This window comes from Nyctereutes procyonoides, unplaced genomic scaffold, assembly GCF_905146905.1.
Source record: "Nyctereutes procyonoides isolate TBG_1078 unplaced genomic scaffold, NYPRO_anot_genome, whole genome shotgun sequence".
In the NCBI taxonomy this organism is placed as follows: Eukaryota; Metazoa; Chordata; class Mammalia; order Carnivora; family Canidae; genus Nyctereutes; species Nyctereutes procyonoides.
Window position 1 is genome coordinate 53,533,325 of NW_026575125.1, and position 144,179 is coordinate 53,677,503.

At 38.9% G+C, this 144,179-nt stretch overlaps 1 protein-coding gene across 4 annotated transcripts; it reads left to right on the forward strand.

Annotated features, from left to right (window-relative positions):
• The first annotated feature begins 41,247 nt into the window (after positions 1-41,247).
• VSIG4 (V-set and immunoglobulin domain containing 4) lies at positions 41,248-119,945 on the forward strand. Of its 4 annotated transcripts, none has more exons than XM_055337406.1 (8): positions 41,248-41,367; positions 51,109-51,465; positions 52,289-52,570; positions 89,884-89,946; positions 90,479-90,556; positions 94,813-94,917; positions 98,046-98,067; positions 98,622-99,352. In XM_055337406.1, the coding sequence occupies exons 1-8, from the start codon at positions 41,313-41,315 to the stop codon at positions 98,857-98,859; spliced, it is 1,200 nt and encodes a 399-aa protein (XP_055193381.1). In that variant the 5' UTR covers positions 41,248-41,312; the 3' UTR covers positions 98,860-99,352. The 4 variants fall into 4 exon arrangements, with proteins under 4 accessions (XP_055193381.1, XP_055193384.1, XP_055193383.1 ...); XM_055337409.1 differs by having other exon boundaries at positions 98,720-98,857; XM_055337408.1 differs by lacking the exons at positions 98,046-98,067; positions 98,622-99,352 and adding an exon at positions 119,874-119,945.
• The last annotated feature ends 24,234 nt before the right edge of the window (positions 119,946-144,179 follow it).

The following is a 144,179-nucleotide window of genomic DNA, read 5'->3' on the forward strand; positions in this document are numbered from 1 at the left end:
TCTCCAACATTTGTGGTTTCCTCCCTTGTTAATTTTCCCCATTCTCACTGGTGTGAGGTGGTATCTCATTGTGGTTTTGATTTGTATTTCCCTGATGGCAAATGATGCAGAGCATTTTCTCATGGGCATGTTGACAATATCTATGTCTTCCTCTGTGAGATTTCTGTTCAGGTCTTTTGCCCATTTCATGAATGGATTCTTTGTTTCTTTGCTGTTGAGTTTAATAAGTTATTTATAGATCTTGGAAACTAGCCCTTTATCTGATACATCATATGCAAATATCTTCTCCCATTCTGTAGGTTGTCTTTTTTTGTTGACTGTACCCTTTGCTGTGCAAAAGCTTCTTATCTTGATGAAGTCCCAATAGTTCATTTTTGCTTTTGTTTCTTTTGCCTTCATGGATGTATCTTGCAAGAAGTTACTGTGGCGGAGCTCAAAAAGGGTGTTGCCTGTGTTCTCCTCTAGGATTTTGATGGAATCTTGTCTCACATTTAGATCTTTTATCCATTTTGAGGTTATCTTTGTGTATGGTGAAAGAGAGTAGTCTAGATTCATTCTTCTGCATGGGGATGTCCAATTTTCCCAGCACCATTTATTGAAGAGACTCTCTTCCAGTGGATAGTCTTTCCTGCTTTGTCGAATATTAGTTCACCATAAAGTCGAGGGTCCACTTCTGCATTCTCTATTCTGTTCCATTGATCTAGTGTCTGTTTTTGTGCCAGTACCACACTGTCTTGATGACCACAGCTTTGTAGTACTACCTGAAATCTGCTATTGTGATGCCCCCAGGTATGGTTTTCTTTTTTAAAATTCCCCTGGCTATCTGGGGTCTTTTATGATTCCACACAAATCTTTAAATAATTTGTTCTAACTCTCTGAAGAAAGTCCATGGTATTTGGATAGGGATTGCATTAAATGTGTAAATTGCCCTGGGTAACATTGACATTTTCACAATATTAATTCTGCCAATCCATGAACATGGAATATTTTTCCATCTCTTTCTTTCTACCTCAATTTCTTTCAGAAGTCTTCTATACTTTTGAGGGTATAGATCCTTTACCTCTTTGGTTAGGTTTATTCCTAGGTCTCTTAGTTTTTGGGTGCAATTGTAAATGGGATTGACTCCTTCATTTCTCTTTCTTCAGTCTCATTGTTAGTGTATAGAAATGCCACTGACTCCTGGGCATTGATTTTGTATCCTGCAACACTACCAAATTGCTGTATGAGTTCTAGCAATCTTGGGGTGAAAGCTTTTGGGTTTCTATGTAGAGTATCATGTCATCTGCGAAGAGGGAGAGGTTGACTTCTTCTTTGCCAATTCGAATGCGTTTAATGTCTTTTTTGTCTGATTGCTAAGGCTAGGACTTCCAGTATTATGTTGAATAGCAGAGGTGAGAGTGGACATCCTTGTCTTGTTCCTGATCTTAGGGGAAAGGCTCCCAGTGCTTCCCCATTGAGAATGATAGTTGCTGTGGGCTTTTCATAGATGGCTTTTAAGATGTTGAGGAATGTTCCCTCTCTCCCTATTCTCTGAAGAGTTTTGATCAGGAATGGATGCTGTATTTTGTCAAATGCTTTCTCTGCATCTAATGAGAGGATCATATGGTTCTTGGTTTTTCTCTTGCTGATATGATGAATCACATTGATTGTTTTACGAGTGTTGAACCAGCCTTGTGTCCCGGGGATAAATCCTACTTGTCATGGTGAATAATTTTCTTAATGTACTGTTGGATCCTATTGGCTAGTATCTTGTTGAGAATTTTTTCATCCATGTTCATCAGGGATATTGGTCTGTAGTTCTCCTTTGTGGTGGGGTCTTTGTCTGGTTTTGGAATTAAGGTGATGCTGGCCTCATAGAACGAATTTGGAAGTACCCCATCTCTTTCTATCTTTCCAAACAGCTTTAGTAGAATAGGTATGGTTTTTTCTTTAAACGTTTGATAGAATTCCCCAGGGAAGCCATCTGGCCCTGGACTTTTGTGTCTTGGGAGGTTTTTGATGACTGCTTCAATTTCCTCCCTGGTTATTGGCCTGTTCAGGTTCTCTATTTCTTCCTGCTCCAGTTTTGGTAGTTTGTGGCTTTCCAGGAATGCGTCCATTTCTTCTAGATTGCCTAATTTATTGGCGTAGAGCTGTTCATAATATGTTTTTAAAATCGTTTGTATTTCCTTGGTGTTGGTAGTGATCTCTCCTTTCTCATTCATGATTTTGTTAATTTGAGTCTTCTCTCTCTTCTTTAGTAGGGCTGGCTAATTGTTGATCTATCTTATTAATTCTTTCAAAGAACCAACTCCTGATTTTCTTGATCTGTTCCACAGTTTTTCTGGTCTCAATTTCGTTGAGTTTTGCTCGAATCTTTGTTAACTCTCTTCTTCTGCTGGGTGTAGGATCTATTTGCTGATTTTTCTCTAGCTCCTTACAGTGTAAGGTTAGCTTTTGTATTTGAGTTCTTTCCAGTTTTTGAATGGATGCTTGTATTGCGATGTATTTCCCCCTCTGGACTGCTTTTGCTGCATCCCAAAGATTTTGAATGGTTGTATCTTCATTCTCATTAGTTTCCATGAATCTTTTTAATTCTTCCTTAATTTCCTGGTTGACCCTCTCATCTTTTAGCAGGATGGTCCTTAACCTCCACGTGTTTGAAGTCCTTTCAAACTTCTTGTTGTGATTTAGTTCTCATTTCAAGTCATTATGGTCTGAGAATATGCAGGGGATGATCCCAATCTTTTGGTATTGGTTCAGATCTGATTTGTGACCCAGTATGTGGTCTATTCTGGAGAAAGTTCTATGTGAACTTTCGAAGAATGTGTATTCAGTCGCGTTTGGACATAAAGTTATGTAGATATCTGTGAAGTCCATCTGGTCCAGTGTGTCATTTAAAGCTCTCGTTTCTTTGGAGATGTTGTGTTTAGAAGACCTATCGAGTACAGAAAGCACTAGATTGAAGTCACTAAGTATAAGTGTATTATTATCTAAATATGTCTTAACTTTGGTTATTAATTGACTGATATTTTGGCAGCTCCCACATTCAGGGCATATATATTGAGGATTGTTAAGTCCTCTTGTTGGATAGAACCTTTAAGTGTGGTATAGTGTCCCTCTTCATCTCTCACTACAGTCTTCGGGGTAAATTTTAGTTTATCTGATATAAGGATTGCTACCCCTGCTTTCTTTTGAGGACCATTTGAGTAGTAAATGGTTCTCCAACCTTTTATTTTCAGGCTGGAGGTGTCCTTCTCTCTAAAATGAGTCTCTTGTAGACAGCAACTATCCAGTGTGATGCCCTGCGCCTTTTGATGGGGTCATTAAGCCCGTTCACGTTCAGAGTTACTATTGACAGATATGAGTTTAGTGTCATCATGATATCTATTCAGTCCTTGTTTTTGTGGATTGTTCCACTGGACTTCTTCTTAAAGGGGAATTTTAAGAGTCCCCCTTACAATTTCATGCAGAGCTGGTTTGGAGGTCACATATTCTTTCAGTTCCTGCCTGTCTTGGAAGCTCTTTATCTCTCCTTCCATTTTGAATGAGAGCCTTGCTGGATAAAGTATTCTTGGTTGCATGTTCTTCTCATTTAGGACCCTGAATATATCCTGCCAGCCCTTTCTGGCTTGCCACATCCCTGTGGAGAGGTCTGCTGTTACCCTAATACTTCTTCCCATAAAGGTCAGGGTTTTCTTAACTCTTGCTGCTTTAAGGATCTTCTCTTTATCTTTGGAATTTGCAAGCTTACCTATTAAATGTCGAGGTGTTGAACGGTTTTTATTGATTTTAGTGGTGGGGCATCTCTCTATTTCCTGGATCTGAATGCCTGTTTCCCTTCCCAGATTAGGAAAGTTTTCAGCTAAAATTTGTTCAAATACATATTCTGGCCCTCTGTCCCTTTCGGCGCCCTTGGGAACCCCAATTAAAGGTAGGTTTTTCTTCCTCAGGCTGTCGTTTATTTCCCCTAATCTTTCCTCAACGTCTTTTAATTGTCTGTCTCTTTTTTCCTCAGTTTCCCTCTTTGCCATCAACTTGTCTTCTATGTCACTCACTCGTTCTTCCACCTCGTTAACCCTCGTCATTAGGACTTCTAGTTTGGATTGCATCTCATTCAATTGATTTTTAATTTCTGCCTGATTGGATCTAAATTCTGCAGTCATGAAGTCTCTTGAGTCCTTTCTGCTTTTTTCTAGAGTCACCAGTAGCCGTATAATAGTGCTTCTGAATTGGCTTTCTGACATTGAATTGTAATCCAAATTTTGTAACTCTGTGGGAGAGAAGACTGTTTCTGATTCTTTCTTTTGAGGTGAGGTTTTCCTTCTAGTCATTTTGCTTAGTGCAGAGTGGCCAAAAACAAGTTGTATTGATAAAAGGATAAAAAGAGAGGAGAGAAAGAAGGAAAGAAAAGAGAAAAAGGAAAAAAGGAAGAAAAAAAGAAAAAAGAAGAAAAAGGGAAAGAGAAAGAAAGGGAAAAAAAGGTGGGGAAAGCAAAGAGAAATCAAAAAGAAAAAAAAAACACGGGGGAGTATCTTCTGATTCTGTATACTTTAAGTCCCTTGACTTCCCCTGGAAGTTGTCCGTCTAGCTGGTCCTCTGGGGGAGGGGCCTGTTGAGCTGATTTTCAGGTATTAGCACTTGGGGGAGCTGCTCTGCCCCCTGCCTGGTGCAGGGCTCAGTGGGGTTTGTTTACCCCATGAGGCCCCAGGAGGAACAACCACAGTGGCTGGGCCAGCTCTGGAGCCCTGGATTCAGCTCCCGCAGTAACTACGGAGGTCTCAGTCTGCAGGGCCTGGATGCTCCCGGGGCGGGGCCGCTGATCCGCTCAGCTTGGGCCAGGAGCGTCCTTGATGTCCTGGGCCCTCCTGGCCTCTGCCTGTCCTGGGGGGAGGCTGGATCCTGGGCTGTGTCCCTGGCGCCCTGTGCTCCCGGGCTTGCACTATTAGATTCGCGCTCCCAGCCGCGCAGCTCCCTCTGTGCGAGCCTCCGCCGGAGCCCCTCCAAGTTCCTCCCGAGGCCGTGCAGCCCCCTCCGCGGGCAGCCTCTGCCCGAGCCCCTCCGAGCTGCTCCGTGGTCCAGCCTTGTGACGGCTGCAGCCCTTTAGGGAGCTCGGCGCACTCTCTCCGGGGCGCAGGTGTCTGTTAGTGTCCAGGGAGCCTGAGGGCATCCCCGCCCTCCTGGGATCCTGTTCTAACTCCCCGCGAGTGCCATTCTGCCCCGGAAGATTGGTGCAGCTCCTGATTCTCCGGGACGGGTCTTTCCTGTCCTGGGGGCACTCGCCTGGCCTTAGCCCGGCTCCTCACGGCCCCCCCACTTTGATGCCTTTTGTTTCTTTATTTCTTCCCCCACCCCCGTCTTCCTACCTTTATAGAAGCGTGAACTCTTCTCACTGTAGCATTTCAGCTGTTCTCTCTTTAAATCTCAGGCCAAATTTGTAGATTTTCAGGATGATTTGAAGGTTATCTAGGTAATTTGTTTGGGACAGGTGATTTGGGGACCCTACTCTTCCGCCGTCTTGCCCCTCCTCCCATTTCTGCTTTTTGGAACAGTTTCAGAAGAATAGGTATGAATTGTTCTTTAGTATTTTTTTTTAATTGTTCTTCAAATGTTTGGTAAATTCCCCTGGGAATTCATTGGCCCTGGAATCTTGATTTTGGAAGTTTTTTTTTTTTTTTTTATTACTGATTCAACTTCTTGGCTGGTTATGGGTCTGTTCTAATTTTTCATTTCTTCCTGTTTCAGTTTTGGTAGTTTATATGTTACTGGGAATGCATTCATTTCTTCCAGGTTGTCTAAATTGTGGCACATAATTGTCATAATATTCTCTTATAAATGTTTGTGTTTATTCAGTATTTTTTGTGATCTCTCCTCTTTCATTCATGATTTTATTTATTTGCATCTTTTCTTTTTTCTTTTTGATAAGTCTGACTAGAAGTTTACCAATTTTCTTTCAAAGAATCAGCTCCTAGTTTCATTGATCTGTTCTATTTTTTTTTAAATGTCTATGATTTCTTCTTTTTTATGACTTCCCGTCTTTGCTGAATTTAGGCTTTATTGGTTATCCTTTTTCCAGCTCTTTTAGGTGTGAGGTTAGTTTGTGTATTTGAGACCTCTCTTATTTCTTTAGGAAAGCCTGAATTCCTTATTCTTCCCTTTTGGGACTGCCTTTGCTACATCCCAAAGATTTTGGACTGTCATGTTTTCATTTTCATTTGCTTCCATATACTTTATTTCTTTTTTTAATTTTCTGGTTAAGCCATGCATTCTTTAGTGGGATGTTCTTTAACCTCAATGTATTTTTGGTCCTTCCAAATTTTTTCTTGTGGTAGACTTCAAGTTTCATAGTATTATGGTCTGAAATTATGCATGGTAGTTTTCAATCTTTTTGCATCAATTGAAACCTGATTTGTGACCCAGTATTTGATCTCTTCTGGAGAGTATTCCATGTGCACTAAAAAAGAAAGTGTATTTCTCTGCCTTAGAATGAATATATCTGTTAAGTCCATCTGGTCCAGTATGTCATTCAAAGCCCTTCTTTCCTTATTGATCTTCTGCTTAGATGATTTACCTATTGTTGTGAGTGGGTGTTAACATCCTCTGCTCTTACTCTGTTATTATCAATGAGTTTCTTTAAATTTGTTATTAATTGATTTACATATTTGGCTTCTCCCAAGCCAGGGGCATAAATATTTATAATTTTTAAAACTCCTTGTTGGTAGACCCCTTTATTATGATATAGTGTTCTTCTTCATCTCTTATAAAAGTCTTTGGTTTAAAATCTAGTTTGTCTGATATAATGATGACTACTCCATTTTTTTAATGTCCATTAGCACGATGAATGTTTCTCCACCCCCTCACTTACAATCCAGTAGTATATTTGAGTCTAAAATGAGTCTCTTTTAAGCAGTATATTGATATCTCTTGCTCTTTTATCCATTCTGATACCCTATGCCTTTTTAAAATATTTATTTAATTATTTTAGAGAGAGAGAGATTGCATGAGAAAGGGAAGGGGTAGAGTGAGAGAGAAATAATCTTCAGCAGACTCTCCACAGAGCACAGAGCCCAACATGGAGGTTGATCTTACAACCCTGAGATCATGACCTGAGCCAAAATCTAGATTTGGATGCTTAACCACCTGAGCCAACCAGGCACCCCTCTGATACCCTTTGCCTTTTGATTGGACTATTTAGTCCACTTACAATCAGAGTGATTATTTATAAATATCAGTTTAGTGCCATTGTATTACCTGTAAAGTTACTGTTCCTGTAGATTGCCTCTGTTCCTTTCTATTCTTTGTTGCTTTTGGTCTCTCCCACTCAAAGGGTCCCTTTTAATATTTCTTGCAGAGGCAGTTTAGTGTTCATGAACTCCTTTATTTTTGTTGTCTGGGAAACTCTTTATCTCTCTTATTCTGAATTACAGCCTTGCTGGATAACATATTCTTAGCTGCATATTTTTCCCATTTAGCATGATGAATATTCCATGCCACTCTCTTCTGGCCTGCCAGTTTTCAGTGGATAGATCTGCTGCTAACCTTCTGTGTCTACCCTTGTAAGTTAAGGAACATTTGTCCCTAGATGCTTTTAATTCTCTCTTTATCTTTGCATTTTGTAAGTTTCACTATGCTATGTCATGGTGTTGATATGTTTTTGTTGATTTGGGGGGGGGGAGTTCTCTGTACCTCTTGGATTTTCCTGTTTCCTTCCCCATATTAGGGAAGTTCTCAGCTGTAATTTGTTCAAATAAACCTTCTGCCCCCCTTTCCCTCTCTTCTTCTTATGGGACTCCTATGATATGGATATTATTTAACTTTATGGAATCATCGAGTTCCCTAAGTCTACCTTTGTGATCTAATAGCTTTCTTTTCCTCTTCTTTACAACTTCATTGTAAAGAAGTTATTTTCCATAACTTTATCTTCTTTATCTCCTATTGTCTCTGCTTCTTCAATTCTCATTGTGTTTATATCCCATCAATTTTGCATCTCAGTTCTAGCATTTTGCTATTTCAGCCTGACTAGTTTTTAAATCTTTTATCTGTACAGTCAGGGTTTCTCTGGTGTCTACTATGTTGTTGTTGTTGTTATTGTTGTTGTTTTAAAGTCCAGCTAGTAGTCCTATGAATATTGTTCTAAATATTGTTCAGATATATTGATTATATCTGTTTTCAGCAAGTCCCTGGTTCTAATACCTTCCTGACCTTTCTTTTGGGGAGAATTCCTCCATCTTGTCATTTTGGCTAACTTTCTGTTTTCTGTGTATTCTGAAAGTTTGTTATGTTTCCTGCATCTGAAAGTAGTGCTGTATTAAAAAAGAATCGTACATTGTCAAGGGCCTAGCACTTTCTGGTATATGCTATGTGCACTCTGCTGTTGCTTTTTGGCTGTTTTTTCCCACTGGTCCATCATCTGTAAAGTTCCTCCTTCCTTGCAGTGGGGAGTGCTTGTACATTTAACTAGGTGTGCTTTGGTTTGTTTATTAAAATAAGGCTGATTCATTTCATGATTGGATTGTTTGTTTCTATGGTGTTGAGTTTAATAAGTTCTTTATAGATCTTGGAAACTAGCCCTTTATCTGATACGTTATTTGCAAATATCTTCTCCCATTCTGTAGGTTGTCTTTTAGTTTTGTTGACTGTATCCTTTGCTGTGCAAAAGCTTCTTATCTTGAAGAGAAACAGAGAGAGAGAGAGAGAGAGAGAGAGAGAGAGAGAGAGAGAGAGAGAGAGGAGAGAGGAGGAGGAAATGAAAAAAAAACAAAGTAATAAGCAGAAAACTGTAAGTTTGATTTCAAAGGAAAAAAAAAAGTAAAGCCTGGTGGTGCATACAACGTGCTGCCTGTGCTGGTCTTCTAGAGGAGAGGCCCACTGCAGTGGCTCAGAGTGAGACCTGCGAAGCAAATATGCACTTGCCAGGCCCGAGGAATGAGTTTTTTTGTAATCCAATCCTACCTCCACTGGGGGAAGGGGGGCACTGTGTTGCTCTCTGACATCTGACTGTGTTGGTGGCAAGAGGGAAAATGGCACCATCCCATTATCTTGAATCCCAGGCAGGAGATCTCACATCTCCTGCTACTCAGGAACCTCTCAAGGAATAGCAAGTGACATCAGCACACCCAGTGCCACAGCTGTCCTGCATTTTATATTTGGTGTGGGGCTGGGATTCAAAACTCCAAATTTTAAACGACCCAGGACCATGTGGACTGTTCCCCTCCTCTGGCTAGAGCCTTACCCTGCTATGTCTGATGTCTTCTTTCCCAGAAAAATAGTCCCACACTTGTGCAGTGTGTAGAATCTATGGTGTAGCACAGGGAAAACCGACAACCAGGTTATCCACCTTTTTTCTGTCTCCTGCCAATGAAAGGTCATTTGCTGGTCCCTGAAGGGTCTTTTATCATTAGAAAGGCAATGGTACTCCAGGAAGGGGAACATTCTGCTCCACTGTGACACAGGAAATCTCTACACCATGTTATGTACTCCCCAGCCAGCACCCTCCTCCCCAGGGGCTCACACCACAGCTCTACTATAGCAAAAGTTGCACACTTCCAAAACCTTGGAATTTGAGCTCTAGATATTTTTTTAAATTTTTATTTATTTATGATAGTCACACAGATAGAGAGAGAAGCAGAGACACAGGCAGAGGGAGAAGCAGGCTCCATGCACCGGGAGCCCGACGTGGGATTCGATCCCGGGTCTCCAGGATCACGCCCTGGGCCAAAGGCAGGCGCTAAACCGCTGCGCCACCCAGGGATCCCTAGACATTGTTTACAAAATATCTGTGATACTCAGTGCCCCCTTGCTCCCCAGACCATGGTCTGGAGAGGTTTTCTTCTTGTGCAAACCTGAAGCTCCACTCTCTCTACCCCTCTCTTTCTTTCTCTTTTCTTTCCTCACAGAAGGGGATCCCTCCCCTCTGTGGCACTGCAGTTTTTCTCTCCCCTAATTCAGTTCTACATATCTCACACACACCACACTGTCTCTCTCCAACATGGAGATACTTCTCCCAGTCCTTAGATCGATTTTCTGGATGTTCCAAGTGATATGACCCCAACACAGTTCTGATCAAGAGAAAAGGAAGCCTAGGATCCCCCTACTTATCCACCATCTTAACTGTTCCTATAATGTTACTTTTATATACCAAAGGCCATCTGTTACTCCAGTCAACGTTTTGTCTTTACTCAATGCCTTAAATCCCACCTAATGTTTTATGGAAAATCACCAAGAATCATACTCTAGCTAACTTCTTCCTTAAAATATAAAGAAATTCAAGAACAAGTGACTTATTAGAAAGAGAAATGACACATAATCATTTCTCAACTATAGCTCCCATCTCCATAGTCTTTCTAGTTGCTTCAAGTACATTATGAGATATGTGCAATTCTTTCAGAATTAATTATGTTTCAGAAATGTTGTGGTGTTTATTAACCTGAAACAGTAGTTATATAAGCTTTACTTGCAGCAGTATTCATATTTGCCCAATCAATGGGCACTACCACACTTAGAATTTAGATCATCTATTTGGTAAATGGAACATTTAAAATCTTTTAGGTTTACAACATTAATATGAAAACTTCAAGCTAATTTTTTAAGACATACTTCAGTACTACTTTCTTACTCCTTTATTCCAATCATCTATACTCCCCTTATATATATACTTATTATATTTCCTTTTTATCTTATAAAGTTCTGTATGAGCTTCCATAGATTCTCAAATGAAGTCAATCTCAAAGGAAATAAATTATTTTGTCACTTTTTTCAGTCATTATATCTTAGAGCATGTTCATTTAATTTAAATACAATAGTTTACAGAATCTAAAATTCTGAATAAAGGCCAGACTTCATTTTACTCAGGACAGGGCATTTGATATGTAGGAGTACATTTAAAATACCTCATGAACTGAAAGGGACACCTGGGTGGCTCAGCGGTTGGGCGTCTGCCTTCGGCTCAGGGCATGATCCCGGGATCCGGGATCGAGTCCCACATTGGGCTCCCTACATGAAGCCTGCCTCTCCCTCTGCCTGTGTTTCTACCTCTCTCTCTGTGTGTCTCTCATGAATAAATAAATAAATAAATAAATAAATAAATAATCTTTTAAAGAACTGAAAAAAAGTGTATCATCACTATAAGGTTTTCCACATACTACATGAAAGTAAAGAATTTAGAATGCATTTCATATTGTCCTCTTCTTTAAGGTAGACTGGGACCTATAACAAAAAGCAATATAGCTTCTAGACATGTATGTATGTAGGTATGAAATCTTGTGTAAAATATGTGTATATATGAATTTATGTTTGAACCATTTTTTTCTGCTACAAAATAATGTCTGGACTGAGTGTCCTTTAATTATGTAGTTTTATGCAAGGTAAGAACATCACAGCATCATATGTATCACAAAGCAGCATGAACAAAAGTAATCTAGATTTATTGGCACTTCTATGCTAACAAGATGATTAGACTTCAGGCTACTGTTAAAGACTGTTAGGTTAATAAAAAAATAGAAGAATTGGAACTGAAGATGATGTAGCTGAAACAGAGTCTACAAAAAGAAACAAAGAAATGAGTAAGTTAGACAAAGTAAGGCAGTATCTCCAAGTCCAAAGTTCAGAAGTTTATATTTTATTTTTTAAGTAATTTTTTAAAGATTTTATTTATTCATGAGAGAGAGAGAGGCAGAGACAAAGGTAAAGGGAAAAGCAGGCTCCATGCAGGAAGCCTGATGTGGGACTCGATCCTGGGACTCCAGGATCACGTCCTGGGCCGAAGGCAGGCACTAAACTGCTGAGCCACCCAGGGATCCCCCAGAAGTTTATATTTTAAAATGATAAGCAATAAGAAGCAACTGAGAATACCCAAGTAATAAAATGAGATTAAAATGATATGCTGTATAAATAATCTGGCTGTAGTATGGAAAGCTTTAAGAATCAAACATTTATAAATCTAGAAAATGTTTTCCCAAAGTCCACAGTTCACACTAAATAGGTAATAAAATAGTCAACATACTTAGCTATTAGCTTCAAACAAAAGACCAAATGACTGAGAGGTCTTAATGTTTACCAAGTGAATAGTCAGCTTGGGCTTTTTTGTTTTGGTAAGATTTGTTTTTTCTTTTTTTTATAATAAATTTATTTTTTATTGGTGTTCAATTTGCCAACTAACAGAATAACACCCAGTGCTCATCCCGTCAAGTGCCCCCCTCAGTGCCCGTCACCTAGTCACCCCCAACCCTGCCCTCCTCCCCTTCCACCACTCCTAGTTCGTTTCCCAGAGTTAAGAGTCTTTATGTTCTGTCTCCCTTTCTGATATTTCCCACACACTTCTTCTCCCTTCCCTTATATTCCCTTTCACTATTATTTATATTCCCCAAATGAATGAGAACATATAATGTTTGTCCTTCTCTGATTGACTTACTTCACTCAGCATAATACCCTCCAGTTCCATCCATGTTGAAGCAAATGGTGGGTATTTGTCATTTCTAATGGCTGAGTAATATTCCATTGTATACATAAACCACAATGAAACGCCGGGACTCCTGCACCCCAATGTTTCTAGCAGCAATGTCCACAATAGCCAAACTGTGGAAAGAGCATCGGTGTCCAACAAAAGATGAATGGATAAAGAAGATGTGGTTTAAGATTTGTTTTTTCTAAATCTATCATTGCCTTTCTTTACACAGCCTATAGAAGAAAAGAAATCACTATGCTGAACAGAATGACCACCTCAAAGTAATCTAAAAATTCTTTTGGTATCAGATCACCAAGTAAATTTAAGAATGTGAGATTTGCTTCTCTTCTTCCCTGAAGAATCATGGTCTCTTTACCATGCCAGGCAAGTGCCCAACTGCTTTTATGGACACTCCTATAAGGTCACATGCCTGAAAAAGCTTAAAATTTCCCATTGTATTAAATCTCCATTATGGAGAGGCTGTTACTTCTCTCAAAATTAGAAACATTGTGTATTCTGAAATGTATAATGAAATATATTTTGGTATTAACTGCTTCATGAAGGCTTAGAAGCTACTAGCAGTTGCCCTGGAAATTCAAAATATGAAAAACTTCAAGTCATACAATGAAAAAGGTTTCAGTCAAATGATTTAGGTCATTTTTCATTCCCTGTGCTTAGGGCATTGTCCTTTGGCATTCAAAACTGGTAGATCTGATTTTAGAAGAATGGAGAAAGATCTCAGTTCCCTATTTTCAAGTGCCTTCTCAAGACACAAGATCTTCAGGCAAAGATAAATCTTTGCTGACTAACTATTGTGTTATTGACAAAGAGAAGAATGAACAAATTATGAAACTTCTTAATAAAAATGGTGGTAAAGTACCACCTGCTTTTCTATTGTTATGACTCCTTGCATTTAACAAATGTTTATTGACTGTCTACTCTGTTTCAAAACTGGAAATACAAAGGTCAGTAAGAGAGGGCCCCAGCCCTCATGGAGCCTAGTCTATTTTAGGGGAGTCATATTAATCATACAAATGTAATGATATTAAATGCAAAGAGTAGGGATGCCTGGGTGGCTCAGTGGTTGAGTATCTGACTTCAGTTCAGGGCATGATCCCTGCCATCTTGAGATCCAGCACCGAATTGAGCTCCCCGCAGGGAGTCTGCTTCTCCCTTTGCCTATGTCTCTGCCTCTCTCTGTGTCCCTCATGAATAGATAAATAAAATCTTAAAAAAATAAAGGCAGGGATCCCTGGGTGGCGCAGCGGGTTGGCGCCTGCCTTTGGCCCAAGGCGCGATCCTGGAGACCCGGGATGGAATCCCACGTCAGGCTCCCGGTGCATGGAGCCTGCTTCTCCCTCTGCCTGTGTCTCTGCCTCTCTCTCTCTCTCTCTCTCTCTCTCTCTCTCTCTCTCTCTCTGTGGCTATCATAAAAAAAAGAACTAAAAAAAAAATAATAAATAAAGGCAAAGAGTAAAAGTGGAAAAGGAAACTTTGTTTACATATATATATTGTCCATTCCTCCTAATTATACTGTAAGATTCAAGAGCAGGGATTTAATCTTTTTTCTCCCTGTATTCCCAGTACTGAGAATATAGTAGCATCTTAGTATGTATTAATTGAGAGACTAAATGGATAAACCATCAGATAAGCTCTCTGTTAGAGGGTTGTTTTGGGATACTTGGACAGAAATACAAGATCTTGGGACAAAGAACTTTCTATACACAGTGAAATTTCTAAAGAATCCTCTAGTCTGGATCATTTCACTTACAGCCAAGAAATGTGCCTGGGAATCTGCTTGAAATGAAGCAAGATGACATTCTGTGGAGAGCCTGAATGTATTCTGTTTCATTGTGGAAGCTGTCCACAAATGGGGCAAAAAAGTCTGCCTTAGTTTTTGTGATTGAAATGCTATTAAACATTTCATGTTTTTTCCCCTTTTTTCAGCCCCCAATACTCATTTATTTTTTTAAATATTTGTTTCTATTTATCTCACACTACTGTAATGACCTGTAAAAATGAGAGTTCAATCTTCATAATCCCAGAAGGTTCCTATTCTAATGGTTTTTATCGTAGCATGATAAGTAAAGTTATTGCATGTTTTATTACATATATATGCCCCCCAAAGTTGACTAGGAAGTGAATTTCTTGAAATAAAATTTTAAGTAACATTGGTTTCCATTAAAGACAGAAATCACAGACAGATCATAGAGTAGGAAACTTACCAAAGAATTGATCAATATGGTTGCATCCTTTTGCATACAGGAGAGTATTACATAATAATAATACTAGGGCCTCATAGGATGGGAGAGTATTTGGCTTCTGCTATTTAATTCCAGGATCTCCCCTTACCTTTATTCTATTTATGCACTTTCCCAAATCATAAGAATTCCTCCCATGCTTGGTGAGGAACTGACTCAAGTTCACCAAGGGTAATGTTTACTTTGATTTCCCAGGATGATATTTCTTATGCATGTTCCTAACAAAAAGGAGAAAGTATGAAGTTGTAATTCCTGGAAATCTTGTTAATTGTATCTGTCATCACAGTAATTAAAATGACACTTGGGTTTATATAATGAATAATGCAGTGGTTCTTTTTTTATAAATTTATTTTTTACTGGTGTTCAATTTGTCAACATATAGAATAACACCCAGTGCTCATCCCGTCAAGTGCCTCCCTCAGTGCCCGTCACCCAGTCACCCCCACCCCCCGCCCACCTCCCCTTCCACCAACCCTAGTTCATTTCCCAGAGTTAGGAGTCTTCCGTGTTCTGTATCCCTTTCTGATATTTCCCACTCATTTTTTCTCCTTTCCCCTTTATTCCCTTTCACTATTTTTTATATTCTCCAAGTGAATGAGACCATATAATGTTTGTCCTTCTCTGATTGACTTATTTCATTCAGCATAATACCCTCCAGTTCCATCCACGTCGAAGCAAATGGTGGGTATTTGTCGTTTCTAATGGCCGAGTAATATGCTATTGTATACATAGACCACATCTTCTTTATCCATTCATCTTTTGATGGACACCGAGGCTCCTTCCACAGTTTGGCTATTGTAGACATTGTTGCTATAAACATCAGGGTGCAGGTGTCCCGGCGTTTCATTGCATCTGTATCTTTGGGGTAAATCCCCAGCAGTGCAATTGCTGGGTCTTAGAGCAGGTCTATTTTTAACTCTTTGAGGAATCTCCACACAGTTTTCCAGAGTGGCTGCACCAGTTCCATTCCCACCAACAGTGCAAGAGGGTTCCCCTTTCTCCACATCCTCTCCAACATTTGTAGTTTCCTGCCTTGTTAATTTTCACCATTCTCACTGGTGTGAAGTGGTATCTCATTGTGCTTTTGATTTGTATTTCCCTGATGGCAAGTGATGCGGAGCATTTTCTAAACGCAGTGGTTCTTAACCTTGGCTGCATATTGGAATCTGCTGTGATGTTTACAAAACACTGATGTCTGGGATCTATTCCTAAAGATTCTGATTTAATTTGTTTGAAGTAATATCTGGGCATTAAGACTTTAAAAATTCTTCCAGATGATTCTAAAGTTTAAGCAATAGTGAGAAATACTGCTTTATATATTTTATTAATTTGACACCATCCACAGATGTGATAATAGGAACTTTCTGAATCCATAAAGTTGATAACTTCCCCTGAAGTAATTGGAACCAAACCAACATTTGAAGTACTTCCAACCAGGAACATGGGTATATGTCCCCCAAGATAGTATGAGAAGTATACATTTCTCCCTCATACTATCAAGCCTTTGGAAAAAAGAAAACTCTCTTGAAAATACCTTTTTTTAATTTTATTTTTTTTACATTTTCAGTGATGTATAACTCTCACTTTGAGAGATTATAAGAATTAAAGGGAGATGATTCGATAATACTAAACATATCATTAACTGAAAGACTCTGAGATATGTCTTTGCAATAGCTTCCAAAGTGGAGATAGGCAACAGTTGTGTTTGAATTGTTATATGGTCCATGTAGGAGCATGTACTGTTTAAAAATTTGTGCCCCCTTCTATGACACAGACCAGTACAGTTCCATTGAGCCAGTTTTCTTATAGATAGCTGGGCCTTCAGATTTATCTGTTCATGACTCATCTTAAATATTGCCAGCCAGGAACAGCTTTACAAAGTAACACGGTAATAAATTTAATATCACCACTCTTCATCTAGGTGACAGTGACCAAACCAATAAAGGAAGTAAAAGTGGTGATCACCTCTGAAACTTTAAGAATTCTGGTAACTTCTTTTAAGTCTATCTTTGTTGTTTCTCTCACCCGCTCTCCATTCCCCAACTTTATCCTATTGCTACATCATCCTAGTTGCTCCATGCTCTAGGGGAGTGGACTGCTGCTTATACTTTTAGATCATTAACAGCATTTTTCCATTTCAGTTAGCACATCCTCTGAAAACCCTTTAATTTCCCAACTTCCCAGTCATGGGGTTGACTGTCATGGCTTAGTAGAATAGTCACTAGGAAGAAAACCTAGCAAGGACTCTCAAAAATTGTTCAAGGTCATAAGACCATTCCTTGTGAAGCAAGGTTAATGGAACTGAAACTATATACTATAGAGAAGAAAAGGCTTAGAGGATTAGTAAGGGAAGGAGATATCCTTGCTAACACTCATGGAAGCATGTTAAACAGCTTCTAAATGTTTTTTACTAATACTTTAATGGAAGTAAGCTGCCAAAAGATAGGTATTCTATATAGGGCTTTAAAGGCAATATTAGGGCAGTCCGGTGGCTCAGTGGTTTAGCGCTGCCTTCAGCCCAGGGTGTGATCCTGGAGACCCCAGACCGAGTCCCACGTCTGGCTCCCTGCATGGAGCCTGCTTCTCCCTCTGCCTGTGTCTCTGCCTCTCTCTCTCTCTCTCTCTCTCTCTCTCTCTCTCTCTCTATCTCTCATGAATGAATAAATAAATAAAATCTTTTTTAAAAAGGCGATATTATAGGTAGTATTAAAGAACAGAATTATTTTTTCTTTTTTTCTTTTAGATTTCATTTATTTATTCATGAGAGACACAGGCAGAGGGAGAAACAGGCTCCATGCAGGGAACCTGATGTGGGACTTGATCCTGGGGACTCCAGGATCATGCCCTGACCCAAAGGCAGGCACTAAACTGCTGAGCCACCCAGGGATCCCTAAAGAACAGAATTAAAAGTGATCTGTTTCTTTTCCACTTCTGGATTATTTGATATGTATAAGATGGCACTTGTTATATGCAACCCAGAAGTCTAATTAGTTTTTTTTATCTATGCCCCACTCTGGATTCTAGATTTGCTGAAAGCAGGACAATTTTGCACTAATTTTTGTACCTTGGTAGCTAAGGTCCAGGCACATAATAGATTCTCAACAACTTATTGAGTATGTGAACAAAAGAGCAAACTCTAGCAGTAAGAAACTTTATAAGCTGTGATAGTTTTTTGAGAAAAATTGTAGATTCTTATTCCTTAGGATATATGACTTATAAGCTTTAAGGGTAGGTTTAATTTTCTATATGAACACTAGAAAGGAAGGCAATAAACTATAACATCTTAGAATGTTAATTCATTCATTCCCTCATTCATTCATTCAACAAATTTTATTAAGCCTCAGTAGTTTTCAAGCACTATTCTAGGCACTTGAAACATATCAGCAAACAATACGCAAAATCCCTCCCTCATGGAGCTTACATTCTAGCAGATAATAAATTAGAAGTAAGCTATATTTATGTTCCCCACTTCTACTTGCCTGCTGCTAGAATATTTGGGATGTTTAAGCTCAGAGGAGGAGTTGATGAAGTTTTGAGAATTGAGAAAAGTTGGCTAACATAGTGTGTTTGGTGAAAATTTAAAGCTAAATTTGATATAGCTAGATCCATGAAGAAAAGTTTTTAATAGTCCAGTTATGAACGACACAGAAATTTAATGTGAAAATTTACTATAAGAATAAGAAGAGAGAGCAGCACAATGAGGCACCTAAAAGAAGGGAGAATAGGAAGAGTATCTAGTATTTATAAGATTAAGGATAAGATAGAAAAATGTATAAGCATAAGGAGCAGAATTAAGTTTAGAACATTTATATTGGCTGTGTTCACAAGGGCATATTATTGTCTCCATTTCAACATTCCTGCTACAGCTGGGCTTCGTCAGCTTTTGCCACTTCTGCTTTGCTCCCAGACCAGTGAGATAGAAGAATTTGGTTTACTCAAGTGTTCTCAACCTCTGTGGTGAGTGAAAGCCCGTGAACTAGCAGGACACATAGCTACTCTTGGCTCAGTCTGGAAATATCCCAGTACAGAACATGAGGAGTTCTACTTCCACTTTCCAGTCCCTAGAGAAAATAGCAGTTTGGGTGTGAAAGGTGATGGCTGTATAAGGGACTAAGGGAATATACCAGGGAAAGTCTGCTTCCTCTCTACTTGACTTAATCTGGACAGTATTGTGCAATATGAAGGAACACAAACTTTGAATCACACAGAACAGGGTAAGATTTGTGGTTCACTGGTTTCTGGGCAAGTTACTTAAGTTCAGAGTCTCTGTTTTATCTATAAAGTGATAACTGACAAAGTTGGGATTACACACACACACACACACACACACACACACACACACTTAGTTTTCAATAATCTTTAAGATCAGAGATCTAAAGTTTTTCCTATCCAGGGAGCTCCTTTGCAGGTTACCAAATACTCTGCTCTCCATAGGAAAGTTTTAGACAATTTCTTCTGACCTTGCTTTGTACTCTGACTGTTGTCAAACCATTATCTAAATGTGGGTTGTCTATTTTTTCTTTACCATTTTTCCTGATTTCAGAAACAATGCATGAAAATTATTAACAATGAGAACACCACAAAGCAGAATAACTGATATTTATTGAGCATTTATACACATTTTCCATTTTATCTTCAATATCTCCATATTTTATAATATGTACATTTTAAGTTCTCTGTTGCATATGAGAACACTTAGTTGAGAGATGAAATAACTTATGTAAGTTCCCATACCTTAATAAATAGCAGGTCTAGGATTAAAATTCAACCCTCCTTCTTTGTAGAACGTGAAAGGCCCTCATTAATCCACTCCATAGATTAAAGTTTGTCATTTTCCCTGCACAGAATTGCCCTGTGTATATATTAACCTATTATTTAAATAGATTCATTATACATTCTCTTTTTAAATTTTTTCTTCAATTAAGAATATGTTGTAGACAACTCTTTGTTTCTGAACATAGTGTATAGATTTATACCACTTTTTAACAACTTCATGGTATTCTTTATTATATTGATAAACTATAATTTATTTAAACAATTCTAAATTATAGTTCATTTCTATGGACATATTGATAGATATTTAGGTTGCTTCTAGTTTTTACCTATTATAATCAACGGTTCAATAAGGACCCTTGTCTGTATTTCACTTTACACTTGTCTAAAGATTTCTATAGAATAATATCCTAAAACTTCAATACCTCAGTAAACATGCTTTTTCTAAATCTTGATAGATATTGCCAAATTGTCTTGAAAATGGTAGCAACAGTTTACACTTTGACCATCTCCATGGTAGAGTGCCTCTTCCCTATACCTCCAACACTGAGCAGTATCAACTGTTTTTATTTTTTTGTCTATTGCAAGTGAGTTTTAGCATATTCCCACGTGTTTATTAGCTAAATGTATTACTTCTTGTGCAAGTTATCTCCTAACGATTGCTCAATTTTTATTGGTTTATTTAAATTATTTTTATTTATTTGTAGATACTATAATATACAATGGATAATTTATGAGATTTTCAATGCTTTAGTCTTGTCTATTAAAGTAATAAATTATAGCTATAAAAAATTTGAAACTGGAACCCCTGGGTGGCTCAGTGGTTTAGCGCCTGGCTTCGGCCCAGGGCGTGATCCTGGAGTCCCGGGATTGAGTCCCACATTGGGCTCTCGGCATGGAGCCTGCTTCTCCCTCTGCCTGTGTCTCTGCCTCTCTCTTTCTCTGTGTCTCTTATGAATAAATAAATAAAATCTTTAAAAAATGGAAACTAATGAAAAGCAACAAGGGCAAAAATTTATTTTAAGCCCACAAATTAAAAACAAGTATTTGATGATTATTTTCCACATGTATAATTATTAAAAAATATTTTAAAAATATGATCATTGGGAAAGATGAAAACTTAAAAGAAAAAATCAAACGCAATATGCAAGTCCATCATATTTTTTCAGATTATGACCTATATAGAGTTTCATAGTCTGCTTTATTGTTTCCTATTACCTTGTAAACATTTTCCCAGGCCATTACAATTTTTTCCAAAACTATAATGAAATTTTCAATAATTTTATTGAGATATAATTTGCAGAACATAAAGTTCACGTATTTAAAATGTACAACTCAATGATATTTATTATATTCACAGAGCAGTGCAACAATCATCATAATTGGTTTTAGATTATTTTAATAATCTCCAAAAATAACTTTGTACCCATTAACAGTCACTTCTCAGTACCCTCTGTCTCCTAGCCCAAGGTAATGATTAATCCATTTTCTGATTCTATAAATTTGCCTATTTTTATTTTTATTTATTTATTTTTATTTATTTATGACAGTCACACAGATAGAGAGAGAGAGGCAGAGACACAGGCAGAGGGAGAAGCAGGCTCCATGCACCGGGAGCCTGACGTGGGATTCGATCCCGGGTCTCCAGGATCGCGCCCTGGGCCAAAGGCAGGCGCTAAACCGCTGCACCACCCAGGGATCCCTAAATTTGCCTATTTTTAAATGAAGTTTTAATGTTGGCTTATTTGTGTCTACCTGCCAATATGGTCACAGACACCCTCTTAAAATGGAATGTGTCAGGTAATGTAACCTTCTACTTAATACAGTGGGAATTTTATTTCATGGTATGCAATTACATAGCTTTGGGTATCCCCTAGGTTAAATCATTTCCTAAGGCAAAACAGCTACTCAAGTCTGGGGGCTGAAGTCTAGTATATTGGTCAAGGATAGAGGTGCTGAAGAGAAAGTCACCCATCCACACAAGAAGTGGTCCTACTTCACCTTGAACTTCACTTTGAACCTCCTTATTTTCCTCCAATTATTCCTCTAGAAGACCTACCAAATCTTCAAAATCCATTTCAAATGCTACCTCAAACCCTTTCCTGACTCTTTGAAGATTTAGTCGTTCATTCCCCTTTAGTTTTATAGCACTTTAAACTACTAGTTATAACATCTTTCATATTCAGTTTGGTTAAACTTAACAGATACTAAGTACCTGGCCCTTGGCTGGGCCCAGAATTACAGAAGTGAAAGTCATAGTACAAGACACAATATTGAATAATGGTAACCAGAATATGAGTTTTGGCTACAAACTGTATAGGTTCAATTCTGAACTCTGCTTCAAATTAGCAATGGAGCCTCACAAAAGTTGTCTACGTTCCCACAGCTTTACCTTGTCATCTGTAAAATGTGAATAAAATTAGTACCTTCATCATAGCATTGCTATAAGGGTTAAATAAAGGAGACAATCCCTGTAAGATACCTAACACAAGCCTGACAACAAGTCATCAATCAAAATTTTTGGCACTGAGGGGGGCACTTGACAGGATGAGCACTGGGTGTTATTCTGTATGTTGGCAAATTGAACACCAATAAAAAAATAAATTTATTGTTAAAAAAATTTGGTGAAATAAATTGGAATTAAACTGAAAGTCTACTCAAAAGAGGTCTACAGGAAAGACTGGCAGGCACAGCCTGTCAGTGATCTTCCTAGGCATTGGGATATGAGTGTTTCTTGCTCAAATCTCCATGTCAGTGGCTAAAGTGGGTGGGCGTAGGAAACTCATGAAATTTAGACAGTGTGTTTATATCACATCCACCCACTCAGAGTCACCACAATTGTTTCACTTCCTTTTTTGTCACCTTAAGAACTGGAGCTCAAGAAATTTTGAGTTTTATTGTTCAGTCAAAAAAAGAGCTGGTGGCCTATGCTTGTTTCATTTTTTTGTTGTTGCCATTGTTTCCCATTATGTGTACATGCATGTAACCAATGGATCCAAACTTGATTTTCAAATGCAGTCTTGGTTATTCCAGATTTATCAATTCTATTGGCTTTAAAGGATGAGGCAAGCTCAGAGTCTCCCTACTACTCACCATCTTAAGCCCCCATTGGCTTTATACTTTAGAAACTGGAGCCAAATAAAAAAAAGTAGTTTTACTCTGACCAGTATAGAAGGGGCTTCTCCTGAATACATTTCTGGCAGTGATTTAGCAAAACCTTCAGAATTAATGGATGTTGCAGTATGAGTGGCAGTTACAAGCAGTCTAAGTTGTAATCCTGGTTCTGACACTGATTTCACTGTGTAGCTCTGAACAAATTCCATTATCTTTCTTGGCTTCAATTTTTCCCACCTGTACAGTTGACGCAAAGTAGAACTCATGGTGATCTCGTGGGATTCTCTAGGCTCTGACTTTCTGTGATTCTAAGTATAGGCCTGGAGTTTGGTGGCAAAGAAGGGAGTTGAATGTATTATAGGAACTCTTGGTTCACCATCTTTGGGTCTCTGTTCCTTTCTCTACTCTCCTTTCCTCAAAGGTAAAGGCTTCACCTCCCATGGCTTCCCCATCATCTCTCTCTAAATGATTTTCAAAGAACTCCCTCTGGCTATGACCACTCATCCTGCCATATTCTCTCTGGGAGGACATCTCTATGCAGGAGTCACATCACTTTGTTTCCACATGACTGATCTCAAACTATCTTCTGTTAAAAATAGCAGAGTTCTATTTGTGGTCTCATTGTTGCCCAGGACATCCAGATCTACCACATAGCAGTATCTGTGCTTTCCATTTAACCATTATTCACTCTGGCACAGCAGAATCTTAGCCACTCTTCTTTTCCCAGGCTCTGGTATCCAATTCTAATCTGATTTCATTGCCACCATCCTACATTTGCTCAGTTGTTGCATAATCATCCAGGCTGGTGTCACTGTTTCTACTCTTACCCCTCAGGAGTCTATCATGGAAAAGCCAGGAAAATCCTTTCAAAACACAAATCAGATCATGTGATTTCCATGTTCAGATACCTCCAATCATTCCTTATATTAGAACAAAAGCTAAGACCCTTTAAACAATATATGGGGCCCTGCATGATCTATTCTCCCTCAACCATCCCCTTTCCCACACATCCTCTACCAGTTTTCTCCTTCACTCAGTCTGCTCTAACCACTCTTACTTGAGCATGCTAGGCATGCTTCCTGCTTAGCATCTTTCCATTTACAGTCTTCCATTCCTGAAATTATTTTTCTCCAGATATCTGCCAAGCCTGATCCCTCACTTTATCAAATACCTTATCAATTGCCACTTCTCAGGAAATACATGCCATCTTATTAATCTCTGTATTAGTTTGCATTATTGCCATAGCAAGTTACTATAAACTCAGTGGCTTAAAACGACACAAATTTACTATCTCACAGAACTGTGAGGCCATAATTCTGCCATGGATATTATTGAGCTAAAATCAATGTGTCACCAGGGCCACATTCCTTTCTGGAGACTTTAGGAGATAACCTATTTTAGCGTTGTCTTTCTCAGCTTTTAGAGGCCACCCACATTATTTAGCTAATGACTTCTTTCCTCCATCTTCAAAGCCAGCCATGTGGTAACTCCTTGTGTTTTTTATCCATAGTAACATTTTCCTCTGACTCTTTTGCCTCCTTCTTCCACTTTTAAAGACCTTAGTGATTACATTGACACCACCTGAATAATCCAAAATAATCACAATGTTGATTGAGAAGTTGATTAACAACCTTAACTCCATCTGTAAATGTAATTCTCTCTTGCCATGTAATGTAACATATGCACAGATTCTGGGAATTAGTGGACATTTTGGGGGGTCCAGAATTCTCCCTACCACACCCTTTGTCCCACGGCACTTCTTTAACTTTATGGTATTCATCACCACTTGTCACATTATAGTCTATATTCATATTTTCTAGGTAAACATGCATATAATCAAAACAAATAGTTATTCAGTGCTTTCTAAAGCATTTCCCCTTCTTCAGAGACAGTTACTTTCAACTCTTCTGATATTCTGATATTTTGACTTTGTAACTCTAAATAATGTCCTTATATCGCTATCTCTTTTGTAATCTTTTACAGACATGAGAATCTAGCCCTCATTCACTCTCTTACTTCCATTTACCCAAATCCTGTACATACTCACTCATACATATTTCCAGTTTTCCCATTCTCCCAGTAAATTCATAGATAATTTTGGTGGTGAAAACAACTTTCAGCATATATGTTACTGGGACTTCATGGCTTAGTCATATTGCATATTTTACTTTTAATTTCCATATTTTTGGTTGTTTAATATTGTTTTCTTTTCATTAGAAACTAAGCTCTATTTATTTTTTAAAAATATTTTATTTATTTATTCATAGAAACACACACACACACACACACACAGAGAGAGAGAGAGAGAGAGAGAGAGGCAGAGACACAGGCAGAGGGAGAAGCAGGCTCCATGCAGGGAGTCTGACATGCGACTCGATCCCAGGACCCTAGGATCATGCCCTGGGCCAAAGGCAGGTGCTAAACCACTGAGCCACCCAGAGATTCCCCTCTATTTCTTTTTTGAATTTAAATTCAATTTGCCAACAGATAGTATAACACCCAGTGCTCATCACATCACATGCCCTCCTTAATGCCCGCCACCCATTGACCCTATTTACCCCATCTACCCACGCACCTCACCTTCAGAAACCTTCAGTTTCTTTCCCAGAGTGAAGAATATTTCATAATTTGTCTTCTTTTCTGATCTTAACCCATTCAGTTTCCCTTCCTTCCCTTATGTATGGTCCCTTTCACTATTTCTTATATTCCACATATGAGTGAAACCATATGATAATTATCTTTCTCTGATTGACTTATTTCACTTAGCATAATAATCTTCAGTTCCATCCACATCAGTGTAAATGGTATTCATCTTTTCCATGACTAATATTCTAGTGTGTGTGTAACATATATATATATATACATATACACATATATACATATATATATATTCATATATATACCACATCTTTATCCACTCATCTGTTGAAAGACATCTCAGCCTCTTCCACAGTTTGGCTATTGTGTACATTGCTGAAATGAACATTGGGGTGCAGGGGCCCTATGCAGAAGACACGAACAGACATTTCTCCAAAGAAGACCTACAAATGGCCAACAGGCACATGAAAAACATGATCCGTATTACTTGTCATCAGGCAAATACAAATCAAAACCACATTAAGCTCTATTTCTGTTTGGTTCACTGTTATATTCCCAGTCCCTGGTATAGAATCAGAAGCATTAAACATACACAATAAGCATATGTTCAGTACCTACTATGTGCCTACTATATATATATTTTTTTCAATTTACCAACATATAGTATAACACCCAGTGCTCATTCTACTGACCTTGTAAAGCCAGACCTAGCAAGGCCTTAACAGACAAACAGGTCTGTAATATCCAAACTATGCAATCTATAGACCCATTTCAGAAAAATGACATGTTAGAACCCCAATAGATGTAGTAGAAAATATCAGAGTTTTTCTGGTTAATGTGGGTTTAGAGAATTGAAACCAGCAGTATATGGGTAAATGTTTAAAATCAGTTCTCTGAAGGGGAAAAAATAAGTAGCCCTGTATTATGGCATTCCATGGTTTTTGTGATGTAAATTTTTCCACCATGGTGGATTTCAAACTACCAACATGATGTTACTGAACATGGATTTGGGATGAAATATGCATAATTAGCTCTTTGGATTCAAGTTGGCTCCAGTACCCATCGGTTAAAAGAGTCATCTAAATCTCCCAATTCCCCCCTAAAGTGATACTCTTACAGGACCCCTAGAGATCCCCCATAACGTAGCTTAAAAATTCATGGGTTAAGATGACATTGCTATGGTACAGATGGGAACACTGAGGCACAGAAAAGATGAATCCAGGCCTCCCAATGCCTGTTAAAATGCTCTTTCCATTATTATGCTGCCAATAGCCTAATAGTTTCCCATTACCTTGCTTCCAATTTTTCCACTTTATTCCATTGGTATTCTGCCAGCAGATTTGGCCCTGAAATACCTCTTTCAGCAGAAGCAGCAGCAGCAGGTGCCAGTTGTACTCTAAAACCTTCTATCACTGCCATAGAAGCCTATTAAATCAAGTAGAGGCATCTTGGCTTGATTTTCAGGATCTGCCTAAATCCAGCCAAGCTTTTCCTGTCCCTACATTTCTATATATACAGAAAGCTTAAGTCAAATTTTCTCCCTCTTTACCAGGATTCTTCTTACCCATGCTGCCTCTGGTCTTTGGCCCTCTCTCACCTTACTTCTTGCCTGGAATTCCTTCCACTTCTCTTTGCCTCATTAATGCTAATTAAATTTCAGGTCTCCACCCATATTATATCTTATTTGGAGAGAGACTTCTTAGATCATTGAAGTCCATGGGGTTTGTTATCACCTCTGTATTCCCATTATGCAAATGAGATTCTCTTATTCCCCTATTCCTTAGTATGAAATCTGTTCTGGTTGGTTTTCTTTTAAACAAATCTGCCTATCTTTTTATGTATCTTTGGGCTAATGTTTATATGTGTATCTGCATGTTTGCATGAGTGTTTATATGCTTATATGCATGTGTTCTCTGATTATGTCCTGCTTGAGTGTATCGATCTGTGTTTCAATGCTTTTTTGGGTGCCTATGCATGGCTGTGTATATTTGTGTGTCTGTGTTCTATGTATCTCTGCATTTATATTTTGTGTGCTGTGTGTAAATGTGCTAATATTTTATGTCTATGGCCATTTTGTGTGTACATATATGTGTGTATTTCTGTGCATCTCTATTTTATTTTTAGTGATATTTATTTATTCATGAGAGACACAGAGAGAGAGGCAGAAACCTAGGAAGAGGGAGAAGCAGGCTCCCTGCAGGGAGTGTGATGTGGGACTCAACCCCAGATCATGACCTGAGCCAAAGGCAGTGCTCAAACACTGAGCCACCCAGGTGCCCCTACTTCTCTGTTTATATATGCATATGCATACAGGAGGGGTCTCAACTAATATTTGCATACTGATGAATTAATGATGAATTACCAATATGTCTTTTCAAACTTTTTCCAGGAAAGTAAGCTATGGAGGTGCAAGTAGGCAAAGTCATAATGACCTCTGAATACTGGTCCTTAAAGGATATGGGTCATTTTACCTGCTACTCACCCACAGTATCTGAGCTCTTATCCCATACATATCATCATCTTAGGAAGCACTGGATTTGAAGATAAGGAAAAGGTGAACTCCTTAGATTAAGGTAACTATGCATCTTCCATGATGCTTCTTTTCAACCACCTCATCATTCCTGGCTCAGTTCAACTATAGCCCTAAGGAATGGAAGAGGAAGGCACAGACTTTGAAAATAACATGAATTGAAAATCTCCTTTCTGACACTTAGCAACTATGTTACTGTGGGAATGTCCCTTTGTGTCTCTAGACCTCAATTACCTTAACTAAAAAAAGAGATTAATAATGTCTTTCTTGCAAGGTACAGCCACAGATAATGTGCCCAACCCAGAACAGAAGTGCTAAAAATGGTTGTCATATTCCTCTGGGAAGTCTTTCCACACTATTTACTAGATGCTGTCTAAGCCACATTACTTAATTATCCAAATTAATAATCCATCATGTATCACTGTGTACATGTGTATGCACATCCATTGGTGAGTCCACTCTATCTAGAACAAAATCTCATAAGACGGGGTTAATGTCTAAAATTTCTTTTATCTCCCTTATAATATCTAAAGAAGGTCTGGAAATACTTCATATGTGGTCACTAAAGGCATAAAAGGAACACAATATATTGATGCTTAACAGTATCACTTTGGGAGACACAAAGAGATGAGTTGACATCTTGTCTAGGTAGCTTCTATTCAAGTAAGTGATGTCATGATTCTGGGCCTCAGTCTCATTTGTAAAATGGTGATTTATTCAACTTACTCATTAAAAATAGTGTTTATGACTATCTATTATATGTCAGGCACTGTTCTAGGCACTGGAGATATAGCAGTGAGCATGCAATACAAAGTTTAATTCCTTTCATGAGACTTATAGTCTACAGTAGGAAACAGACAACTAACGAGTAAACTGGGAAATATACAATATGCCAAGTAGTGGTGAATTTTATGAAGAAAAAGAAAAGCAATGTAAGAGAGTAAGATTAACAGAAAGGAAAGCACTAAAAGGAAAAGTGACCCAGACTCGACAGCAGGAGTAGGCAATACACATAGAATACTCTCCCGAAGTGCCAGGTTCTGGAAAACAAGGGACATGGCGGAGCAGGGCACTCCAGGACCTCTTCTTCATAAAATCACTACTTTCAAGATCAGAACACATAGCTTTCTTAACACAGAGAAGCAGACAAAATGAGGAGACAGAGAAATTTATTCCAGATTTAAGAGCAGGACAAGACTGTGGCCAGAGATCTAAGAAAAACAGATATAACTAACATGCATCATGGAAAATTTAAGGCAATAATCATAAAGATACTCACTGGACTTGAGAAAAGAATGAAAGACATGAATGAAACCCTTAACACAGAGATACAGAATAACATAGCAGAGATAAAGGGTTAAAAAGATGAAAAGAATAAAACAAATAATAGATGAACAGCAGTACAGAAGAGGAATGAATTAGTTACCTAGAAGACAGAGTAATGGAAATTAATCAAGCTGAACAAAAGAGAGAAAAGGGAATTACTCAAGAAGAAAATAGATGTAGGGAAATCTATGACATCATCAAATATAATAATATTCATAATATAGGAGTCCCAGAAGACAAAAAGAGAGAAAAGGGGGCAGAAACTTTATTTTAAGAAAAAAAATAGATGATAACTTCCTTATGTGGGTAAGGAAAAGATATCCAGATCCAGGAGGCACAAAGAATCTCTATCAAAATCAACAAAAGCAGATCCATATCAAGGCATACTATAATTAAATTGGCAAAATATAGTGATAAAAAATTGAAAAGTATTAATAAAAAAGAAGACAGTAACTTACAAGAGAAAACCCATAAGGCTGGGAAGTGACTTTTTGGTAGAACTTTGCAAGCCAGAAGGTAGTGACATGATATATTTAAAGTGCTGAATGGGAAAAATCTGCACCCCAGAACACAATCCAGCATGGCTATGATTCAGAATAGTAGGAGAGATAGAGTTCCCCCAAACAAAAACTAAAAAGTACATGATCACTAAAACAGTTCTGCAATAAATGTTAAAAGGGAATTTTTGAGTGTAGAGGAGAGACCAAAAGTGACAGTATAAAGGTAGGAAACACAAAAGCAGTAAAAACGAATTTTTCTATAAAATATTGATTAAAGAACTCACATGAAAAGGTTATAAAATATAATAACATCTATCTAAAATGTGGAGAGGAAAGGGAAAAGGAATGGTCAAACTTGCAATCATCAATTTACCATTGACTGTTCTTTGCAGAAGAGGTTATATACAAACACAATGGTAATTATATATCAAAATCACTAATGAGTTTGCAAAGAATAAAGAGAAAGAAAATTATATCATTAAAGAAAATCAGCAAAACATGAGAGAGAGAAAGAAAAGAAAGGACCAGGGAAGATTTCCAGAAACAATGACAAAACAAGTAATAAAATGGCAATAAATACATATCTATCAATAATTACTTTAAATTTAAATGGACTTCGGACCCTGGTTGGCTCAGCGGTTTGGCGCCTGCCTTTGGCCGAGGGCAGGATCCTGGAGTCCCGGGATTGAGTCCGTGTTGGGTTTCCTGCATGGAGCCTACTTCTCCCTCTGCCTGTGTCTCTGCCTCTCTCTCTCTCTCTCTGTCTTTCATGAATAAATTACTAAATAAAATCTTTAAAAAAATTTAAATGGACTAAGTGCTTGGATCAAAAGATATAGGGTGTCAATCAAAAATCAACAAATGCAGGCCAACACCAAGACATATTATAATTACATTTACTAAATATCGTGATAAAGAAAAAATATTAAGAGCAGCAAGAAAAAAGGAGTCCCTAACTTACAAAGGAAGACCCATAATGCTAACTGCAGATCTCTCAACAGAAACTTGGCAAACTGGAAGAGAATGGCATAATATATTCAAAGTGCTGAAAAGGAAAATTATGGACCCAAGAATAGTCTATTCAGCAAGATTATCATTCAGAATAAAAGGAGAAATAATTTCCCAGGCAAACAAAAACTAAAGGACTTCATGACCACTAAACTGACCTGCAAGTAATATTAAAAGGGATTCTTTGAGTACAAAGGAAAGACCAAAAGTAACAAAAGAAAGAAAAAAATGAAAATTGCAAGTAATAAAATGACAATAAAGACACATCTATCAATAATTACTTAGACTATAAATGAAGTAAACACTCTAATCAAAACATAGGGTCTTAGAATGAATAAGAAACAAGACCCATTTATATGCTGTCTATAAGAGACTCATTTTAGATCTAAAGACACCTGCAGATTTTAAATGAGGGGACTGAGAAACACTTATCATGCTAATGGATGTCAAAGAAAGCCAACGTAGTGATGCTTATAATGGAAAAACTAGACTTTAAAACAAAGACTGTTTCTGAAGCTTGTATCAAGAATTCATTTCTATACCACAATATAGTATGGTTGACTGAAAAAAAAAAGAAAAAGAAAAACACAGACTATAACAAGAGACAAAGAAAGACAGTATAAAATCATGTTTTAAAGATTTTATTTATTTGACAGAGAAAGAGAAAGCACACAAATAGAGGAGAGGGAGAGGGAGAGGAAGAAGCAGGCTCCCACTGAATAGTGAGCTAAACTTGGGGCTCAAACCTAGGACCCTGAGATTGTGACCTGAGCTGAATGCAGATGCTTAACTGACTGAGCCACCCAGGTGCCCCAGGACAGTATAAAATCATTAAGGGGGAGGGAGGGGCAAGATGGCGGAAGAGCAGGGTCCCCAAATCACCTGTCCCCACCAAGTTACCTAGATAACCTTCAAACCATCCTGAAAATCTACGAATTCAGCCTGAGATGTAAAGAGAGACCAGCTGGAATGCTACAGTGAGAAGAGTTCGCGCTTCTATCAAGGTAGGAAGACGGGGAAAAAGAAATAAAGGAACAAAAGGCCTCCGAGGGGGAGGGGCCCCGCGAGGAGCCGGGCTGAGGCCGGGGCGAGTGTCCCCAGGACAGGAGAGCCCCGTCCCGCAGGAGCAGGAGCTGCACCAACCTTCCCGGGCGGGCAGAAAGGGGCTCGCAGGGAGTTGGAGCAGGACCCAGGAGAGCGGGGATGCCCTCAGGCTCCCTGGGACACTAACAGACACCTGCGAGCGCAGGAGAGTGCTCCGAGCTCCCTAAGGGCTGCAGCGTGCACGGAGGGACCGACCGGAGGGGCTCGGAGCAGCTCGGAGGGGCTCGGGAGCGGCTCCAGGGAGGGAGCTGCAGGGCGGGAGCGCGAATCCAACAGCATCCAACAGCGCAGGCCCCGGAGCACAGGGCGCCGGGACACAGCCCAGGATCCGGCCTCCCCCTGAGACAGGCAGAGGCCAGGAGGGCCCAGGACAGCAAGGACGCTCCTGCCCCGAGCTGAGCAGATCAGCGGCCCCGCCCCGGAGCCTCCAGGCCCTGCGGACGGAGAGCCGAGAGCCCCGAGCCCCGTAGTTCCTGCGGAGGCTGAATCCAGGCTTCCAGAGTTGCCATAGCAACTGCGGCTGTTCCTCCCTGGGTCCCACGGGGTAAACAACCCCCGCTGAGCCCTGCAGCAGGCAGGGGCAGAGCAGCTCCCCCAAGTGCTGACACCTGAAAATCAGCACAGCAGGCCCCTCCCCCAGAAGACCAGCTAGACGGACCAGTGATACTCCCCCGTGTTCCAATACAACTTGTTTTTGGCCACTCTGCACTGAGCAAAATGACTAGAAGGAAAACCTCACTTCAAAAGAAAGAATCAGAAACAGCCCTCTTTCCCACAGAGTTACAAAATCTGGATTACACTTCAATGTCAGAAAGCCAATTCAGAAGCACCATTATACAGCTACTGGTGGCTCTAGAAAAAAGCATTAAGGCCTCACGAGACTTCATGACTGCAGAATTTAGATCCAATCAGGCAGAAATTAAAAACCAATTGAATGAGATGCAATCCAAACTAGAAGTCCTAACGACGAGGGTAAACGAGGTGGAAGAACGAGTGAGTGACATAGAAGACAAGTTAATGGCAAAGAGGGAAACTGAGGAAAAAAGAGATAAACAATTAAAGAACCATGAAGACAGATTAAGGGAAATGAACGACACTCAAAGGAAGAAAAACCTACGTTTAATTGGGGTTCCCGAGGGCGCCGAAAGGGACAGAGGGCCAGAATATGTATTTGAACAAATCCTAGCTGAAAACTTTCCCAATCTGGGAAGGGAAACAGGCATTCAGATCCAGGAAATAGAGAGATCCCCCCCTAAAATCAATAAAAACCGTTCAACACCTCGACATCTAATAGTTAAGCTTGCAAATTCCAAAGATAAAGAGAAGATCCTTAAAGCAGCAAGAGACAAGAAGTCCCTGACTTTCATGGGGAGGAATATTAGGGTAACAGCAGACCTCTCCAGAGAGACGTGGCAGGCCAGAAAGGGCTGGCAGGATATATTCAGGGTCCTAAATGAGAAGAACATGCAACCAAGAATACTTTATCCAGCAAGGCTCTCATTCAAAATGGAAGAAGAGATAAAGAGCTTCCAAGACAGGCAGGAACTGAAAGAATATGTGACCTCCAAACCAGCTCTGCAAGAAATTTTAAGGGGGACTCTTAAAACTCCCCTTTAAGAAGAAGTTCAAGTAACTCTGAACGTGAATGGGCTTAATGACCCCATCAAAAGGCGCAGAGTTTCAGACTGGATAAAAAAACAGGACCCATCTATTTGCTGTCTACAAGAGACTCATTTTAGACAGAAGGACACCTACAACCTGAAAATAAAAGGTTGGAGAACCATTTACCATTCAAATGGTTCTCAAAATATACCCTAAAAACTACAGAACACTTCTGAAAGAAATTGAGGAAGACACAAAGAGATGGAAAAATATTCCATGCTCATGGATTGGCAGAATTAATATTGTGAAAATGTCAATGTTACCCAGGGCAATTTACAAGTATAATGCAATCCCTATCAAAATACCATGGACTTTCTTCAGAGACTTAGAACAAATTATTTTAAGATTTGTGTGGAATCAGAAAAGACCCCAAACAGCCAGGGGAATTTTAAAAAAAGAAAACCATAGCTGGGGGCATCACAATGCCAGATTTCAGGTTGTACTACAAAGCTGTGTTCATCAAGACAGTGTGGTACTGGCACAAAAACAGACATATAGATCAATGGAACAGAACAGAGAACCCAGAAGTGGACCCTGAACTTTATGCTCAACTAATATACGATAAAGGAGGAAAGACTATCCACTGGAAGAAAGACAGTCTCTTCAATAAATGGTGCTGGGAAAATTGGACATCCACATGCAGAAGAATGAAACTGGACCACTCTCATGCACCATACACAAAGATAAACTCAAAATGGATGAAAGATCTAAATGTGAGACAAGATTCCATCAAAATCCCAGAGAAGAACTCAGGCAACACCCTTTTTGAACTTGGCCACAGTAACCGGAGAAGGACAAACAGTGTATGTTCTCATTCATTTGGGGAATATGAATAATAGCGAAAGGGAATATAAGGGAAGGGAGAAGAAATGTGTGAGAAATATCAGAAAGGGAGACAGAACATAAAGACTTCTAACTCTGGGAAATGAACTAGGGGTGGTGGAGGGGGAGGAGGGTGGGGCGTGGGGGTGAATGGGTGACGGGCACTGAGGGGTACACTTGACGGGATGAGCACTGGGTGTTATTCTGTATGTTGGTAAATTGAACACCAATAAAAATTAATTCATAAAATAAATAAAATAAAATAAAATTCTTGTCTGCTAATTTAAAAAAAAATCATTAAGGGGACAATCCAACAGGAAGATCTAACAATCATAAATATTTGTGCATCAAACATGAGAGCACCAAAATATACAAAACAATTAATACCAAACATAAAAGAACTCACTAATAACAATACAATAAGAGCAAGGGACTTTAACACCACACTTACATCAATGGGCAGATTATCTTAAGAAAAAATCAACAAGGTAAACACTGGCTTTGAACAACACCCTGGATCAGATGGACTTAACGAATATATCCAGAACATTACATCCTAAAGGGGTAGAATACACATTATTTTTAAATGGGCATGGGAAATTCTCCAGGATAGATCACATATTAGGACACAAATCAGGACTCAACAATTACAAAAAGACTGAAATCATACCATGCACATTTTCTGACCACAATGCTATGAAACTAAAAGTCAACCACAAGAAAAAAATCTAGAAAGATCACAAATACATGGAGGTTAAACAATATGCTACTAAGCAATGAATTGGTCAACAAGGAAAGCAGAGAAGAAATTATAAAAATGCAGAGAAACAAATGAAAACACAATGACCCAAACCTCTGGGATAGAGCAAAAGTGGTCCTAAAAAGAAAGTATATAGCAATACAGGTCTACCTCAAGAAACAAGAAAAGTTTCAAATAAATTAACTGACTTTGCACCTAAAGGACCTAGAAAAAGAACCACAAATGAAGCCTAAAGTCAGGAGAAAGAAGAAAATAATAAAGATTAGAGCAGAATAAATCATATAGAAACTTTAAAAAATGAACAGATCTATGAAACCAGGAACTGGCTCTTTGAAAAAACTAATAAAATTGATAAACATCTAAAAAATTGATAAACATCTAACCAGATATATGAAGAAGAAAACAAAAAGGACCCAAATAAGTAAAATCACAAACGAGAGAGAAGAAATAATTAAAACCATGGAAATACAAACATTAATAAGAGAATATTACGAAAAACTATTTGCCAACAAATTGGACAACCTAAACAAAATAGATAAATTCCTAGGAATGTATTAACTACCAAAAATGAAACATGAAGACACAGAAAACTTGACCAGACTGATAACCAGCAAAGAAATTGAGTCATAATAAAAAAAAAATCCAAAAAGCATAGAAGTCCAGGATACATGACATCACAGGCTAATTCTATCAAACTTTTGAAAAGAGTTAATACCTATTCTTCCAAACTCTTCTAAAAAATAGAAAAGGAAGGAAAACTTTAATTTCATTCTAAGAGTTCAGCCTTACCCTGATACCAAAACCAGATAAAGACACCATGATAAGAGAGAACTACAGGCCAATATTTCTGCTGAATATGGATGTAAAAATTCTCAATAAAATACTAGCAAATCAAATCCAATAATACATTTTAAAAAATTCACCACAATCAAGTGGAATTTATTCCCTGGTTGCAAGGGCAGTTCAAAATGCACAAATCAATCAACATGCTGTATTACAATAAAAGAAAGAATAGAAAACATGTGATCATTTCAATAGATGGAGAAAAATATTTGAAAAAACACAAACACATTCATGATAAAAACCCTCAACAAAGTTGATTTAGAGGGGACATTTCTTAATAAAAGCCATTTATGAAAAATATGAAGTTAATATCATTCTCAATGGGGAAAACTAAGAGCTTTTTCTCTACCATCAGGAATGAGACAGGGATGTTTACTCTTAGCATTGTTATTTAACATAGTACTTGAAGTCCTAAACTAGTAATCAGACAACAAAAATAAGTAAAAGACATTGAAATCAATAAAGAAGATGTAAAACTTTCACTATTTGCAAATGGCATGGTACTTTATATAGAAAATGGGGAAGATTCCACCAAAAAATTCTAGAACTGATCCATAAAATTAATAATGATGAAGGATATAGAGACAACATACAAATATATGTTGCATTTCTATGCACCAATAATGAAGCAACAGAAATAGAAATTAAGATATCCATCCCATTTACAATTATCCAAAAACAATAAGATACCTGGGAATAAACCTAACCAAAAATGAAAATATATGTACTGTGAAAACTATAAAACACCAATGAAGGAAATTTAAGATCAAATACAGAAATGGAAAGACATTCCATGTCATGGATTGGAAGACTAAACATTATTAAAATGTCTTTGCTACCCAAAGCAACCTATACTACCCAAAGCAACCTATATTTAATGTAATCCCTATCAAAGTACCAACAGCATTCTTCACAGAGCTAGAACAAATAGTCCTAAAATTTGTATGGAACAACAAAAGACCCTTAATAAACTAAGGAATTCTGAAAAAGAAAAGAAAGGCTGGACACATTCCAATTCCTTTTTCAGGTTATATTTCAAAGCTGTAGTGATCAAACATCATGGTACTTGCACAAAAATAGACACATACGTTAATGGAATAGAATATAAAACCCAGTAACGAATCCAAAACTATATGGTTAGATAACCTTCAAAAAGCAGGAAAGAATATCCAATGGGAAAAAGACAGTCTTTAAAACAAATGATGTTGGGAAACTGGATGGCTACAATCAAAAGAATGAATCTTGACCATTCTCTTAACAGCATACACAAAAATGAATTCAAAATAGATTAAAACAGGAAACTATCAAAATCCTAAAGAAGAAAACAGGCATTAATCTTTTTGACATTGGCTGTAGCAACTTCTTTCGAGATATCCCTGAGGCTAGGGAAACAAAAGCAAAAAAAAAAAAATTACAAGGACTTCATCCAAATAAAAAGTTTCTGCAAAGCAAAGTAAATAATCAAGCCGAGAAGTCAGTGGCATTTCTATACACTAACAATGAGACTTAAGAAAGAGAAATTAAGGAGTCAATCCCATTAACAATTGCACCCAAAAGCATAAGATACCCAGGAATAAACCTAACCAAAGAGGTAAAGGATCTATACCCTAAAAACTATAGAACACTTCTGAAAGAAATTGAGGAAGACACAAAGAGATGGAAAAATACTCCATGCTCATGGATTGGCAGAATTAATACTGTGAAAATGTCAGTGTTACCCAGGGCAATTTACACGTTTAATGAAATCCCTATCAAAATACCATGGACTTTCTTCAGAGAGTTAGAACAAATTATTTTACGATTTGTGTGGAATCAGAAAAGACCCCGAATAGCCAGGGGAATATTGAAAAAGAAAACCATAGCTGGGGATATTACAATGCCAGATTTCAGGTTGTACTACAAAGCTGTGGTCATCAAGACAGTGTGGAACTGGCACAAAAACAGACACATAGATCAATGGAACAGAATAGAGAACCCAGAAGTGGACCCTGAACTCTATGGTCAACTAATATTTGATAAAGGAGGAAAGACTATCCATTGGAAGAAAGACAGTCTCTTCAATAAATGGTGCTGGGAAAATTGGACATCCCCATGCAGAAGAATGAAACTAGACCACTCTCTTGCACCATACACAAAGATAAACTCAAAATGGATGAAAGATCTAAATGTGAGACAAGATTCCGTCAAAGTCCTAGAGGAGAACACAGGCAGCACCCTTTTTGAACTCGGCCACAGTAACTTCTTGCAAGATGCATCCACGAAGGCAAAAGAAACAAAAGCAAAACTGAACTATTGGGACTTCATCAAGATAAGAAGCTTTTGCATAGCAAAGGATACAGTCAACAAAACTAAAAGACAACCTACAGAATGGGAGAAGATATTTGCAAATGACGTATCAGATAAAGGGCTAGTTTCCAAGATCTATAAAGAACTTATTCAACTCAGTAGAAAAGAAACAAACAATCCAATCATGAAATGGGCAAAAGACATGAAGAGAAATCTCACAGAGGAAGACATAGACATGGCCAACAAGCAAATGAAAAAATGCTCTGCATCAATGGCCATCTGGGAAACACAAGTCAAAACCACAATGAGATACCATCTCACACCAGTGAGAATGGGGAAAATTATCAAAACAGGAAACAACATATGTTGGAGGGGATGTGGAGAAAGGGGAACTGTCTTGCATTGTTGGTTGGAATGTGAACTGGTGCAGCCACTCTGGAAAACTGTGTGGAGGTTCCTCAAAGAGTTAAAAATAGATATGCCTTATGACCCGGCAATTGCACTGTTGGGGATTTACCCCAAAGTTACAGATGCAGTGTAACGCCGTGACACCTGCACCCTGATGTTTATAGCAGCAACGTCCACAGTAGTCAAACTGTGGAAGGAGCCTCGGTGTCCATCGAAAGATGAATGGACAAAGAATATGTGGTCTATGTATACAATGGAATATTACTCAGCCATTAGAAACGACAAATACCTACCATTTGCTTCGACGTGGAGGGACCTGGCGGGTACATGCTGAATGAAATAAGTCAGTCAGAAAATGACAAACATTATATGTTCTCATTCATTTGGGGAATATAAAAATTAGTGAAAGGTAATGAAGGGAAAGGAGAGAAAATGAGTGAAAATATCAGTGAGGGTGAGAAAACATGAGAGACTTAACTCTGGGAAATGAACAAGGGGCAGTGGAAGGGGAAGTGAGCGGAGGGTTGCGGTGACTAGGTGATGGGCACTGAGGGGGGCACTTGGCTGGATGAGCACTGGGTGTTATGGTATATGTTGGCAAATTGAACTCCAATAAAAAAAGATAGTGGCTATCATTTTTATTGTTGTTATTGTATGTATTGTGTAGTTTGATTTTTAAAAATCTGAAATGCTATAAACATCAAATCTAATAGTGCCTTGGTTGCAATTGAGGAAGCTGGCGCTCAGATTTAACTTGCTCAAATTCTCAGAATGAAGTAGATGCAGAGCCAGGCTCTTCTCTATGTTTCCTGACTTCCTCTTCAATGTTCTTCTCAGGGCTACTGATCCCACTGTATGATTGAAATTCTTCCCCAAAGAAATGCTGTGCATGGTTCCTAGGACATTTCTTTACCTTCACATCTAGAAAGTCCTAATAAGAGGCCAGAGGTAGTTCTAAAATCCAATCATCAGGCCAGACAGAAATTGACACCAGTTGAATGAAGCACAGGTTTTCAGTTTTCCATTAGGAAAGACTGTAAAGGGGAGGTGTGTGTGTGTGTGTGTGTGTGTGTGTGTGTGTGTGTGTGTGTTAGGGTGTGTGGTAGGATGTTAACTGTAAAATGGAAAAGAGGGGCTCTCCAAAGCTCAGGGTTTTCTGTGTGAAGACCCAATGGAAAACAATGACTAGAAGTTCAAATGAGGTGGATTGAATGAAATAAACAAAAATCAAGGAACAACCAGGCAAGAGAGTTTGAATTTGAGAAACAGAGGTGCTTGACAGAAGTGCCTTGCCTGAAATGCTGGAGTCTCCCCTTAGCCCTTTCCCAGTCCCAAACCATATGTATATGACTACCCCTTGACAAGCATGTGGAGGAGGTAATGTCTGTTCTTGAGGTCTCACTACCCCTTTCTGCAAAGCTCACCCCTCCCCTGACCAAGGCTTGTCTTATCCTTCCAATGTAAAAAAAAGAAACCAAGCTTATTTTTTAAAGATTTTATTTATTAATTCATCACACACACACACACACACACAGAGAGAGAGAGAGAGAGAGAGATTGGGAGAGAGAGAGAGAGAGAGAGAGAGCGCCAGAGACACAGGCAGAGGGAGAAGCTCCATGCAGGGAGCCCGATCCTGGAACTTGATCCTGGAATTCCAGGATCACCCCCTGAGCTGAAGGCAGATGCTTAACCGCTAAGCCACTCAGGCGTCCCTTAAAAAGAAGCCAAGCTTAGACTTTTCTTATAGTTTGTTATAAATTTGTTGGATGTATTTCTCCTTTCGGAAGTGTTTATATACTCAATGTTTAGTAGACTGTGAGCACTGCCAAACCTAGAAGTAGACTGCTGGTGAACTTACAGTCACTCTGGGGCCTGTGAAGAGAAGCAATTAAGCTCCTTGGTAAGCCTAATGCCTCTCTCTTGCTGATCACAGATATGTACCAATTGAAAGTCATTGAAAAGTTCAACCTAATAGAGCATACCACTACCAGGTGAATGGGCAAGTACACTAGATGTTAAGCTTAGCTTTCCCTTTAAAAAATAAACAGGATCCCTGGGTGGCTCAACGGTTTAGTGCCTGCCTCCCGCCCAGGGCGTGATCCTGGAGTCCCGGGATCGAGTCCCACATCAGGCTCCCTGCATGGAGCCTGCTTCTCTCTCTCAAATAAATAAAATATTTAAAGAAATAAATAATAGAATCCTAATGAGCACACTTACCACCAAAGAGGTAGAGCTATTGGAGAAAGTGATTCAAAGAGCTTTCTGAATATGAGATATGGGAGTATATATCCCTCATGCAACTTTACCCACGGGCTTGCCAATTATTTAAGCCTTAATTTGTAGAAAGCTCTTTCATACACTTAATCTCTTAAAATCTGAAGCCCACAGGCACCAACTCCCAAAACTGTTCATTTGCATAGGTGTATCACGCAGAAGTTGACTGCTGAATATTGTACAGGTCAGCAATGTTGATCTCTCCTCCCAGGCCCACCAAAAAGGAAAATACCCCTATATTGGAGAGAGAGAACTCATCCCAAAGGTCTCCCCTCTCAAACCTCTGAGTCTTGTGGAAGAAACTCAAAATAAACACAGCCTGGGAGACCAAAGACCAGAGAGACCTATTGGTTCCATGGAAAGTCAAGTCAATATCCTAGCAGGGGAAGAATTGCTTCACTCACCCTGAACCTCCAATCCCAGGCAGGGGAGGGAAGAGGTGCTCATGTGACTTGTACTGAAATAGGGAAGGAAGGAGAATGTGAGATGGGGCTGGGAGTCCAAGTGAGATATATAGAGGAGGAAGGGAACTGAGTAGGCACAGACGCTGGCAGCCATCAGAAGTCTAAGCAACTTTGATATCAGGAGTCTAGAAGAAAGGACAAAAGGGATTCTGGCTGTGATGGGGCTCTTACTGGGCCTCCTGTTCCTGGGCCACCTAACAGTGGTTACCTATGGTAAGGCAGCAGAAGGGGACTGGTTACCATTGCTGGCATGGGAAAAAGGCTGGGGGGTTGGAACTGAATGGCTACTGAGGAAAGTCTATTTCTGCTGAATAGGCGAGTGTTCTCACATAGTGCTGCAGACTCTTTCAGCTTTGAGTAGGTGAAGACTGCTGAAGAAGCCAGGAGGTAAGTTTGGGACAAAAATGAAAAGGATCCTCTCTTGAAAAACATCCACATGATTTTCTAGTACTTGCCATATCTCTGGGACATTAAGAAGGTGCCCAACGCCACCCAAATCCCTCCTCCATTTTCTTTCACCTGAAATTCTATAGTTATACCTTAACTTCTCTGTCTCCAGGTCTTGATGCTTGTTAAGATGCATAACCTTCAAAGAAGAAATGTTGTCTAATAGCTAGATTGGACCTTAAAATTGACCTAAACCCACTCTTCACTGCTATGAACAGTGCTCAAAATATCTGTTCACATATGTTCAGTGACTGAGAATTGGCCACTTTTCCAGACTATGTAGTCTATACAAGGGCAGTTCCAAATGTTAAGAAGTTCTTCCTTGTATTTAACTAAATTCATTTCCTTGTGGCTTCTATACTAAGTCTGCAGCTGTGTTCCTTGGAGACACATAGAACATATCTACTCCCTCGATGCTGTGACAACCCTTTAGAGTTCTGAGGGCAGACATCATGTCCCCTTGATTCATCTCTTCTCCAAGATAAACAAGCCCTAACTCCTTCAACTGGTCTTCACAAGGCTTGTTTCTTACCACCTCCTGGGGAAACTCACTTCCGTGTGAATATGGACCAGTTTTCCAGGCTACCTTTGAGAAATTAATGCTGGATATATATCCTAAAAGAGGTCTGACTATCCCATAGAAACATTATGTCCTTGGGTATTTCTCCATCTTCTTTTATATCCATGAGAATTGAGATAGATTTTTAGGTAGCTAAGCCTAAGTAATAGCTAAGTGAGACCCAAGACCACCCCAAGGTGTTCTTGCTGAATCTCTGCTTGTTCCATATCTTTAAAGGGAGAGGCCAGATGTATGTTAGCTTGGTGTCTCCTATGTGATAAGAACTCAGCTTTTCATAGCTGACTCAAATTGTGCTACTCTATCTGTGACCAATCAAATTCTAGAACGTAAAGGTAAAAAGTATATTAAATTAAGTCTCCTGGGAGGGAAAAACTGGGCTCCAGGCCACAGAGAATTAGTGGCAGAGTTACTACTACTAAATAATAGTGCTTTCTTTAACAGATAAAATATTTTCATTCTCTAACATGTTTAGAGTACCCCTTTCTATTTTCTCCAAATCTGTTAGCTTGAGCTAATGCATACAGAAGAGACAGGACTGGGACTCAGGGTAACATCCTGTACATGTTAAAGGTAAATTGTGTGTGTTTAGATGTGAGTGCTCTCATGTATATTGTTCCCTCCTCAGCCTGTGAAGTCCTCTAGACCTGGAAGCAGGTCTTCCTTTTGTGTGGAGTGTTCAACACTATAGACCTGAAGCTCTGGACAAACTGAATGACCATTAACACATTCCCTCTCCTTGGATCTCAGTGTTTCTAGGCTATTTTTACAGTGAGGAGGTCAGCTTCGGTGGCCTCAAAGGACCCTGCCAGCTGAGCAGCACTTTAGAACTGTAGATTCACTTCTAAAAAGCTTCTAGGGGCCAGAATCAGCTGCTAGGTCAAAGACACATGTTGAAATAATCATAATAAAAATAAATTATTTTTAAAAATATAAACATAAATCATAATAAAAATAAATTTTTATTTTATAAACATTGTAAATATTTTATTAACATCTATTATCTAAGCTAATATTCTATCCAGGAGTCAACCCAAGAGAGGGAGAGAGGCCAGACATGGAGATGTGGGATTCTGGGAAGAGCTCACTTTATGTTATGGTGAGAAGAGGAAGATTTAAAAAGGGACCCAGAATTGGCTCTATAAATGGGCCTTTGCCCAGAAAGCCTTTCCTTTCTTTAAAACTGTTACATAGGCCCCAGATTTTGCTTTTCCAAGTCCAGTTCCTATAACCAGAATGGGCTTCAGTACTGTCACCTCTTTCTCAAATTAAATTCTTTTTCAATAAAGCCCCTTGAGTCGATGCCTAGCCCTGGTTTTCCTCCTGTGGAGGTATAATATTTGAAGAAAATCAATTTTTCCCTGAGAAAGGAGAGCAAGGTCTGGGAAAGGCTTTTCAGAAAGTAGCCAGCAGATAGGGATTTTTTCCTAGGAAGTTAGGTGGATATTATCCTAGAATAACATCCTTTAAGCCATGTCAAGTAGGCCCAAGTAAGGGGTTACTAGTTTCAGTTGTGGCTATTAGATGAATAAGGTAAGAAGGCAGTGTAGCATCTTTATTCTAGGCCTCTAGACCAAGCTCAGCTCCTGCTTTCTGTGACTTTGGATAATCATGTTTCTCTCTCAGCTTGTCTATATGTATTATGGAGGAAAGCAACTAAAAGCTTTTGCAGCTCTGCCATTCTAGAAGTCTTCAAATTCTGTATTTCCTGGTACCTCAAGCCCTGTTACACCAAATATCTCAAAATTTAGTGGTTTTCTTGGATCTATAATGGGCAGAATATTCCCCCAGGAGGGGAGGTTTTCCTGAAATAGATTTTTCCCTACCCAGTCTTCCAGGAAAGATAGGTGTATTGCTTAATTTCACCAACATTTCATATTGGCTTTCAAGCCAGTCCTGTTGCTGTAGATACAGGCTACTCTGTCCTTCTTAACTGCCTTATAATCCAACGATGGCCTATTTCCTCCCCATAACTTTGGAGGTTCCCTCAGGTCGGTAAGGGTACCTGTTTACCTTCTCATGTGCTAACTTCTCCTTCAGGTCATCATTAGAGCTGACAAAGATCTAATCTAATCTAATCAATCTGTCCACTCTGGGGAAGACATATAGGGGACTTCTATAATATAAGAAGAATCAATACAAGTTTCTTTTGAAGGTATGAGACAGAACTGGCATTTGTCCAGCACTTACTGAATGCCAGCCATTATTCTATGTGCTTTCACAGCTATAAGCTCATTTGATCTTCAAAATAACCCTCCATGGAAGGCTTATTATTACCTCCATTTTAGTTATGACCTGAAGCTCAGATAGGTTTAGCAATTTACTCAAGGTTGCACAGAGATGTGGTGACACAGGTCACATGTTAAGACAAACCTTGGACTTTTATTGGTGTTATTCTTCTTACTACATCATGTAGTCTTTTGCTATTTTCCTGATCTCGCTAGGTGCTACTCTTCAGTGTTTCCCTAGTCTCTCTGAGAACCGCAAGGATAGTTGGAAGGTGTAAGTCAATTATACTGAGGTTACCTTCACTTTGGAGATTAGAGTACAAGGTCTTTGTGTGTGTGATGCCCTGTGCCTCTACACTTCCTCTTTGTGATACCAATGAAGCAAGAGGAGGAAGAAGAGAAAACAAGAAAAAGAAGGATGAAGAATAGAAGCTAGATGGAAGAAAGGGTTGAAGGAAGGAAAGAAGGTAGGAGAGGGGAAGAAAAAAATAAAGGGAAAAAACAGGTAATTCTTAGAAATCTGATAACTAACCCCGTCCCATACCCCTATTCTGGAATGTAAGGGAAAGAGTCAACCCTGACCTACTTTTATTTTTTTTAAATAAATTAATTTTTATTGGTGTTCAATTTACCAACATACAGAAAAACACCCAGTGCTCATCCCGTCAAGTGTCCCCCTCTGTGCCCGTCACACATTCACCCCCACCCCCCGCCATCTTCCCCTTCCACCACCCTTAGTTCGATTCCCAGAGTTAGGAGTCTTTATGCTCTGTGTCCCTTTCTGATATTTCCCACACATTTCTTCTCCCTTCCTTTATATTCCCTTTCACTATTATTCATATTCCCCAAATGAATGAGAACATACACTGTCCTTCTCCGATTGACTTACTTCACTCAGCATAATACCCTCCAGTTCCATCCAAGTTGAAGCAAATGGTGGGTATATGTCGTTTCTAATGGCTGAGTAATATTCCATTGTATACATAAACCACATCTTCTTTATCCATTCATCTTTCGGTGGACACCGAGGCTCCTTCCACAGTTTGGCTATTGTGGACATGGCTGCTAGAAACATCGGGGTGCAGGTGTCCCGGCATTTCATTGCATCTGAATCTTTGGGGTAAATCCCTAAAAGTGCAATTGCTGGGTCGTAGGGCAGGTCTATTTTTAACTCTTTGAGGAACCTCCACACAGTTGTCCAGAGTGGCTGCACCAGTTCACATTCCCACCAACAGTGTAAGAGTGTTCCCTTTTCTCCGCATCCTCTCCAACATTTGTTGTTTCCTGCCTTGTTGATTTTCCCCATTCTCACTGGTGTGAGGTGGTATCTCATTGTGGTTTTGATTTGTATTTCCCTGATAGCAAGTGATGCAGAGCATTTTCTCATGTGCATGTTGGCCATGTCTATGTCTTCCTCTGTGAGATTTCTCTTCATGTCTTTTGCCCATTTCATGATTGGATTGTTTGTTTCTTTGCTGTTGAGTTTAGTAAGTTCTTTATAGATCTTGGAAACTAGCCCTTTATCTGATATGTTATTTGCAAATGTCTTCTCCCATTCTGTAGGTTGTCTTTTAGTTTTGTTGACTGTATCCTATGCTGTGCAAAATCTTCTTATCTTGATGAAGTCCCAATAGTTCAGTTTTGCTTTTGTTTCTTTTGCTTTCGTGGATGTATCTTGCAAGAAATTACTGTGGCCAAGTTCAAAAAGGGTGCTGCCTGTGTTTTCCTCTAGGATTTTGATGGAATCTTGTCTCACATTTAGATCTTTCATCCATTTTGAGTTTATCTTTGTGTATGGTGCAAGAGAGTGGTCTAGTTTCATTCTTCTGCATGGGGATGTCCAATTTTCCCAGCACCATTTATTGAAGAGACTGTCTTTCTTCCAGTGGATAGTCTTTCCTCCTTTATCGAATATTAGTTGACCATAGAGTTCAGGGTCCACTTCTGGGTTCTCTATTCTGTTCCATTGATCTATGTGTCTGTTTTTGTGCCAGTACCACACTGTCTTGATGACCACAGCTTTGTAGTACAACCTGAAATCTGACATTGTGATGCCCCCAGAAATGGTTTTCTTTTTTAAAATTCCCCTGGCTATTCTGGGTCTTTTCTGATTCCACACAAATCTTAAAATAATTTGTTCTAACTCTCTGAAGAAAGTCCATGGTATTTTGATGGGGATTGCATTGAACGTGTAAATTGCCCTGGGTAACATTGACATTTTCACAGTATTTATTCTGCCAATCCATGAGCATGGCATATTTTTCCATCTCTTTGTGTCTTCCTCAATTTCTTTCAGAAGTGTTCTATAGTTTTTAGGGTATAGATCCTTTACCTCTTTGGTTAGGTTTATTCCTAGGTATCTTATGCTTTTGGGTGCAATTGTCAATGGGATTGACTCCTTAATTTCTCTTTCTTCAGTCTCATTGTTAGTGTATAGGAATGCCATTGATTTCTGGGCATTGATTTTGTATCCTGCCACGCTACCAAATTGCTGTATGAGTTCTAGCAATCTTGAGGTGGAGGCTTTTGGGTTTTCTATGTAGAGTATCATGTCATCGGCGAAGAGGGAGAGTTTGACTTCTTCTTTACCAATTTGAATGCCTTTAATGTCTTTTTGTTGTCTGATTGCTGAGGCTAGGACTTCCAATACTATGTTGAATAGCAGTGGTGAGAGTGGACATCCCTGTCTGGTTCCTGATCTTAGGGGAAAGGCTCCCAGTGCTTCCCGATTGAGAATGATATTTGCTGTGGGCTTTTCGTAGATGGCTTTTAAGATATCGAGGAAAGTTCCCTCTATCCCTACACTCTGAAGAGTTTTGATCAGGAATGGATGCTGTATTTTGTCAAATGCTTTCTCTGCATCTAATGAGAGGATCATATGGTTCTTGGTTTTTCTCTTGCTGATATGATGAATCACATTGATTGGTTTACGAGTGTTGAACCAGCCTTGCGTCCCGGGGATAAATCCTACTTGGTCATGGTGAATAATTTTCTTAATGTGTTGTTGGATCCTATTGGCTAGTATCTTGTTGAGAATTTTTGCATCCATGTTCATCAGGGATATTGGTCTGTAATTCTCCTTTTTGGTGGGGTCTTTGTCTGGTTTTGGAATTAAGGTGATGCTGGCCTCATAGAATGAGTTTGGAAGTACTCCATCTCTTTCTATCTTTCCAAACAGCTTTAGTAGAATAGGTATGATTTCTTCTTTAAATGTTTGATAGGGATCCCTGGGTGGCGCGGCGGTTTAGTGCCTGCCTTTGGCCAAGGGCGGGATCCTGGAGACCCGGGATCGAATCCCCCATCAGGCTCCCGGTGCATGGAGCCTGCTTCTCCCTCTGCCTGTGTCTCTGCCTCTCTCTCTCTCTGTGTGTGTGTGGGACTATCATAAATAAATAAAAAAAATTTAAAAAATAAACTTTTAAAAAAATATACGTTTGATAGAATTCCCCTGGGAAGCCATCTGGCCCTGGACTCTTGTGTCTTGGGAGGTTTTTGATGACTGCTTCAATTTCCTCCCTGGTTATTGGCCTGTTCAGGTTTTCTATTTCTTCCTGTTCCAGTTTTGGTAGTTTGTGGCTTTCCAGGAATGCGTCCATTTCTTCTAGATTGCCTAATTTATTGGCGTAGAGCTGTTCATAATATGTTTTTAAAATCGTTTGTATTTCCTTGGTGTTGGTAGTGATCTCTCCATTCTCATTCATGATTTTATTAATTTGAGTCTTCTCTTCTTTTTAATAAGGTTGGCTAATGGTTTATCTATCTTATTAATTCTTTCAAAGAACCAACTCCTGGTTCTATTGATCTGTTCCATAGTTCTTCTGGTCTCAATTTTGTTGAGTTCTGCTCGAATTTTAATTAACTCTCTTCTTCTGCTGGGTGTCTGGTCCATATGCTGTTTTTTCTCTAGCTCCTTTATGTGTAAGGTTAGCTTTTGTATTTGAGTTCTTTCCAGTTTTTGAATGGATGCTTGTATTGCGATGTATTTCCCCCTCAGGACTGCTTTTGCTGCATCCCAAAGATTTTGAACAGTTGTATCTTCATTCTCATTAGTTTCCATGAGTCTTTTTAATTCTTCCTTAATTTCCTGGTTGACCCTTTTATCTTTTAGCAGGATGGTCCTTAACCTCCACGTGTTTGAGGTCCTTCCAACCTCTTCTTGTGATTTAGTTCTAATTTCAAAGCATTATAGTCTGAGAATATGCAGGGGACAATCCCAATCTTTTGGTATCGGTTCAGACCCGATTTGTGACCCAGTATGTGGTCTATTCTGGAGAAAGTTCCATGTGCACTTGAGAAGAATGTGTATTCAGTTGAGTTTGGATGTAAAGTTCTGTAGATATCTGTGAAATCTATCTGGTCCAGTGTATCATTTAAAGCTCTCGTTTCTTTGGAGATGTTGTGCTTAGAAGACGTATCGAGGGTAGAAAGAGCTAGATTGAAGTCACCAAGTATAAGTGTATTATTATCTAAGTATTTCTTCACTTTGGTTAATAATTGGTTTAAGTATTTGGCAGCTCCCACATTCGGGGCATATATATTGAGGATTGTTAAGTCCTCTTGCTGGATAGATCCTTTAAGTATGATATAGTGCCTGACCTACTTTTAGAAGTGACTTTCAAGACTGAAAAATTGAGACTGGCTATTTACAATCTTGACAGACCAGAGTGGGCTATATAAGAATCCCCAGGAAGTTTCCAGAGAGGGTTATACAAGCAGTTCCCCCAAGGTCAGAGAGAAGACATACAAACACATCACAAAGGCATTTTCAGCTGTTCCAGATGTCCTCACAACAGATTGCTGCCTTTTTTTCAGGAAAAGAGTGTGAGAATGCTTTTCAGAGGAGGGGCAGCAGATTTGGGAGAGCTGGAAGAAGATTAGTAAGAAAGAGCACATTTTAAAAAAAGAACACATTAAACCAAAAAGCTTAGATGGTTTTCATGGGGCTTAAAGCTGGTATGTGTGTGCTTGCAAGTGACACGTATGTGTTCATGGTGATGATAAACCATGTTTGTATGCATATGGTGGTCTGGACCAGCAATAGAACAGTAAAACTCACTACCATCTGGTGAAAGTTCACCACCACCTAGAAAATAAAATTATTTAACTTCCATTTCCATTGTAGTCTATAAGCACTGAACCATCTAGAAGTGGAAGGGACCTTAAAGAGTAATGCTGTCCAAGACCGAAACAAAGCTCACTACTTCTCCCAGACCACTTAGCCTATCAATAAACAGTTCTGATTAATTATAAAGTTCATTGTTAGGGCAAACCAAAATCTTCCCCTATCGCACTCCCATTTGTGGGTCAGAGTTCTGCTCCCTGCTCAATTTGAAACACTCCAGAAACTATGTGGTGGATTTAACAACATGGTCTCATGTTTATTTACTCTTTTTACTCAACACTTTTACCTTGGCCAAAATATGCTGGTAATGTTTTATGAATCTCTGATGAGGACACAGGCTAGTGTCACCACATCAGTGGTACTTAGTATTTGGCAATAAATTCCAAGAGCAGGAATCCTGCCATCCTACTATCTGTTTGACTGAAGCCTGGGAATATTGGGCTACATAACAGGCATTTATTCAGTAGCATCTTACATTTTGAACCTCCTTCTTCTAGGACAGATATAAAGAAATTGTCTACATACAATCCCTCACTCCTGGTTAAAGTTAAATAAAACACAAAATCCTCAAAATAAGAGCTTATGAATGAAAATTTCTAGTAGGAAATGATGGCTCTGTTACACCCCCAATTCCTCTCCCCTATTCTTCCCTCCCCAGCACACTAATGAGCAATCTCCTATTGGTCCTACTACCATCCTTACCACAGCCAGCTCTAGGATTTTATTCAGACCTTTTTCCTCTTCAGACATTTTCCTCTCCATTCTTCCTCAGGATGGAATTTTCCAATATACATTTGGTGAAACCTAAAAGAAACCAAAAGTGAAATACAGAAAGAGATGTCAGAAAAAAAGGTCAAGTTTACAAAGTGCAGATTTCAAATTCAACAATAACTAATGATTTTTGTTAAACATTTCACACAAATTTCCACCCTCAGAATTGCCCTTTGTCTGTGTCCTTCCTTCCTTCCTTCCTTCCTTCCTTCCTTCCTTCCTTCCTTCCTTCCTTCCAAAGAAGAGTTTAGTGTTAGGGATCCAAATACTGAGACATTCTGAGGGAGCAATAGGAAATAAGTAGGGAATATGGCCCTTTCTTTCTTAGCTCTGCAGTCCCCACATTTCTCCAGGTATATAATTACATAGTAAAATATCCCAGATACAACTATTCAACATTTGCTCCTATGCTTCCTTTGAAAAACATTGAAAGAAGTTCTTTTTTATAGACTTACAGAATTTCAGTTTGAAGAAAGCTTAGAGATCATTCCATTCATACTCTCTACATTATAGATTAATAAAATGGGTCCTCATGGTGGAAAGTGACTTATCCAGCGTCATCTCAAAGCAAGGCGGTGACAGGAAAGGAATTTGAAACTGTCAAGAGCCAAACAGTGCTGGGAGATTTCCTTCTGAGGACTGTTTCTGATTGATGGGAAGGCTGGCAGAGAACAAAAGGGAACATGGAATCTGAAAATATGATGGAAGGAAATTTGAGAGGTGTCTCAGAAGCCTCTTGAAGTCCTCCACTGCCATCCTAGTTCCCAGGTGGGTGTGCCATCTATGTCTGCTTTCTTCCTCCTCTTCAGGCCATCCCATCCTGGAAGCACCTGAAAGTGTGACAGGGCCTTGGAAGGGGGATGTGAATATTCCCTGCACCTATGGTCCTCTGCAAGGCTACACTCAAGTCATGGTAAAGTGGCTAGTACAACGTGGCTGGGACCCAGTCACCATCTTCCTACGTGATTCCTCTGGAGACCATATCCAGCTAGCAAAGTACCGAGGCCGCCTGCAAGTGAATCACGAGGTTCCAGGAGATGTGTCCCTCCAACTGAATACCCTGGAAATGGATGACCGGAGCCACTACACGTGTGAAGTCACTTGGCAGACCCCTAGTGGCAACCAAGTGGTGAGAGATAAGATCATCGATCTACGCATCCAGAAAGGTAAGTCACTGTGAGAGTAGGAAAGCACTGATACACAAAGACCAAATAGAAAACTATAATCCTAGAAAACCTCTAGAAACCCAGATAATTTTGTTCACTTGTACACAGGCTTTTTTCAGTCATATGTGTTAATCAGGAAATGTGGAAAGGCAGAGGGTCCTCAGGGTCATCACTCTCATAGTATAATTTAAGAAATGTTGGGAATGGTTTCTGGCTTTTAAATCTCTACCCCTAAAAAAAAATAAAAAATAAATAAATCTCTACCCCTTCAAGTGTCCCAGAAATTTTAGCATCCACACCCTGGTAGCCGTCCTTGGGCTCTGGTTCTTGAAAGTCATAAAAATGAGTATATCTATCTAATCAGGATATTAGAGGGTAAATAGATGCTGACAAAGAAGCTCTGGGGAAAGGGATACTGGGTTTAGCCAAGATACATTTTGCTGATTTGACAATTTCGTGAAAACCCTGGTCCTGGTAATCCCTGATAATCCAAAACTGCTGACAACCCAAAATCTCTGTCCACTAAAGCCTAAAGAAACCTCTCTCTCTCTCTCTCTCTCTCTATATATATATATATATATATCAATTGATTTTAACTCTGGATTATCCAAAATGTTGATAACACAAAACAGTACCTAATATTCCAAAGGAAGCTATTTTTATTTACATTATCCTATTTCTTACTCCCCTCCTAAATAAGTGGCCCTTTTTATTGTCCTTTGTAGATATATAATTATCTCTATACCCAGCAAGGATGACTCAGCCTTGTCTTCACATATCCTTATAACTTCCCAGAGCCTCTGCTTTTGTCTTCCCTTTGCAGTCTCTGTTTCCAAACCCACAGTGACGACTGGCAGTGGCTATGGCTTCACAGTGCCCCGGGGAATGAGGATTAGCCTTCAATGCCAGGCTTGGGGTTCTCCTCCCATCAGTTATGTTTGGTACAAGGAACAGACCAACAATCAAGAACCTATCAAAGTAGCAGTGTTGAGTACTCTACTCTTCAAGCATGCTATGGTGGCTGACTCTGGCTCCTATTTCTGTGCTGCCAAAGGCCGGGTAGGCTCTGAGCAGCGCAGCAACATTGTGAAGTTTGTGGTCAAAGGTGAGCAACCCTTTCTTTTGGTGATCCTTGCAATGGACCATCTTGTACTGAAGATACCTTGTACAGAGAAGAGAGTTCGTATGTGTGGAGATAGAGGGTGTCCTGGGTTGCACAATCACAAAGAAAGAAAAATTCTGGACTGATGATAATAAGGCTGGAGACAATGCCTGTCATGTTGTAGGTTAAGAAGATAAAGACAGTAAAGGGGAAAGTGACATTCACTAATTAAATCATATTTGCCAGATACAATTCACAAGAATTTAACACGCATTTTGTAATTGAATCCCATATCTATCTCATGAGATAGCTATAATTACTCTCATTCTACAGAAGAAACTGAAAATCAGAAAGGGACATTTATTTGCCCAGGAGCTCACAGTTAGGAAGTTCAAGTTGGAACTTGCACACAGATCACATACTCTTTCCATTATGTCTGATTGTCTCTTATGGTTGAATCTTATTTATTTGTTTGTTGTCTTTTTTTTAGTATAGTTGACACACAGTGTTATATTAGTTTCAGGTAGACAACATAGTGATTTGACAAGTTTATACATTATTCTGTGTTCACCACAAGTGTAGCTGCAATTATATCACTATTACAATGTCATTGACTATATTCCTTTTACTGTGCCTTTTAAACTTCTTTTATTCCCTAACTGGAAGCCTGTATCTCTCACATCTCCTCACACATCCACTCTGGCAAAAATCAGTTTGTTCTCTGCATTAATGGGTCTGATTCTACTTTTTGTTTATTCATTTCTTTGGCCCGATATGGTCTTTTTATGTATGTATGTATGTATGTATGTATGTATGTATGTATGTATGAGAGAGACAGAGAAAGCACTAGCAAGAGAATGACAGAGGCTGAGGGAGAGGGACAAGGAGCCTCCTTGCTGAGTAGAGAGTCTGGTCCAGGGATTGATTCCAGGACCCCAAGACTATGACCTGAGCTGAAGTCAGACATTCAACCAACTGAGCCATCTAGGCACCCCAGTATTTGCCTTTCTTAGTTTGACATATTTCACTTAGCTTAATGCCCTCTAGGTTCATCCATTTTGTCTCAAATGACATAAATTTATCCTCTTTTATGGCTGTGTAATATACAGACATTATATCACACGTAATATATATATCACACCTTCCTTATCCTTTTGTCTATCGATGGACACTTAAGTTGCTTTTATATCATGGCTAATGTAAATAATGCTGCAATAAACATAGAGGTATACATATCTTTTGAACTTAGTGTTTTCATTTTCTGTGAGTAAATTCCCAAAGGCAGAATTATTGGATCATATAGTATTTCTATTTTTAATTTTTTTGAAAACTTCCATATTGTTTTACATAGTGGCTCTACCAGTTTGCATTCTCACCAATAGTGTACGAAGTGATTTCTCCACATCTTCACCAATACTTGTTATGGCTTGTATTTTTTATTTTAACCATTCTGACAGGTATAAGGTGATATGTCATTGCTTTTTGTTTGTTTTGTTCAGTGAGTGAGGATTTTTTATTGTTATTTTATTGTTTGTGTTTAGTTTTGCTTCATGAAATAAAAACCCAGATATCTACATAGTTTCCTTAATACCACCCCCCCCCATCTTCTTCGTAAAGTCAAATGAAAGTTCTGGTTGAGGTCTCACTGAACATTGGCTCTGGTAAATCAATCTGGCTATTTCATACAGCATTATCCTGGGATTACTACAAACTATGTACATAAAGGCTGCAGGCTGAGGTTTAATTGAACAGCCCAGCAGTGATATAACTAAATGAATTTTGTTGCCTTCCAAGAGATCACCCTGGAAGGGAAGACATTTATTCCAACAAGGCTGCCATTTCCCAAAATACGTTGGGAACTAACTGCTTTTAAGTACTTATCCTAAGAGCCACCTGAAAATTGCTATCCTCAGAATATAGCACTGTTTAAGGAAAATGACCATGCTGGCTGTATTTAGAATAGGAAACTAATGTTAGTTTGAGACTTCTAAGTTTATCTAGAGGGATTTCTTTCCCGAAGTTGAGTTATAATGCATATGTGTGTGCTGTACGGTTTGGTCTACTAATTGGAGGAACAAGGGCAATCTCACTGTTAAGGAATTATATGGTCCAATTCTCTGAGAGTTGACAATATGGTCAAGCAGAGAGAACATTGCATGGCCAGAAAGTCCAAGAATTTTATACTTCATAAAGAGATAAGTTGAAAATTCTCACCTTTCTGTGAATTAGTTCCTAGCCCATTTGGGAAAGACCTTGCTTACAACCAATCAACTTGCCTATTCCTTATCAAAGTTTATGCTTACAGACAACATAGCTGTTAGGCAGTGCTTAACATTGCCCCCTACTGATGAAAAAGGAAACAGGCTCAAAGAAGGCCTTGCACCCTTCCCTGCTCTCTGAGACTTCTTTCTTCTATACCTCAAACTGGCTCCATGATTCTGGTTCCCTGTATCATCTCTGACATATGTAGCTCTGAGCTGTCATCCCTTTGTCTCACCCTTTATGCAGTGCCTCAGTTCTGGGAAGGCCCTGTATGCTTTGCCCTTTTTCACACTCATGGACTGCTAAGCTCTCCTGATAAAACAAACACACAAAATAGCAGAGAGGAAACTGATACCACTTTAATTTCATGCTGTATAATGTCAATTGCCCATCCTTGTGCTATTTACCAATTTTCTTATTTTTGTCCCATTCCTGATAGCAGCAGTTCAGAACATTTTCACTTTATTTTGGGCCTCCAGACCTACTCTCAGAACATGAAGAACATGTCCTCCTTCTTTGAGAATATCCAGAGACCCATGAGTTGTGACTTTTTTTTGTATTTTTTTATTGGAGTTCGATTTGCCAACATATAGCATAACACCGAGTGCTCATTTCATTAAGTGCCCGCTTCACTGCCCATCACCTAGTCACCCCATCCGACTTCCCACCTCCCTTTGCACTACCCCTTGTTCAATCCCAGAGTTAGGAATCTCTCATCTTCTGTCACCCTTACTGATATTTTCAACTCATTTTCTCTCCTTTCCCCTTTATTCCCTATCACTATTTTTTATATTCCCCAAAAGAATGAGACCATATAATGTTTGTCCTTCACTGATTGACTTACTTCACTCAGCATAATACCCTCCACTTCTATCCACATTGAAGCAAATGGTGGGTATTTGTGATTTCTAATGGCTTCTAATGGCTGAGTAATATTCCATTCTATCTATCTATCTATCTATCTATCTATCTATCTATCTATCATCTATCTATCATCATCATAATCATCTATTTATCTATCATCTATATATCTATCTATAGAAAGATAGATAAATAGATAGATATAGCATATATATAGATAGATATAGATGATATAGATATCTATCAATATGTAAGATAGATAGAGCATAGATAGATAGATCTCACATCTTTTTTATAATAAATTTATTTTTTATTGATGTTCAGTTTGCCAACATACAGAATAACACCCAGTGCTCATCCCATCAAGTGCCCCCCTCAGTGCCCGTCACCCATTCACCCACACCCTCCGCCCTCCTCCCCTTCCACCACCCCTAGTTCATTTCCCAGAGTTAGGAGTCTTTATGATCAGTCTCCCTTTCTGATATTTCCCACACATTTCTTCTCCTTTCCCTTGTATTCCCTTTCACTATTATTTATATTCCCCAAATGAATGAGAACATATGTTTGTCCTTCTCCGATTGACTTACTTCACTCAGCATAATGCCCTCCAGTTCCATCCACGTTGAAGCAAATGGTGAATATTTGTCATTTCTAATGGCTGAGTAATATTCCATTGTATACATAAACCACATCTTCTTTAGCCATTCATCTTTTGATGGACACCGAGGCTCCTTCCACAGTTTGGCTATTGTGGACATTGCTGCTATAAACATTGGGGGCAGGTGTCCTGCGGTTTCACTGCATCTGTATCTTTGGGGTAAATCCCCAGCAGTGCAATTGCTGGGTCATAGAGCAGTTCTATATTTCACTCTTTGAGGAACCTCCACAGTTTTCCAGAGTGGCTGCACCAGTTCACATTCCCACCAACAGCGCAAGAAGGTTCCCCTTTCTCCACATCCTCTCCAACATTTGGTGTTTCCTGCCTTGTTAATTTTCCCCATTCTCACTGGTGTGAGGTGGTATCTCATTGTGGTTTTGATTTGTATTTCCCTGATGGCAAGTGACGTGGAACATTTTCTCATGTGCTTGTTGGCCATGCCTATGCCTTCCTCTGTGAAATTTCTGTTCATGTCTTTTGCCCATTTCATGATTGCATTGTTTGATTCTTTGCTGTTGAGTTTAATAAGTTCTTTATAGATCTTGGATACTAGCTGTTTATCTCTCATTTGCAAATATCTTCTCCCACTCTGTAGGTTGTCTTTTAGTTTTGTTGACTATTTCTTTTGCTGTGCAGCAGCTTTTTATCTTGATGAAGTCCCAATAATTCATTTTTGTTTTTGTTTCCCATGCCTTCATAGATGTACCTTGCAAGAAGTTGCTGTGGCCAAGTTCAAAAAGGGTATTGCCTGTGTTCTCCTCTAGGATTTTGATGGATTCTTGTCTCACATTTAGATCTTTCATCCATTTTGAGTTTATCTTTGTGTATGTTGTAAGACAATGGCCTAATTTCATTCTGCTACACGTGGCTGTCCAATTTTCCCAGCACCATTTATTAAAGAGACTGTCCCTTTTCCAGTGGATAGTCTTTCCTACTTTATCGAATATTAGTTGACCATGGAGTTGAGGGCCCATTTCTAGGTTCTCTATTGTATTCCATTAATCTATGTGTCTGTTTGTACCATACTGCCTTGATGATCACAGCTTTGTAGTACAACTTGAAATCCAACATTGTTATGCCCCCAGCTCTGGTTTTCTTTTTCAATATTCCCCTGGCTATTTGGGGTCTTTTCTGATGCCACACAAATCTTAAGATGATTAGTTACAGCTCTCTGAAGAAAGTCCATGGTGTTTTGATTGGGATCGCATTAAATGTGTAAATTTCCCTGGTAACATTGACATTTTCACAATGTTAATTCTTCCAATCCATGAGCATGGAATATTTTTCCATCTCTTTGTATCTTCCTCAATTTCTTTCAGAAGTGTTCTGTAGTTTTTAGGGTATAGATGCTTAACCTCTTTGGTTAGGTTTATTGCTAGGTATCTTATGCTTTTGGGTGCAATTGTCAATGGGATTGACTCCGTCATTTCTCCTTCTTCAGTCTCATTGTTAATGTATAGAAATGCCACTGATTTTTGAGCATTGGTTTTGTATCCTACCACACTGCCGAATTGCTGTATGAGTTCTAGCAATCTTGTGGTGGAGTCTTTGGGTTTTCTTTTTTTTTTCCTTTTGGGTTTTCTATGCACAATATCATGTCATCTGCAAAGAGGGAGAGTTTGACTTCTTCTTTGCGAATTTGAATGCCTTTTATTTCTTTTAGTTGCTTGATTGCTGAGGCTAGGACTTCTAGTACTATGTTGAATAGCAGTGGTGAGAGTAGACATCCCTGTCTTGTTCCTGATCTTAGGGGAAAGGCTCTCAGTGTTTCCCCATTGAGAATGATATTTGCTGTGGGCTTTTCATAGATGGCTTTTAAGATGCTGAGGAATGTTCCCTCTATCCCTACACTCTGAAGAGTTTTGATCAGGAATAGATGCTGTGTTTTGTCAAAAGCTTTCTCTGCATCTATGGAGAGGATCATATGGTTCTTTTTTTTCTCCTGTTGATATGATTTATTCCACAAGTGTGGAACCAGCTTTGCATCCTGGGGATAAATCCCACTTTGTTATGGTGAATAATCTTCTTAATGTACTGTTGGATCCTATTGGCTAGTATCTTGTTGAGAGTTTTTGCATCTGTGTTCATCAGGGATATTGCTCTATAATTCTCCTTTTTGGTTGGGTCTTTGGTTTTGGACTCAAGGTGATGCTGGCCTCATAAAACATGTTTGGAAGTGTTCTATCCCTTTCTAACCTTCGGAACAGCTTTAGTAGAACAGGTGTTGTTTTTTCTTTAAACGTTTGATAGAATTCCCCTGAGAAGCCTTCTGGCCCTGGACTTTTGTGTCTTGGGAGGTTTTTGATGACTGCTTCCATTTCCTGTCTGGTTATTGGCCTATTCATGTTTTCTATTTCTTCCTTTTCCAGTTTTTGTAGTTTGTGGTTTTCCAGAAATGTGTCAATTTTTTCTAGATTGCCTAATTTATTGGCATATGGCTGCTCATAATATGTTTTTAAAATCATTTGTGTTTCCTTGGTATTGGTTGTGATCTCTCCTTTTTCATTCGTGATTTTATTAATTACAGTCTTTTCTCTTTTGTTTTTAATAAGGCTGGCTAATGGTTTACCTATCTTATTAATTCTTTCAAAGAACCAACTCCTGGTTTTGTTGATCACAGTAGTGAATATTATCAACTACCCTCTCTGCCTTGACATTTCCCTACCTATTCCTTCTTGGCTCAGAGTTAAGATATGACTTTCTTCTTTCCACAGCAAACCCTCCACCTGTGCTTTTCACCTCAGCTAATCTAACTCCCTGCCCCACTTAGTAGTCTATACTTAAGCCTAATATGTATGTATGTATGTAGGTAGGTATTATAATATTTATATTTAAGTCTAATATACATATGTGTAAATAACATCTGCCACTGCATTTCTCTCCGATGATCACTACCAATGTTCTGAAAAGGTTTCCATGGGATGTCCCTCTTAATTCACTACAACAACTTTGTAAACTGGAGTCATCATTGGTCTCTAAATCACCAAAGCCCAAGATTTCTTCATTCACACCCATCCTCCTCAACATCAAGGTAGCAGTTGACATTTCTTACTCCTCAAGGATCTTTCAACCTATACTATCAATATCACCATTCCATCTTGGTTCTCCTAAAACTTATCTGACTTATCCTTCTCAGGCCCCTTTGCTGGCTTTTCCTTACTTTATCTCTTTGACCATAAGTGTTGTCATAGACTTATTTTGAAGTTTTGGCAATATCTATGATTCTCTCCTCTCCTTTACCTTTCATATAATCATCAATATCAACAAGTGCTGTGAATTTAACTACTAAATCAGCTCGCTTATTAAGCTTTGTCTTTCTTTTCCCATATTCTCATAGTTTCATCATCTTTTTTTCCTGAGCAATTTAAATAGCCTTTTAAATAACTTCTCTATGTCCATTCATCCCCACCAAACCATCCACTTATTCAGCATTTATTGAGTACCTATTTTATGCCACAAGATATAAAATCCATGACTGGTTCTTGATGGTCTAGCAAAGTACTTGGAGCACAGGATGCACTTAATGAATATTTGTAAATGAATGAACAAAATAGGCCACTCCCTCACCTTCAAAATCCTCACCACACTGTTGTCAGAATTATTTTCCCCAAACTTACGTTGGGCAATTTTTATTCTTTCCTCAGAAACCTTCTGTTACTCCCCATGGATCCTTCTACCAAAAAACAAAGCCTAAACTCCCTTAGTCTGTCCCCAGGCTACCTATCCAGGCTTCGCTCTCCACATCTGTAACATAACATGCTGTTCTCCTTGTCTACAATGTTCTTCTTTCTTAGCCTAAAGAAATTCTATAAACCTTTCATTGACATCTTTTTTAAATAAGATATACTTTGCATACTACAACATTCAATGTATGCTGAATATATATATATTGCAAATATATATATATTATATATAATATATATATATATATTAACGAATACAATTCAGTGGTTCAGATGGTCATGCAAACATCACCATTATCTACTTCCAGAGTACATTAATTACTCCAAAAATAAACCCTATGCCCATTAAGGAGTTCTTCTCATCTCCCATTCCTCCAACCCCTAGAAATCACTAATCTAATTTCTGTCTCTACAGATTTATCTATGATGAGTGTTTGAATTGATAGAACCATACGATATGTGACTTTTTGTGTCTGGTTTCTTTTACTTAGCAAAATGTTTTCAAACTTCATCCATATTGTAGTATGCATTCTTTTTATTGCTAAATAATATTTCATTGCATGGATATAGCATGTGTTATCATTCATTCATCAGTTGATGGGAATTTGTATTATTTCTACTTTTTAGCTATTATGAATAACATTATTATTAGCAATCATGTAAAAATATTCATGTGATTTTTTTTCCAATTCCCTTAAGTATATGACTAAGAATGGAATTGCTGGGTCATACAGTCACTCTATGTTTGACTTTTTGAGTAACTGCCAAACTCTTCTCCAAAGTGGCTGCACTATTTTACATTCTTATCAGCAATATATGAGGGTTGCAATTTCTCCACATTTCCATAAACTTAGTTTCTATTGTATTTGAAATTATAGCACACTACATGAGTGTGAAATAGTATCACATCATGGTTGCAGTTTCCATGTCCCTAATGACTAACGATGCTGAGTATCTTATCCTTTGCTTATTGGTCATTTATATGCCTTTTTCAGAAAACAGCTTATTCAAATACTTTGCACATTATTTTTGTTGAAGTGTATTTGACATACAATATTATATTAATTTCAGATGTACAACATGGTAATTCTTTTTTTTGTTTTTTATCTTCATTTTTTTAAATAATAAATTTATTTTTTATTGGTGTTCAATTGCCAACATACAGAATAACACCCAGTGCTCATCCCGTCAAGTGCCCCCTCAGTGTCCATCACCCATTCACCCCCACCCCCTGCCCTCCTTCCCTTCCACCACCCCTAGTTCGTTTACCAGAGTTAGGAGTCTTTATGTTCTGTCTCCCTTTCTGATATTTCCCACACATTTCTTCTCCCTTCTCTTCTATTCCCTTTCACGATTATTCATATTCCCCAAATGAATGAGACCATATAATGTTTGTCCTTCTCCGATTGACTTATTTCACTCAGCATAATACACTCCAGTTCCATCCATGTTGAAGCAAATGGCAACATGGTAATTCAACATTATGCAGTGATCCCCATGATAAATCTAGCTACCATCTGTTACCATATAAAGTTGTTACATATTATTAACTATAGTTCCCATGCTATACATTGTATCCCTGTATCTTATTTTATAATTGGAAGTTTGCATATTTTAAAATCTGATTATTTGCCTTAGTAATTGTTGAGTTTAAGAGTTTTTTAATATAATCTGAATACTAGATTCTTTTCAGAGTATTGTTTGAAAATATTTTATCCCCTTCTGTAGGTCACTTTTCACTTTCTTGATAGTGTCCTTTGATGTGCAAAAGTTTTTAATTTTGATGAAGTCCAACTTATATATTTTTTATTTTAATGTTTGTGCTTTTAGTGTCATATCTAAGAATCTACTACCAAACCCAAGGTCATAAATATTTACTACTATGCTTTCTTTAAAGAAGTTTATAGTTTTAGCTAGTATGTTTAGGTCTTTGATCAATTTTGAACTAATTTTTTGTATATAGCATGAGATAGGGGCCCACTTTCATTATTTTATTAACTGGTTGTCCCAGCATTATTAGTTGAATAAACTATGCTTTCCCACTGAATGGTCTTAGTGGTCTTGTCAAATATTAATGACCAAAGATATACAGATTTATTTCTGGACTCTCAATTGTATTATATGGTCTATATATCTATATTTATACCAGTAGCACATTATTTGATTTCCATAACTTTGTAGTAAGTTTTGAAATTGATAAGTGAGTCTTCCAATTTTGTTTTTCTTTTTCAAGATTTTTTTGGCTGTTTAGAATCTGTGGCAATTCCATATGGATCTATATTGATCCATTTAGGATCAACTTTTCCATTTCTGTAAATAGTTAATTGAGATTTTGTTATGATTGAATTGATTCTACAGATTTGGACAGTATTACCACCTTAACAATATTAAATCTTTCAATTCATGAGATGTTTTACCAGTTATTCAAATCTTCACTCAACAGTGTCTTGTAGTTTTCAGTACACAAGTCTTGTACTCCTCTAGTTAAATTTGTTTCTGAGTAACTTACTATTCTTGATGCCAGTATAATAGAATTGTTTTCTTAATTTCATTTTTCTTGGAGAGTTTGTTGCTAGTGTACAGAAATACAACTAATATATGTATGTTGTCCCTAAATCCCAAAACTTTGATAAACTAATTTGTTAGCTCTAATAATTGTGTTATGAATTCTTTAGGATTTTCTATATATGATTATGTTATCTGAAAATGTAAATAATTGTATTCTTTCTTTCCAATATGGATGCTTTTCTTTTCTGGTATAATTTCACTGGACAGCACTTACAATACAATGGTAAATAAGCATGGTGAGATTGGACATTATTGTCTTGTTTTTGATCTTACAGGAAAAGCATTCAGTCTTTTACCATTAAGTATGGTATTAACTGTGTTTTTTTTATTTATTTTTTTATTGGTGTTCAATTTGCCAACATATAGAATAACACCCAGTGCTCACCCCATCAAGGGCCCCCCTCAGTGCCCATCACCCAGTCACCCCCACCCCCCGCCCACCTCCCCTTCCACCACCAGCATAATACCCTCCAGTTCCATCCACATCGAAGCAAATGGTGAGTATTTGTCGTTTCTAATGGCTGAGTAATATTCCATTGTATACATAGACCACATCTTTTTTATCCGTTCTTCTTTCGATGGACATCAAGGCTCCTTCCACAGTTTGGCTATTGTGGACATTCTGTGGGTTTTTTTGTAAATATTCTTATCAAGTTGAGAAAGTTGTTTCTATTACTAGTTTATTGATTTTTTTTAATAATTAAAGAACATTGGATTATGTCAAGTGCATTTTCTGTGTCTATTAAGATGATTGTATATCCTCTATTCAATTAACAGAATGTATTGCATTAACTTATATTATTATGTTAAACAAATCTTTCCTTCCTTGGATAAACCCTAGTGGTCATGTTGCATAATCCTTTTAATATGCTGCTGGATTTGATATGCTTGTATTTTACTAAGTAGTTTTACATTTATATTCATAAGAAATATTGATTCTTTTTTAAGATTTTATTTGTTTATTCATGAAAGACACACACACACAGAGGCAGGGACATAGGCAGAGGTAGAGGCAGGCATTCTGAGGGGAGCCTGATGCAGGACTCCATCCCAGGACCCCAGGATTAGGACCTGACCCAAAAGCAGATGCTCAACCACTGAGCCACCAATGTTCCCTAGAAATATTGGTTCTTAGTTTTTTTTTCCCATGTCTTTTTCTGCTTTTGTATCAAGGTAATACTGGTCTCATATATGAAGTTGAGAAGTGCTACCTCACCTATTTTTTTAAAGAATTGGTTAAGAATGAGCGTCTTTAAATCTTTGGTAGAATTCACCAGCGAAGCCACCTGGGCCTAGCTTTTACTTTATGGGAAGGTATTTAATTAGAGGTCCAATCTTTTTACTTATTAAAATTCTGCCTATTCGGGTTATCTATCTTTCTTTAGTCTGTTTCAGTAGTTTTAAGTTTCTAGTCATTTTTGTATTACATCTTAACTAATTCATTGTCTTACAGTTGTTCATAGTATCCCCTTATAATTATTTTTTACTTCTACAAAGTAAGTAGTAATGTCTCTTTTTTTCCTTAAAGATTTTAGCAACTTAAGTCATCTCTCTCTTTTCTAGGTTGGTCTGGCCAAAGGCTTGTCGATTGTGTTGATCATTTCTAATAACCAAATTTTGATTTTGTTGATTTTTCTCTATTAATTTATATTTACTATTTCATTTATCTCTACTAAATCTTTATTTTCTTCCTTCTGATTGTTCCCTGTTTAGTTTGCTTTCTTCTTTATAATTTTCTTTCTTTTTTAAATTTTTTATTGGAGTTCAATTTGCCAACATTTAACATAACACCCAGTGCTCATCCCACCAAGTGCCCCCCTCAGTGCCCATCACCCAGTCACCCCAACCCCCCGCCCACCTCCCTTTCCACTACCCCTTGTCCGTTTCCCAGAGTTATGTTTTGTCACCCTCACTGATATTTCACTCATTTTCTCTCCTTTCCCTTTATTTCCTTTCACTAATTTTTATATTCCTCAAATGCATGAGACCATATAATGCTTGTCCTTTTCTGGTTGACTTATTTGGAGGGTATTATGCTGAGTGAAATATAGTTTTCTTTTTAAGTTGGAAGATCATATTATTGACTTGAGAGCTTTCTTATTTTTTGATGTAGGTATTTACATATATTATTTTTTTCTTTGATTAATGCTTTTACTGCTTTCAATAAGTTTCAACATATGGTGTTTTCATTTTTGATCATCTCAAAGTGTTTTCTAATTTTCTAATGGTTTTTAAAATTTAATCCACTGGTTAATTGGGAATGTGTCATTTAATTTCTACATATTTGTGATTTTCTCTAATTTTCATTTGTTAAGTATTTTTTAAATTTCATTTCATTATGGTTGAAGAAAATACTTTTCATTATCTTAATTGTTTTAGATTTACTCAGCCTTAATTTGTGGCTTAACATGATCTATTCCAGATAATGTTCCATATGCACTTGAGAAGCATGTGTATTCTGCTGTTGTGTGAAATGTTCTGTGTATGTCAGGTCTATTTAGTTAACAGTATTGTTCAAGTCTTCAATTTTCTTGTTGGTCTTTAGTCTATTTTTTAAATCCATAATTGAAACTAAAGTACTGAAATCTCAAACTATTATTGTTGAATTTTTTATTTCTCTCTAAAATTCTGTCAGTTTTTACTTCATGTATTTTGGGGCTCTTTTTGTAGAAGCATATATGTTTATAATTGTAACATCTTCTTGATGGATTGACTTTATAAATGTCCTTTATCTCTGATAACAATTTTTGTCATTAAGTTTATTTTGTTGGATATTCCTAAAGCTACCCCAGCTTTTTTTTTTTTTTAGGTACTGTTTCCATGGTATATCTTTTTCCATCCTTTTACTTTCAAACCATTTAGGTGTTTGAATCCTAAATACAATAGTAATGAGTTAGATTGTTTTCCTTTTATGCAAGTTCACCTTTTTAACTTTTTTAAATTTGAGTACAGTTGGCACACAATATTACATTAGCTTCAGGTGTACAACATAGTGATCTAACACCTCTATATGTGATGCTATGCTCACCACAAGTGTAGCTCCCATATTCCAACACACAATGCCATTGAAATATTATTAACTATATTCCCTACCTTGTATCTTTTATTATCATGAGTTATTCTTTCCATAATTAGGAGCCTGTATCTCCCACTCCCTTTCACCCACTTTGTCCTTCCCCCAACTCCCTTCCCCTTTGGCAACCATCAGTTTGTTTTCTGTATGTATAGGTCTGATTCTACCTTTTACTTGTTCATTTATTTTTTAGATTCTACATCATTCTGTTTCTTATTCACTCTGACAATCTCTGCTTTTAAATTTGATAATTTAATCTGTTCACATTTAATATAATTGCTGATAGGGATCCCTGGGTGGCGCAGCGGTTTAGCGCCTGCCTTTGGCCCAGGGCGCGATCCTGGAGACCCAGGATCGAATCCCACGTCAGGCTCCCTGCATGGAGCCTGCTTCTCCCTCTGCCTGTGTCTCTGCCTCTCTGTCTCTCTCTCATTCTGTGTGACTATCATAAATAAAAAAATTGCTGATAAAATAGGATTTATGTCTGCCCATTTATTTCATATATGTATATATATATATATTCTTTTTATTTTTTAAAGTTTTAATTTGAATTTCAGTCAGTTAACATACAGTATAATATTAGTTTCAGGTATACAAAATAGTGATTCAACACCTCCACAAAACACCTGGTGCCCATCACAAGTGAACTCATTAATCTCCATCACCTATTTAATCCACACCCCCATCCACTTCCCTTCTGGTTAGCTCTCTATGGTTAAGTCTATTTTATATATATCTTCTTTATCTTATTCCTCTCTTGCTCTATTACTAATATATTTGATGTTAAATAGATATTATTTAATGCACCCTGTAATTCCCATGTTTTTTCTACAATATATTTATATTTCTATGTGGTTACCATTATTTCTTAATTTGCAACAATCTGTATTCATATCATCTTAATTTCAATAATATATAAATATATAAATATATAACTTCATCTCCCATCCTTTATGCTGTTATTGTAACAAATTATATCTTTACATAGTATAATCACATCAACATTACTGCTTTATGTAGTTGTCATTTATTTTTTCCTTTCAATTTTTAATTTAAATTCTAGCTAATCTATACGGTAAAATTGGTTTGGTTTCAGGTGTAGAATTTAGTGATTCATCACTTACATATAAGACTGAGTTCTGAGCACAAGTGCTCTCTTTAATACTATCACCTATTTAGCCAATCCCCCACAAAACTCCCTCAATCAACCCTCAGTTTGTTCTCTATAGTTAAGACTCTCTTATGGTTTTCTTCTCTCCCTCTTTTTTTGTCCATCCCATATGTTCATCTGTTTTGTTTATTAAAATCCACATATGAGTGAAATCATATGGTATTTGTCTCTGTATGACTGACTTATTTCAGTCAGCATAATACATTATGGCTTCATCCACGTCATTGAAAATGGCAAGATTTCATTCTTTTGAAGGCTAAGTAATATTCTGGATATATATATATATATGTATATATATATATATTCTCCTTATCCATTCTTCAGTCAATGGACAGTTGAGCTCTTTCCATTATCAACATTTGGTTGTTGTTGATAATGCTGCTATAAACATTAGGATGGATGTACTCCTTCAAATCTGTATTCTTGTATCATTTGGGTAGATACCTAGTAGTGCAATTACTGGATCATAGGGTACTTATATTTTTAACCTATAGAAGAAGCTCCATACTCCTTTACAAGAGTGGCTGCACCAGTTTGCATCACCATCACCAGTTTAACACCTTTCATCCTTGCCAACATATGCTGTTTCCTGTGTTGTTAATTTTAGCCATTCTGACAAGTATAAGGTGGTATCTCAACATGGTTTTGATTTATATTTTCCTCATGATGAGTGATATTAGTATCTTCTCTTGTGTGAGTTAGCCATCTGAATGTCTTCTTTGGAAAAATGTTTATTCATGTCTTCTGCCCATTTCTTAACTGGATTATTTGTTTTTGGGTGTTGAGTAATAAGTTCTTTAGAGATTCTGGATACTAACCCTTTATCATTGGCAAATATATTCTCCCATTCCATAGGCAGCCTTTTAGTCTTGTGGATCCATTTCTTTGTGATACAGAAGGTTTTTATCTTTATGAAATCCTAATAGCTCATTTTTCCTTTTGTTTTCTTTGCCTCCAGAGACACGTGTACTAAGTTGCTATGGCTGAGGTAAAAGAGGTTGCTGCCTGTGTTCTCTAGGATTTTGATGCTTTCCTGTCTCACATTTAGGTCTTCCATCTATTTTGAATTTATGGTTGCATGTGGTGTAAGAAATTGGTTCACTTTCATTTTTCTGCATGTTGCTGTCCAGTTTTCCAACACCATTTGTTGCAGAGATTGTCCTTTCCATTCAATATTCTTTCCCGCTTCCTCAAAAATTGATTGACTATATTGTTCTGGGTTCATTTTTGGATTTTCTATCTTATTCCATTGATCTATGTGTCTGTGTGACAATATGTGTCATATTGCCTTGATGACTACAGCTTTGTAATATAGCTTAATGTCTGGAATTATGGTGCCTCAAGCATTGTTCTTCTTTTTCAGGATTGAAAAAAAATAATGCTTTGGTTATTCCAGGTCTTTGTGGTTCCATACAAATTTTAGGGAAATTGTAGTCTGTGAAAAATGCTGTTGCTATTTTGATGGGGATTACATTAAATGTGTAGATTTCATTGAGTAGTACAGACATTTAAAATGTTTATCCTTCCAATCCATGAGTATGGAATGTTTTTTCCATTTTTTTGTGTCCTATTCATATTCATTCATCAGTGTTTTAGAAGTTTCAGAGTACAGATCTTTTACCTCTTTGGTTAGGTTTATTCCTAGGTATCTTATGGTTTTTGGTGCAATGGTAAATGGGATAGATTCCTTGATTTCTTTTTCTGGGGGATCCCTGGGTGGCTCAGCGGTTTGGCTCCTGTCTTCTGCCCAGGATGTGATCCTGGGGTCCTGGGATCGAGACCCATATCGGGCTCACTGCTTGGAGCATGCTTCTCCCTCTGCTTGTGTCTCTGCCTCTCTCTCTCTGTCTGTGTCTCTCATGAATAAATAAATAAAATCTTTTTTAAAAAAGTTTGAATACTTCCTTGCTGATTTGGATTCTTTTTATTTCTTTTTGTTGTCTGATTGCTGAGGCTAAGGACTTCCAGTACTATGTTGAATAACAGTGGTGAAAGTGGACATCATTGTTGTGTTCCTGACCTTAGGGAAAAGTTCTTAGTATTCACTGTTAAGAATGTTATTCACTGTGGATTTTTCATATATAGCTTTTATGATATAGAGATATGTTCCATCTATCCCTACATTGTGTAGAGTTTTCATCAAGAAAGGATGATGTATTTTTGTCAAATGCTATTTTTTATAATACATTTATTTTTTATTGGTGTTCAATTTACCAACATACAGAATAACACCCAGTGCTCATCCTGTCAAGTGCCCCCCTCAGTGCCCGTCACCTATTCACCCACACCCCCCGCCCTCCTCCCCTTCTACCACCCCTAATTCATTTCCCAGAGTTAGGAGTCTTTATGATCAGTCTCCTTTTCTGATATTTCCCACACATTTCTTCTCCTTTCCCTTATATTCCCTTTCACTATTATTTATATTCCCCAAATGAATGAGAACATACAATGTTTGTCCTTCTCTGATTGACTTACTTCACTCAGCATAATACCCTCCAGTTCCATCCACGTTGAAGCAAATGGTGGGTATTTGTCATTTCTAATGGCTGAGTAATATTCCATTGTATACATAAACCACATCTTCTTTATCCATTCATCGTTCGATGGACACCGAGGCTCCTTCCAAAGTTTGGCTATTGTGGACATTGCTGCTATAAACATTGGGGTGCAGGTGTCCCGGCGTTTCATTGCACATCGATGAGTATTCTTTTCTTTATCCAATATGATACCATATTTTTAAAGATTTTTATTTATTTCTTCATGAGACACGCAGACAGAGAGAGGCAGAGACACAGGCAGAGGGAGAAGCTGGCTCCACACAGGGAGCCAGACATGGTACTCGATCCTGGGACTCCAGGATCATGCCCTGGGCTGAAGGCAGGCGCCAAATTGCTGAGAGACCAAGGGATCCCTCCATATTTTTTTTATTGGAACATGCAGTCCATTTAAATTCAGAGTGATTATAGATATCAATATAGTGCCATTTTATTACCTGTAAAGTTGCTGATTCTGTAGATTGTCTCTGTTCCTTTCTAGTAGTTGTTACCTTTGGGCTCTCTCTTTACTAAAAGGATCCCCTTTAATATTTCTTGCAAGGCTGGTTTAGCGTTCAGAATTTATTTTTTAGTAAATTTACTTTTTATTGGTGTTCAATTTCCCAACATACTGAAGAACACCCAGTGCTCATCCCGTCAAGTGCCCACCTCAGTGCCCACCACCCACTCACCCCCACCCCCCGCCCTCCTCCTCTTCCACCACCCCTAGTTCATTTCTCAGAGTTAGGAGACTTTCATGTTCTGTCTCCCTTTCTGATATTTCCATCTCATTTTTTCTCCTTTCCCCTTTATTACCTTTCACGATTTTTTTATTCCCCAAATGAATGAGACCATATAATGTTTGTCCTTCTCCGATTGACTTATTTCACTCAGCATAATACCCTCCAGTTCCATCCACGTCGAAGCAAACGGTGGGTATTTGTTGTTTATAATGGCTGAGTAATATTCCATTGTAAAAATAGACCACATATTTATCCATTCATCTTTCGTTGTACACCGAGGCTCCTTCCACAGCTTGGCTCTTGTGGACACTGCTGCCATAAACATCGGGGTGCAGATGTCCCGGCTTTTAATTGCATCTGTATCTTTGGGGTAAATCCCCAGCAGTGCAATTGCTGGGTCGTAGAGAAGTAATATTTTTAAATCTTTGAGGAACCTCCACAAAGTTTTCCAGAGTGGCTGCACCAATTCACATTCCCACCAACAGTGCAAGACAGTTCCCCTTTCTCCACATCCTCTCCAACATTTGTGGCTTCCTGCCTTGTTAATTTTCCCCATTCTCACGGGTGTAAGGTGGTAATTCATTGTGGTTTTGATTTGTATTTCCCTGATGGCAAGTGATGCAGAGCATTCTCTCATGTGTGTGTTGGACAGGTCTCTGTCTTCCTCTGTGAGATTTCCGTTCATTTCTTTTGCCCATTTCATGATTGGATTGTTTGTTTCTTTCCTGTTTAGTTTAATAAGTTCTTTATACATCTTGGATACTAGCCCTTTATCTGATACATCATTTGCAAATATCTTGTCCCATTCTGTAGGTTGTCTTTTAGTTTTGTTGACTGTATCCTTTGCTGTGCAAAGCTTCTTATCTTGATGAAGTCCCAATAGTTCATTTTTGCTTTTGTTTCTTTTGGCTTCATAGATGTATCTTGCAAGAAGTTGCTATGGCCAAGTTCAAAAAGGGTGTCGCCTGTGTTCTCCTCTAGGATTTTGATGGAATCTTGTCTCACATTTATTTTTTTTTAATAAATTAATTTTTATTGGTGTTCAATTTACCAACATACAGAATAACACCCAGTGCTCATCCCGTCAAGTGTCCCCCTCCGTGCCCGTCACCCATTCACCCCCACCCCCCGCCCTCCTCCCCTTCCACCACCCCTAGTTCATTTCCCAGAGTTAGAAGTCTTTATGTTCTGTGTCCCTTTCTGATATCTCCCACACATTTCTTCTCCCTTCCCTTATATTCCCCTTCACTATTATTCATATTCCCCAAATGAGTGAGAACATACACTGTTTGTCCTTCTCCGATTGACTTACTTCACTCAGCATAATACCCTCCAGTTCCATCCACGTTGAAGCAAATGGTGGGTATTTGTTGTTTCTAATGGCTGAGTAATATTCCATTGTATACATAAACCACATCTTCTTTATCCATTCATCTTTCGATGGGCACCGAGGCTCCTTCCACAGTTTGGCTATTGTGGACATGGCTGCTAGAAACATCGGGGTGCAGGTGCCCCGGCGTTTCATTGCATCTGAATCTTCGGGGTAAATCCCTAACAGTGCAGAGAATGGGGAAAATTAATAAGGCAGGAAACAACAAATGTTGGAGAGGATGCGGAGAAAAGGGAACCCTCTTACACTGTTGGTGGGAATGTGAACTGGTGCAGCCACTCTGGAAAACTGTGTGGAGGTTCCTCAAAGAATTAAAAATAGACCTGCCCTACGACCCAGCAATTGTCTCATTTAGATCTTTCATCCATTTTGAGTTTATCTTTGTGTATGGTGCAAGAGAGTGGTCTAGTTTCATTCTTCTGCATGGGGACGTCCAATTTTCCCAGCACCATTTAATGAAGAGACTGCCTTTCTTCCAGTTTATAGTCTTTCCTCCTTTATTGAATGTTAGTTCACCATAAAGTTGAGGGTCCACTTCTGCATTCTCTATTCTGTTCCATTGATCTATGTGTCCGTTTTTGTGCCAGTACCACGCTGTCCTGATGACCACAGCTTTGTAGTACAACCTGAAATCTGGCATTGTGATGCCCCCAGATATGGTTTTCTTTTTTAATATTCCCCTGGCTATTCAGAGTCTTTTCTGATTCCACACAAATCTTAAAATAATTTGTTATAACTCTCTGAAGAAAGTCCATGGTATTTTGATAGGGATTGCATTAAATGTGTAAATTGCCCTGGGTAACATTGACATTTTCACAATATTGATTCTGCTAATCCATGAGCACGGAATATTTTTCCATCTCTTTGTGTCTTCCTCAATTTCATTCAGAAGTGTTCTATAGTTTTTAGGGCATAGATCCTTGACCTCTTTGGTTAGGTTTATTCCTAGGTGTATTATGCTTTTGGGTGCAATTGTAAATGGGATTGACTCCTTAATTTCTCTTTCTTCAGTCTTATTGTTAGTGTATAGAAATGCCACTGACATCTCGGCATTGATTTTGTATCCTGCCACACTGCCAAATTGCTGTATGAGTTCTAGCAATCTTGGGGTGGAGGCTTTTGGGTTTTCTACGTAGAGTGTCATGTCATTGGCAAAGAGGGAGAGTTTGACTACTTCTTTGCCAATTTGAATGCCTTTTATTTATTTTTGTTGTCTGATTGCTGAGGCTAGGACTTCTAGTACTATGTTGAATAGCAGTGGTGAGAGTGGACATCCCTGTCTTGTTCCTGATCTCAGGGGAAAGGCTCCTAGTGCTTCCTCATTGAGAATGATATTGCTGTGGGCTTTTCGTAGATGGCTTTTTAGATGTTGAGGAATGTTCCCTCTATCCCTACACTCTGAAGAGTTTTGATCAAGAATGGATGCTGCATTTTGTCAAATTATTTCTCTGCATCTATTGAAAGGATCATATGGTTCTTGGTTTTTCTCTTGCTGATATGATGAATCACATTGATTGCTTTACGAGTGTTGAACCAGCCTTGTGTCCCGGGGATAAATCCTACTTGGTCAGGGTGAATAATTTTCTTAATGTACTCTTGTATCCTGTTGGCTAGTTTCTTGTTAAGAATTTTTGCATCCGGAGGAGGGGCAAGATGGCGGAAGAGTAGGGTCCCCAAATCACCTGTCCCCAACAAATTACCTAGATAACCTTCAAACCATCCTGAAAATCTACGAATTCGGCCTGAGATGTAAAGAGAGACCAGCTGGAACGCTACAGTGAGAGGAGTTCACGCTTCTATCAAGGTAGGAAGACGGGGAAAAAGAAATAAAGAAACAAAAGGCCTCCGAGGGGGAGGGGCCCCGGAGGAGCCGGGCTGAGGCCGGGGCGAGTGTCCCCAGGACAGGAAGAGCCCCGTCCCGGAGGAGCAGGAGCTGCACCAACCTTCCCGGACGGGCGGAAAGGGGCTCGCAGGGAGTTGGAGCAGGACCCAGGAGGGCGGGGATGCCCTCGGGCTCCCGGGGACACTAACAGACACCTGCGAGCGCAGGAGAGTGCTCCGAGCTCCCTAAGGGCTGCAGCACGCACCGGAGCAGTTCGGAGGGGCTCGGGAGCGGCTCCAGGGAGGGAGCTGCGGGGCGGGAGCGCAAATCCAACAACGCAGGCCCCGGAGCACAGGGCGCCGGGACACAGCCCAGGATCCGGCCTCCCCCCGGGACAGGCAGAGGCCGGGAGGGCCCAGGACAGCAAGGACGCTCCTGCCCCGAACTGAGCAGATCAGCGGCCCCGCCCCGGAGCCTCCAGGCCCTGCAGATGGAAAGCCGAGAGCCCCGAGCCCCGTAGTTCCTGCGGAGGCTGAATCCAGGCTTCCAGAGTTGCCATAGCAACTGCAACTGTTCCTCCTGAGACCTCACAGGGTAAACAACCCCCGCTGAGCCCTGCAGCAGGCAGGGGCAGAGCAGCTCCCCCAAGTGCTAACACCTGAAAATCAGCGCAGCAGGCCCCTCCCCCAGAAGACCAGCTGGACGGACCAGTTCCAGGGGAAGTCAAGGGACTTAAAGTCTACAGAAATACTCCCCCGTGTTTTTTTTTTCTTTTCTTTTTTCTTTTCTTTTTGATTTCTGATTGCTTCCCCCACCCCCTTTTTTTTCACCTTTCTTTCTTTTTCTTTCCCTTTTTCTTCTCTTCTTTCCTTTTTCTTTTCTTTTTCTTTTTTCTTTTTCTCTTTTCTTTCCTTCTCTCTCTTTCTCTCCTTTTCCCAATACAACTTGTTTTTGGCCACTCCGCACTGAGCAAAATGACTAGAAGGAAAACCTCACCTCAAAAGAAAGAATCAGAAACAGCCCTCTCTCCCACAGAGCTACAAAATCTGGATTACAATTCAATGTCAGAAAGCCAATTCAGAAGCACTATTATACAGCTACTGGTGGCTCTAGAAAAAAGCATTAAGGACTCACGAGACTTCATGACTGCAGAATTTAGATCCAATCAGGCAGAAATTAAAAATCAACTGAATGAGATGCAATCCAAACTAGAAGTCCTAACGACGAGGGTTAACGAGGTGGAAGAACGAGTGAGTGACATAGAAGACAAGTTAATGGCAAAGAGGGAAACTGAGGAAAAAAGAGACAAACAATTAAAGGACCATGAAGACAGATTAAGGCAAATAAATGACACTCTAAGGAAGAAAAACCTACGTTTAATTGGGGTTCCCGAGGGCGCCGAAAGGGACAGAGGGCCAGAATATGTATTTGAACAAATCCTAGCTGAAAACTTTCCCAATCTGGGAAGGGAAACAGGCATTCAGATCCAGGAAATAGAGAGATCCCCCCCTAAAATCAATAAAAACCGTTCAACACCTCGACATCTAATAGTGAAGCTTGCAAATTCCAAAGATAAAGAGAAGATCCTTAAAGCAGCAAGAGACAAGAAGTCCCTGACTTTCATGGGGAGGAATATTAGGGTAACAGCAGACCTCTCCACAGAGACGTGGCAGGCCAGAAAGGGCTGGCAGGATATATTCAGGGTCCTAAATGAGAAGAACATGCAACCAAGAATACTTTATCCAGCAAGGCTCTCATTCAAAATGGAAGGAGAGATAAAGAGCTTCCAAGACAGGCAGGAACTGAAAGAATATGTGACCTCCAAACCAGCTCTGCAAGAAATTTTAAGGGGGACTCTTAAAATTCCCCTTTAAGAAGAAGTTCAGTGGAACAATCCACAAAAACAAGGACTAAATAGATATCATGATGACACTAAACTCATATCTGTCAATAGTAACTCTGAACGTGAACGGGCTTAATGACCCCATCAAAAGGCGCAGGGTTTCAGACTGGATAAAAAAGCAGGACCCATCTATTTGCTGTCTACAAGAGACTCATTTTAGACAGAAGGACACCTACAACCTGAAAATAAAAGGTTGGAGAACCATTTACCATTCAAATGGTTCTCAAAAGAAAGCAGGGGTAGCCATCCTTATATCAGATAAACTAAAATTCACTCCGAAGACAGTAGTGAGAGACGAAGAGGGACACTATATCATACTTAAAGGATCTATCCAACAAGAGGACTTAACAATCCTCAATATATATGCCCCGAATGTGGGAGCTGCCAAATACTTAAACGAATTATTAACCAAAGTAAAGAAATACTTAGATAATAATACACTTATACTTGGTGACTTCAATCTAGCTCTCTCTACCCTTGATAGGTCTTCTAAACACAACATCTCCAAAGAAACGAGAGCTTTAAATGATACACTGGACCAGATAGATTTCACAGATATCTACAGAACTTTACATCCAAACTCAACTGAATACACATTCTTCTCAAGTGCACATGGAACTTTTTCCAGAATAGACCACATACTGGGTCACAAATCGGGTCTGAACCGATACCAAAAGATTGGGATCGTCCCCTGCATATTCTCAGACCATAACGCCTTGAAATTAGAACTCAATCACAAGAAGAAGTTTGGAAGGACCTCAAACACGTGGAGGTTAAGGACCATCCTGCTAAAAGATAAAAGGGTCAACCAGGAAATTAAGGAAGAATTAAAAAGATTCATGGAAACTAATGAGAATGAAGATACAACTGTTCAAAATCTTTGGGATGCAGCAAAAGCAGTCCTGAGGGGGAAATACATCGCAATACAAGCATCCATTCAAAAACTGGAAAGAACTCAAATACAAAAGCTAACCTTACACATAAAGGAGCTAGAGAAGAAGCAGCAAATCGACCCGACGCCCAGCAGAAGAAGAGAGTTAATTAAAATTCGAGCAGAACTCAACGAAATTGAGACCAGAAGAACTGTGGAACAGATCAATAGAACCAGGAGTTGGTTCTTTGAAAGAATTAATAAGATAGATAAACCATTAGCCAACCTTATTAAAAAGAAGAGAGAGAAGACTCAAATTAATAAAATCATGAATGAGAAAGGAGAGATCACTACCAACACCAAGGAAATACAAACGATTTTAAAAACATATTATGAACAGCTCTACGCCAATAAATTAGGCAATCTAGAAGAAATGGACGCATTCCTGGAAAGCCACAAACTACCAAAACTGGAGCAGGAAGAAATAGAAAACCTGAACAGGCCAATAACCAGGGAGGAAATTGAAGCAGTCATCAAAAACCTCCCAAGACACAAGAGTCCAGGGCCAGATGGCTTCCCAGGGGAATTCTATCAAACGTTTAAAGAAGAAATCATACCTATTCTACTAAAGCTGTTTGGAAAGATAGAAAGAGATGGAGTACTTCCAAACTCATTCTATGAGGCCAGCATCACCTTAATTCCAAAACCAGACAAAGACCCCACCAAAAAGGAGAATTACAGACCAATATCCCTGATGAACATGGATGCAAAAATTCTCAACAAGATACTAGCCAATAGGATCCAACAACACATTAAGAAAATTATTCACCATGACCAAGTAGGATTTATCCCCGGGATGCAAGGCTGGTTCAACACTCGTAAAACAATCAATGTGATTCATCATATCAGCAAGAGAAAAACCAAGAACCATATGATCCTCTCATTAGATGCAGAGAAAGCATTTGACAAAATACAGCATCCATTCCTGATCAAAACTCTTCAGAGTGTAGGGATAGAGGGAACTTTCCTCGATATCTTAAAAGCCATCTACGAAAAGCCCACAGCAAATATCATTCTCAATGGGGAAGCACTGGGAGCCTTTCCCCTAAGATCAGGAACCAGACAGGGATGTCCACTCTCACCACTGCTATTCAACATAGTATTGGAAGTCCTAGCCTCAGCAATCAGACAACAAAAAGACATTAAAGGCATTCAAATTGGCAAAGAAGAAGTCAAACTCTCCCTCTTCGCCGATGACATGATACTCTACATAGAAAACCCAAAAGCCTCCACCCCAAGATTGCTAGAACTCATACAGCAATTTGGTAGCGTGGCAGGATACAAAATCAATGCCCAGAAATCAATGGCATTCCTATACACTAACAATGAGACTGAAGAAAGAGAAATTAAGGAGTCAATCCCATTGACAATTGCACCCAAAAGCATAAGATACCTAGGAATAAACCTAACCAAAGAGGTAAAGGATCTATACCCTAAAAACTATAGAACACTTCTGAAAGAAATTGAGGAAGACACAAAGAGATGGAAAAATATTCCATGCTCATGGATTGGCAGAATTAATATTGTGAAAATGTCAATGCTACCCAGGGCAATTTACACGTTCAATGCAATCCCTATCAAAATACCATGGACTTTTTTCAGAGACTTAGAACAAATTATTTTAAGATTTGTGTGGAATCATAAAAGACCCCGAATAGCCAGGGGAATTTTAAAAAAGAAAACCATATCTGGGGGCATCACAATGCCAGATTTCAGGTTGTACTACAAAGCTGTGGTCCTCAAGACAGTGTGGTACTGGCACAAAAACGGACACATAGACCAATGGAACAGAATAGAGAATCCAGAAATGGACCCTGAACTTTATGGTCAACTAATATTCGACAAAGGAGGAAAGACGATCCACTGGAAGAAAGACAGTCTCTTCAATAAATGGTGCTGGGAAAATTGGTCATCCACATGCAGAAGAATGAAACTAGACCACTCTCTTGCACCATACACAAAGATAAACTCAAAATGGATGAAAGATTTAAATGTGAGACAAGACTCCATCAAAATCCTAGAGGAGAACACAGGCAACACCCTTTTTGAACTTGGCCACAGTAACTTCTTGCAAGATACATCCACGAAAACAAAAGAAACAAAAGCAAAAATGAACTATTGGGACTTCATCAAGATAAGAAGCTTTTGCACAGCAAAGGATACAGTCAACAAAACTCAAAGACAACCTACAGAATGGGAGAAGATATTTGCAAATAACATATCAGATAAAGGCCTAGTTTCCAAAATCTATAAAGAACTTATTAAACTTAACACCAAAGAAACAAACAATCCAATCATGAAATGGGCAAAAGACATGAAGAGAAATCTCACAGAGGAAGACATAGACATGGCCAACATGCACATGAGAAAATGCTCTGCATCACTTGCCATCAGGGAAATACAAATCAAAACCACAATGAGATACCACCTCACACCAGTGAGAATGGGGAAAATTAATAAGGCAGGAAACAACAAATGTTGGAGAGGATGTGGAGAAAAGGGAACCCTCTTACACTGTTGGTGGGAATGTGAACTGGTGCAGCCACTCTGGAAAACTGTGTGGAGGTTCCTCAAAGAATTAAAAATAGACCTGCCCTACGACCCAGCAATTGCACTGTTAGGGATTTACCCCGAAGATTCAGATGCAATGAAACGCCGGGGCACCTGCACCCCGATGTTTCTAGCAGCCATGTCCACAATAGCCAAACTGTGGAAGGAGCCTCGGTGCCCATCGAAAGATGAATGGATAAAGAAGATGTGGTTTATGTATACAATGGAATATTACTCAGCCATTAGAAACAACAAATACCCACCATTTGCTTCAACGTGGATGGAACTGGAGGGTATTATGCTGAGTGAAGTAAGTCAATCGGAGAAGGACAAACAGTGTATGTTCTCACTCATTTGGGGAATATGAATAATAGTGAAGGGGAATATAAGGGAAGGGAGAAGAAATGTGTGGGAGATATCAGAAAGGGACACAGAACATAAAGACTTCTAACTCTGGGAAATGAACTAGGGGTGGTGGAAGGGGAGGAGGGCGGGGGGTGGGGGTGAATGGGTGACGGGCACGGAGGGGGACACTTGACGGGATGAGCACTGGGTGTTATTCTCTATGTTGGTAAATTGAACACCAATAAAAATTAATTTATAATAAAAAAAAAGAATTTTTGCATCCATGTTCATCAGCGATATTGGTCTATAATTCTCCGTTTTGGAGGGGTCTTTGTCTGGTTTTGGAATTAAGGTGATGCTGGCCTCATAGAACGAATTTGGAAGTACTCCATCTCTTTCTATCTTTCCAAACAGCTTTTGTAGAGTAGGTATGGTTTCTTCTTTAAATGTTTGATAGAATTCCCCTGGGAAGCCATCTGGCCCTGGACTTTTGTGTCTTGGGAGGTTTTGAATGACTGCTTCAATTTCCTCCTTGGTTATTTGCCTGTTCAACTTTTCTTTTTCTTCCAATTCCAGTTTTGGTAGTTTGTGGTTTTCCAGAAATGCGTACATTTCTTCTAGATTGCCTAATTTATTGGCATATAGCTGTTCATAATATGTTTTTAAAATCATTTGTATTTCCTTGGTGTTGGTAGTGGTCTCTCCTTTCTAATTCATGATTTTATTAATTTGAGTCTTCTCTCTCCTCTTTTTAATAAGGCTGGCTAATGGTTTATCTATCTTATTAATTCTTTCAAAGAACCAAATCCTGGTTTTGTTGATCTGTTTCACAGTTCTTCTGGTCTCTATTTCATTGAGTTCTGCTCAAATCTTTATTAACTTTCTTCTTCTGCTGTGTGTAGGATCTATTTGCTGTTTTTTTTTCTAGCTCCTTTAGGTGTAAGGTTAGCTTTTGTATTGGAGTTCTTTCCAGTTTTTGGATGGATTCTTGTATTGCGATGTATTTCCCCCTCAGGACTACTTTTGCTGTATCCCAAAGGTTTTGAACAGTTGTATCTTCATTCTCATTAGTTTCCATGAATCTTTTTAATTTTCCTTAATTTCCTGGTTGACCCTTTCATCTTTTAGCAGGATGGTCCTTAACCTCCATGTGTTTGAAGTCCTTCCAAACTTCTTGTTGTGATTTAGTTCTAATTTCAAGGCATTATGGTCTGAGAATATGCAGGGGATGATCCCAGTCTTTTGGTATCTGTTCAGCCCTGACTTGTGACCCAGTATGTGGTTTATTCTGGAGAAAGTTCCATGTGCACTTGAGAAGAATGTGTATTCACTTGCGTTTGGACGTAAAGTTCTGTAGATATCTGTGAAATCTATCAGGTCCAGTGTATCATTTAAATCTCTTGTTTCTTGGGATCTCTGGGTGGTGCAGCAGTTTGGTGCCTGCCTTTGGCCCGGAGCGCAATCCTGGAGACCCAGGATCAAATCCCACATTGGGCTCCTGGTGCATGGATCCTGCTTCTCCCTCTGCCTGTGTCTTTGCCTGGCTCTCTCTCTCTGTGAGTATCATAAATAAATTTTAAAAAATTAAAAAAAATAAAAATAAATCTCTTGTTTCTTTAGAGATGTTGTGTTTAGAAGGCCTATCGAGTGTAGAAAGCACTAGATTGAAGTCACCAAGTATAAGTGTATTATTATCTAAGTATGCCTTACCTTTGGTTATTAATTGATTGATATATTTGGCAGCTCCCATATTCGGGGCATATATATTGATGATTATTAGGTCCTCTTGTTGGATAGATCCTTTAAGTATGATATAGTGTCCCTCTTCATCTCTCACTACAGTCTTCGGGGTAAATTTTAGTTTATCTGACATAAGGATGGCTACCTCTGCTTTCTTTTGAGAACCATTTGAATGGTAAATGGTTCTCCAACCTTTTATTTTCAGGTGGAAGGTGTCCTTTTGTCTAAAATGAGTCTCTTGTAGACAGAAAATAGATGGGTCCTGCTTTTTTATCCAGTCTGAAACCCTGCGCCTTTTGATGGGGTCATTAAGCCCATTCACGTTCAGAGTTACTATTGACAGATATGAGTTTAGTGTCATCATGATATCTATTCAGTCCCTGTTTTCGTGGATTGTTCCATTGGACTTCTTCTTAAAGGGGAATTTTAAGAGCCCCCTTAAAATTTCTTGCAGAGCTTGTTTGGAGGTCACATATTCTTTCAGTTCCTGCCTGTCTTGGAAGCTCTTTATCTCTCTTTCCATTCTGAATGAGAGCCTTGCTGGGTAAAGTATTCTTGGTTGCATGTTTTTCTCATTTAGGACCCTGAATATATCCTGCCAGCCCTTTCTGGCCTGCCAGGTCTCTGTGGAGAAGTCTGCTGTTAATCTTATATATCTGCTCATATAAGTTGGCAATCTCTTGTTTCTTGCTGCTTTAAGGATCTTCTCTTTATCTTTGGAATTTGCAAGCTTCGCCATTAAATTTCGAGGTGTTGAACGGTTTTTATTGATTTTTGGGGGGGAATCTATTTCCTGGATCTGAATGCATGTTTCCCTTCTCAGAGTAGGAAAGTTTTCAGCTATGATTTGTTCAAATTCATATTCTGGACCTCTGTCCTGTTGGGCGCCCTCGGGAACCCCGATTAAACGTAGATTTTTCTTCCTCCTGCTGTCTCTTATTTCCCTTAATCTACCCTCATGATCTTCTAATTGTTTGTCTTTTTTTTCCTCAGTTTCCCTCTTTGCCATCTACTTGTCTTCTATGTTACTCCCTCGTTCTTCCACCTCGTTAACCCTCGTCATTAGGACCTCCAGTTTGGGTTCCATCTCATTTAATTGATTTTTAATTTTGGACTGATTAGATCTAAATTATACAGTCATGAAGTCTCTTGAGTCCTTAATGCTTTTTTTCTAGAGCCACCAGTAGCTTTATAATAGTGCTTCTGAATTGGCTTTCTGACATTGAGTTGTATTCCAAATTTTTAACTCTGTGGGATAGAGCACTGTTTCTGATTCTTTCTTTTGAGGTGAGGTTTTCCTTCTAGTCATTTTGGTCAATGCATAGTGGCGAAAAACAAGTTGTATTGGGAAAAGGAATAAAAGAGAGAAGAGAAAGTAGGAAAGATAAAAAAGAAAAAAAGAAAAAAGAAGAATAGGAAGACAAAAAAGAAAAAGAAGAAAAAAAAGGAAAAAAGGGCGGGGAGCAAACAGAAATCAAAAAACAAAAACAAAAAAAAAGGGGGGGAGTATCCTCTGATTCTGTATACTGTAAATCTCTCGACTTCCCCTGGAACTTTCCAGTGCTGCTTGGTCAATAATTTGTTTTTCCCCTGTCTGTCTAGCTGGTCTTCTGGGGGAGGCGCCTGCTGTGCTGATTTTCAGGTGTTAGCACTTGGGGGAGCTCCTCAGCCCTTTGCCTGGTGCAGGGCTCAGTGAAAGATGTTTAAGCTGTTTATCCTGTGAGGCCACAGTGAGGCTCAGTGGGGGTAGTTTATCCTGTGAGGCCCCAGAGGAACAACAACAGTAGCAGAGGTCAGCTCTCCAGCCCTAGATTCAGCTCCTGCAGTAACTATGGAGCTCTCAGTCTGCAGGGGCCTAGATGCTCCGGGGGTGGGGCCACTGATCTGCTCAGCTTGAGGCAGGAGTGTCGTTGCTGTCCTGTGCCCTCCTGGCTTCTGCCTGTCCCAGGGGAGCGCCGGATCTTGGGCTGTGTCCCCGGTGTCCTGTGCTTCCAGGCCTGTGCTGCTGGAATTGCGCTCCTGGCAGCACAGCCCCCTCTCGCGGAGCCTCCACCAAGCCACCTCCGAGCTGCTCCCGGGGCCGCGCAGCCCCCTTCGCGGGAAGACTCTGCCCGAGCCCCTCAGAGCTGCTCCCGGTTCTAGCCGTGTGCAGGCTGCAGCCCTTTAGGGAGCTGGGCCGCAGGGTGTGGCACACTCTCCTTGGGGCGCAGGTGCTCTGTTAGTGTCCCTGGGAGCCTGAGGGCATCCCCGCCCCTCCTGGGATCCTGCTCTAACTCTCTGCGAGCGCCTTTCTGTCCAGGAAGATTGGTGAAGCTCCTGCTTCTCCGGGACGGGGCTCTCCTGTCCTGGGGGCACTCTCCCTGGCCTTAGCCCGGCTCCTCGTGGGGCCCCTCCCGCTTGGATGCCTTTTGTTTCTTCCCCCCCCCCCCCCCCCGTCTTCCTACCTTGATAGCGTGAACTTTTCTCACTGTAGCATTCTAGCTGTTCTCTCTTTAAGTCTCAGGCTGAATTCTTAGATTTTCAGGATGATTTGAAGGTTATCTAGGTAATTTGGTGGGGACAGGTGACTTGGGGACCCTACTCTTCCGCCATCTTGCCCCGCCCCTCTAGTGTTCAGAATTTCTTTAGTTTCCTCTTTGTCCTGGAAACTTTTTATCTCTCTTTCTATTCTGAATGACAGCCTTTCTGGATAAAGTATTCTTGGTTACATATTTTTTTCCATTTAGTCCCTTGAATTTATCATGCTGGCTCTTTCTGGCCTGCCACATCTCTGTGGACAGGTCTGCTGCCACCGTTGTGTTTCTGCCCTTGTAGATTAAAGACCTCTTGTTCCAAGCTGCTTTCAGGATTTGATCTTTATCTTTGAAATTTCCAAGCTTCATTATCATATGTCAAGGTGTTAGCCTATTTTTACTAATATTGGGTAGATTCTCTTTGCCTTTGGGACTTGAATGCTTGTTTCCTTGCCCAGATTAGGTAAATTCCCAGCTATAATTTGTTTAAATAAGCCTTCTGTCCCTCTCTCTGTCTCTTCATCTTCTATTATCCCTATTTCACTTTATGGAATCACTGAGTTCTCTAAGTCTCCCTTCATGATCCAGTACTTGTCTTTCTCTCTTCTTTCCAGGTTCATTATTTTCCATCATTCTATCTTCTATAATACTGACTCTCCTGCCTGGTTTATCCTTGCTGTTAGAGCCTCCATTTGTGACTTCATTTCAGTAATAGCATTTTTAATTTCAGCTTGACTAGGTTTTAATTCTTTTATTTCTTCCGTTAGGGATTCTTTAGTGTCTTCTATGTTTTTTTTCAAGCTCGGCTATTATATTTATAATCATTGTTTTATTTTTTAAGATTTTATTTATTTATTCATGAGCGACTGTACAGAGAGAGAGAGAGGGTAGAGAGAGGCAGAAACACAGGCAGATGGAGAAGCAGGCTCCATGCAAGGAGCCCAATGTGGGACTTGACCCCCCCCCCCCGGACTCCAGGATCAAGCCCTGAGCCAAAGGCAGACACTTAACCACTGAGTGAGCCACCCAGGCATCCCTATAATCACTGTTTTAAATTCTAGTTCAGGGATGCCTGGGTAGCTCAGCGGTTGAGCCTCTGCCTTCTGCTCAGGGCGTGATCCCAGAGTCCAGGATTGAGTCCCGCACTGGGCTCCTTGCAGGGAGCCTGCTTTTCCCTCTGCCTGTGTCTCTGCCCCTCTCTCTCTTTCTCTCATGAATAAATAAAATGTTTAAAAACATAAATAAATTCTAGTTCAGATATCTTGCTCATATCCATATGGATTAAGTTCCTGGCAGTGAGTACTGCCTTCTGTTCTTTCTTTTGGTATGAATTTCTTCATCTCATCATTTTGTCCAGAAAAGAATAGAAGAAAAGGGAGAAAAGACAGCAATAAGAACAATAGGAAAAAAAACAGAAAACAAAACAAAACAAAACAAAATTTTAAAAAATCAAACCAGAAACAAAACAGAAGAAAACAAAAAACTAGATCCTGGGTGTGTTTTGGTCTGCTTGTTAAGAGAAACTAGGTCCCAATGTAGGAAAGGAATAAAAACATATATACACAAAAATAAAATAAAATCAAAGAAAGGAAACAAAATTAATATATATAAAACATATATAATTTTAAAAGAATAAAAAATAAAAAGAATAAGAAAATAGCTGAAAATAACACTGAAAGACTAAACAGTTTTAAGTAACTCATGAATGCTATATTCTGTTTTCATCAAGAGCTGAAGTTTTGGATCCCTGGGTGGCGCAGCGGTTTGGCGCCTGCCTTTGGCCCAGGGCGCGATCCTGGAGACCCGGGATCGAATCCCACATCAGGCTCCCGGTGCATGGAGCCTGCTTCTCCCTCTGCCTGTGTCTCTGCCTCTCTCTCTCTGTGACTATCATAAATAATAAAATAAAAATTAAAAAAAAAAAAAAGAGCTGAAGTTTTGCAGTTGTCCATGATTCATAAGCTTGTTGCTAGCCAGTTGTTCCTGCTGGTCTTCTGTGGGAGGCACCTGTTGAGCTGATCCTCAGGTGCCTTTGCAGTTGTTTTGGAAACATTCCTTCATTCCCAGGAGGTTTTGCTCAGAGTCAGTAGTTCCAATTTCCACTATGTGGTACTGTTTTGCTCCCTGAATGCTTTCATCACAGATAGGAGGGATGAAAATGATGGTACCCCACTCTCTAACCCAGAAGCTGAAAATTCATGGACCCTGATATTCAGTAAGCCCTAACAGAGAAACAGTCTATCACCCCTGTCTCTCTGGCTTCTGTCTGAATTCTGTATTCACCCAGCCTGTGACTGAGTGTTTTTATCTGAAGCACATGACTCAGTTTCAAGACTCTGAATTTTATAGACTCCTGCAGTGTGGACTCATGCTGTTCCTCCTGGTGGAGAGAAGGGGATCTTTCCACATCTCTGCCTTTTGCTGGACCCCTGCCAGGAGAGTAGTGGATTTACTGTGCAACAGTTTGCAGTTTATGGCAACACAGCACAGAAAGCCAGCACATCGACATGTTTGTAGCTGGCTTCCCCACTCTTAAACCTGGGAACTTTGCTGTACTCAGACACCCCTGTTCTTATTATAATCCTGGCAATCCTGAGACAGTGCTTTCCCACCTGGGATTCCATCCTGCTTCCCCACCTAAGCAGCTTTAAGCCAGGGACATCCCCCACTGTATTAGAATTCTAAAAGTTCTGATTTTGTGTTCCACTGCTAATAATACTTTGAAGTAGCCTCCTTAAGCCAGCTTCCTTCCCTCCATCATATCCTCAGATATATTACCCTGGATTCAAATCTCTGCACCCCCTACCTTCCAAAAAGTGGTCACTTTTCTTTTGGAAGAATTGCAACATTTCTTATCTCAGATCTCTGATAGATTTCTCAGGTGTTCAGAATGATTTTATAACTATCTAGCTGAATTCCAGGGACTAGAGAATTTTAGGACTATTCCTCCACTATCTTAACTTTACCCACACCTCAACTTACATTTATTTTGATTAGATCCCTGGCAGCTATCTCTTCCAGTTATTATTATTATTTTTTTGGAATGAGTTCCTCCATCTTGGCATTTTGTTTAAACCTCTGTTTACTGTGTGTTAGGAAAAGCTGTTATGTTTCCTGCTCTTGAAAATAATGATTATATTAAGACGTGGTCATATACTGTTCAGAGCATGGTGCTTTAGGAAGGTTTTTTATTTTTAGATTCTGTGTGTGCTCCACTCTTCTGTTGGCTACTCTTTCTTTCTGATCAGTTTTCTTGAAGTTTCTTCTTGCTTGCAGTGTGGAGTGTTTGGACATGGTCCGGTGTGTGGCAACTTTTATCTAGTTATGTTTTGTTGTGCTTATTAGGAAAGGCTAGATCGTATTTCCCCTAGAACTGAACTCTAGGGGAGCACTAGAGTAGCACTCTATGATCAGTAGCACTTGCTGCTGGTCTTCTAGAGAAGGGAACTGCTGCGCTGGTTCTCGGCCTATATGTCCTTGTATAGATGCACCTGCAGGGTGCAGTAGGGCAGTGCTCAGTGTAAGCTGTTCCAACCTCCACTGGGATCACCATGTTGCTCACTGAAGTCTTTCTAATGGGCACGGAAAAAATGGTGTCTCCTCACTCTCTCATCCACAGAGAGGGGAGTTCACATCTGTTTCTGTTCAGGAAGCTCTCAGAGAAGAGTGAACAATCTTCCTTCTTGTGTCCCCTCTTGTGACTTCACTCCGTCTATGTCTGAGCCATCTGTTACCTGGCAGCACTGTATTCCTGTGTTTTATTTCAGGCATGTGGCTGGGTTTCAAAGCTCCAAGTTTTGGGGACCTGGCACAGTACAGACCTGCACTGATCCTCTGGGGGAAGGTGTCACCATGCTTTGGCTGGTGCTATTTTGTGCTAGAAATGCAGTCACATGACCATGTGGGGCTAGGAGTTTATGGTAAAGCATAACCTAAAGTTCGCTTCCAGGTTAGCAGCCTTCAGCAACTGCCTCTGCTACTATGCTAATTAATGGGGCTGCTCAATAGCACCCACCTTCTCTTTTGTCCCCTGAGAGTCAGTGTCACCTCTCCCAAATGCACTCCAGGAAGGGGAACTCTTTCTCCCCGTGCAACCCAGGGGATCATCAGACCACGTTGTCTGCTCCTGGGCCTTTGCCCTCCTTCCCCACAGGCACAACCTTGTGTTGTACACCGTATCTTCTTTAACCAGGTAGTGCTGCTATAAACATTGGAGTGCATGTACTTTTTCAAATCATTATTATTTTTTTGGCTTTTAGATAATTACCTCGTAGTTTAATTGCTGGGTCAAAGGAAATTCTCTCTTTAACTTTTTGAGAAATCCCCATACTGTTTTCCAGAGTGAGAAATCAGTCATAAATCTTATTAAGAATCTCTTATACATGATGACTTGCTTCTCCCTTGCTGCTTTCAATATTGTTTCATGGCTTTTGCTTTTAATTATGTGTCTTGGTATAATTTTTTCCCCTTATTTTCCTACTTGGAGTTCCTTGAACTTCTCATATTTCCAGAATAAAGCTTTCATCAAATTGGAGTTTTTTATGTTATTTAAAAATAATATTTTGTCTTTTTTGCATCCTCTATTTCTAAGACTTTTATTATGTGTAAATTGGTACACTTGATGGTGTCCCACAGGTCTGTGAGGTGCTGCTCATTTTTCCTCATTCTTTTTCTTTTATGCTTTAGTGGCTAATTTCAACTGTCATCTTTTCAAATTTACTGAGTCTTTCTTTTGCCACTTTAATCAGCTCTAGTAAATTTTTCTCCCTAGTGATTTTTTTCTTTTGGTGATTTTCCCTTTCAACTCCAGTATTTGTAGATGGTTTCCATTTTTATAATTTGTGTCTCTTTATCAACATTCTCTATTTGGTTTGAATCAGCTTCATTTCTTCAGTTCTTCAAACATGGTTTCCTTTAGGCTTTTGAACATACTTAAAATAATTTATTTAAAATATTTGTTTAGTGGGATGTCAGGGTGGCTCAGCAGTTGAGCATCTGCCTTTGGCTCAGGTCATGACTCTGGGATCCAGGATCGAGTCCCACATTGGGGTCCCCACAGGGAGCCTGCTTTTCCCTCTGCCTGTGTCTTGGACTCTCTTTCTGTATGTGTCTCATGAATAAATAAAATCTAATAAATAAATAAATGAAATCTTTGTTTAGTAAGTCTAATACCTGTGCTTCCTCAGAAACAGTTTCTATTTATTGATTTTCTTACCTGTTTATGAGATTTCTAGTTTTCTTGAATATCTCACATTTTTATTGAAAACTAGAGTTTTTTAAATAATATAATGTGACAATTCTGGAAGTCTGATTCTCACTCTTTCTCCAGGGCTTATTGTTGGCATTGCTTGTGTGCTAGTTTCTGTTTATTTGTTTAGTGACTTTTCTGAATTAATCCAGTATAGTTTTTTATATTCTTTGTCGTAGATGGCCACTGAAGTGTCTACTATATTAGCTTGGTGGTCAGCTAATGATTGAATAGAGATTTCCTTAAATACCTGAAACCAATAAATTTCCCAGTCTTTCCTCTGTTGCCTGTTGAAATATGTCTTTAGTACTTACACAGGCAGTTTATAACTGTGTCATAACTTTCACTCCCTACTTACACAGAGTCTCAAGGCTAGCCAGAGGTAAAAACCTATGACCTTCTCATGTTTTAACTGAACATGCACACAGCACTATGCTTGGCAGTGACCTTCTAGATTCTTAGGAATGTGTCAAAGATTTTCAAAGCTCCCATTGACATTTCATTCTTCAGTTTTTCTTTTTAAGTTTTTTGATCAGTCTCTTGTTTCCCTCAACTGTTAATCCATTGTCTCAGACAGCTGTGTGACACATATATCTCTCCCCAAGGGAGAGTCTTAGCACCGAGTAACCAGTAAAGACAAGTCTTTTGAGTCAGAAAATCACTGCACAGGTCAAATAATGAGAGTTGTTTGGGAATTAAACTGCTCTACTCATTCAAGGCTACTATTGGCCTGGGGAGGAGTAATGGGGTTAGGGAAAGTTAAAATGGCACAAAATTGCCATTATTAACATTAAGGTATTTTTCTTCTAAAAATGTTCCATGAATTGATGCAAACCCTTGGCTATTGTTTTAATTTGGGGGAAAAAGTTGATTTGAAAAATTTTGCCAGTTATTGTATTGCTTTTGTGAGGAAACAAATATCCAGATGTCATAACTCTACCATTTCCATTGACATTACCCACAGCCACCATCTTTGTAGTATTTTCTAAGTCTCTCTCAAGAAAATTAATAGCTAAATTTCAAAAGTTAGTAAAAACAAAATACGTCTTTCTAGTCCATATTGAAAGACCCTCTGGACTCTAGTTACACATTCCTTGGGAGTCTATGAACTCTGGTTTAAGAATCCTACTTTATAATGAAGTGAAGGATGCCTAACTTTTCGGCATCATGAGAAAAGTGTTGAGAGAGGTCCAGGTGTGGACTTGACTGGCCTTAACTTACTTCTTTTTAGTTGGCTTTCTTACTTGCTAACTTCTGCAGGGCATTCAACTGTTCACTCAAGGCTGCCACAGCCCTTGACTAACCTCGCTTTTCTTTGCAGACTCCTCAAAGCCACTCAAGACTAAGACTGAAGCACCAACAACCATGCAATCTCCTTTGGAAGGTGAGTTTTATTGTGGTTCTGTGGATGCAATAGAGTCCTGAAATGATGCCATGGAAGGCAAAGGAGGAGACTCTATGCCATTATATAGGTAGTAAGAGGTCACTGAGCTCCTCAGAGAAAATACGGCAATAACAGAATGGAAATAAAAGAAAGGTAGCAATGATTAAAAAGTTGTGAAAAATGAAATAATAAATATGTATACTCTTCTTTGTGAAAATTTCTGAACCAAAAGTAAGAAAGTTAGAATACTCATGTTGGAAAAGAGAAAATTCTGACTTCTATTTAGCTCTTAATCTGATTTGCTGTGGGACTTTGGATATGTTGCACTGCCTCTTCCATGGCCTCTTCCCACCACTAACAGTAAGAAACCAAGATACCTCATCTCATAGTACTAATGGTAAATAGATGTCCAGGATTTCTGGAAAGCTCAGCATAGATGCCCAATGAAAGTACTCAAACTTTGCAGTCACCTTATACCTTATAGTTCTTGGCTAGAACAGAGGACTCGGATTCTAATACTTTGTTTTCATAGAAACATCTACAGTGAAATTGATTTGGAAGTGGACCACTGAAGTGGATGTCTACCTTGGGGAGGCCAGTGCAGAGCCAGGTAAGGGAAAGCCAGGATTTCTATCCTTCCCTCTTGGCTCCGAACTTTGCAATTGAAACTTTGCACAATAAACACTATTCTGTGGCTTTTTGACAAAATTGTCAAAAGCCCTGGAGATGAGCACAGTGCATGGGATTGAGAGGGAGAGATACAAATTAATTAATGAGCAAAGCCAGAGTGGATTTAAGTGTTAGATGTGTTCTTAGCTGGTTCTCTATTGCCACAGTAATACACCTCACCTCCCAAACACTCTAAACAATAATAGGAATGGGACCATGACCTCAGCCAACTCTCCTAGGAAGATGGGCATTGGACCACATAAGGGTAATTTCAGGGCCTCATTATTATGTAAGGTCTTAACCAGGGTTCACCAAGCACCTTGCAGCTGATTTTTTATTTCTCCAAGGTTTCAAGGATTCCTAAGTCATGATCTCTAAGATCCAAACCTCAAAGAAAAGCTTTTTTTGTGTCTTATCTGGAACTTATAGTCAGCTTGTATGCACAATCTAGGGCAACACTGATTGTTAAAATAATGAAAAACTTTTATGGTAGTTGATAATTATATGCTTTCATTAATCACTGAGCAACCTACTATCACCTGATCTTCTCTGCCTTATTTCTTAGAACTCTCCAGACCACACGTGGTCCTGCAACAAAAGTGTTGATGCCTGGTATAGCAGGGGGTCTCTGAGACTCTATGTTTACAGTCAGTATCTGTTTTAATTTTTTGATGCTAAATAATGATGACTATCACTAATGGATTCATCCTCTGTGTATCAATAATGGTGGATTTCTTAATGTCCATGTACTTCTCCCCTTCTGATTGCACAGCTTTTTGTCTATCTTTAGGCATAGCCCAAATTTGTTTTGTGGGCTACCTTTATATTGCCATCTTCTATAATTCCATACCTCTTGCAGGGCAGCATCCAATGAGACAAGGGAGATTAGAAGATAATTTTTGGAGAGTTGGTTTGATAAAATGAGAAAATAACCTGGGGGAATGAAAATTCTCAGAATCTTGGCTGTGTGCCCTATATCCCCCATCAGTGATTTTTATTTGTTTGTTCATTTGTTTGTTCGTTTGTTTGTTTTTACTACTTGGATCCATGTACAAAGAATTTTTCCTTCAATCTTTATCAGTTTATAGCTTGGATTCTCTCATTCCATCCTAAAGCAGCAGAATACACATGATTTTCAAGTGCACATGGGGCACTTTCCAGAATAGATCACATACTAGGTCACAAATCAGAACTTAGCAAGTACAAAAAGAATGAAATCATACCAGGCATATTTTCTGACCACAACACTATGAAATTTGAAATCAACCACACACAAAAAAATGTGGAAAAAACACAAATAATTTGATATTAAGTAACATGATACTAAACAATGAATGGGTCAAAGAGGAAATCAAAGAAGAGATGTAGCTTGGGTTATCTCCAACCACAGTTCTGAGGACCACAAATACCAGATGTTTTAAATTTATTTTTTAAATTCAAGTATAAGTAACACACAGTGCTATATTAGTTTCAGGTGTACAATGTAATGATTCAACAATTCTATACATGCTCAGCACTCATCATAAGTGTACTCTTAATCCCCTTCACCTATTTCACCCATTCCCCCACCCACCTCCCCAATGATAGTCATCAGTTTTTCTCTATATTTAAGAGTTTTGTTGCTTATTTTCTTTGTACATTTGTTTTATTTCTTAAATTCTACATATGAGTAAAGTCATATGGTATTTGTTTTTCTTTGACTGACTTATTTCATTTAGCATGATACCTTCTAGATCCATCCATGATTTTGCAAACCACAAAGTATTATTCTTTTTATGATTAAGTAATATTCCAGATTTCTAAGACAAAATATTTTAGGGTCTGGTGAAAATAAAGCCAGTTGCAACAACAAATCCTAAGGACAGTGAAATTCCTTTCCCTATCTCTATCCCCTGGTCTCACCCCCTAAATTCAGAATACTGTAGCTACAAGTATATTAGACATTATATAATCTTTTCTCTTCATTTAAGATTTTATTTCTTTATTTGAGAAAGAGCATGAGTGAGGGCAGGGGAGAGGGAGAAGCAGACTCCCTGCTAAGAAGGGTGCCTGACGTGGGGTTTGATCCCAGGACCCTGGGATCATGACCTGAGCTCAAGGCAGATGCCAAACTGACTGAGCCTCCCAGGTTCCCTGTGACATTATGTAATCTTTTCATTGAACTTGTGGGAAAACTAAGGCCTACTCAATAATTTGAGTAAAGCTACTGTATTTATTTTTCTCTGATGGCTATAAAAATTAGTACATCAAACTTAGTGCCTTAAAATAACACAAATGTATTATCATATACTACTAGAGATCATCTGACACACTGGGCTAAGATCAAGGTATTACCAGGGCAGTGTTTTTTGCTGGAGACTTTGGGGGAAGAATCAGTTTCTTTGTTTTTTCTGGCTTCTAGAAGCTACTCATCTTTCTTGGTTCTTGGCCCCCTTCCATCATTTTCAAAACTAGCAATGTAACATCCTCAAATCTTTGTCTAACTTTGATCTCCTTTGTTTCCCTTTTCCACTTTTAAATGACCCTTGTGATTACATTGAGCCTGCTCAGGTAATCAAGATAATCTCCCCATCTCATGGTCAGCTAATTAGCAACCTTAAGAATATCTGCAACCTTAATTCCTCCTTATAATTTAAACTAAAATACTCATGGGTTATGGGGATTTGGATGTGAACATCTTTGGATAACCATTGTTCTGCCTACCACAGTAATACAAGTAAATAACAGATCCAGGACTGGAAGCCTAGTCCAATGGTTTCCTTCAGATTGCAGGCATAGTTGGGATAGTTAACTCATGAGACCCAGTGGAAATATGTTTTGAGGAAAAAGAAAACTGAGCACTTGTCCAGAGAGTGTGAAGAAAAGAATTCTTTTTTTAATTGTTAATTTTAAATTCAATTTAGTTAGCATATAGTGTGTTATTAGTGTCAGGATAGAGTTTAGTGATTCATCAGTTGCATATAACACCCAGTGCTCATTACATCAAGTGTCCTCCTTAATGATCACCACCCAATTATACAATTCTTCACCCACCTCCCCTTCAGCAACCTTCAGTTTGTTTTCTAGAGTTAAGAGTCTTATGGGAGGGCAGCCTGGGTGGCTCAGTGGTTTAGGTCCTGTGTTCAGACCGGGCATGATCGTAGAGTCCGTGGACTCCAACATGGGATTGAGTCCCACATCGGGCTCCCTGCATGGAGCCTGCTTCTCCCTCTGCCTGTGTCTTTGTTTCTCTCTCTCTCTCTCTCTCTCTTTCTCTCTCTCCTCTCATGAATAAATAAAATCTTAAAGAAAAAAAAGAGACTCTTATGGTTTGCCTCCCTCTCTGTTTTTATCTTATTTTTCCTTCCCTTCCCCTATGCTCATCTTTTTTGTTTCTTAAATTCCACATGAGTGAAATCATATGGTATTTCTTTCTCTGACTTATTTCACCTAGCATAATACCTTCTAGTTCCATCCATGTCATTGCAAATGGTAATATTTCATTCTTTTGGATGACTGAGTAATATTATGAGATATTATGATATATATATATATATATATATATATATATATATATCCATTCATCTGTCAATGAACATCTGAGATATTTCCACATTTTGGCTATTGTGGACATTGCTACTATAAACATTAGGGAGAATGTGCCCCTTTGAATCACTATGTTTGTATCCTTTGGATAAATACCTAGAAGTGCAATTGCTGGGTCAAGGGTATTTTATCTTTAACCTTTGAGGAACCTCCATGTTTTCCAGAGTGGTTGCACCAGTTTCCATTGTAACACCAGTGTAAGATGCTTCCCCAAGGGGAAATAAATGTTTTGCCTAGAAGCAATTGACCAGATTATCAATAAGGTAGCATTTTTGTGAAGCGGGAAGTCAAGGGACTACTTTATCTTAAGAGTAGGTGAAAAGCTCTATTCATGGCCCCAAGGAAAGCATGGAGGACTAGTTCAAATGCCCAGGCCAATTAGCCATCAATTAGAGGGTTTGGAAGAATATGTTTATACATGGAGTCTGTAGCCTCTGGAAGTCTTTCTCATAGGTTTAGGGTCTTGTTTGTCTCTCTGGTTAGCTAATAAAGGTAGGAGAAAGTTAAAAGTAGAAAAGAAAGAGTTATGGGCTTGTCTGGGCTGGTCCTTGGAATCTCTGTTTCTGAACTCATTTTCAACCATATACCTCTTGGTCTTGTTTTACCTCCTAGGAAAGGGCCTGCCTGTGTTTTCTATTGTTCTCATCATTTCCCTATGCTGTATTGTGGTCTTCATCATGGCTTATGTCATGGTCTGCCGGAAGACATCTCAACAAGGTGAGTGATGAGTACTATTGAGTGGCTTTTGCTTATTAATTCATTCTGACAGTATAGTAAGGCATAATTTCAAAGGGCTCCCAGCCTAGTTTGGGATTGAGGGTAGGTGTGCATGGAGACAGACATGCAAGCCAACAATGACAATATGATTTTTGGAAGTTTTTTTGTATATTTTTTATTGGAGTTCAATTTGCCAACATATAACATAACACCCAGGGCTCATCCCATCAAGTGCCTCACTCAGTGCCTGTCACCCAGTCACCTCATTCCTTCTACCCACCTCTCCTTCCACTACCCCTTTTTTGTTTCCCATGTTAGGAGTCTCTCATGTTTTGTCACCCTCTCTGATTTTTCCCACTCATTTTCTCTCCTTTCCCCTTGTAATCCCTTTCACTAGGTTTTATATTCCTTGTATGAGTGAAACCATATAATAATTGTCCTTCTCTGATTAATTTACTTCACTCACCATAGTACCCTCCAGTTCCATCCACGTCGAAGCAAATGGTGGGTATTCGTCATTTCTAATGGCTGAGTAATATTCCATTGTATGTATATATATATATATATATATATATATATATATATATATATATATAAAATCACATCTTCTTTATCGATTCATCTTTTGGTGGATATTGGGGCTCCTTCCACAGTTTGGCTATTGTAGACGTTGCTGCTATAAACATTGGAGTGCAGGTGTCCTGTTGCTTCACTGCATCTGTATCTTTGGGGTAAATCCCCAGCAGTGCAATTGCTGGGTCATAGGGTAGTTCTATTTTTAACTCTCTAAGGAACCTCCACACAGTTTTCCAGAGTGGCTGTACCAGTTCACATTCCCACCAACAGTGCAAGAGGGTTCCCCTTTCTCCACATCCTCTCCAACATTTGTTTCCTGCCTTGTTAATTTTCACCATTCTCACTGGTGTGAGGTGGTATCTCATTATAGTTTTGATTTGTATTTCCCTGATGGCAAGTGATGCGGAGCATTTTCTCATGTGCTTGTTGGCCATGTCTATGTCTTCTTGGGTGAAATTTCTGTTCATGTCTTTTCCCATTTCATGATTGGATTGTTTGTTTCTTTGCTGTTGAGTTTAATACGTTCTTTATAGATCTTGCATACTAGCCCTTTATCTGATATGCCATTTGCAAATATGGAAGTTAACTCACAAATTTTTGGTATCCAGCTCAGTACAAAACCATCCCTGTAATGGGTTGTCTAACAAGGATGCAGGAGAAACAAAAGTCACAATCCTTGGCCTCAATTTGCCTATAATTTATTTAGAAAATTCAAAGTAGAAACATGAAGTTTATCAATATCCATACATAACAATAAATTCTATAGACTCAAAACCTTGAGAAAACAATCAATGTCAAAGGTTTCCAGAGGAGAAGAGAGTTACTTAGGGCTGAAGTGATTAACAAGGGCTTTTATGAGGAGATGGGAGTTAGACTAGGTCTTGGAGGATGAAAACAAATTAGAAGGCAATATCAGGAAGGAGGAACTACATGAGTAAAAGTGCAAAGGCTTAAAAGATGACTGTGAGTGGGGTCATCAATGTAGAAAATTCATGGGTAAATGCAGAGGAAAAGGAAAGTTTACTCCTGATTATAGAGTGTCTTAAATAACAGGCTAAGTAACTTGGAAAATTTTCTCTAGGCATTGCAAAGAACTAAAAGTCACCAGTTTGTTTTTTTTTTAAGCAAATGAGTGGCATTATGAAGGTACAGTTGTCAGGGCCATTTAACAACTGTGAGCCAACAGAGGAGGAAAAAGAGTTTGGATGTTGATTTCTACGTAAAACCTAGCTACACCTCAATGCCTTCTGCACTGGCCATTTTGCCTAACAGTAGTGTCTTTTTCTCTGCAGAAGCTCCTATTCCCAAATAACCTGGTTTACACCCTGGCTTTCTCCAGCCAATGGCAAGAAGGGAGCCATGAATATATCTTTCTCCTTGGTCTTAAGTATAAGCTCTGGTTTTGGCCAGTAAGCGTGGCTATGACCCATGAGGCTGAACTTGAAAGTAGAGATATCTCAAGTAGCCACAAATCCAATGAATACTAAAGGAAAACCTTCTTCGTAGTCTCAATGAGACTAGGTATAAACTGTAACCATATTTGATTGTTTCTCTCTCAAAAACCTTCCAAGGCTGCTCTGGGCCCAGATTATAGAAGTCAAAGTGTTGCATTCCATTAAAGGTCCTCTCTTATGTACCCTATCTTCTTGACCCTCACCACTCCTTACTTTCATTTTCAGTTACTGGAGTCAAACAGGCAAATAGGCTATACACCTCATGACTTTATGCTTTTTCCCTTCTGGATTGCCTTTCCAGTATTTCTATTATTTACCTATCTATAAGAGAGATAGCCTTGAGCCATCAATTCAGTTTAACATGTAGTTACTAATTGCTTACTATGTGCCAGGCATTGGGCATATAAAAATGAAAAAGACAACACCTGTATTATGAAGAGCTACCAGGCCAACTCCAGGGAGGTAAGACATGGAAACACAGGGCAGTATCACAAAGTAGAGGATGTGTAGCATGCTCTGTTTGCTTTTTTCTGGTTTAATTCACACATTACCAGTTGTATTCGTGTAAAATTATAAACTATTGGAGGGCAGTACCAAGAGACATCCATCTAGTACCAGGTTATAGAGCCTTTAAACCTTCATGGAATGTAGATAGTTCTCCTTCACAGACACTAGGGAGCAATGGTGATCTACTCCAGGACCTTTCCTGGGCGCATGGTGGATGAGTGCATTTGGAAATGGCTTTGGTCATGGTCCCTGACAGATTATCTCAGCCCATTCTGCCTGGGCTCTGGCCTGGCCACCAAGTTTACACAAAAACTCCTGAAGAACCTTTGGCAAGAGACTCCTGGTTGGGGAGTGAGTCCAGTTCCAGTGTCCTTTACCCTACCACATGAAGCAACTGTTTCAGCCCAATAGTAACCAAGTGTGCTTCCTCTTCTTTACTCTGAGAAATCTGTATTCCTGTGCTTTAATTTACCTTCCCAATACCTCCCAATTGTGGCCCTCTTCTCTGTCTCCCATTCCCTCATTTGTCCACATTTGGCCCTTGTCCACTCCCCGTGGAGAATTCTGACTTGATTCCTCCTTCTTTTTTAGAGCATGTCTATGAAGTGGCCAGGTAAGATTCCCTCTGCTCTTCCATTTTCTTTTTTGTTTTGTTTTGATGTTTTTAATTAATTTTTTTATATTTTTATTGGAGTTTGATTTGCCAACATATAGTATAACACCCAGTGCTCAACCCATCAAGTATCCCCCTCAGTGCCTGTCACTCAGTCACCCCAACCCCCCACGCACCTCCCCTTCCACCACACCTTGTTTGTTTCCCAGAGTTACTCGTCTCTCATGTTCTGTCTCTTCCATTTTCTGAACATTTCCCTGCCCTCATTCTGTTTGTCACTGGCATGGAGGAAGAAGGGGTGGTTCAAACCCATTTCTAAGCCCAGAGGCCTTCAGGGCTGGGGCACTGCTTTCTTCCCTCTCTGAAGCACCTCTGAGATTCTTTCTTGGCTCCCTGATCACACAGGATAATGCATGTCCATCAGCCTCCTTTTCCCAGAATCCCTTGATAACAAGAGCCTAAGGGTCAGTTGGCAAGAATTGGGGCAGAAGTGTGGGAAACTAAAGTCCCAGCCTGAAGTCTCTTTTTATGGGTTGTGGGATCTTGAACCACAGGATACATACCAGGCAGGCCAGAAATTCTGGTGAAAACTGGAGAGTGGCCATTTTCACAAGTGGCTACTCCAGCGAAGAGCCATCTTCTCAAACTCCAGGGAATGACTACTCTGATGATCCCTGCCTGGGCCAAGAGTACCAGATCATCACCCAGATCAACAGTGACTACACTCATCTGCTGCACACAGTTTCTCCAGATTATGAGCTTTTGGCAACCAAGGATAAGAGTGTCTGCTAAAAATGCCCTGCTAAGCCAGGGTCTGCTGCCATAATTGCCTATTCAGTCCCTGTCTTCTGCATAGCTGCCTTCCCTGCTACGTCTCTCCCTGGATAACCTATCATGTCTTCCCTGCCAACACTGAGGTTTCTAAGAGTGACTGGCTTTGCTTAAAAAGTTACCATATGCACTTTTAGACAAGCCTTCTGGGTCAGGCCTTAGGCCCTTCTGCTATCTCTTCTTCTGCTGCTTCTCTTTAAACACCAGCAGGAAGTTCCCATAGCACTAAGACATAGTCACCATGCCTCCAGATGTCACTCAACTTTGGCCTCTTGCCACCAGAAGACCATAAGGAAACAACTTTGCCAGCTCAAGGGACTAGTTGTGTCCAACATCACTTCCTTTTTTTCAGGGCCATATAGCTTTTAAGATTTTTATGTAACAGGCCAGGGTTCAGTTTTGCTCCTGAACTGTTAGTCTAGTACTCTGATATTCTTTTAGTGCTCAATAAATATCTAATCATATCATTCTTGATTGTATTGGTCTTCTCTCAAGTACCTACTAAGTGATTAAAGTGAGACTAGTTGAGATGTTTGGAATTATAAATAAAACCTTTTCATTCTTGGTCTTTTTCTTTCCCACCCATGCCACTTTAAGTTACTTCAGAGATGGGCCCATCTGGGACATAATGAATGTTTGGCAAATTAGTACCCAGCTGCCTTCCATTCCCTCCCTTGTTACCCAGCCAACTACACCTGGATGACTCTCTAAATCAGTTATGAAGCTGAAAATGAAGGAACCATTCTTATGTTTCAGGAGACTGTGGATGCAGAGATAAAGGGCTCCCTTTCCTTCCAAAGTATGAATATATCACCCTCAAAATTTCTACCTCCTAGAATTGTAAAATCTATGCAGTAGTTGTATTCATCATAATTTATCTCTACGCCCTGGCCTCTTATTACAATTTTGAGTAGGAGGTCAAAGCAAGGAAGTCTTTTTCCTCAAGCATAAATGGGAAATAGGAGTGTAGGTGTGTGTGTGTGTGTGTGTGTGTGTGTGTCCACTTGTGTGTGTGCACGCATGCATACAGCTTTATTTCAGTCTCTTCTATAAAGACCTTATTTAGGGTGGCTCATGACTACTTCCTTTCCCTCATATAATTCATGTCAAATCAACCTCTTTGCTCTTCAACGGAAGCTGTTTTTGCCACTTTGGGTTCCAATGCAGTCCCAATGTCAGCTCAATTTCACCAGGAACTTCTCTTCTTTGGTATGATTACAGAAATCAAAGTAGTACAAAGAAATTAACAAGAAGGAATCCTCTAATTCAACACCACCAACCTGCCAAGTCCATGGTCTAAACCTCAATGTTTTCCTCATGCCCATATGCCAAATTCACATTGTTGGTGAAAGGAGCAACTTGTTTTTCCCCACCTATCATGCTTACAAGCCTCTGAAACAGGGACCCACCGAGTGGAAACTTCAGCTTCCTTCATGAAACAGCCGTGTCCAGACCCCACACCCTCAAGGAAAAAAATTATCTCTTCCCACTACCCTTAAAGAAAGGAATGACTGGGGTTAGAAAGAGAATCCTAATTACATGTCCACTGGTAAAAGGAGCCCCAATCCCAGGGATATTCCCTTGACAACCCCATAGAACCTATGGACCTCCATGGATTCTCTTGTCTCCAAAGGCTTAGAGATTATTGATTTTAATTCTTCCATATTACACTTGAGGAAATAAAGCCTAGAGAGGAGCAGTAACAGTCAAACATCACACACATCAAGTCAGTGGTAGAACAGAGACCAGAAAGCAGGTCTGTGAACCCCTAGGAGCATATTCATTGCAGCAGAAAACTTCTGGGTATCATCTTTGACCAAAAATGAATACTATTTTCCATATAAGACAAGCCAGGAAGAGAGTCCTAGGTATAGGACTAGCCCAAAGCTACAGTGTTGGCTAAACAAACATGAGAGGAAAACATAGAATTGTCTTCAGCAGATGGCTAGTGAGGGAAAGCTGGAATAGGAGATCCTCAAAAGAGAGAGAAGATATGATGTCCCTCTGTGGCAGTTTCCCAAGTATTGGCCAAGAGATTTCACCACTTTTCCACAGAGAAATATTCATGTTGCTTTCAATTATTTGTTATGTAACATGTCTTAACTAGATGCACCTGTGTATTTATCTTGGAGTGTATTAGCTAGATAATTTTCAGTAGAACTGATTTCAAAAATTTGTAATGCTGATGCAAATCATATATATTATCATATATATATATATATATTTGATAGAATTTAAAATTGATGTTCCAAAATTTGTTTAACAATTTATATTCTCACCAGCAATGTAGAAGATTTCCTCTTTCAGCAGACATAGTACAGTGGGTAAAATCAAACTTCATATCTAACAATTTTATAATTGAGAAATAATTTCATTGTTCAGCCACATTCCACTTATTAGTGACTTTTCCTGAATCTATTTATTGATTTTTGGGTATATTATTTTTCTAGGGCTGCCATACAAAGCACCACAAATTAGGTGGCTTAAAACAATAGAAATGAATTTCTCCTGTTCATACACATTTCCAACATTTCTAGGGCCTTGCCACGTTCTGTCTGGAACCTGCAGAGGAATCCTTGCTTCTCCATAACTGTGAGAAATTTGAGGACAAAATTTGAGGTTCCTTGGTTGCAGCTGTAGAACCACCGTCTCTGCCTCCACCCTCTCACGAAGCCTCCATGTCTCCATCTGACTGTCTTATTACAAACACACTAGTCAATTGAATTAGGAGGCCACCCCACACTGTCATCATCTCATCTTTACTAATTACATCTTAGCACCCCATTCCCAAATAAGGTCACTTTCTTAAGTCCTGATTTCTACAACTATAAGGTATTTTCTTTTGGAAGATACAATTTAATCTAGGATATAGGGGAAGAAGAATCCTTTCCAAGATGCTTATAATTGTTAATTTTTTTAATATTCAACATAGTTGCTTTGCACTGAAATGAAACCTAATAAAATAAACATTAAGACCATAAAAAAGAGATGGCCTATAGGAAAAAAAATTACATGATGAGATAGGCATGAGAAATGCTACCTTCTACAGATCTCTATTGGATATTTCTAATACAACATAGAATATTAAAAGCTCTGAAAATCCTGCAATAAAGCACCTGTATTACTTTGAGTTATCAAATAATTCCAAAACATATTTGCCCTCTGGGTCTACTTTTTTTTGCTCTTCTTCTCCAGCCCTTGACCCTATTTCTCAGGAGGAAACCCCTCAATCTTGATTCTTACCTCACATATCCTGCAGAATTATGATGACTACAGTTTAATTTTCCTCACAAAATTCCTGGACAGCATTTTGACACAAAACCAAGAATAATGATCTAGTATGAAGTCAATCAATCAGTAAACATTTATTATTTTCTGTACCCAGAATATTGAGCTACATGCTGGAGTGGAGATTGAAAGGGAAGATAGCAATCAAGGAAACATAGTGTTGTCTTTACAATTTAGTGGGGACTTCAAAAATAACCCCTGGAAAAGTCTGCTAACATTTCAAGAGGTGTTATTGGGCAATAGGAGAAGGTTCCTCAAAGAGTTAAAAATAGAACTGCCCTATAACCCAGCAATTGCACTGCTGGGGATTTACCCCAAAGATTCAGATGCAGTGAAACACCAGGACACCTGCACCCTAATGTTTATAGCAGCAATGTCCACAATAGCCAAACTGTGGAAGGAGCCTCGGTGTCCATCAAAAGATGAATGGATAAGGAAGATGTGGTATATGTATACAATGGAATATTACTCAGCCATTAGAAATGACAAATACCCACCATTTGCTTCAACATGGATGGAACTGGTAAGTATTGTGCTGAGTGAAGCAAGTCAATCAGTGAAGGACAAACATTATATGGTCGGTCTCATTTATTTGGGAATATAAAAAATAGTGAAATGGAATAAAGGGGAAAGGAGAGAAAATGAATGGGAAATATCAGTGAGGGTGACAGAACATGAGAGACACCTAACTCTGAAAAAAGAACAAGGTGTGGTGGAAAGGGGGTTGGGGTGACTGGGTAATGGGCACTGAGGGGGGCATTTGATGGGATGAGCACTGGGTGTTATTGTTATATGTTGGCAAATTGAACTCCAATAAAAAGGACCAAGGCAAGGAGTGTTTGAATGAAAAAGAAGAAAATATAGGTTAACTTTCAAAGGTCCTTGGGGAGACTGGACTTTGGCTAGGCCAGAATAATGAGAAATAATTGAATAGGCAGAAAACAATGGAGAAAGTATTACCAGAAGGAAAAAAGACATGAGGACAAGGTAAAAGATAGATAAGTTCAAAATGTGTTTAGAAGCCCAGGCTGAGTGCCTGTTTAGATCCCTGGGTGGCTCAGTGGTTTAGCGCCTGTGTTCAGCCCAGGCATGATCCTGGAGTCCCGGGATTGAGTCCCACGTCGGGCTCCCTGCATGGAGCCTGCTTCTCCCTCTGCCTGTGTCTCTGCGTCAATCTCTCTCTCTCTCTCTCTCTCTCTCTCTCTCTCTCTCTCTCTCTCATAAATAATTTTTAAAAATTAAAAAAAAAGCCCAGGCTGAGTTTCAGGAAAGTGGGTTTCTAAGCTCTGTCATGAAGTTTGTGTAAACATTTTGGTGTTCTTATTGGGGACTCTGTAAGAGGAATGTGAATAAAGAAAATATATATCAAAGAGTACTTCCATCCCTGGGTCCTATATACCTTTTCAAGACCATTATATCCTCCTCAGGCTCTGACAATGTAGAAACAGTCCAGGGCTATAGCTTCAAGAGTTGCCTTATTTTTCCCCTGGCAACATCAGAGTACTTCAGTTCCCTCAAAGTCACTGAAAATAACTTATGAGAGCTTAGTTCATATTTGGTGAGTGATCTTTTCTCCAGCTGGCAGTTTATTTGTTGTATCCCAACTCTTCTGGCCTGGAGCTGTTAGGCATGTGCCGCACTTGGGGTATTTGACAAACTGACACTCTTCCACATGGAGTGTCTAACTCAGCTTGTCAAATACACGGAGTGTGGCACTGCAGGAGGCCAAGCCCGGGGTTTCAGTAGGAATGCAAGATCTTCCTGGGAGATGTGGCCCTGGAGGGAAAGAAAGAAAAAGGAGTCACACCTTAAGCCCCAGAGAAACTGCAGAGGCAAGGGACTAGCCTAAATATAATAGGGAAGTGAGCAAAATAAGCATAAGGCTCCCAACCAGAAGATGAATCCTAAGAGAAGGCCCAGTTGGGACTGTAGATGAGGCCCCAGTGCCCAGACAGGGGTCCTCAGGCCTGATAGCTGTGGCATTTCTTGGGGTTCCAAGCTTCAGTGGGTTCCTATATGCAGTAGGGAGAGAATTTGGTCATTGTCCTGCCTCTCTGACCTCAGGAAAGCACCAGGCCCCAGAGTCAGTGTCCATGGCCCCCTTCCCAACCCTCCCACAGTCTTGTGGCTATAAACATAGACTTTGAGGTTAAACATGGACTTGACTTTGATTCTACCATTAAGTAGCTAGGAAACCTCAGTAAATTATTTCATGTCTCTGAGCTCCAGTTTTCCACATCCACAAAATGAGTATGAGTACCTACCTAATAAGTTATTGTGAAAATGGCATGAGGTAATATATGTAAAGCCTTTAGTTCAGTATTTGATACATAATAAATGTTCAAAAAATTTAAGTTGTGCTACAAAAAGGAAAGCAAGGGCCATTGACAATTGATTTAACAGAGTCAGAACTGATGAGACAGTAATACTTCATGGCCTCAGCGCTGCCTAACCTGGTCTCCCTTGTACTATCAGGACTAAAGAATGACAGCTATAAAATGACTATCATCTATTCTTACCCACTCATAAATGAGAAAATGAAGGTTCATATTGAGGAAGAGAGTTGCTAACAGTTATACAAGTTGTTCCCAGTTTGGGCTGTGGTCTATATCACCCCATTGTGCCTTTCAGCTTTCCTCATTGGTTCTTTTACCTCTCTATCCTATATATCTCTCTGATAAAAGGGAGACACATCTATAAGGATGGAAAAAGACAAATGGTAGACTTGACAGTGAGGCACTGGGATCTTTCCACCCACAGCCATTAGGGAAATAAGGAAGCTGCCAGCAGCATGGTTACATCTTGAATTTCTAGAGGAGTTCCCTTGGTAACACCCATATCCTGCTGATAAAAATTCCAGGTTATCTGTGCAAATGCTTCACCCTCCCTACTGTGGCAACTGATCTGTGACAAAGTAGATGACCTATATTAAATTCTGGCATGACAAGTGTCAAACATTATAAGATTGTCAGGAATAGAAAACCACCCCATGAGGCCAGAATGCCCTGTCTCAGCTAAGACAAGGCAGAGAGACTTGTCTTTTATGAAAAAAAAAGAAGTTAAAAAACTTAACTCTTTTAGCTGATGAGGGAGTGACATGCTTCTCCAATTTGATATGTAGGAGTGACTTTGACTATAAGGTTGTAAACGGTTTTTCCCATCCCCTCATTTCCCTTACCTTTTCAGTCCACCTCAAGTCAACTATAAGTGTGGTTCTTTTGGCCAAAGCAACATTCTTAGTCACCATATATGGTATAGTGGGAAAAATCAGACAAACTTGGATTCTAATGATGCCTTGAGTACCAACTACCCAATCATAGCTTTGGGTAAGCCTTTCTTTGAGCTTCAGTTGTCTTCTCTGGAAATGGGGACAAAAAAGACTTACCTGGCAGAATTGTTAGGCAAGTGTTCAGTGACCTCTCCAGAGTTTCCCATATGGCTCAGTCCCTGGAGCTATGGGTGGAGGCCAGCCAAGAAAGCTGATTAATAGAGTTTGAGTTCAGGAAGGCAAGACAGAGAGAACTGGACTGATGCCTTTTATTTCATCATCTTCATTGGCTACCAGCTCCAGTGAGAAGACCTGGATAAACTGGAGATGTCCGCAGCCTCCTGAAAGCCCTTTCTAACTTAATTAAAAAGAGAGAAAAATATGAAGTAGCTTAAGATTCCTTCTTAGTACACTCAAAGTTGAAGAGCCTTATAGACCGTGTCACCTCAATATTAATAGAAGGAAGTTAGTGGCTGAGCTGAAACCAGATAGGTTTTATTTCCACTCTTGATGTTCTAGTCCATGTGTCTTTAAAGAGTGTATATAAGAAAAATAGGTTCAGCTGAAAAAGACTGGTGAGACCCCATAGGAAGAAGATGTAAGTATCTACAGAGAGATATTAAGGAATTCTGAAAGCTCTTCTCTTGGTCTGTCATACTACACAAAACATTATTTGTCCCCTGATCTATCCTGGCAGGGTTAACACAGCAAGCGGCAGGACTTGCCCTGCATCTGATCCAGTTGGGCCTCCTCATACATACAGGAGGAAGTCTGGAATTGTTTGTAGGCATGGTTCATGCCTGCATTCATCTCCACCCAGAGATATTTACTCAGCATCACTCTTATGTCCTGTCTCAACAAGGGGTGTGTGTGACAACTATCAAAATAAGGGATATAAAAACTAAAAGAGTCTCTATGTGCTATCCATCTAATATTTCCCCTCCTCTTCTTTGCAGAAGAGGCCAAAAAGTGAGACTTAGTATGGAAAGATGACTTGCTCAAAGATACATAGTGGGTAAATGGCAAGATCAGGACTGCTACTCAAACTTCCTGACCCCTGAGTCCAGAGCACATGCCACTTCCATGTGACTATCTCCTAAATAGCCTGTTTGAGGAAGACATGTCATCCTCCCTGCTTACTATTAGAAATATTGAGATAAAAAACCAATGGAAACCTTCTTCCCACCCACCCTTGACCCAGGATCCCTGAGGAAAGTACAAGAAGAATGGGGTAGGCAGGTCCAAGCCACCTTTGGTAGCCAGAGACACTGTCCAAGTTTGGAAATCCAAATAGAGAGGACAAATGGATAGTATACCTGTTACTGGAGTGATGCCTTGGTCTCAGAGGAGGCAAAGGTTCCATGGTGATAAGCCAAACTGCAGAGGCCAGAGGTGACTGGGCTTTTTGCCTGGAACAGGAAGGCTGTGTGTTTTGAAGGGCTTTTAGTGTCTTCAAGAGGAAACAGAAATGAGGAAGATAAGGCTGAGGTTAGCCAACGGAAATCTGGGTACAAAATGACAAAACAGTGTTGTGAAAGGGTCCACTACTGCAGCAACAGTCCTCATGGTCATGTTCCCTCCAACCCTGCCAACTTGTAGCTAACCTTCTGGTTCTCCAAGCTGCAAAGAGTTGAAATAGAAAACCTCTCACTGTCTCAGGTTCTACCTATGGGCCAGGGAGATGTCTCTGATGTTAATGATGGAATCCTGAGATGTCACAGTTGAGACATTATCAAATGAAATGCCACATTGTCAAAATTGAGAAACAGATCCTCTGAGAGATGAAAGAAAAAGGCTGATATCAAAAAGTGAATTAGTGGCATAGATGAAATTTAAATCCACTTCTATCAACTCCAAAGCATGGATTCTCTCACTGTCAGTATACCCCCTGGTCCTGAAATATCCTTTGTACTTCCCCCTTGACACATCTTCTCTCCTGGGACAGCTACATAATTTGCAAGGCCTAGTGAAAAATGAAAGTGAGGGGCCTCCTATTAAAAAATATAGAATTTAAGAATGGAGACAGCAGAACTTTAACCCCTCCTTGTGTGGGGTCTTTAAGATTTTATTTATTTATTCATGAGAGACACAGAGAGAGAGGCAGAGACATAGGCAGAGAGAGTAGCAGTCTCCACGCAGGAAGCCTGAAGTGAGACTCGATCCTGGGACTCCAGGATCACGCTGTGGGCCGAAGGCAGATGCTCAACTGCTAGCCACCCAGACATCCTGTGTGGGGTCTTCCTAAGCATGAAGACCTGGGAAATTTTATAGATCACATGGCTACAAAGCTGGCTCTACTGGCACAGCTCTGACCACAGATCATATTTTGGCATCCAGCAGCTTACAAAAAGAAAGAAAGGAGGAAAGTCACATCTATTAATAAGATTACATGCTTTACATGTGTTATCTCATTTAATCATCAACTCTCTGGCATATTCCCATCCCTATGAGAGGATGAAGAAACTGAGGCTCACAGAAGTAAAATGACTTGCCTATAAACACAAAACTAAGAAAAAAAATGGTGAAAACAGAATTTGCACTCAAGTCTTTTTTACTCCAAATGTTAAGCATTTTCCACCCTCCCATACTGGCTACAAGGAGAGAAGAAAGTAGTTGACCTTGAAAGGAAAATATGATGCCAGACCCTTAAATGCAATTGTGACTTTCAGACTTCATTAAAAGTGTGAGAAGAAAGTGAATGACTTCCTAGCACCATGTGTTTGCAATCCTTAGGAAGTTCCCATTTGCAGCCTGGGAGACATTGGATTACCATTATGCAGTGTTCTACATCATGAATCCTGATGACATGGCAGAAAGGAGTGGCAATTTTTCAGTGATTTCAGTGATACTTGTGATTGCTTTCAAAGATTGCAGTTTTCAAGTTCCAGTCCTTATTCTACATAGCATAAGTAAGACCCTGGTCAGTGCTCAAGCCCTGGTGAATAATCTATCCAAGCTACATACAGTCTTACAAATTCAAGTTTAAGAGAAAAGACAATGTGTGGGGAGCCAGGAGTCTTGTGCTCCAGTCCTAGATCCGTTAGCTCTGTTTCCTCCCTTAGCTTTGGTTTTCCATTTAATCAACAGAAACTGGACTAGATGATCTTAGTGGCCTCTCCAACTTAAATATTCCCTGGTGGCTTCTTTATAAACCTTTCTATCCCTGCTTCTCCCTCACTGTGGGCTTCCTTGTGGTCACAGGGTCCAGAGACTGTAGGGACAGATTGGGATAGAGATTCAATTGCAGTCACACTACTCTGCAGAAACTTCCTTCTACCAGAATAATTTACTGGCTTAGTCCTTAAGACCAGTTTCCCCAGATATGGCTTCTAGAAAGATTCAGTTCCTTTTTATATTTGGTTTCTGACTAAAGCTTGGGGTGGAGCCAGGATTGCCCTGTGGGCATTTTCCTAGGGAGGGACTCCCTTCTTTCTACTAACTCCACAGAGATTGAATAAATTCATCTGCCCACTCTTTTCTTCCCCTCACCTATCAGTAATCTACTGGCTTTTTAACAGAGGCCTTCTGGAGACAATGTTTTTACCTAAAGTACTAATTGATAGTGGTCGCTTTGAACCATATAGTATGTCCATGAAAAAGAGCATTAGGACCCAGGAGGACCTGAAAATCATGCTATCTATGCAGAAAACCTGAATTAGAGTAAAAACATTAGGATCCTCCAAATTACTCTTCATCTCACAAGCACAAAGCATGCTGGGAATGGCCCACTGTACAGCAATAGCACACAGGGAACTTTCTTCTAAGTCTGTTGTCCAACCAAAAGACACACAATTCTCTCATTTTGGATGTTTTTTGACTTGGCTAAACCTATTAAGGGGGAAGAAGAAGAAGAGAGTTGGGTGAGGAGAGCTGTTAGTCAGTGCTGGAGTCCCACACTATAGACACATTCATTTATTCACTCAGTACTGGAATAGAAAGAACAACAGAATTTTGAGTCAGAGTCATTGTGTTTTGGACTGTAGGTTTTAGCCTGTGAGTTATAGACCCACCTCTATAAATCATTAATTATATGTTTTTGAAAAATCATGCACAGCCTTCTGGAACCTCAGTCTCCACATCATATTTAGGTATTCCTGGGCAGGCACGTACCCAAGGAATTGTGTTTTTCTTCAGTGTGAGATAAGTAATTTGACAGAAGTGCAAAGTGGTGTCAAAAGAGTGTGACTGTTCCAGGGCAGGGGGCAAGGAGGTAGTTCTTGGAAAAGTAGGATTTTAGTTAGATTTTAAAAGATAGAGAAAATAATTATGCTCATTGTCTCTGAAAAGCTTTCTCTGACGACCCTTCTCCCAGTGAAAATAATTGCTCCCTGCAGTGCTTGCCTCTAGTGTTCAAAACCTGTTCATACTATACTTATGTGTCTATATCTCCCAGGAGACCAAAGCTGCCAAAAGTAGGAATCATGTCTGACCCCTTCCTTTCTTTACAGTGCCAGACATGAGATAGTTACCCCAGAACTGCAAGTTGAATAAATGAATGTGTAAGTGCATTTAGCAAAGAAGGAATCCTTATAGCCCAAGTTACCCACATTCCTTAGCTTACCTTATCTCCATGAAGGCCTCCCTTTAACTTCAAGTTTATTTCCCTGCTCATTTAATCCCACCTCTTATTGGAAGCTTGTCAAGAAAGGCTCCAAGAACAATTGCAAAGCTGAAGCCACTTCTTGTGCAAGAGGCCAGTATATACACACTCCACTTTAACCCCGGTGGTTCCTTGTACATATGATTGCACCGGAGCTTCCTCTGAAAAGAAATCAAAGGCTGATGCAATCTATAGGGAACCACCTGCCAGGATGGAAAAACTTCATATATACTTGGGCCTGGAGACAGGATATTTACTGTGATGTTCCCCACAAGTCCAGTGACATTGACAAGAAAAGTGACAGCAATTGACCTACCAACTACAGTTCAACTTTATTCAACAAGGATGTGTGGAGCACTTACTGGCTGCAAAGCTCTGTGCTTGGCACCAAGGGGAAAATAAATATACAAAAGGCCAGTAATATACATCTAATAGAATATGATGTGAGCTATAAATTTTCCAATAGCTACATTAAAATTTGAAAAATAAATAGGTGAAAGTAATTTTGATAATAGATTTTATTTAAGCCAATGCATCCAAAATATTATCTTAACCTATAAGCAATGTAAAAATTTATTAAAGAGATATTTTACATTCTTTGAAATGTAATGTGCATTTTATACTTACAGTACATCACTAGCCATGTTTCCAGTCCAATTGCCACATGTAGCTAGTAGCTAATTGGACAGCACATGTATAAAATGTGGTCCCTTCCCTCAAGGAATTTACAGCCTAGTCTAGGAGCCAGAATAATAAATAAGTATGTACAAGTAACAGCTACTATAGTGAAGGTGCACGTATAGAAAAAAGAACTTCACCGGAAGTTAAGAGTCTGGGCTACAGTCTTTCCTCTGTCACTGGTTCTTTGTGTTATGTTGAGTAAATCCCCCTCTCTCTATGGGCCTCCATATTTCCATCTCTCCAATGAGACTGAACTAGATTTTTTTCATTGAACAAATATATGTTGAATGTTTTCTAAGTATCAAGGCATGGCACAAGGCACTCAGGATACAGAGATGAACAAGGCACATAACAATGCTTGCTTTCTTGATATTTGCAATGTAGTGGAAAGTCGTTATTAAACAAACAGTTGTGGGTAAATATGACAAGAAAGTGGGAAGCACAGAGAGCTGGGAAAACACGTGACAAGAAAAACATAATCCACCAGGCTTGGATAGGTCAAGTAAACTTCTCAAAGGAAGTAATCTTTGATGGCTGTCTGCAGAATGAGAAGAAGTGAACCACGTGAATAATTGGTGAACTATCATTCTAAGCAGAAGAAGCAGAATATGTAAAGACTCTGTGATGGCAAAGAATGTGTTATATTCCAGGAATACAAGAAGACTCAAGTGGCCTAGAATTAAGTGAGCAAAGGAAAGAATAACTCAAAAGAACAGTAGTAGAGAGGTAAGCAGGGGGCCAAAGTGGGAAACGTCTTATAAACTACATTGGGGTTTGAAATGTATCCAATGAGTCATGGATAGCCAGAGAAGGTACAGATGATGCAGTGTTCTTTCATCTCTAAGATAAGAAAATAGAAACTAGAACTAGAATGCTAGAACTTGGTTTAGCATTGACTTAGAAGGCAGTTAATTCCTACATACTTCTCTCTAGGGTTAGTTACCATGACACTTTTCCTTAATGTTCTTGTCCTATATTTGCATATATCTGTTTCTATAGGCTCATCTAAAGAGTGTCAGCCACCATAATTTGTATGGCAAGAAGTAGTTTAGAATCCCCAATTTATAACCTGAACTTCTCTAACCAAAAAGCAGATGTTATGATGTAGATGGTCAAATGTCTCTTACTGTTAAAGAATGTCACAACTATGTTAAGTGGGAAATAAAAATATCAAAGATGCTCAAAATGGGCTCTTGCCTGGTTACAAGTATTTCAGGTCATCCTGTGAGACCTTGTGCTATAGTGACAAAAGGATTGAGCTTGCAGTTCAAAGACCTGACTTTGAATTACAATTTACCACTTTCCAGCTGTAGGGGCTTGGGTAAATTACTAATATTTTTGACTATCCATTTCCCTATTTCAAAATTGAGGCAAGAAATAGGTACCTCATGGGATTTTAGGAAAGGGATATACCTGAGAACTTTTGTCAAAATTAACTAATACAAGGTAAGAACCCCAAAGACTACAGATTTCACAATAAGGGACACTGCTCATCTATTCTCAGTTCTAGGAAGAATAAGAAGTAAAAAAAAAATGGAAGTGAAAAGGGTTTTTTTTGTGTTTATTATACTAAATATTCTCATATCCATTATATCACTTATTCTTCTCAATAACCCTATAGAATAGGAATCATTCCCATGTAAAAAATTAGGGCACAGAAATTCAAAGACATTAAATAATTTCCCCCAAAGTCCCATATTTACTGGGATTCAGACTTTTATTGGCTATACCCCTAAAAAGGCCTGAGAGGGGCTACTGAAGAACTCAACATTTCCTTTGGCTCCTTAAAAACTTACAGGCCAGCCACTCCCTCAGCCTTATAGAAAAAGGAGTCATTCCATGAGATTACAAGCTCTATGAGAGCAACAACAATGTCTGTTATGCCCAATTTTTTATTAAGTCGCTATTTTTTTTCTAACTTGATTTTGGGAGTTCTTTACATATTAGAGAATTTTTTAATTTATTTTTTTAATAATAAATTTATTTTTTATCGGTGTTCAATTTGCCAACACACAGAATAACACCCAGTGCTCATCCCGTCAAATGCCCCCCTCAGTGCCCGTCACCCGTTCACCCCCACCCCCCGCCCTCCTCCCCTTCCACCACCACTAGTTCATTTCCCAGAGTTAGGAGTCTTCCATGTTCTGCTCCCTTTCTGATACTTCCTACCCATTTTTTCTCCCTTCCCCTCAATTCCCTTTCACTATTTATATTCCCCAAATGAATGAGACCATATAATGTTTGTCCTTCTCCGATTGACTTATTTCACTCAGCATAATACCCTCCGGTTCCATCCACGTCGAAGCAAATGGTGAGTATTTGTCATTTCTAATGGCTGAGTAATATTCCATTGTATACATAAACCACATCTTCTTTATCCATTCATATTTGATGGACACCGAGGCTCCTTCCAGAGTTTGGCTATTGTGAACATTGCTGCTATAAACATCGGGGTGCAGGTATCCTGGCGTTTCATTGCATCTGTATCTTTGGGGTAAATCCCCAACAGTGCAATTTCCCTTTGTATATTATAAGAATTGCAAATATTTCCACTAGTTCATCATTTGCCTTTTGACATTGCTTCTAGAATTTTATATTTTTGATTATTGTCAGGGTCTTCTACCAAGCTCTTTGAGGGCAGTGATTTTAATTTATTTGCAATATCCCTAATGACTAGATATATGCCTTGTTTATAGTAGGTACTCAATAAAAATTTATTGATGAAATATAATTCCTCCTGTTGCACAGGCCTGAAAATGAGGTGACATCTAAATACTGAATGCCATAGTCCTCCTTTCACCCTGGTTTCTGATGACCTGGAGCCTGAAACTAACTAGAATTAAAGACTCATTGAAAAAAGACCTAACAAAGAGTATCAGGAGACCTGAGTTTCAGGCCCAGCTGTGCCATGCCTTGTTGTATGACGTTGGGAAAGTCCCTTCTTTGCTCTCGGTGGTATTTATTTTTTTAAAGATTTTATTTATTTATTCATGAGACACACACAGAGAGAAGCAGAGACAGGCAGAGGGAAAAGCAGGCTCCATGCAGGGAGCCCAATGTGGGACTCGATCTCGGGACTCCAGGATCACACCGTGGGCCAAAGACAGATGCTCAACCACTGACAAAGACTCCACCAAAAAGGAGAACTACAGACCAATATCCCTCATGAAGACAGATGTAAAAATTCTCAACAAGATACTAGCCAATAGAATCCAACAATACATTAAGAAAATTATTCACCATGACCAAGTAGGATTTATCCCCGGGACACAAGGCTGGTTCAACACTCATAAAACAATCAATGTGATTCATTATATCAGCAAGAAAAAAAACCAAGGACCATACGATCCTCTCATTAGATGCAGAGAAATAATTTGACAAAAGACAGCATCCATTCCTGATCAAAACTCTTCAGAGTGTAGTGATAGAGGGAACATTCCTCAACATCTTAAAAGCCATTTAAGAAAAGCCCACAGCAAATATCATTCTCAATGGGGAAGCACTGGGAGCCTTTCCCCTAAGATCAGGAACAAGACAGGGATGTCCACTCTCACCACTGTTATTCAACATAGTACTGGAAGTCCTAGCCTCAGCAATCAGACAACAAAAAGACATTAAAGGCATTCAAATTGGCAAAGAAGAAGTCAAACTCTCCCTCTTCGCCGATGACATGATACTCTACATAGAAAACCCAAAAGCCTCCACCCCAAGATTGCTAGAACTCATAGAGCAATTTGGTAGTGTGGCAGGATACAAAATCAATGCCCAGAAGTCATTGTCATTTCTATACACTAACAATGAGACTGAAGAAAGAGAAATTAAGGAGTCAATCCCATTTACAATTGCACCCAAAAGCATAAGATACCTAGCAATAAACCTAACCAAAGAGGTAAAGGATCTATACCCTAAAAACTATAGAACACTTCTGAAAGAAATTGAGGAAGACACAAAGAGATGGAAAAATATTCCATGCTCATGAATTGGCAGAATTAGTACTGTGAAAATGTCAATGTTACCCAGGGCAATTTACACGTTTAATGCAATCCCTATCAAAATACCATGGACTTGGGGATCCCTGGGTGGCGCAGCGGTTTGGCGCCTGCCTTTGGCCCAGGGCGCGATCCTGGAGACCCGGGATCGAATCCCACATCAGGCTCCCGGTGCATGGAGCCTGCTTCTCCCTCGGCCTGTGTCTCTGCCTCTCTCTCTCTCTCTCTGTGACTATCATAAATAAATAAAAATTTAAAAAATTATAAAAAAAATACCATGGACTTTCTTCGGAGAGTTAGAACAAAGTATTTTAAGATTTGTGTGGAATCAGAAAAGACCCCAAATAGCCAGGGAAATTTTAAAAAAGAAAACCATAGCTGGGGGCATCACAATGCCAGATTTCAGGTTGTACTACAAAGCTGTGGTATTCAAGACAGTGTGGTACTGGCACAAAAACAGACACATGGATCAACGGAACAGAATAGAGAATCCAGAAGTAGACCCTCAACTTTTTGGTCAACTAATATTTGATAAAGGAGGAAAGACTATCCACTGGAAGAAAGACAGTCTCTTCAATAAATGGTGCTGGGAAAATTGGACATCCCCATGCAGAAGAATGAAACTAGACCACTCTCTTTCACCATACACAAAGATAAACTCAAAATGGATGAAAGATCTAAATGGGAGACAAGATTCCATCAAAATCCTAGAGGAGAACACAGACAACACCCTTTTTGAACTTGGCCACAGTAACTTCTTGCAAGATACATCCATGAAGACAAGAGAAACAAAAGCAAAAATGAATCATTAGGACTTCATCAAGATAAGAAGCTTTTGCACAGCAAAAGAAGCAGTCAACAAAACTAAAATACAACCTACAGAATGGGAGAAGATATTTGCAAATGACGTATCACATAAAGGGCTAGTTTCCAAGATCTATAAAGAACTTATTAAACTCAACAGCAAAGAAACAAAAAATCCAATCATGAAATGGGCAAAAGACATGAAGAGAAATCACAGAGGAAGACATAGACATGGCCAACAAGCACATGAGAAAATGCTCCACATCACTGGCCAACAGGGAAATACAAATTAAAACCACAATGAGATACTACCTCACACCAGTGAGAATGGGGAAAATTAACAAGGCAGGAAACAACAAATGTTGGAGAGGATGTGGAGAAAGAGGAACCCTCTTGCACTGTTGGTGGGAATGTGAACTGGTGCAGCCACTCTGGAAAACTGTGTGGAAGTTCCTCAAAGAGTTAAAAATAGACCTGCCCTACGACCAAGCAATTGCACTGCGGGGATTTACCCCAAAGATACAGATGCAATGAAACGCTGGGACACCTGCACCCCGATGTTTATAGCAGCAATGTCCACAATAGCCAAACTGTGGAAGGAGCCTCAGTGTCCATCTAAAGATGAATGGATAAAGAAGATGTGGTTTATATATACAATGGAATGTTCCACAGCCATTAGAAACAACAAATACCCACCATTTGCTTCGACGTGGATGGATCTGGAGGGAATTCTGCTGAGTGAAATAAGTCAGTCGAAGAAGGACAAACATTATATGGTCTCATTCATTTGGGGAATATAAACAATAGTGAAATGGAATAAAGGGGAAAAGAAAAAAATGAGTGGGAAATATCAGAAAGGGAGACAGGACATGAGAGACTCCTAACCCTGGAAACCGAACAAGGGGTTGTAGAAAGGGAGGTGGGCGGGGGGTGGGAGTGACTGGGTGATGGGCACTGAGGGCAGCACTTGATGGCATGAGCACTGGGTGTTATTCTATATGTGGGCAAATTGAACACCAATAAAAATAAATAAATAAATAAATCCAAAAAAAGGAAAATTAAAAAAATAAATAAATAAATAAATAATAAAGACAAGAATATTAATTCAAAGGGACACATGCATCCGTATATATATAGCAGCATTATTTACATTAGCCAAGATAGGGAAGCAGTGAGGTGTCCATTGATTGATGAATAAAGAGTATGTGATATATATATATATCACATATATATATTCATATATATATATGAATATCACTCAGGATAAATAAGAAATTTTATTTACAAAAACATGGATGGACCTACCGATCATAATGTTAAGCGAAAAGTCATAGAATAACAAATATCATATAATTCCACTCACATGTGGACTTTAAGAAACAAAACAAGCAAAGAAAAAGAGAGAAAGAAGAGAAATACAAGGCAAGAAACAGACTCTTAACTATAGAAAACAAACTGATGGTTATCAGAGGGGAAGTTGGTGAGGGGATGGGTGAAACAGGTGGAGGGGATTAAGGAGGGCACTTGTTTTTGTTTTTGTTTTTAAGGAGGGCACTTGCGATGAGCAATGGGTGATTATGGAATTGTTGAATCACCATGTTGTACACCTGAAACTAATAATTCTGTATGTTAAGTATACTGGAATTAAAAGAAAATAATAAAAAAGTGAACTTTTAGCAGGAGATTTCTAAGGTTGCAACAAGTGCCCTTCCTGCATACTACACTACCTCTAGATGACTATCAACCCTCCACATGACTGAACTGTTCACACTCCTTCTGATTTTTTTTACCTCCAAGCCTTTTTAAAAGAATTTTGTTTTAAATTCTAGCATAGTTAACATACAGTGTTATATTAATTTCAGGTATACAACATAGTGATTCAACAATTCCATGCATCACCCAGTACTCATCACTACAGGTGCCCTCCTTAATCCACATCACCTATTTCACCCATCCCCCCACCCTACCTCCAAGTCTGTGAACTTCCCTACAACTTATGACTGACCCCTTCTTATCACTCAGAACTTAGCTTAAAATATCCTCTTTGTGGAATGGCTTCCCTTTCAATCCCAGCTAAAGTATCTCTCCTTACCTATTTTCCTTTTCACAGTTAGAACCCTACTGATTTCCTTCATAATACTTCCTACCATTTGGAGTAATTTATGTTTTGGTCAATTTACATGCTTATTGCTGATCATCTCCCTAGTTCTGGACACTACATTTTGTGATTGAGAGCTCTGTAAGATAAACAAGTACTGTGTTTCATTCATAGATATATTAGCCTAGCATAGTACCTGGCACATGATAGGAGATATTAAATAATTTTAGTGAGTAAATGACTAGTGCCCTGATACAACATAAATCAGGATGAGAAGAGATGATGTTACTGGCTTCAATTTTATGATTATGCTGAAACAGAATCTGAAGACATGGAAAGGCCAAATAATAATAAGGTTAAGTTGAATGGACATCAAGCTCTAGTAACAGCAGAGCTCAGGTTCTGGCCATGGAAGGACCATTAGGTAAGGGCAATTGATCAGTAGAGTAGGGAAAGAAGATGGCTCATGGCCCATATCTCTAGGCCTTGACATCCTCAAGTGTAAACCAGAAGTCATAATCTTTGACCTGCCTAAATTACCGAACTATTGTCAGATCTGATGTAATAGATGTGAAGGAAGAAAGTAGGATGGGGAGGGAACCCATGAGTGGGTGGCTTATCTGCCACCACCCCTAGCCCAGGCTTGGCCTAATGTAGCTTATGTAATCACGTCCCCAGCCTTTAAATTGCAGAGTCATTGTAAAAGGGAAGTCCCAGCAGCAACAGTCTGGACTTCTAGCCCATACCTCTGCAGTTGCTCAAGAATGACAGTTGGCTTTTGCATCAGTCCCTCTGTACCATTCTGCCCCCAACCTCACCCCCCCTTCATACTACCTTCCCAAACCCTGTGTGGCAATTTACAACCTGGCATTTCCCCACCACTGTGGCAATGTTCTGATCTTCTAAAGTCTCAGGAACCCTAGAGTGGTTATGGGGGTGAGAGGAACCAGGTTTTTTGTACTCCTCAACATTAGACCTGCTCTATCTGGGAACACGTCTATGAGGCCATCCTATGCTCCCTTCAACTACCAACATTTTGGGGGGTTAGGTTAATTTGACAACCTGCATTGGTCTCCATGTTGGAAATGTGGCTCCAGGTTGGAAATGTGGCTTAGATCAGTTCAGAATCCCATAACTGGTAAAACAGGCTAGAAGTTTAGGCTGAGTCATACTTAGCTCTACCTCACTCCTCTCTTGTCATCTTAATCACAGGAATCATTTTGGATGGGAAGGGGAAGACACTCATACTTAGCGAGTCCTTTCCCAATTCTTTAATTTATTCATTTAACAGACATATGAGTATTTACTTTGAGCTAGGACCCTGTCTAATGGGGAAGATAGCCAAATAAACAAACTTCCAACTAGCCCAATGTGCTCATCACTATGATATGTTCAAGGGTAATATGTAATATGTTATGTTTAAGCTACAGTGGCAAAACAGGAGTTATTAACTTACTGAGGAGAGTAGGAATAGTTTCACAAAGAAGATTTTAACTCAGATGTGAAAGACAAATAAGAGGATAGAAAGCAGTTTACATGTAGGGCTGAAAAAAAAAGGCATCATATGCACTCTAAAAGAGTATCCTATGCCAGCATGTGCAAATATGTGGATATATAAAACAGGTACATTTGGATGACTAAAATTCTATATGATTTGAATGCAAGATTTATGTTGAGGAGTGACAGGAGATAAAACTGAATAGATGTATAGGTCCACATTGCTGAAGACCTTGAATGTCATGCTGAGTTTAGAATTCATCTCCAAAACAATGGAAAGTAATTTAAGAGAATGCTAAAATCCATTTAGCACCTCCCCAAAGTATATCTTATGAACCCAGATTTCAACAACCAGTCTGAAAAATGTGCATGTTATTATGGGAGCAATAGGATAAAAGTTTTCGACCTGAAGTTATCCTGGGAAATCTGAAATCTATGTCTACAATATTTATGATTAATATTGCCTAAAGATAGAACTGTTCATTTCTATTTCTGAATTAAAGATCTATAATGAGGAGCTTGGGTAGCTCAATCAGTAAGGCATATGGCTTCAGCTCAGGTCATGATCTCAGGGTCCTGGGATCAAGCCCTGCATGGGCTCCCTGCTCATTAGGGAGTCTGATTCTCCCTCTCTTCTGCTCTTCCCCCTTGGTCCTTCTTTCTCTCTCTTTCTCTCTCACAAATAAAAAAAAATAAAAGTCTTTAAAGATCTATAAATATAAACCAAATTCTCATTTTGCTTATTCCTAGAAAGGAAGTCAAGAGCCCAAAGGTTTCTCAAGTGATCAAGTACTGACCAAAATGGAAAATGAATGTTCCTCAGGAAAGAAAAACAAGATTATGCTAGCAAGAGAACAATGGGTGGTTGCCAGGCATCCCTGAAATTCTAGGGGAAGAGTTGTAATTAGTAATTGCAATAAATATCCTTGATCCTTCTCACTCCATATCCTTTATCTCACAATATCTTATTCATGCATTTTAACGCATCTATTCTCTATTTATTTAAACCTGTGAGGTGGACTAGTTTAAGACCAGCCTCTAAAGAACAGAGTAAAATGTTATTGGCTGAATTGTGTCTTCCCACCAAAATTCCTATACTGAAGTCTCCAGAACCTCATAATGTAATTGTATTAGGAGATAGGGCCTTTAAAGAGTTGATTAACTCAATATATGGCCATTAGGATGGGCCATAATCCAATCTGACTAGTGTCCTTCTAAGAAGAGGAAATCTGAGCACAAAAAAGACATCTGGGATATGTGTATACAGAGAAAAGACCATGTGAGGATACAGTGAGAAGGTTGCCATCTACAAGCCAGAAAAGAAGCTGCAGGAGAAACCAAACATGACAACACCTTAATCTTGGAGTTCTAGCTTCCAAAACTATGAGAGAATAAATTTCTGGGTTTTTTAAAGCAATTCAGTCTGTAATATTTTGTTATGGTCACCTTAGAAAACTAATGCAGGCAGGGACCATTTTTTAGTCTACTTTGTCTCTCTCAAAGCATCAAGAACCCCTGGGTCAGGGGAGGCCTTATTAATAGTCTGGTAAGGTCTCTCTCCTTCTCTTTAACCATTATGACTAGGGTACCTCATGAGCAACAGAACCTAGGCACTAAGTTCAGTTTCTTGCAGCTTTTATATCAAGTCTTGACAAGGTACCAAGTGATTTTGTCATTGGAATATTTTGTTCCCTCTGTGAGGTCCCCAGAAGTGGTCAGAGACAGGAAAGATTTGTTAGGAGTAACATACGTGGGAGATCCCACCAACTTTTGGGTAAAGTCAAATGGAAAAGCAGAAAATCCCTGGATATGGATCAAGAAACCTTCTGTGTTCAGCTCTGCTCTTAACTAGTTGTGTAACTGTAAGCCCTTAGTGTCTCTAAACCTTGGCTTTCTCATAAATAAACTAGTGATAATATGTATCTCTCTGGTCTCTTATAGTGGCTAAATGAATGTAAGAGTTGATTATTATAAATTCTGGAGGAGTTAGAACTTGGAGAGTCACTATGAAGGCATGCCAAATCCCACAAGGGGCACACACTCCATCCAATCCTAGCTCTTCTACTTGTTCATGAAAAGGCCAAGTTAGACCACAGTTGATCTTGTTTGGAAACTGTCCCAAACAGAATCAACAAGAAGCATATGAGCTGGACTCTTTGTAGAAAGAGTTGAACCTGAAAAAAGAATCTGTACTGATTTAATGGGAATTGAATGTAAACCAAGTCTCCATCAAGGTACCTAAGTCTAATCTTTAGGAAGACATAACAGGAATGGAATTTGACAAATTGACTGGGTGATGGGCACTGAGAAGGGCACTTGATGGGATGAGCACTGGGTGTTATACCATATGTTGGCAAATCAAACTCCAATTATATATATATATATATATATATATATATATATATATATATATATATAAAATGTTGGCAAATCAAAGTCCAATTATATATATATATATATATATATATATATATATATATATAAAGAAAATGTTGGCAAATCAAACTCCAATAATGTATATATATGTTGGCAAATCAAACTCCAATTATATATATATATATATATATATATATATATATATAAAGAAAACAGTAACCTACTCAATTATGTTGTAACTTAGCAGAAGTTACTGTTGTGTTTTCATAACAGAGGGGAGGTTGGTGGGGGGAAGGGTATCTATAGAGGTTAGAGGAAAAGGAAACAAAAATAGAATGTGTCAGTGTGGCACTGACACTATCCAAGGAGAGAGGCCACTGAGTCTATGGCTCAACCTGTGCCACAGAAGCAGAAGTCTCCCAAAAGTTTGAGAGACCAATTCACACAGCTACCCTGACTCTGGGTTAATATCCCAGAAGCAAGTCTAAGCCCTTTTGCCTTATTCCTCTATTCTTCAAACTCTCTTTTGCACTCAAGTCTACTCTAATGAGTGGACTCCTCCTAGGTCATATCTTGGATGAATGGCAGATCTGGGTAACTCAGCTTTGATTATGGATAATAGGAATTAGTGCTTCTGTGTCTGATCAACTGTGGGTGAGGTTTGTGGTCTCACCAAGCTAAATCCAGACCTTGAACCTATGATGATCCCTTTCTGAGTCCCACTCTCTACCAGGGGTCATTTCTTTGTAATAACATATAACTAATTGGAGGGGCCTTCTTTGGATCAGAAGTTATTACTCAGTTCTTAATTCTTTTGTCTTCTGTGTCTCATCTCCCCAAACTTCCTTAAAACACACACACACACACACACACACACACAAATGGAGGAGATATGGCCTAAAATTAACATGTGTAATCCAATTTAAGGATTTTGGTAGATAGTGAGCTCAATATGTGTTGGTTGTGAGATGTGGTGGCCAAAAGTTAACGTTATCTTTGCATTGACAAAAATGCAGCTGTATTGTCTAAAACCAGGAAAGTGACAGTCTTATTCTACTTAACACTAGTCAGACCACAGAATATTTTCCCTTATGGGCACCATACTCTGAGAGGAACATTGATAAATGGGACAGCCTCAGGCCTCACATTCCCCTAAATATGGTTGTGGGTTCTTACTTCCACCAGAGCAACCTTATCCTGCAAGCTCACCAAAACACAGCCCTGCTTGCAGCCTAGCCTCAAAGCATATCAGGAAGCTCCCATCAGCCAGAAAGCCATGAGTCCTGAAGAATTTGAGGTCTTATATTTTTCTGCCTCTCAAGCATTAGGGGCTTAAAATCATGAGTCAACTCAAGTAAGAGCCATTCTATTCTGTTATAAAGCATCATAAATAATAGCCATTCAGGCCACTACCACCCATTATTGGCCAAACTATTTTCTGCTTTAGGAAGACTTTCTTAGATCCCAAGCCTATGTAGATATCTCACAGTCAAGCATGAAAAAAGTAGAAATGTGGGGGGTACAGAACAAATGAAATGGACCACTTCCCCCAAATTCTTTGAACTTGCACACATATAAACAGTTTGGAGCAGTTCTTGCTTAGTGGTTTTCCTCATTATAGATGGTGTCTATCCAATGGATTGCGGAAGTTTGATGGATCACTCTGCATTTCATGGCTCTTGACTGGAGGTGGTTTCTCACTGCAGAGTATGGTGCAGTTACAAGCATTTTTGAGCATGGTGTTACTCTTGAAAGAGTAGGTAGAAAAATGTCTGAGGTGCCCTTATCATCCTCTGTCCTTACACTGCCTGTTGATGTAGTTGATGTTCTTGCTCTAGTTGATGTTGTTGCTCTTGTTCTTAAAGATATTAATATTCCTATTACTCTGAATTTTCTTTCTTTTTTAAAATATTTTATTTATGACAGACACAGAGAGAGAGAGGCAGAGACATAGGCAGAGGGAGAAGCAGGCTCCCTGCAGGGAGCCTGATGCAGGACTTGACCCCAGGACTCTGGGACCACTCCCTGAGCTGAAGGCAGACCCTCAATCATTGAGCCACCCAGGCATCCTTGCTCTGAATTCTCATGTTGCTAATATTGTTGCTTCTGCTGGTAACAATAGTGCTATAAATTCAGTAGTCCATAGTCCTACTGGATTTCCCCAAGTCACAGTTTCCCCAGTTTTTTCAGAAGGTATGTAGGTTATTCATCACATGTTTTTGTTGGCTTCCCTAGAAAGTGGCAAGTCAATGACTAGCAGTCCACTTCTAGCAGTAGACCAGTCCTGGGGATACAGAGGATAGTTTCTGATTCATTTTTGGCCAAAGATTAACACTGAAGCACTAGATCACACATTTAACCAGTGTTTTTACAGCTAATGTCTTGCACACAATACCTATTTCATAAGGCCCTACTTCCAAGCAGATCGTGACACTAAAGCTAGTGAGAAACAGCCTTAGAGGGTGAATGTATTCAGGAGATTAGATACCCTTTCCTATTGCTTCTGGCCATTTGAATGGGAGCAACTTCTACTCACCCTTTCTCTATTCCAGCCTATCCAATGGTCCACCAGCCTGGCTACCTCAAACCTATCAGTCAAGGTACTTTTATTTTACATAATTATTTGTAATTATAATTATTTGCAACTATATATTTATATGCATGGCTATTTTTATATGTATATATTTTATTGGAGTTCGATTTGCCAACATATAGTATAACACCCAGTGCTCATTCCGTCAAGTGCCCACCTCAGTGCCCATCACCTATTTATGTCAATCTCTCCCCCTTAGCTGATCACAATTTTCACATGGGCAAGAATTTTCTAAAATGTGGAAGATAGCATGTGTCCAACAATTAGATAAATAAAAGAATCAATGGATGCTAGGAAAAGTCCACTTGTCTCTCAAGATTCAAAATGCTAAACATAAGCTAACATTGTATACATTTATTATGTCATCATTCATAATCATCTAATTTGTTTCATAAAAAGACAAGCCAAAATGGAAAAATAAGCAAAGGATTTGAACAGGAATTTCACAGAAGAGGAAAAACAAATAGTTGTTAAATATATAAAAAGATGCACAATTTCACTACTAATCAGGTAATTGCAAATTAAAAATAATAAAATATGGGATCCCTGGGTGGCGCAGCGGTTTGGTGCCTGCCTTTGGCTCAGGGCGCGATCCTGGAGACCCGGGATCGGGTCCCACGTCGGGCTCCAGGTGCATGGAGCCTGCTCCCTCTGCCTGTGTCTCTGCCTCTCTCTCTCTCTGTGACTATCATGGATGAATAAATTTAAAAAAAAATAATAAAATATTATCTCTCATTAGCAGAGTTTTAAAGTTTGATAATTTCAAATTTGGCAAAGATACTGAAAATAGGTAACCTCAAACATTAATAATGGGAATTTGAATTGGTATAGACATCTTAGAGGCAATTTTTCAGCATAAACTAAATGTTAAAATAAGTATCCATGTGATATTATTGCTTTAAAATTATTATTTTTTAAAGATTTTATTTATTTATTCATGAGAGATACAGAGAGAGAGAAAGAGAGAGGGGGAGAGAGAGAAAGAGAGAGAGAGGCAGAGACACAGGCAGAGGGAGAAGCAGGCTCCATGCAGAGAGCCTGACATGGGACCAGATCCCAGGTCTCCAGGATCATGCCTTGGGCTGATGTCAGTGCTAAACCGCTGAGCCACCAGGGCTGCCCTGCTTTTAAATAATTCTGTATGTGTGGAGGTGGAATATAGATGAAACAAGGCTGGCCATGTGTTGATAAATGTTGAAGCTAAGTGTTATGCATCCCATGACCTACTAATTTCTCTTCTGGTATCTATCCTAAAAAAAATATTCCTACACATATGCACAAGGAAGCATGTCAAGGATATTTATCTCAGTGCTGTTGGAAATAGTAAAAAATTAGAAATAATTTAAACCTACATCAGTAATGATGTAGTCAGATAAATGATCGTACATATATACCATACAATACCACATATCAATTAAATAGAATGAAATGCATCTAGATACCCAAGTCATGCTTTTGAGTGAGAAAAGTAAATTGTAGACTAATATGTTCAACAAGATACCATTTCTATAGAAAATAAACACCATGCAGACCATTCAAAATAATGCCATGTGTATTACACACACATACACACACACAGAGAGATACAGAGAGAGATGACAGATAAATAGGTACGTAGATGATGGATGGAAATCTTTAGAGAATCGCCTGTAAGAATACATACTAATGATTATAGTGTTATTTCTAAGGGATGCGGAAAGGGACCAGGACTAGTGTAGAGGGAAGACTGGTGGTTAAAAACAGCATTGATCTTATCTGTACATTTTATGTATTTTAACTTTTACATTAAAAATGTTGAGTACCTTAACAAAAAGAAGTATCTTCTGTAACAAAAAGATCCAAAATTAAAAATTAATAACCTGGAAAAATGTTTATGTTAAATTGCCAAGTGAAAGGAAATAGGTTACAAAACAACATAATCATATTTCAAAAATAAATAAAGATGTCTGAATGGATGTACACCAAAATGTTTACAGGATTATCTTTAGGCAGTAATGTTGGTGAAATTGCAGGTAGTTTTGTTTATTTCTTTGTTTGTTTATGTTGTATTTGTGAACCTGTATTTTTGCATTTTATTATAAGTATGTAATATTTCTAGAAAAAAAACAAGATAAAAATAAACTGTAATAGTTATTGAGTTTATATAAGAAAACAGCCTCCATTTTAAAAAGAAAAAAAAAGCCAATGAGGGAGAGGAAAAACTTAGAAGGAAACCTCTAGGTAGAAGGGCCTCTATCTCCTTGCCAGTGAATGTTCCATCAGCAAACACTGAAACACTGAGCAGTTTATTCTCTCAAGCCCTGTTTAGAGTATGGAGGGTGAGGTGGTAGGATGGAGGGAGTGGTAGGATGAAAACCAAATTTTCATCCTAAGGCTGAACTTGACCTTGAGGCTCTGTCACTATACTTACCACTGCTACCACCTTGTCCAGACACCAACCCTCTCTTTTCCAACCCCTACTATTACAGAGAATACAAACATAGAAAATTTACTTTCAATATATTCATTTCAGGTTCCAAATTCATTCTGAAAAGCAACCATACCCTCCAATTCTTTTAAATAGCTACCTTCAGCTTTCCATAAGCTGCTCTAACCTTGTTTGCACTCCTTCTCTTCCAGTCCCTTAATGTTAAGAACCATTTTATTATCCTCATATAATATCCTTATCTCATTGGTGTTTTTCCACCCATATTCCCAAGCAAACACACACACACACACACACACACACACACACACACCTTCCTTTATGTATTTTTTGTCTTTTTTCTTGCTATTATAGAAGTAAAGATGCTAAAAATAGAAAACTTTAAGTGTACAGAGAACAGGTTGTTTGTTTTTGGTGTTGAGTTGTATAAGTTTGTTTTTATATATTTTGGGTTATAACCCCTTATTGGATATATCATTTGCAAATATTTCAGTAGGTTTGCCTTTTTGCTTTGTTGATGGTTTCCTTCACTGTACAAAAGCTCTTTATTTTGATGTAATGCCAATAGTTCACTTTTGCTTTGTTTTCCTTGCCTCAGGAGACATACCTAGAAAAATGTTGCTATAGCCAACATCAGAGAAATTGCTGCCTGTGTTCTCTTCTAGAATTTTTATGGTATGAGGCCTCACATTTAGGTTTTTAATTTATTTTCAGTTTGTTTTTGTGTATGATGTTAGAAAGTGATTCAGTCTCATTCTTTTATTATAGTTATCCAGTTTTCCCTACACCAGTTACTGAAAAGATAGCCTTCCCCCCACTGTATTTTTGTCCCCTCTGTCATACATTAATTGACCATATAAATGTGGGTTTGTTTCTGCACTCTATTCTGTTTCATTGATCTATGTGTCTATTTTCATGCCAATACTACACTGTTTTGATTACTAGAGCTTTGTAGTATGTCTTGAAATCTGGGATTGTAAGACCTCTTGCTTTGTTTCTTTCAAGATTGTTTTGGCTTAAAAAAAAAGATTGTTTTGGCTATTCAGGGTCTTTAGCAGTTTCATACAAAGTGTAGTATAGGGATTGCTTTGAATCTGTTGATTGCTATGGGTAATATGGAGGTTTTCACAATGTTAATTCTTCCAATCCATGAGAATGAAATATCTTTCCATTTATTTGTGTCATCTTCAATTTCTTACATCAGTGTTTTATAGTTTTCAGAGTACAGATCTTTAATATCCTTGGTTAAGTTTATTCCGAGGTATTTTATTATTTTTGGTGCAATTAATTTTTTTAAGATTTTATCTATTCATGAGAAAGAGACAGAGACAGAGAGATGGAGACACAGGCAGAGGGAGAAGCAGGCTCCATGCAGGGAACCCGACATGGGACTCGATCCCAGGACTCCAGGATCATGCCCTGGGCCAAAGGCAGGTGCTAAACCGCTGAGCCACCCAGGGATCCCTTTTTTGGTGCAATTATAAATGGAATTGTTTTCTTAATGTATCCTTCTGCCACTTCATTAATAGTGTATAGGATAATAATTTTGTATTCTACAGCTTTACTGATTTCATTTGTTACTTCTAGAAGATTTTTGGTGCAGTATTTAGGGTTTTCTATGTATAGTATCATGTCAGTTGCAAATAGTGACAGTTTAACTTCTTTACCAATAAAGAATGTAGTTGACAGCATTGTAATAGTATTATATGGTGACAGATAGTAGCTATGCTCATGGTGAGTAAAGCATAATGTATAAACTAAACTCAAATGAAATAAATTAATAAAAAATAGTGAGCAATGAGGAAAATAAAAAAAATGTAGAGAGAACAAAATACATGTAATGGAACAAGAATTCCATTCTACAACCAAGAGGTAAATATAGTTAACTTTGTTGGTTCATTTCTTTCCAGTCCTTTTTCTGAATGTGTGTGTATTACTTGTTTTCCTTGACATTATACTCTGTTGTGTCCTCTTTTACTCACTTAATGTCATAAAATTGACATTTCCTCCTGTTGGTAAATATTCTTTGAAATGCTTCTATATTATCTCTTACAGTTATACCACATTTATTTAGCCATTCCCTGGAACATTTAATGCGGTCCACCATAAATCTATATGTATACGTGAATGTGTATGTATATGTATATATATCTTTTTTTTTGCTCTGGCTCCATTTCTTTTTTTATGATATATATATATATATATATATATATATATTTTAAAGGTATCTTAACAAAATTTATTTCTGGGTTATTTATAGTTTTTTGGTGTTCAATTTGTCAACATACAGAATAATACCCAGTGCTCATCCCGTCAAGTGCCCACCTCAGTGCCTGCCACCCAGTCACCCCCACCCCCCACCCACCTCCCCTTCCACCACCCCTAGTTCGTATCCCAGAATTAGTGTATATATATATATATATATATATATATATATATATGCACGTGTAGTCAAAATAATTTTGTCTTTTATAACTCAATTTAATTTCTCTTTTTAAAAAGATTTTATTTATTTATTCATGAGAGACACAGAGAGAGAGAGAGAAAGAAGCAGAGACATAGGCAGAGGGTGAGGGAGACTCCTCTTGGGGAGCCTGATGTAGGACTTGATCCCAGAACTCTGGGATCACTGCCAGAGGTGAAGGCTGACTCTCAACCACCGAGCCACCCAGGCGTCCCTCAATTTAATTTCTTTTTCCAGTGTCCAGCCTGCTATAATGACAAAAATGTAACCTCTGAAGTCCTGGATACCTTTGTGCAGAAGTCTTTGTCGGAATCTTTATTTCCTTAGAATAGATTTCTAGAAGTAAATGGAAATGTTGAGTCAAAGGATGTGGACTTACTTAAGGATTCTTATTCAAATAGGTAGACAGAGAGATAGACAGCATATATCCTTATATGCAACTATACAGCTAGTTACCTTGCTACAAAACACTTAAAAAAAATCTTAAGCCCTTTTTCTGGTTTCATATTAAAGGAATTATCCTAAGGAACTTTTTTATCTTTATTCTAATTTATAATAAAGCACTGGCTTAGTCTGTAGCCTTTGAGAAGAGATGAACACAAAACTCTTACACTTCTACACTGAGAGAATTCAACTCTGCCCTGCTTTGAATTGCTATCATCAAAGATCGATTTTGGTGAGAATCTCCTTCATGAAAAGTACCCTGACATATAACAATATTTTTCATGCAAGTCATAATGATTAGCTCATTTAGTAAGTGGGAAGTCATTCTCAGGACTACTGTGAGAGTTATGGAAAAGAGTAAATGATTATTACCCAGTGCAGGGCTTGGCTCTCAATATTTCAGCTTAGTCTGATAACATTCTGAGCATGAAGTGATTAATTGATAAGGTAATTGATTATTTAACATGGTTTCACTGGATTGGAATAATTCATTCTAGATTTGAGTAATTTGAATTCTTGTCAAATCAGTATTTATTTAGATTTGGAAAATGGGTTCAGTAGAAGTATGTACATAGGTATTGTGCTAAAGCTATGTGTGTACAAGCAAAGAAGTGTCTCTGCTCTTTAAAAAAGTTAAAATAAAATTGAAAAGATATTTATCCTTGAATACTAAGAAATCAATGAAAAGATTCTGAGATGATTCTGAGATACCATGCTAATTACAATCAAATTGATAGATATCCTAACGATGGCATATTTAGGAAAGGATTCTTTTTGTAGAGAAAGGAGGCTTCGAATTAAGCCTCCAAATGCCTGTAACAGGTACAAAGAAAGGGAAAGAGAATGGGAGGCAGGAAAACAGCTTAAACTCAAGATAAAAGGTTTGAAGGAGCACCTGGGGGGCTCAGCGGGCTAAGCATCTTACTCTTGATTTCAACTCAGGTTATAATCTCATGGTTGTGGAATTCAGGCCCAAGTTGGACTCTGTGCTCAGTGGGAAGTTTGCTGGAGATTCTCTCTCTTCTCTCTTCTGTCTGTCTGTCTGTCTCTCTCTCTTTCTTTTTCTCCCTTTCCCTTTTCCTTTCCCTTTCTCCCTTCTCCCTCTCATTCTCACTCTCTCAAATAAATCTTTAAAAAAAAGATATAAGGTTTGGAATAAACCTAATACAACTGGGACAAGGGGCAAAGGATGTGAGGCCCTGAATACTGAAATTAAAATCAAGACACTCAAAGAGTTAAAAGTAGATCTGTCCTACGACCCAGCAATTGCACTGCTGGGGATTTACCCCAGATACAGATGCAATGAAACACCGGGACACCTGCACCCCGATGTTTATAGCAGCAATGTCCACAATAGCCAAACTCTGGAAGGAACCTCGGTGTCCATCGAAATATGAATGGATAAAGAAGATGTGGTCTATGTATACAATGGAATATTACTCAGCCATTAGAAACGACAAATACCCACCATTTGGTTTGACGTGGATGGAACTGGAGGGTATTATGTTGAGTGAAATAAGTCAATCGGAGAAGGACAAACATTATATGGTCTCATTCATTTGGGGAATATAAAAAATAATGAAAAGGAATAAAGAGGAAAGGAGAAAAAATAAGTGGGAAATATCAGAAAGGGAGACAGAACATGAAAGACTCCTAACTCTGGGAAACGAACTAGGGGTGGTGGAAGGGGAGGTGGGAGCGGGGTGGGGGTGACTGGGTGGCAGGCACTGAGGTGGGCACTTGACGGGATGAGCACTGGATGTTATTCTGTATGTTGACAAATTGAACACCAATAAAAATAAATTTATTGAAAAAAAAAGACAAAATGGATGATACTTTAATATACAGGCTTTAGAACCAGACTACTTGGATTTAAATCTTGCACTTTTAAATTCGTTGAATTTGGACAAATATCTTAACCTTTGTTATTATATTATATATGGCTTAGTACCACATAAAGACATGTGAGAGTCTCAGCACAGAAGAGATGAGGTCTCTTAGAAGCACACACACAGAGTGATAAAGATACAAGACACAGAGAGAAAGAATGTTTAGAGAAAGACAATGTTTAGAGCAAGATCGCTTGAGGCCCATCCCCTGAGGTCAGGATGTCCAAAGGAAGAGAAAGTCAGTTACCAAAGAAAAGCAGCTAAAGGTAAAAATGCTTTAATGTCACTGAACAACTCAGGCTTTCCAGGGCTATTTTATCTGGTGGGAAAAAAATTAGTCGATTCTCTGGTACATTTCTAATTCTTGGAGTGATAAGCATAAATGCTGCTCAAGTGGTCATGCTCTCCTTAGGGGCCTTTCTCCCCTTGAAGAGCCCTATTTTGAAAGATAAGAAGGACCTTAATTGATGTTTTTGGCTCTTAATGTAAATGCATCAATGCATCACATTGGTCAGACGAAAAGCTCAGTGTGTCTCCTCTGGGTTTTAAGACCCTGAGTCTGAAGAAAATGTGCAGCAAATAAAATTTAACTGTGAGGTATTTTTAATGAAAGTATTATTAAAGTGTATTCAAATAGATTCAGGCTTTAGTGTTCCTTTGATTACATTTCCTCACAGGAACTGGATGAGTAACAACAGTACTGAACTTGGAGTTTTTCTCTGCCTCCTTCCCTTAGTGTAGTCAACTCCATCTCTGAAACTTTAGTTTTTCTTCTGCAAAATAAGGAGCTGAATTCACCTCTTAACATCTCTCCTGAAATTGTTGAAGATTCCATTGGTTGTGAGAGGACTTTATTCATAAGAAGTTTCATAAATGTGAAGAAGTGAAATTAGTAGGCTAATAATTATCAATACGTGCACTCAGATAAAACATGAAAACAGAGGGAGTACTACATAAGGATTCTTGTGTAGTTTGAGGCTAATGTGTGTGGCCTGCATGTTTTCAATGGAATTGCAACCATTCTTGAAAATATTCTGGAGGTCAATGGATAACATACTTTGGTATATAATATACTTTGGCAAACTAATATTTGCTTCCCATTCAATTCCTAGGCATTAAAGTAATGTAAAAGCCAGAGTAAACAGGACATAGTCTGCATATTGATTTACCTGAAGCTTGTCCAGAGGTCTGGAATCTGCCTATTATTTTTGAATTACTCTCTCCATATCTGCCTCCTATCCTCCATTTTGATCAATATCAGAAGACCTAGAAGGCAGGAGAACAGAGTTTGGGCCCCATCATCCCTGGACTTACATTGTATCTCTGAGCAAACTTAAAAATAATTTGTTATTCTTCTGGCCTGCCTGACAAATTAACTACACAGCTTGGTGTGTGTGGGGGGGGGGTGGTAATAATAGACTAGAAAGTGTAGTTGCTTAGAAGTTTCAGGAATTACATAAATCGAGAAGTTAAAGTCCAAAGTACTCTGCCTGGCATGTAAAGGCTTTTACAATCTGGCACAAGGTCCCAGTGTCTCTTCTATCCCTTACCATTTTCTCTGAAAATGCGATATCCTTTAGACAGTCTCTTCAATAAATGGTGCTGGGAAAATTGGACATCCACATGCAGAAGAATGAAACTAGACCACTCTCTTGCACCATACACAAAGATAAACTCAAAATGGATGAAAGATCTAAATGTGAGACAAGATTCCATCAAAATCCTAGAGGAGAACACAGGCAACACCCTTTTTGAACTCGGCCACAGTAACTTCTTGCAAGATACATCCACGAAGGCAAAAGAAACAAAAGCAAAAATGAACTATTGGGACTTCATCAAGATAAGAAGCTTTAGCACAGCAAAGGATACAGTCAACAAAACTAAAAGACAACCTACAGAATGGGAGAAGATATTTGCAAATGACGTATCAGATAAAGGGCTAGTATCCAAGATGTATAAAGAACTAATTAAACTCAACAGCAAAGAAACAAACAATCCAATCATGAAATGGGCAAAAGACATGAAGAGAAATCTCACAGAGGAAGACATAGACATGGCCAACAAGCACGTGAGAAAATGCTCTGCATCACTGGCCATCAGGGAAATACAAATCAAAACCACAATGAGATACCACCTCACACAAATCTGAACTTTAATGCCTGCTTGTCTCTTGGCCTGAAATCATCTCCCCTTTTCCTCCTTCACTGATAGGTAAATTACCCTACATCCTTGGTGACCCAGCACATTCAACATGACTCTATTAGTACTCTAATCACACTGGGTTTTATCATCATATGTCTGTCTTTACTTAGAGAGACACTAGGAGCTTTCTCTAAAACAGAATCTATTCATCCCCAGGTCTTAACATTGTCCCTCACACACAGTAGTCACTTGGCATTTGTGGAAGAAAAGAACAGGGAAGAAAAGAGGGTGGGGAGGGGAGGAGGAAAGCTGCCAGGAAAGAACCCATAATTCAAAATCACTTGGTTAGGTTTGAATTCCAATCCAGCCAACTTGTAACTGAATGATGTAGAACAAATTACTTCATTCACCTTTCTAAGCTTCAGTTTATCTCTTATATTGAGTTAATACTCTCTAGTCCTTTCTGCTTCACTCAGTTTACTCCAACATGGAATAAGTGAGGGAAAAGAAAGAGAAGGTAAAGATGAAAGAGGAAACAGAAAGAGATATAAAGGAAAACTGCAATTTGTAGGAAGAGAAACAGTTTAAGGTCAGAGTTAAAGGTAACCCTGGTTGTTGGAAGAACAAAGACCACTAGAGGGCAATATTATGGCAGGGAAAATTTCCCTAGTAGCATGCGGAAAAGGTCCAGCAAAATGGACGAAGTCATATAGGAACACAGACTGCTGCAGGCTCAGTCAGAACTTAGAGTTCCCTCTTAAGTTTGATATGTCACATACCAGGTGGTTGACACTACATAAATGGGCCACAGCTTACTGGTGTTCATAGCTGGAAAGAATGATTCACTATTCATTTGTTGAGATTGTTGGTATTTATCACCAAATTATGATGTGTTTGAGTTCTCAGGAGCATGCTAAAATGCTACTCTTCTGCCATCTCACAGCAGGGTACAAGGTCTGTCTTCCTGTCTCTGGGGCTGTCTCATTTCACTGACCAAACACTTAGTCCCTCCTTGGCCCCATTCCCACTATCATTTCTATTAATCACACCTTGAATTACAGTACTTACCTGCTCAGAAGCTACCAGTAGCTCTTCCTTGCCTACAGAACAAAGTTAAAACCTTTTAGTCTGGTACTCATGGTTTGCTATAACCTGCTTCTGAAGAACCTTTGTCTGCCTCCCTCCTCACCTTTTTATCAACTTCCATGGAACAACCAAGCTGGACTGCTGTCCAGTCTCTGAACATATCTGCTCCTTGCATAGTTCTATTGGCTTAACTTGGCTCACTCTATTGGAATCTTCCATAAGATGAAACTCTAATAGTCTTTAATGACACTGTTGCATAACACTTTTTCCCATAGAACCTCCCCTTATTCTACTAGTCACAAAAACTGCCAGAAGCCAGAGACTTCTCTGGGATTTATATGTTTTTCACTTAGATTAGATTTGTGTCATTCATTCACTTACTCATTTATTCTTTAGCTTAGTATATATTGACTGAGCATTTCTTATATGCCAGGTACCATGTAAAGAGCACAGAAATGAACAACACTTAGTTGTGGTCCTCCGAGAGCTGTGTGCATCTGGAGAATGGCATATATCACACTGTATTGGTTGTGTATGTATTGTATGATAATAGAGGTACACAACTACACAAAAGGACTGAAAAGGGCTGAGAAAACTAGGTTAGAGCCAGCTGGAATGCCAGATAAATATGAAGACAGAGAGTACATCTTTGGATAAATGCTATTCATATATTTATCATGTCAATTCATGTTTGGTGAATCACTCAGTCCAGTATAAAATGGGTCATTTGAAGAGATTTTTTAATTGGAGAGAGGGATTTGTGAATTGGGCCAAGGATTGTAGCTGAGGTAAGGGATAATTACAAAAATCTCCATTTTTTTCTCCTAGATAAAAGTTGATTGGGAGCAAGAATTTCTTATCTAATTATTCCCCCATAGCACCTGAAGTAAGGACTTTGTGATTGAAAGCTTAGGCATGTGTAAGGTTCCTAAGTTGGAAGATACCTTAGGTATTATCTAGTCCTTGTTCCACAAATGAGGAAAAGGAAACTCTAACAAATGATTTGCTCAGAATCATCCAACTTGTTACTGTAAAATTTAAGACTGAGAACTCAAAATTCAGTGCTCCTGTAACTCCTCTACATCTCATATTTCAAAGCCTTCAACAGTCCTCAGTGTGGCTCAGACCCCTGGCTGCAAAGTTCTGACATATATCTCCAGCATGTTTATTTCAGAGGGAATGGTAACTAAGATCTGGATCTCATAGTATACATGGGGAGACTGAGACCTAAAGAGGAGAAGTAACTGGATTAACAGATCTGGAGCCATAACTCTTGAGATATCTGTCAAGTGGAATTGAATACATTGCCTATAATCAAGGTATCATGCCTTGCATCAGGTAACAAGTAATTATGCTTGCTTTAGAAAATAAACAGATCACTAATTGCCATAATTCATCATTTAGTTTTAATCTCAAATATGTATGCTTTTACAATAATCTTCCATATAATGGAACATTTTCTTTAAGCAACAAGCATAATAATAAGTTTCTCTGAGATCTCTAAGCAATTTGTAACTACCTAGAGAAAATTTTCCTCACTCCCTCTGCTTGGCCTTTCTCCTCCTTCCCTACTACTGCTAAAGGGAAAAAGAAAGGGGAAAAATGTATATAATTCTTTCCAAACAGTGGTAGTTTTCATCTGAGTCTCAGCGTAGGTCTCAGTAATAGGACCAGCCTTCTGTTCCAACACCTCAATCACACACACACACACACACACACACACACACACACACACACATCTCAGCCTTTCTGAAATTTTCTGACCTGAAGTTTACTTCAGTTCTAGCAGGATGTACAATGCCACTCTATTATTCTAACCCATCATAAGTTCCCATTCAGATATAACCCATCTCTTCTTAATGATGGTGGCAGTCTGACCCCTCCTTCCTTTCTCAGTCCTGTCTTTCTCTAGAAAACTGGGATCTTTCAAGTTCCTTTTGATGTAGTTTTAGAATATAGGTGAGGTTTGGTGGGGTCCAGAGCTGATGACCAAGAAGGAATTCTTGAGATGTCTTAGGTGCAAAATGGTAGTTTTATTAAAAGCACAGGGACAGGGGCAGCCCGGGTGGCTCAGCGGTTTAGCGCCTGTGTTTGCCCCGGGCGTGATCCTGGAGGCCCGGAATCGAGGCCCACATCGGGCTCCCTGCATGGAGTCTGCTTCTCCCTCTGCCTGTGTCTCTGCTTCTCTCTCTGTGTGTGTGTCATGAATAAATAAAATCTTTAAAGAAAAAAAACACAGGGACAGGACTCATTGGCAGAAAGAGCTGCTGTTACCTGCTGGTCCCTGCTGCCCCAGGATTGTGAGGGGCAACTGATTATATACTTGGTGGTGGGGGGAAGAAAAGATAAGGGAAGTTCCAAAAGGATTTTCATATGCTAAAAAAGACTCACAGGATACTAGGACAAGATATTGTCAGACCAAGGTTATTTTTCCCTAGAACAAGGCACTAACATTAAGACACTTGGAAGCTTTCTAGAGGAAGATTATACTCTGCCTGCCTCAAGTATTTGTCAACAGGTTGCAGGTTATAAGGACATTTAATTTTATCTACATTCCCTTATGCCTTTGTTTCCCACATCACTTTTCATGCTTCCTGTGTCTGCCTATCTCCAGCTTTGTCTAAATTCTGCTACTTACCTCTATTTATCCATTCAACCACCACTTCAACTAAAAGCAGTTGATCAAATATTTACTGACCATGAATGCATGTCAGGCTCTGTGCTAGGCTCTGAATTTATAGATATGACAGTCACTTAATACAAAGATCATTCAGTTTAATGGGGAAGGTAGATGTTTTAGTATTTGCTACTCCTTAACAAATCATCCCAAAACTTATAAAGAAATCATCTTATTATGTTCATAGTTGATATAGGGCACCATGAAGATAACTTGTCACTGCTTCACAATATCTTGAGAATTGGGAAGACTAGGACTGGGAGTAATATGACAGGTGGAAGCTATCAATATGAAAGCATCTTCAACTCAAATGATGGCTGGGATCTCAGCTGTGGCTATACCTGGAATAGCAGTGGCAGAACAGAAAGAAGGCATAATTAACAGAAATTCTTCAAAAAGAAGTTGGCCTATTAACTATTTCTCAGTTATTTTTTGTTTGGAAAAAACACTACTTAAGCAATTAATATGCACAAGGAGTTGCTACACATGTTTTTTTTCCATATGGTATGACAATTTTCCCATTTTTCTCACTTATTAAACCACTGGATCTTCCCAACTATACTTAAAGTTCAGTGTGACAAAACTGAAACTTAAGGTCGTCCATTGATCCTTATGCAGAGTTGAACACAGGAGGGTCTAAAAGTAAAGATTTGCTAATTGGTTGATTTATACAGCTACAAAGGAATACTGTATTGACTGGGTGAATATGTGTATGTGTGTGGCACTAGTGTGACAAGTTTCTGCCTCTATATGTGGCTGAGTGTGGTTCTAGATACAATGGATGATTTGAAAAAGTTGATGGATTTGGCTCCAGTGGCCTGAGGATCTATTTTGCCAAGCTCAAAATATCCTTCAGCCATTTGTCTACAGTGAGTATGCAGGTAGTCCTCTAAGCTGGAAAGGAAGTGGTAGGGTGTTTGGAACATCTCTAGTATCCTGGAACTCCAAACCTAAATAGCAGGGCCTCTCCAGCCTACTCCTCCAGAGGTTACTTCCATGCAGAGGTAGAAAACCACTTGTAGTGGAATGAGCCCTGGGTAGGGAAGGATCAGGACAAATGTCAAAAGCCCATAGTCTGATAGCCACTTTCAATGCATGCTTCCATTTTCGTTTGAATTCTAACCCCAAAAAGGGGTATTTTGTTTATTTTATTTTATTATTTTGTACTTGAGTAAAATACATATGTAGTAATGTGCACTCATTTCCAGTGTACATTTGGTGAGTTTTGACAAAAATACATACCTGGGTGACTAAGATCAAGCTATAGAACATGTCCAACGTACCCAACATGTTCCTTTGGTGTTTCTTCTATTCAACATGACTCCCTAGGGGCAAATCTTATTCGGAGTTCTAGCACCATAGATTAATCTTGCCTATTGTTTATATAACATATAAACATATAATGCCTGAACTTTTTGTAAATGTAATCACATAGTATGTACACTTTTGTGTCTGGCTTCTTTCACTAACTGTGTTTTTGAAATTATTTTATATTGTCCCATTGTATTAGTCATGTATTTCTCTGTAACTATATTACCTTACAATTAGCAAATTAAAATAACACACATTTATTATCTCATAATTTCTATGGGCCAGGAGTTTGTGTATGGCTTAACTGGGTCCTCTGATTCAAGATCTCACAAAGCTGAAATCAAGATATTGGCTAGGGCTTATAGTCTCAATTGGGGATTGATTGGGGAGATATTTACTTCCAAACACATGGTTATTGGCAGCATTTGGTTACTTGCAGCCTGCTGGAATGAAGGTCTCAGTTTCTTGAAAGATGTTGGAAACATATTACAATAAGCTATAAAGACTCATTTCTACTGAGTGCATCCCCAGGATGAGAATCCCTAGATCATAGGGCACACATATTTTTAGATTTAGTAGATATTTATACATGCTTATTGTCAATGCTCACAATTACTTTGGAGGTAGCTATCACTATCCTTATCATATAGATAAGGAATCAGAAATTTAAGGAGGGAAGGTAATTTGACCAAGGCCCCAAGATAGTAGAAAGCATCAAGTCAGGATTCAAACCCAGGACTTGCTGGCTCCAAGACCTTTGATACCAAAATTTTTAAGCATCAGCCATTTTTATACCACCTTCACAATTTCTGCTATATCTTAAGGAATCATGAAATTATTGTTCTGATCTACAAGTACTTTTTCCCTAATACACATAGATATGTACACATAACTGTTAAAATAAAAAAAACCAGTCATATATGTACCATTTAAAATCGTCTTGCATACCACAGACCAGTGGTGCTTGTGCAATTTGGGAAATATTTGTCTGGCTGCATATTGAAGCTAAGAGTTGTATTCTTGTTCTGGCCCTATTGCCAATTTTCTGTGTGTCCTTGGCCAAGTCCCTTCCCCTCTGTGGGGTCCAGTTGCTCCATTTGTACAACGACAGACATGGAGTGAACATTTTGGGTACCCTTCCCTTTTGAGTCTGCCTTGTATTTTGGGTCAGAGATAATGAACAGAAACAAGTGGCACATCAGTACACATTGGTGACAAGATAGGGACCTTTAAGATTATCAGCTTCCCTTTCTTATGCAGTGGCAAAGCCCCTACTTTCTATCCACATCTGTGTACACATTTGATCCTTTGAACATGGAGCAGTACATATGTACATGCATACATGTTTCTCTGCTAGGGTAGAGAATGGGATTAGGCATATATGTGGGTGAGTATAAGTATCTCTGTTACACAGGATTCTCTCCCACCATCCACTTCACCTCACCATGTCTCGAGTTCTTCAGCCTGCCATATGAATTCAGCTTTCCAGCTATTTACATTCAAAAAGAAGAACTATTGCCTGTTATTTGTTCTTTCAGCACAACTTTCTTGTTAATGTTGCAGTTCAGGGAGCTAAACATGGCCATGGGGTGAGATCTCCTTCTCAATGTGATGTTGATTGTGTGAAATGATTACTATTATTTAAGAAAATAGATCTGCCCTACGACCCAGCAATTGCACTGCTGGGGATTTACCCCAAAGATACAGATGCAATGAAACGCCGGGACACCTGCACCCTGATGTTTATAGCAACAATGCCCACAATAGCTAAACTGTGGAAGGAGCCTCAGTGTCCATCGAAAGATGAATGGATAAAGAAGATGTAGTTTATGTATACAATGGAATATTACTCGGCCATTAGAAACGACAAATACCCACCATTTTCTTCGACATGGATGGAACTGGGGGGTATTATGCTGAGTGAAATAAGTCAATCAGAGAAGGACAAACATTATATGGTTTCATTCATTTGGGGAATATAAAAAATAGTGAAAGAGAATAAAGGGGAAAGGAGAAAAATGAGTGGGAAATATCAGAAAGGGAAACAGAACATGAAAGACTCCTAACTCTGGGAAACGAACTAGGGGTGGTGGAAGGGGAGATGGGCGGGGGGTGGGGGTGACTGGATGACGGGCACTGAGGTGGGCACTTGACGGGATGAGCACTGGGTATTATTCTATATGTTGTCAAATTGAACACCAATAAAAAATAAATTTATAAAAAACAAAAAACAAAAAAAAGAAAGGATCATATTTTCAGTTCCAGATTCAATGAATTTCAATTAATTGTTTTTATGATAGTATGCCTCCCCCATCAACAAGGACTCCCAGTCCCTTCTAAACCATGAGCAGCAGATGCTTTGTTTACACAGTGAATTGATTAATTTGATAAATTAATGTATTGGTACTGGAAGAACACTTACACTCTGAACCACTCACATACCAACTTACCATTTTAAAACAGTTTAGGTTCCTTCTTAGTCCTGACAGTAGTTTCAGACTTCAAATTAAGTTGTGAATAAGCCAGTGTTGTTGGAGTGCCTACTGGGTGCCCAGGTCTGGGTCAGTTTAAGCAATGCATCAGAGAGGCACAAGAAAAGGAGAGGAGGAGAAAAATCAAATATGGGTCATTTATTCTAAGTATTATGCTAATTACTATTATTTATAAATTTACTCACCCAGCAATTCTCTGAAGGAGGTATTATTACTATCTTGCTTTTATAGACAAGGATTCTGAAAGGCTACATAAGAGTGGCAAAGATAGGATCCATCTCTAGGCCCAGCCAACACCAAAAGCTACATTTTTCCTACCACAGTGTACTATTAAATAGTGTCTCTGCCCTTCAGCTCTACTCAGTATACTAGGGAAAGAGAGACTCTTTGAGTAGGAAGGAAAAGCCAAAAACTACAAAGACTAAAAAGGAACAGAGGGTCTCTCCAGAAACAACAAATCAAATAATAAAATGGCACTAAAAACATATCTATCAAGAAGCATTCTGAATGTAAATGAACTAAACACTACAATCAAAAGACATAGGCTGTCAGAATGGATTAAAACAACAACAAGATCCATCTATATGCTGTCCACAAGAGACTCATTTTAGACCTAAAGACACCTGCAGACTGAAAGGGAAGGAATGGAGAAATATTTACCATGAAAATGGATGTCCAAACAAAGCCTGTGTAGCAATAATTCTATCAAACAAACTAGATTTTAAGCCAAAAACTGAAAGAAGAGATAAAGAAGGGCACTATGTCATAATAAAGGGGACTATATAACAAGAAAGCCTAACAACAGTAAATATTTATGCTCATAATTTGGAAGCACCCAAATAAATAAAACAATTAATAACAAATATAAAGAACTCATTGACAATACTACAATAACAGTAGAGGACTTTAAAACCCCACTCACAGCAATGGACAGATTATCTAAACAGAAAATCAACAAGAAAACAATGGATTTGAATAACACACTGGACTAGATGGACTTAACACATATATTCAGAACATTTCATCCTGAAGCAGCAGAATACACATTCTTTTCAAGTGCACACAGAACATTCTCCATATGACATACTGGGTCAAAAATCAGGCCTCAGCAACTACAAAAAGATTGAGATCATACCATACATATTTTCTGACCACAATGCTATGAAATCTGAAGTCAACTACAAGAAAAAATTTGGAAAGACCACAAGTACATGGAGGTTAAAGAATAGCCTGCTAATGAGTGAATGGGTCAATCAGGAAATTAAATAAGATTTTTAAAGTACATTGAAAATAAATGAAAATGAAAACAAAATGGTTCAAAACCAGTGGGATGCAGCAAAAGTGGTCATAAGAGGGAAGTATATAGCAATAGAGGCCTACCTCAAAAAATAAATAAAACTTCAATAAACAACCTAAACTTATACCTAAAGGAATTAGAAAAAGAACAATGAAGCCCAAAGCCAGTAGAGGAAAAGAAATAATAAAGATTAGAGCAGAAATAAATGACATTGAAACAAACAAACAAACAAACACCCAGTAGAATAGATCAATGAAACCAGGAGCTGGTTCTTTGACAAAATTGATAAACCCCTAGTCAGACTTCTCAAAAAGAAAAAGGGAAAAACTGAGATAAAATCACAATGAGAGAGGAGAAATGACAACCAACACCACAGAAATGCAAACAATTATAAATTACATGACAACAAATTGACAATCTGGAGGAAATGGTCAAATTTCTAGAAACATGTAAAAGTACCAAACTGAAACAGGAAGAATAGAAAACTTGAACAGACTAATAACCAGCAAAGAAATTGAATCAATAATAAAAATATCTCCCAACAAACAAAAGCCCAGGGCCAGATGACTTCACAGGGGAACTCTACAAAACATTTAAAGAGTTAATACCTATTCTTCTCAAACTATTTTAAAAAATAGAAATGGAAGGAGAACTTCCAAACTCATTCTATGAGGGCAGAATTCACCTGATTCCAAAACCAGACAAAGACTTCACTAAAAAAGACATAGGCAACACCCCCAATGAATATGGATGCAAAAATTCACAATCTCAACACAAACTACATTAAAAGAATCGTTCACCATGATCAACTGGGAGTAACTCCTGGTCTTCAGGGGTGGTTCAATATTCACAAGTCAATCAATGGGATACACATTAAGAAAAGAAATAATTAAAACCATGTGATCCTCTCAATAGATCCAGAAAAAGCATTTGGCAAAGTACAACATCCATTCTTGATAAAAACCCTCAACAAAGTAAGGGCAGAAGGAACATATCTCAATATAATAAATGCCATAGATGAAAAACGTACGGCTAATATAATCTTCAATGGGGAAAAACTGAGAGCTTTCCCCCTAAAGTCAGGAACACGATAGGGATGTCCACTCTTATCATTGTTGTTCAACATAGTTACTGAAAGTCCTAGCTTCAGCAATCAGAAAAAATGAAGAAAGAAAGAAGAAAGAAAGAAAGAAAGAAAGAAAGAAAGAAAGAAAGAAAGAAAGAAAAAAGAAAGAAAGAAAGAAAGAAAGAAAGAAAGAAAGAAAGAAAGAAAGAAAGAAAGAAAAGAAAGAAAGAAAGAAAGAAAAGACGCCCTTCCCAAAAAAGCAAGGAAGAAGTAGAATGTTCACTATTGTCAGGTGATATGATACACTCTATAAAAAACCCAAAAGACTCCACCAAAAAATTTCTAGAACTGATAAGAATTAAATACATTTGAGGAATACAAAATCAATGTACAGAAATCTGTTGAATTTCTATACACCAGTAATGAAGTAGTAAAAATAGAAATAAAGAATCAATCCCATTTACAATTGCACCAAAAACCATAAGATATCTAGGAATAAACTTAACCAAAGAGGCAAAAGTTCTGTACTCTGAAGCTATACAATTCTGATGAAAGAATTTGAAGAGGACACAAAAAAATGGAAAGGCATTCTATGCTCATGGATTTTTAGAACAAATATTGTTAAAATGCACATACTACCCAAAGTAATTTACACATTTAACACAATCCTATCAAAATACATTTCACAGAACTAGAATAAACCATATTAAAATTTCTATAGAACCACAAAAGACCCTGAATAGACAAAGGAATGTTGAAAAAGAAAACCAAAGCTGGAGGCATGACAATTCTGG

Excerpts from the sequence above, each read along its gene's own strand:
- VSIG4 (XM_055337406.1), top strand. The coding sequence starts at position 41,313 with ATGGGGCTCTTACTGGGCCTCCTGTTCCTGGGCCACCTAACAGTGGTT. Across the intron at positions 94,918-98,045 it reads CCGGAAGACATCTCAACAAG|AGCATGTCTATGAAGTGGCC; the intron begins GTGAGTGATGAG and ends CTTCTTTTTTAG. Across the intron at positions 98,068-98,621 it reads CATGTCTATGAAGTGGCCAG|GATACATACCAGGCAGGCCA; the intron begins GTAAGATTCCCT and ends CTTGAACCACAG.